Source organism: Budorcas taxicolor, chromosome 11 (genome assembly GCF_023091745.1).
Source record: "Budorcas taxicolor isolate Tak-1 chromosome 11, Takin1.1, whole genome shotgun sequence".
In the NCBI taxonomy this organism is placed as follows: Eukaryota; Metazoa; Chordata; class Mammalia; order Artiodactyla; family Bovidae; genus Budorcas; species Budorcas taxicolor.
Window position 1 is genome coordinate 116530166 of NC_068920.1, and position 144179 is coordinate 116674344.

The 144179-nt window shown below is 37.2% G+C and overlaps 1 pseudogene; it reads left to right on the forward strand.

Moving 5' to 3' along the window:
• The first annotated feature begins 1978 nt into the window (after positions 1 to 1978).
• On the forward strand, positions 1979 to 115732 carry LOC128055704 (ribonuclease H2 subunit B-like; annotated as a pseudogene).
• Positions 115733 to 144179: the final 28447 nt, after the last annotated feature.

The following is a 144179-nucleotide window of genomic DNA, read 5'->3' on the forward strand; positions in this document are numbered from 1 at the left end:
CTCAACATTCAGAATACTATGCTCATGACATCTGGTCCCATCACTTCATGGCAAATAGTTGGGGAAACAGTGGAAGCAGCAATAGACTTTATTTTGGGGGGGCTTCAAAATCACAGCAGATGGTGACTGACTGAAGCCATAAAATTAAAAGACACTTGCTCTTTAGCAGAAAAGTTATGACCAACCTAGACAGCATATTAAAAAGCAGAGACATTACTTTGCCAACAAAGGTCTGTCTAGTCAAAGCTATTGTTTTCCTGGTAGTCATGTATGAATGTGTGAGTTGGACTATAAAAAAGCTGAACATGGAAGAATTGATACTTTTGAACTGTGGTGTTGGAGAAAACTCTTGAGAGTCCCTTGGACTACAAGGAAATCCAACCAATCCATCCTAAAGTAATTCAGTCCTATATATTCATTGGAAGGACTGATGATGAAGCTGAAACTCCAATACTTTGGCCACCTGATATGAAGAACTGACTCATTGAGAAAGACCCTGGTGCTGGGAATGATTGAAGGCAGGAGTAGAAGGGGACAACAGAAGATGAGATGGCTGGATGGCATCACCGACTCAATGGGCTTGAGTTTGAGTAAACTCTGGGAGTTACTGATGGACAGGGAGGCCTGGTGTGCTGCAGTACGTGGCGTCACAAAGAGTCGGACATGACTGAGCGACTGAATTGAGTGAACTGAAGCCTACTTTCTTGAGTGATTATTAACTACAGGGGTCTCTGAAAATTCCCTCTCTTTGATCCCAAGTGGGAATTTTAAACTAGCTATTTGATTATCCTGCTCTGTCCTTATCACAGAGACTCCAAATTTTGGGCAATGGATCCTTGAGCATTAGCAACTCTTGGCCTCATGTAATGCTTTACCTTATAATGACAAGCTATGAGTGACGTAGACAAGAAGAAACCGAAGACATTGCTGCAATAGATCATAGATGATTGCAAGTGCATAGCCAAGTCTAAAAGACCAGAAGGTATCCTCAGAAAACCAAGATTTAATGAAAACTAATGTAAATTTTTCACTCTACAATTGAAAAGACAACTGTTTGAAAACTGCTATTTTACCTCTGAAGAAAACCTTCTGAGAAATGGGATTCCAGTTATCTAAATATTTTGAGATTACCCCTCCCAAACAGGGACTGTAACTGATTTCATGTTTAAAATCATCATATGCCCTTATAACTAATTTGACCAATCTGACCAAAAGCAACACATAATATCTAAAGCCATTATAAAAAAAAAATAAAAGTGAGATGCCAAAACTTGTTTTTTAAAACTGAATTGGACTAAAAACAGCTCAGACATTTCTAGAATGAGTGAAATGCCTATTTTTAGTTAGTATTTTCATGCTTCCCACTTTATCAGGAGTCTAAAATTGCCTCTCTGCAAAATAAGATTTTAAGATTAACTGAGTCAGATAAATAATTTTAAAAAGAAAAAGTGATTTCCAAAGCCTCAGGCTCTTCTCTCTTCACTTCTTGCCTCAGGATCTGCCGCCTGTGTCATTATTTCTCTCTCCCTTGGATCCTTATGGCCAAGTCCCTCTCCTGGTGCCATCATTCTCCTTTCCTTCTATATGTCTTATGCTTCTTTTATACCCTCTGCTGCTGCTGCTGCTAAGTCGCTTCAGTCGTGTCCAACTCTGTGCGACCACATAGACGGCAGCCAACCAGGCTCCCCTGTCCCTGGGATTCTCCAGGCAAGAACACTGGAGTGGGTTGCTATTTCCTTTTCCAATGCATGAGAGTGGAAAGTGAAAAGTGAAACGGAAGTTGCTCAGTCGTGTCCCACTCTTAGCGACCCCATCGACCGCAGCCTACCAGGCTCCTCCGTCCTGGGCAAGAGTACTGGAGTGGGGTGCCATTGCCTTCTCCACTTTTATACCCTCAATCCCCTCATACTAATTACTTCACTGAATTTAACTTTTCTCTGAAATTGTTGTCACCCTTTTTCCTCTGAACTTGTCAGAAATGGCCCTCCTCAAAATTAAGCCTTCTGAGGACCAAGAAGTTAAACCCTTAAATATTTGTCAAAGATTTCCCAAAGTAACTGAAGATCTTCACAGATTTGCTGATAAATTTAGTATGGTCACTCAAATTGATCAACCTAGATTCTTTGACTTAAATCAACTGGTCTGTATGCTCGTCGGTAAAGGACATGCCTGCTACTTCTGTTGTTGTTCAGTTACCCTGTTGTGTCTGACTATTTATGACACCATGGACTGCAGCATGCCAGGTTTCCCTGTCCTTCACTATTTCATGGAGTTTACTCAAATTCATGTTCATTGAATTGGTGATGCTGAGGGAGGAAAGGAACAGTCTGAGCTGACTCCATCTTGAAAAAGAAGGAAATTCCATCTTGAACTTTCAGTGAGCTTTGGGCTATGTGCCTGGTAGCCCTGGGGATAACATACCTATGGCAGAACTGGCCTCCCAGACTGATAAACACCAGATTCCATACCAAGATTTCCTATCTCCAAAAAGAATGTAATAATCCCCTATGTAGTCAATCACCTCTTTAATCTTTGTGGCACCCATTGGTGTAGGCTACAATGTACAACCAGCCGACCCTTCTGATTATGAATCATGGCTGTAACCTGATTGTATCTCTCGTTTACTCTTTCCAGGCTAGGTTTAAGGAATTTGGGGATGTGGGCTTGAGCAGTACACTTAAGGTTTATAAGGTTTTCACAAAAGTCATTTGGGTCCCTGGTTAAACAGGAAACTGTGCCTCAGACCCACCAGTGTAATAAACTGCACTCCACTGTCCACACTGTCCTTCTGAGTGAGTTTGTTTCCCAGAGCATTTGGCTATAACAATGCTATCCAGTCATCTCATTCTCTGTCATCCCCTTCTCCTCCTGCGCTAAACTGAGTGCCACTAAAACTAGGTTTCTCTGCTGAGTTCATGATTAACACCTCTATCCAAAACATTATTCCCTTCCATGTCCAAAACCTGTTCTCCTCCAGACTGAGGACTATCAAAGAAGTGAGGGAGGAATTGAAACCCTGTGTCCATGTCTCTTGAGGTAAAACTCAGACTGATGTTGAAACTGAAGTTCCAATACTTTGGCCACCTGATGTGAAAAACTGACTCATTGGAAAAGACCCTGATGCTGGGAAAGATAGAAGGCAGGAGGAGAAGGGAAGAGAGGATGAGATGGTTGGATGGCATCACTGATTCAATGTGTATGAGTTTGAGCAAGCTCTGGGAGATGGTGAAGGACAGGGAAGCCTGGCATGCTGCAGTCCATGGGGTCTCAAAGAGTTGGACATAACTCATTGTCTGAACAACAACAACAACCTGAATGACTGAAGCATCTGGGCCCAAGTGGAAACAATGCTCAGTTATGGAAGTGTCTGGTGGTGAAAGGAAAGTCTGATGCTGTAAAGAACACTGTTGCATAAGAACCTGAAATGTTAGGTCCATGAATCAATATAAATTGGACACGGTCAGTCAGAAAATGAAATGAGTGAATATTGACATCTTAAAAATCATTGAGCTAAAATGGACAGGAATGGAAGAATTTAATTCAGATGACCATTATGTCCATTACTGTGGGAAAGAAGCCTTTAGAAGAAATAGAGTACCCCTCACAGTTAACAAAACATTCTGAAACATAGTACTTTGGTGCAATTTCAAATATGACAGAATAATCTCAGTTCATTTCCAAAGCAAACCATTCAACATCAATAATCCAAGTCTATGCCTCAACCATTGATTCTGAAAAAGCTGAAGTTGATCACTTCTATGAAGACCTACAAGATCTTCTAGAACTGACATCACAAAAAGGTGTCTTCTTTATCATAGGGGTTTTGAATACAAAAGTGGGAAGTCAAGAGACACCCGGAATAACGGGCAAGTTTGGACTTGGAGTATAAAATGAAGCAGGACAAAGACTAACAGAGTTTTGCCAAGAGAACACAGTGATCATTCTAAACATGTCTTCCCGATAACACAAGAAATGTCTCTACACATAGACATCACCAGATGGTCAATACCGAAAACAGATTGATTATATTCTTTCCAGCCAAAGATGGAGAAGCTCTATATAGTCAGTGAAAAATAAGAGCTGGAGATGACTGTGGCTCAGATCACCAGCTCCTTATTGTAAAATTCAGGCATACATTGAATAAAGTAGGGAAAACCAATAGCCATTCAGATATGACCTAAATCAAATCTTTTTTGATTGTACAGTGAAGGTGATGAAGAGATTCAAAGGAATAGATCTGCTAGACAGAGTTCCTGAAGACCTGTGTAAGGAGGTTTGTAAAATTATAAAGGAGGCAGCAATCAAAACCATCCCAAAGAAAAAGAAATGAATAAAGGCAAAGTGGTTTTCTGAGGAGGCTTTACAAATAACTGAGGGAAAAAGAGAAGTGAAAGGCAAGGGAAAAAGGAAAGATACACTCAACTGAATGCAGAGTTCCAGAGAACAGCAAGGAGAGATAAGCATTCTTAAAGGAGCAATACAAAGAAATAGAGAAAACAACAGAATGGAACAGACTAGAGATCCCTTCAAGAAAACTGGAGATATCAAGGGACTATTTCATGCAAGGATGGGCATGATAAAGGGCAGAAAAGGCAAGGACTCAACAGAAGCAGAAGATATTAAGAAGAGGTGGCAAGAATACACAGAAGAACTGTACAAAATAGGAAAGTTCTTAATGACCCAGATAACCACGATAGTGTGGTCATTCACGTATAGCCAGACACCCTGAAGTGTGAAGTCAAGGGACCCTTAGGAAATATTACTGTGAACAAATCTAGTGGAAATGATGAAATTCCATCTGAGCTATTTAATATCCTGAAAGATGATGTAGTTAAAGTGCTGCACTTCAAACATGCCAGCAAATTTGTAAAACTTAGCCTTGGCCACAGGAATGGAAAAGGTCAGTTTTCATTCCAATTCCAAAGAAGGGCAATTCCAAAGAATGTTCAAACTTCCATTTAGTTGTGTTCATTTTGCACTTTGCATTTTGCAAGTTTACGCTCAAAATCCTTCAAGCTAGGCTTCTGCTGTATGTGAGTCAAGAACTTTCAGATGTATAAGTTGGATTTAGAAAAAGCAGAGGAACCAGAAATCAAATTAGCAACATTCATTGGTTCATGGAGAAAACAAGGGAATTCCAGAAAAAAACATCTACTTCTACATCATTGACTAGGCTAAAGAGTTTGACTGTGTGGATCATAATAAGTGGGAAAAATTCTTAAAGAGGTAAGAATACCATATCATGTTACTACACAGAGGTCAAGAAGCAACATTTAGAATCCAACATAGAAAAGCTAATTGGTTCAAAATTGGTATTGGAATATGGCAAGGCTGTATATAGTCACTCTGCTTATTTAACTTATATGCAGATTATATCATGTGAAATTCTGAGTTAGATAAATCACAAGGTACAATCAAGATTGCTGGGAAAAATATTATAAACCATAGACATGCAGATGATACCACCATAATGGCAGTAAGTGAAGAGGAACTAAAGTGCTTCTTGATGATGGTGAACAAGGGCAGTGAAAAAGCTGACTTGAAACTCAGCATTCAAAAAACTAAGATCATGGCAAATAGTAGGGGAAATATTGAAAGCAATGACAGATTTTACTTTCTTGGACTCCAAAATCACTGTGGACAGTGACTACAGCCACAAAACTAAAAAATGCTTGATCCTTAGACAAAAGAATATGGCAAACCTAGACAGTGTATTGAAAAACAGAGACATCTCTCTGTTGACAAAGGTCTGTATATTTGTTTTCCAGTAGTTGTGTATATAAGTAAGAATTGGACCACAAGAAAGGCTGAGTGGTGAAGAATTGATACATTTGAATTGTGTGTGATGGGACACTTGAGAGTCCCTTGAATGGAAAGGAGACCAAACAGTTCAATCCTAAAAGATCAATCCTGAATGTTCTTTGGAAGGACTGTTGCTGAAGCTGAAGCTCCAATACTTTGGTCACTTAATGTGAAGAGCCCATACATTGGAAAAGATCCTGATGTTGGGAAAGATTGCTGACAAAAGGAGAAGAGGGTGGTGGAGGATAAGATGGTTAGATAGCATCACTGACTCAATGGATATGAGTTTGAGGAAACTCCAGGAGATAGTGAACAAAGGAGTCTGAGGTGCTATACAGTCCTTGAGGTCACAAAGAGTCTAACATGATTTGTTGATTAAAAAACAACAACAAGAAAACTTTCACTTTTGCCTCTCAAGACTCCCCTGAGTCTCAGAAAACTGGTTCAAGAGCTAATGATCAGGAAATGTGAAAACAGAGAAATACAGAATACTCATTGGGTTGGGAAACTGGTAATAACTTCGATTATTGTCTAGCACCATAACAAGACTCCAGACTCCTAGTTTGCTGAAAGATATTAAGGTCTGACACACATTTTTTTTTTAAATTTAAATTTACTTATTTTAATTGCAGGCTAATTACTTTACAATATTGTATTGGTTTTGCCATACATCAACATGAATCCACCACAGGTGTACACATGTTCCCCATCCTGAACCTCCCCCCCCACCTCCCTCCCCGTACCATCCCTCTGCATCGTCCCAGTTCACCAGCCCCAAGCATCCTGTATCCTGCATCGAACCTAGACTGGCGATTTGTTTCTTATATGATATTATACATATTTCAATGCCATTCTCCCAAATCATCCCACCCTCTTCCTCTCCCACAAAGTCCAAAAGACTGTTCTATACATCTGTGTCTCTTTTGCTGTCTCGCATACAGGGTTATCATTACCATCTTTCTAAATTCCCTATATATGTGTTAGTATACTCTGTTGGTGTTTTTCTTTCTGGCTTACTTCACTCGGTATAATAGGCTCCAGTTTCATCCACCTCATTAGAACTGATTCAAATGTATTCTTTTTACTGGCTGAGTAATACTCCATTGTGTATATGTACCACAGTGTTCTTATTCATTCATCTGCTGATGGACATCTAGGTTGATTCCATGTCCTGGCTATTATAAACAGTGCTGCAATGAACATTGGGGTACACGTGTCTCTTTCAATTCTGGTTTCCTCAGTGTGTATGCCCAGCAGTGGGACTGCTGTGTATAAGGCAGTTCTATTTGCATTTTTTAAAGAAATCTCCACACTGTTCTCCATAGTGGTTGTGCTAGTTTGCATTCCCACCAACAGTGTAAGACATACATTCTTGATTTGTGGACTGGAATGGAAACTATGTTCTATATTTACTTCATCTGGTAGAGAAACTCTTTCACACTCAGAACAATCACTTCCAAGGAAGACCACACAAATTCTTAATCTTTGCTCCAGCAAATGATGGCTCCTTAAGAAATACAAAATTCTTCCTAGCTTATTACTATTGCAAAGAGCTAGGACATTGGAAAAGTCACTGCTACAAATTTAAGCACTCAGGTTCCTTTGGCTCTCTATCCAGCCTTTCCAATATTCTCTCAGTCCTTAATGATGTTGCTCTGAAGAACTACAGAAGTTCTTCCCAACATTCCCTTTATATAGTCCTAGATAAATATTTCTTCAGATTGAGGGCAAATATCTTCCAGTTCTAACTGACAATAGAGCCACATGCTCATTATTCAACCCCACTCAAAACAACTCCTGCCCCAGAGTACTATTCAAATTGTGAAATCACTAATGAACCTCAAAAGGTTTCTGTCTCTGAAATTTTTTCTCTATTGTTTAGGATTTTTGAGATACACATTCTTTTCTCCTTACTTCCTCTACCCCTGCCCATTTACTATGTCAAACTTCTTAGATATATATCATGGAAAATTTTCTTCCTCCCAAAAGGGAAAAATAATGAAAGAAATTGACAGTAGTCATGAAAGTAACCAACCAGCTGAATAAAATAACACTTTGACATCTATCATTTTTTCCATTTCTGATGCCACTAGAACTAATTCTAGAAACTTGATAATTTGTCCATATTGTATAATGTACCCCTTTCTTGGAGACAGAAATCTTCAGCTGATGTTACAAAATTCACAGCAGACCTCTCATCAATATTCAAACAGACCTCTTAAAACTTCTCAGAATTAATCAATACTCTTAAGTAAAGAAATCCTTCAAGACATAAAGCCGATAATAGAAGATTACAAGGCTTAAGCTCTCATTCTCCCTTGTCTTAGGTCCCTGTAGCACTCTCAGTTTTAGTGGTGAGAAAATCTAAGGGCCAAGGAGGGAAGTATTTTCAATGTCTCCTCTGAGCAATAAACAGCGCTGCTATCCCTTGACACCTCATGTTCTGTGTTCCTAACTTTCATAATTTACTAGCATCCACTCCCAGTGGAAGCAAATTATTTACAATAATAGATTTATGTAGTGTATTCTTTAGTATTCCAGTTGATAAAGCTAGCCAGTACTTTTTGGCCTTCACATAGGAAGAGAAATAATTTACCTAGACAGCAATGCTTTAGGATTTTATTGAGAGTCTTCATTTCTCACAAATCATGAAGGCTGATCAGAATGCTTTAAAGTTCCTTAGAGGGTCTACTTTGTTGCAATATATGGATGATTTGCTTCTTTGCTCTCCTTCTCAGACCTCATATAGGAAGACATTATCCACTTGCTAAAGCTTTTAGTGTTCAAAGGACATAAATTTATCAACAAAAAATTGCAATTTCCCAAGTCCAGTTTTGATATTTGGAGCATCTGCTATTAGAACAAGGGCTAAACTGAGATCCAGGTAGACTTTGTGGTGCCCTAAGTTTCCTGAAAACCAAAACTAAGCTGTAATAGGTTTTCTAGAACTAATTGATTATTGCCAGAAATGAATTCCAAATTTCTCTTTTATGGATGTTATCTATATTTTTATTCAGCAATAACCACCCCAATCAAATTTTATGGGAAAAAGCAAAAGAGTACTTAGTTTTCAAAGTCTTAAAGGAGAGTTTGATAAACCTTTTTACCCTTGGACATCTAAAGTATCTGATTCATAGGACCTGAGATAAGTATAAGATATTAAAAAGAGGTGGCAAGAATACATAGGAGAACTATACAAAAAAAGGTCTTAAATACCTGGATAACCATGATGGAGGAGAAGGCAATGGCACCCCACTCCAGTACTCTTGCCTGGAAAATCCTATGGATGGAGAAGCCTGGTAGGCTGCAGTCCATGTAGTGGCTGAGAGTTGGACAGGACTGAGCAACTTCACTTTCACTTTTCAATTTCATGCGTTGGAAAAGGAAATGGCAACCCACTCCAGTGTTCTTGCCTGGAGAATCCAAGGGACAGGGAAGCCTGGTGGGCTGCCATCTATGGGGTCTCACAGAGTCGGACATGACTGAAGTGACTTAACAGCAGCATCAGCAACAGTGATGGTATGGTCACTCACCTAGAATCAGACATCCTGGAGTGTGAAGTAAAGTGGGCCTTAGGAAATATTACTAGGAACAAATTCCAGCTAGCTAAGCTGGAATTTCATATCCTAAATCCTCTTCAGTTCAGTTCAGTTCAGTTCAGTTGCTTAGTCATGTCCGACTCTTTGCAACACCATGAATTGCAGCATGCCAGGTGTCCCTGTCTATCACCATCTCCCGGAGTTCACTCAAACTCACATCCATCGAATCGGTGGTGCCATCCAGCCATCTCATCCTCTGTCGTCCCATTCTCCTGCCCTCAATCTTTCCCAGGATCAAGGTCTTTTCAAATGAGTCAACTCTTCCCATGAGGTGGCCAAAGTATTGGAGTTTCATCTTCAACATCAGTCCGTCCAATGAACATCCAGGACTAATCTCCTTTAGGATGGACTGGTTGGATCTCCTTACAGTCCAAGGGACTCTCAAGAGTCTTCTCCAACATCACAGTTCAAAAGCATCAATTCTTAAGTGCTCAGCTTTCTTCACAGTCCAACTCTCACATCCATACATGACCACTAGAAAAACCATAGCCTTGACTAGATGGACCTTTGTTGGCATAGTAATGTCTCTGCTTTTCAATATGCTATCTATGTTAGTCATAACTTTTCTTCCAAGGAGTAAGCGTCTTTTAATTTCATGGCTGCAATCACCATTTGCAGTGATTTTGGAGCCCCCCAAAATAACGTCTGACACTGTTTCCACTGTTTTCCCATCTATTTCCCATGAAGTGATGGGACCAGATGCCATGATCTTCGTTTTCTAAATGTTGAGCTTTAAGCCAACTTTTTCACTCTCCTCTTTCACTTTCATCAAGAGGCTCTTTTGTTCTTCTTCACTTTCTGCTGCAAGGGTGGTGTCATCTGCATATCTGAGGTTATTCATATTTCTCCCGGCAATCTTGAGTCCAGCTTGTGCTTCATCCAACCCAGCATTTCTCATGATGTACTCTGCATATAAGTTAAATAAGCAGGGTGACAATATACAGCCTTGATGTACTCCTTTTCCTATTTGGAAGCAGTATGTTGTTCCATGTCCAGTTCTAACTGTTGCTTCCTAACCTGCATACAGGTTTCTGAAGAGGCAGATCAGGTGGTCTGGCATTCCCATCTCCTTCAGAATTTTCTGCAGTTTATTGTGATTCACATAGTCAAAGTCTTTTGCCTAGTCAATAAAGCAGAAATAGACGTTTTTTTTGGAACTCTCTTGCTTTTTCGATGATCCAGAGGATGTTGGCAATTTGATCTCTGGTTCCTCTGCCTTTTCTAAAACCAGCTTGAATATCTGAAAGTTCGCGGTTCATGTATTGCTGAAGCTTGGCTTGGAGAATTTTGAGGATTACTTTACTAGCGTGGTAGATTACATGTGTATATGGTGTATATATATATATATATATATATCCTTTCCTGGTGGCTCAGATTGTCAAGAGTTTGCCTATAATTCAAGAAACCTGGGTTCAGTCCCTGGGTCAGGAAGTCAGGAAGATCCCCTGAAGAAGGAAATGGCAATCTGCTCCAGTATTCTTGCCTGGAAATCCCATCGATGAAGGAGTCTAGCAGGCTACAGGGTTCACAGAGAGTCCAAAATGACTGAGCAATTAACACACACACACACACGGATGGCAAAAAGTCAGACACAACTGAACAACTAACGTATGATCGTGCACACATTCACACACACACACATATATGTTGTTGTTCAGTCTCTCAGTCATGTCTGACTCCTTGTCACCCATAGACTGCAGCACGCCGCCTTTCCCTTTCCTTCACTATCTTCCAGAATTTGCTCAAACTCATGGCCATTGAATCAGTGATGCTATCTAACCGTCTCATCCTCTGCTGTCGCCTTCTCTTGCCCTCAATCTTTCCCAGAAACAGGGTCTTTTCTAATGAGTCTGGTCTTCATTATCTTGTATCCAAAGTATTGGAGCTTGAGCTTCAGCATCAGCCCTTGTAATGAATATTCAGGGTTGGTTTCCTTTAGGATTGACTGGTTTTATCTTCTTGCTATCCAAAGGACTCACAAGTGTTTTCTCATGCACCACAGTTTGAAAGCATCGATTCTTCAGTGCTCAGCCTTTTTTATGATTCAACTCTTATATCAGTGTAGCTTTTAATATATGGACCTTTGTCAGTAAAGTGATGTCTCTGCTTAATATGCTGTCTATGTTTTTCATAGACTTTCTTCTAAGGAACAAGTATCTTAATTTCATGGCTGCAGTGACCATCTGCAGTGATTTTGAGCTCAAGAAAATAAAATCTATCACTATTTCCTTTGTTTCCCCATCCATTTACCATGAGGTAATGGGGCCAGATGCCATGATCTTCATTTTTTTGAATGTTGAGTTTTAAGCCAGTTTTTTCACTCTCCTCTTTCACCTTCATCAAGAGGCTCTTTAGTTCCTGTTCACTTTCTGCCAGTAGGGTGGTGTCATCTGGATATCTGAAGTTATTAATATTTCTCCCTGCAGTCTTGATTCCAGCTTGTGAAATATCCAGTCCAGTTTCTTGCATGATGTGGTTTATCTATAAGTTAAATAAGCAGTAGTGAAGAAGGCTGATTGCTGAAGAATTGATGCTTTTGAACTATGGTGTTGGAGAAGACTCTTGAGAGTCCCTTGGAATGCAAGGAGATCCAACCAGTCCATTCTGAAGGAGATCAACCCTGGGATTTCTTTGGAAGGGAGGGATTTTGCTGGGAGGGATTGGGGGCAGGAGAAGAAGGGGAGGACAGAGGATGAGATGACTGGATGGCATCATTGAATCGATGGACATGAATCTGAGTGAACTCCGGGAGTTGGTGATGGACAGGGAGGCCTGGTGTGCTGCGATTCATAGGGTCGCAAAGAGTCGGACACGACTGAGTGACTGAACTGAACTGAACTGAATGATCTTAAATTTGCAGCTCATCTCCCCTCCAGCCATGGTAAAATCATTACAACTGCTTCATGTTGATTCATCACTTCCTGATTCCTTATGATGATCTATAGGAAATGCCACTTGGTAACTGATTTCTCATAGTTCATTGATATTGTCAAACCCAAGTTCACATGCTTGATGCACAGAGAAGCCAGACAAACTGCAACATTGGAGTTTGTAACAGAGTTTTATTTAGGGCACCAAGCAAGGATAATAGACAGCTCATGCTCAAAAGACCAGCACTGTCTAATAGTCTTTGAGAAACACTTTTTAAAGACAAATTTGGGGGGAAGAACTGCAAGGTTTATGATTTCCTTCTGATTGGTTGATGGTGAGGTAACATGGTGATGTTTCAAGAATAACAATCAGCCTTCTGGAATCTAAATGCTTATACTGTCCAAAGTTTCTATCCTCCACCTGAATGAGGGTCTGTAGAAGAATTCAAACAGCTCTACCTGATTGATATGTATATATTTTGTGGAGGAACTAGGACTCTGCTTTATTCCTGCACCATTTTTTCTTGACTTCTTTTCTTTTGTTTCTGCATTACCTCATTTTCCTAATTAGTAAATATTTGAATCTGCCCCTTGGAAGCCTTTTTCTACAAACAAAAAATGGGGGAGGTATTGCTGACCCTGTTGATGACGCCTGTTGTCCTGTTCTTCACACTGTTCACTGAACCCAGGCAAGGAGTGAGCTAAGAGACCAGGAGAAGACTTGAGAAGCCATAGGAATTGCAGACACATTTATTTTCTCCCGGTTGACACAGCAGCCATAGCAGTATTCTCTTCTGGCTGGCACAGGAGCCATAGAAGCAGATATGCCATATTCTCTCCTCTTGTGGCTGACTCAGTGGACATAGCCATGATGCAGCAGTAATATGCATTGCTTTTTAGATGAAGCTCACATATCCCTACATGACAAAGCAGCCCATGACCAAGTGGGTACCTCATGACGTGCATGCGCAGTGCTACAAATGGTCTCAGCTGTTACATAGTCATTATTTACAAAACATGGCACGAGAGAGCTAAAACACACCATCTTTTTAATTGGCTCTCTCCCCACAGGGGACTTGGAAAGGTTTTTGTAACTGTGAGTGCCCTTCAGGGTCCTGCTTGGTTTTAATGCTCGCATTCCTTTGATTCCCCTCAATCTTGAGGGGAATAGATGTGGGAAAAGAAAAGGAATAAAGTTTTGGATAGAGAAGTTAATCATAAAGTCAGCAGAAGAACTTAGCTTCAGGGGAACTTGGTTTCATTGATGATTCCTATTTAAAAAGGTGACAATGGAAAATGTTTTGTTCTTGTATACTCTTGCTATTTTATTTCTTTCAAAATTTTTGTTTCACTGGAGTATAGCTGATCAACAATGTTATATTAGTTTCAGGTATTCAACAAAGTGATTCAGTTATACATATGCGTATGTATAATTTTTTTTCAAATTCTTTTCCAATTTAGGTTGTTACAGAATTTTGAGCAGAGTCTCTGTGCTCTACAGTAGGTTCTTGTTAGTTAACTATTTTAAATACATCAGTATGTACCTGTCAATCCCAAACTCCAAATTTATCCCTCTTCTTGGTAACCATAAGTTTGTTCTCTAGTTTGTGAGTCTGTTTCTGTTTTGAAAATAATTACATTTATATTCCACATATAAATAAGTAAGTGTTGGTTGCTCAGAAATGCCAGACTCTTTGCGACCCCATGGACTGCAGCCCACCAGGCTCCTCCATCCATGAGATTTTCCAGGCAAGGATACTAGAGTGGGTTGCCATTTCCTTTTCCAGGGGATCTTCCCAACCATGGGATCAAACCCAGGTCTCCTGCACTTCAGGCAGATTCTTTACCAACTGAGCTATAAGGGAAGCCCATAAGCAATATCATTTGATAGCTGTTTTTGTTTGACTTACTCCACTTACTAATATAATCTCCAGGTCCATCCATGTTGTTACAAACAACATTATTTTATTCTTTTTAGTAGTTGAGTAATATTCCATTGTGTTTTATGTACCATAGCTTCTTTATCCACCCATGTGTCAATTAATATTTAGGTTGTTTACATGTCTTGGCTATTGTGAACATTGCTGCAATGAATATTGGAGTGTCCTTTCAAACCATGTTTTTCTCTGTATATATGCCTAGCAGTGGGACTGCAGGATCATATGGTAGCTCTATTTTTAGTTTTTTAAGGAATCTTTAAACTGTTCTCCATAATGGCTGTACCCATTCATTCCCACTAACAGTATGGGAAGTCGGTATACCCTCTCTAGCATTTTGTTTATAGATTTTTTTGATGATGACCATTCTAACTAGTGTGAAATGATATTTCATTATAGTTTTACATTTCTCTAATTATTATACTGTAACTGCTTTGGATGTTTTTCCTACAAAATCTTTACTTATGACTACTTTAGCCCATTAGGCTGAATTGTTTGCTCCACGTGGATTTGTAATATAGCCAAGGATCAAACTGACAATATTAATATTGATAGCAGATATGATTTCAGAGTAGCTTATGATTTTGGAATTGTGTGGAAGCAGTGTGGCTTCCTAATTTACAGAGGAAATAAAATTTAAAGTGATTCCATGTTCAGGAATTATTAGATCTAATATTGTTCCTCCTGCTTTAGCTATTATTAAGAATCTAGGGTAATCTAAACTTGACTCTCTGGAAATCTCCTTGCTGATATTTCTTCAAGAAATGCAATCCTTAAGAAGACTAATGAAAGACACCTCTGTTATGGTCCAAAAGATTTTTTCCTCAAAATCATAATTTTGAGAAACTGGTTAAAGAAGCTCAACAATTGATCTCAGCCAAGGAAAAACAAGATGGGAAATTCAGTTATTGTTCATTTGATAAAGAGAAAACTCTGATTTGAACAAAATGACAACCCGGTCTTATTGGAGATCCTAAAATTCCCAGTCCTCACCACTATACAATCATTATGGTATTGCTCTACTGACAAAATGATAATATTCATGAATCAATATTCTGGGGGTCAGGGCATGCAGACACACTAATAAGGCCTCAAAGTGTCTACTTCACTAGTCCCACTTGTCTGAAATACAAACTAGAGAAACTTGTTTGTACTGCTCCCAGACATTTAAAACTGCCTAATGGAACATTGGAGGCCTGGCAGTTGGATTTCAACAACTTCCTTTATCTCAAGGGTATAAATGTTTTATTCATAGTCTGTGTGTTTTCACACTGCACTGAAGCCTTCCTTCTCAGACCAACCACTGCCTTTTCTGTGCATAAAGGCCTTTTTGGAAAAAAAAAAAAAAAAGATCTCTGCCTGAGGAACTCCTCTCAAACTTCAGTTTCCAGTATCTTGAAAATTTAAGTGAAAATAATCTTGATGTTTTAAATTAACACAAAAATATTTTTAATATAGCAAACAGTATTGAGCCAAAAAAACATCTTTTGGGAAAAAAAGCTTGAGCCATTCTTTATCCTTTAATATTTTTGTGTAAGAAAACAAACAAAAAAGCATGGCACAAATTAGATTAAGATATGATTTTTCTGTTTGTACTTTAAATGTTCCAGGACTTTCCAAGCATGATTGCACATATGAAAACTAAGTATATATTTTATTGTACCAATTTTTAAAAACTTTTATGTATTTAACTAATTTAAAACATACTGTGAAAAAAGGAAAAGAGATGATAGGCATGAAAGTGAAAGTGAAAGTGAAGTGAAGTCGCTCAGTCGTGTCCGACTCTTTGCGACCCCATGGACTGTAGCCTATCAGGCTCCTCTGTCCATGGGATTTTCCAGGTAAGAGTGCTGGAGTGGATTGCCATTTTCTTCTCCAGGTGATCTTCCCGACCCAGGAATCAAACCCCAGTCTGCCTCATTGCAGGCAGACGCTTTACTGTCTAAGCCACAAGGGAGGAGTTATTTGCCCCCTCAACAGACAGGAATTTGTGTGTGCGTGTGTGTGTGTGTATGTGTGTGTGTGTGTGTCTTAGTCCCTCAGTCGTGCCCAACTGTGTGCGACCCCATGGACTATAACCTGCCAGGATTCTCTGTCCATGGAATTCTCCAGGTAAGAATTATTAGGTTGGGGTGTCATTTCCTTCTCCAGGGGATCTTCTTAATCCAGGAATCAAACCTGGGTTTTTTTGCATTGCAGGAAGATTCTTTACTGGCTGAGCCACCAGGGAAGCCAATAGAAAGCCAAGATTTAACTGTACTTTCAACTTCTAGGAAACTTCTAGTCACAGTTTTTAGTCTGTGACCTTTAAACAGACTATCTGAAATTTCCTAATTAGCACTAGTGAGGTAATTTGAAGATGCTTACTCCTTGGAAGAAAAGTTATGACCAACCTTGATAGCATATTGAAAAGCAGAGACATTACTTTACCAACAAAGGTCTGTCTAGTCAAGGCTATGGTTTTTCCAGTGTTCATGTATAAATGTGAGAGTTGGACTGTGAAGAAAGCTGAGCACTGAAGAATCTATGCTTTTGAACTGTGGTGTTGGAGAAGACTCTTGAGAGTCCCTTGGACTGCAAGGAGATACAACCAGCCCATTCTGAAGGAGATCAGCCCTGGGATTTCTTTGGAGGGAACGATGCTGAAGCTGAAACTCCAGTACTTTGGCAACCTCAAGTGAAGAGTTGACTCATTGGAAATGACTCTGATGCTGGGAGGGATTGCCGGCAGGAGGAGAAGGGGACAACAGAGGATGAGATGGCTGGATGGCATCACTGACTCGATGGACACGAGTCTGAGTGAACTCTGGGAGTTGGTGATGGACAGGGAGGCCTGGCGTGCTGCGATTCATGGGGTCGCAAACAGTAGGACATGACCGAGGACTGAACTGAACTGAACTGAACTGAACAGCGGTAATTTGCATAATGCTACCCATGCCATTCCCTTCCCCCAAAAGAAAATGACCTGGCCTTTGACAGAGTCTATACTTTTTGCTAATAATTCCTTGTCCCACAATTCTGTCCATGAAAACCTTCCATCTTGTACTAATTTTTTGAATATCTAGCTGCTTATTAGATGAGTTGTTTCCCAATTCATGAATTGCTTAATATATTGAATTACATATGCAAAATGTACTACCGCTGAAATTTATTTTTTAACATATTAAAAAGTTCTGAGAAAAACTTGTAAAATACATTTGCATGAAGGTCAGTATATTTGCATATTTAAACAAAGAATGGATAAGAAACCCTGAAAGCAAAAGAATTGGAGAAGGTGTCTAGCTTTAACATAAATTATACTCTAAAGTTTAAAGAATTAGTATTGTCACATACTCAGAACAAACAATGGCAGAGAGCAGAATATCTGGAAAGATATCTAATCACATATGCTGCTGCTGCTGCTGCTGCTACATCGCTTCAGTCGTGTCCGACTCTGCGCGACCCCAGAGACGGCAGCCCACCAGGCTCCCCCGTCCCTGGGATTCTCCAGGCAAGAATACTGGAGTGGGTTTTCATTTCCTTCTCCAATGCATGAAAGTGAAAAGTGAAAGTGAAGTCGCTCAGTCGTGTCCGACTGTTGTCGACCCATGGACTGCAGCCTACCAGGCTCCTCTGTCCTGGGATTTTTGAGGCAAAAGTACTGGAGTGGGTTGCCATTGCCTTCTCCGAATTACATATGAAGATTTACTAAATTATAAAGATGCTATCTCAAGTTAGTAATGGAAAGAAACTTCTCACTAAACAAGCACATAATAAAATGATAAAAATTGTATCTGGTCAGTACATACTATATTACTATAAATTTCAAATTGATTAAACATTTAAATGTAACTAATATATAAGTATTTATTATAAGAAACATGGAAGAATTCCTCTATAAACTACGGTAAGGAAATTTATCCTAACTCTAGGTGGCAAAAATCTAGGTGGCAAAAAAATAAAATCATAGATAAATAGACTATAAAAATTAAAAAGAAAATTTGGCATGGCATTATTATTATATCTATATAGTTATAGTTAACTGTAATTTTAAAAATGTTATATGTATCATATAATCAGAAATAACTGAGAAATTTATTTAAATTTCTATTATATTAGAGGTTTTATATTCCTTATATACAAAGAATATAAAAAAAATGAATTTTTAAAAGAGATGTTAGAAATATGGACAGGAAAAATCACATAAAATGAAATGCAAATAGCTATTAACCACACAATGAAATGATCACCCTTGCACATAATAAGAGAAATGTAACGTAAAATTACAGGAGAATAACATTTTTCATCTATTAAATGGGCAAAAATTCAAAAATTTGACAATATACTCTATTGGCAAGGCTATGGGGAAATAGGCACTCTCATAATTGCTGGCAGAAATGCAAACTGGTACAACCTCTAGAAGGGGAATTTGGCAATACCCACTAAAATTACATACGCAATTACACTTTGATTAGTGATTTTACTTCTAAGAGCCCATTCCGATGACACTGGTTAAAAAATGAAATAGTTGTACCATTTTTAAAGTCAAAGACTGGAAGTAACCCAAACATCTATCAATAAAAGGCAGATTGAATAAGATATAACACAAGAAATAAATGAATGTTACTCAACTGTCAAAAGAATCAGGTATTTAGCCATATATTTTGATGGAATGATCTCTAAGATTTTATATTAAAAAAGTAAAGAAAAATCTTATGATATGCTATTATTTTTCTAAGAATAGGGAAATCTTTGTTTATATAATTCATTATACTTGTTTAAGTGGAAGTATAACATATAATTGTTAAAATGTTTACCTCTGAAGAGGGGGAGAAAGGAGAGTGGAACAGACAGAAAAAGAAGATAGGTAGTTTATGTAATTGTAATTGCAAAACAAAAGTACTCTGTGGAAAAAAAAAAAAATGCCTAAATGTCAAAAATCAAAGTAAAAGGAACAAAGTATGTCTCTTTTTAGAGAAAGGAGCAAAGAAGAACTATTCCAAATCACTTTTAAAATAAGCATTTTGAAGATATGTTATTTCAGGATGATCCAAGGATTAAAAAAAAACAAAAGAAGAACTGTGAAAAGAAAACAAAACTGTATCCTGATTTATTGCTTTTGCTGTTTTGTTGAGTTTGTTACTCAAATGTAATGTGGGATATATTTGAACTGAAAATATCAGTATGAGCTCAAGATGTATTTTATCTGTAAACAAAATTATTCACCAAAGTTGTCCATTGAAAATGTCTAGAATAAATGGTACCTCTAATGCCAAATACCATTTCCAACTAAAAGGTGAAACTATGACCACTTGGAGAAACTGTGAACTCCCAGTCGAGGGCAATAAATGTACAAGATAAAACTTGAAAGTGTATCACTTTTTTCACTCGAAAAAATTTGAAATGATAAAAATGCCTTTTTCTTAGAGTCATGAGAATTGAGTAAAGTAGTCCCAACATCTAAAACACATACAATAGCCTCAGGTCTAGGGTGCCACTATGATAAATTTCCCACATAAATTCACAGAAAAAGAGCTGTAAGGCTATATATGATGTATTCTAGGTGTTAAAATTATATTTAATATTAATTTTTCATGTTCATGTTTCTGTAAATTTACTTTAATGATAAAGGTAATGGTGATGTTCACATAAAAATTGAGATAGACACTTTGCATAAGAATATATCAGTTGCATGTATTTTCAATATCTTTGCAAGATAGAATTAGTGTGAAAGGATATGTGCTGTAAAGTCAAAATGGATTTCAATGTCAGTTCAAACTGTTATCTTGCAGAGTGGTGTTAAGGAGGTCATATGCCTTCTTGGGAAGTCATAAATTTTTTTGAATGAATGAAGATTATTTTTTCTTTAAGTGGTACTATTATATCAACTTCATAGAAATACTGTCAACAGTAAATGAGCTAAATAGCCTAGTGAGTTCAGAGCAAATAGTAAAACTTTAACAGAAAGCAACTATTTTAAAATTATTCTTTATAACTTTAAATTCACTTTTTGAATGTGATAAATTTTGCCAAATAAAATGACATATGATTTATTAAAATACTATTTAACATTTATATGCTTATACTTTTAACATAACTTTTCAAAGTACATCTAGTTTCTTTTTGTTGTTGTTTTTTCCCCTTGAGAAAAGAAACTTATGAAGCCAGAATGAAGGCCAGATTTTCTGCTATTACCTGTATTTTTACAATCATACGGCTTATAAAGAAAGCAATAGCAATAAAAGAAATACAACAGTGAGATTTCTCTTTTTACCCTTCACAAAAATAATCACTACTTAAATGTATGGTTTTTTTAAACAACTTTTCAAGTGAACTGTCCTTTAAATATTTGGCTTTTTAAAAAAAAATCTATCCTCATCAGAAGTTCTTTCTCTATAGTACCTGCCATTTCAATGTGTTATTACTCATCAAGGGCTTATTTTGACCCAGTCGTGTGAGACTGCTAGTGTTCTGGAAATTCTGTTTAATGATGGCACAATGGAAAATTGAACTGGAAAGAATTCAGGGTCTTACATTTTCCTATTACAACATATTTCCTTCTCTTTTTAAAAAAATTTCCAATACCTATCAGCTAATGCTCCTGTTCTTTCATCTAACAGAGGTGCTATTTATTAATAGCATAGTGGGGAAGAAATGACTGAGTGATTTAATTTCAAAGAAAAAAGAAATACATTTACTGGTGCCAGTAGATGACTCAAAATTGAGAAGGTAAAATCACACAGACACACTCACACACACAGGCATAAATTTTGATGATACATGATTGCCTTCAGCATAGTTTCACATGAAAACTACTCATGAAGCAAAGGTTATCATATTGATCCCGAAATGAATGAACTATTTAAAGTTTAGAATGTCATGTTAAGACTGTTGTTCATTTTGTAGCTCATTAAATAAGTTGCAGACAGATTTTTTGGTTTCTTTATTTCATCCAGAGTTGATAATGAATACATGAGGAGATTAAGAGTAAGCCCTTGGAGAAAGGGCAGATTTTATAGTTCTGGGGTAGACAGACACTATATTTCACCTTGAAACAGAGATGTGAAGTCTAATGCAGATAGAAAACAAAGGAATGCTTCTCTCTATATTCTTGTCTTGTTTCCCTCTCCACCACTCTGTTGATTAATAAGCTTATCCTTGAACCAATAACAAACTGTCTTATTTACAGCGGCTTCACAGTAAGTTTTGGATTAAGGGGACATAAATACTCAAATTTGTCTTTTCTTTTAAAAATTGTTTTGAAAACGTAGGTTGCTTGTACTTTCACACAAATATTAGGGTTAATTTGTAAATTTTGACAGTGATTACACTGAAACTGTAGATCAATATGGGGAGAATTGTCATCTTAATTATATTGATTCTTTCAATCAATGAACATAGAACCTCTCTTCATTCATTTAGATCTTTAATTTTGCTCAGTAATACTTTGCAGTTTTTAGTGTTTAAGTTCTGTTCTTTGTTAAATTTATTGCTATGTATTTTATATTTTCATAATATTTTAAATGGATTTTTTCTTAATTTTATTTTCAAATTGTGTTGCTAATATTTTGAAACACAATTGAATCCTGCAACCTTGATAAATGAGTTTATTGGATCTAGTACAGTCTTTCCTTTTTTTTTTTTTCTTTCTCTCCCTCTTTCTTTCTTTTTGATTCCTTGGGATTTTCTACATATGGAACCATGTCAGCTAAGAATATAGGCAATATCGCTTCATCCAATGCAATATGGAAGTCGTGATTTAATTTTCCCTGATTGCACTATCTGGAATCTCCAGTAAAATGGTGAAAAGAAATGGTAAGAGTGCATGTGTGTTAAGTTGCTTCAGTTGTGTTTCTTTGTGACTCAATAGAATGTAGCCCACCAGGCTCCTCTGTCTATGTGCATTCTCTAGGCAAGAATAATGGAATGGGTTGCCATGCCCTTCTCCAGGAGACCTTCCCAAACCAGAGATCTAACCATGTCTCTTTTTAGTCTCTTGCGTGGCAAGCTGGTTCTTTAACTGCTAGTGTCACCTGGAAAGCCCCACAGGTTCAATATAGAGGTCGTGATTTATTTTCTCTTGATTGCACTGTCTAGAACCTCCAGTATAATGTTGAAAATAAATTAAGAGTTGACATCCTCAAATTGCATTCCCTACTCCCAATCCCTATTAGGCAAAGAACATAATGGGCAAGGCTGTCAGCTGAGTGTCCCATTTTCTCACTTCTGTAATGTCTTTTGTATCATTTGTTTGCATAACAATGATCCATTGGTTGGGTATAAATTTGTGAAGATTATATTCAAACATGTCTAAGGGTTTAAAGATACAAATGACACTGAAATATTAAACAGTTCAGTGAAAATCTGAAATCACTGAGAAAGTGAAAGAAAGAGAAGAAGAGAAGATCGGGGAGGAGAGGGGAACAGGAACGGAGAGGGAAAGAGATCCTCAAATAGACAGCTAATTTAGAACAAAAATTTATTCTCTAGTCATATAACGAGGAACTTAACTTTTCTCATCTTGAAATGGAGTAAATAAAAGCAATGGTCTCATAGGCAAGGTTAGAAGATTATTAATGAGATGCTTAGCCCAAGCATGGCAGCTGGTGTTTCCCTACATGATCTTTCAATTCAGTTCAGTTGCTCAGTCGTGTCCGACTCTCTGCGACCCCATGAATCACAGCACGACAGGCCTCCCTGTCCATCACCAACTTCCGGAGTTCACTCAGACTCATGTCTATCGAGTGAATGATGCCATCCAGCCATCTCATCCTCTGTCGTCCCCTTCTCCTCCTGCCTCCAATCCCTCCCGGCATCAGAGTCTTTTCCAATGAGTCAACTCTTCACATGAGGTGGCCAAAGTATTGGATTTTCAGCTTTAGCATCATTCCTTTCAAAGAAATCCCAGGGCTGATCTCCTTCAGAATGGATTGGTTGGATCTCCTTGCAGTCCAACGGACTCTCAAGAGTCTTCTCCAACATCACAGTTCAAAAGCAGCAATACTTCGGCGCTCAGGCTTCTTCACAGTCCAACTCTCACATCCATACATGACCACAGGAAAAACCATAGCCTTGACTAGACAGACCTTAGTCAGCAAAGTAATGTCTCTGCTTTTGAATATGCTATCTAGGTCGGTCATAACTTTTCTTCCAAGGAGTAAGCGTCTTTTAATTTCATGGCTGCAGTCACCATCTGCAGTGATTTTGGAGCTCCCAAAAATAAAGTCTGACACTGTTTCCACTGTTTCCCCATCGATTTCCCATGAAGTGATGGGAGCAGATGCTATGATCTTCGTTTTCTTAATGTCGAGCTTTAGGCCAACTTTTTCACTCTCCACCTTCACTTTCATCAAGAGGCTTTTTAGTTCCTCTTCACTTTCTGCCATAAGGGTGGTGTCATCTGCATATCTGAGGTTATTGATATTTCTCCCAGCAATCTTGATTCCAGCTTGTGCTTCTTCCAGTCCAGGATTTCTCATTATGTACTCTGCATAGAAGTTAAATAAGCAGGGTGACAATATACAGCCTTGACGTACTCCTTTTCCTATTTGGAACCAGTCTGTTGCTCCAGGTCCAATTCTAACTGCTGCTTCCTGACCTGCATACAGATTTCTTAAGAGACAGGTCAGGTGGTCTGGTTCCCATCTCTGTCAGAATTTTCCACAGTTTATTGTGATCCACACAGTCAAAGGCTTTGGCATAGTCAATCAAGCAGAAATAGATGTTTTTTCTGGAACTCTCTTGCTTTTTCCATGATTCAACGAATGTTGGCAATTTGATCTCTGGTTCCTCTGCCTTTTCTAAAAGCAGCTTGAACGTCAGGAAGTTCATGGTTCATGTATTGTTGAAGCCTGGCTTGGAGAATTTTGAACATTACTTTACTAGCATGTGAGATGAGTGCAATCGTGCAGTAGTTTGAGCATTGTTTAGCAATGCCTTTCTTTGGGATTGAAATGAAAACTGACCTTTTCCAGTCCTGTGGCCACTGCTGAGTTTTCCAAATTTGCTGGCATATTGAGTGCAGCATTTTCACAGCATAATCTTTCAGGATTTGAAAGAGCTCAACTAGAATTCCATCACCTCCACTAGCTTTGTTCATAGTGATGCTTTCTAAGGCCCACTTGACTTCACATTCCAGGATGTCTGGCTCTAGATTAGTGATCACACCGTCATGATTATCTGGGAAATGAAGATCTTTTTTGTACAGTTCTTCTGTGTTCTTGCAACCTCTTCTTAATATCTTCTGCTCCTGTTAGGTCAACACCATTTCTGTCCTTTATCGAGCCCATCTTTGCATGAAATGTTCCCTTGGTATCTCTCATTTTCTTGAAGTGATCTCTAGTCTTTCCCATTCTGTTCTTTTCCTCTATTTCTTTGCATCAATCGCTGAAGAAGGCTTTCTTATCTCTTCTTGCTATTTTTTGAAACTCTGCATTCAGATGCTTATATCTTTCCTTTTCTCCTTTGCTTTTCACTTCTCTTCTTTTCACAGCTATTTGTAAGGCCTCCTCAGACAGCCATTTTGCTTTTTTGAATTTCTTTTCCATGTGGATGGTCTTGATCCCTGTCTCTTGTACAATGTCACGAACCTCATTCCATAGTTTGTCAGGCACTCTATCTATGATATCTAGGCCCTTAAATCTATTTCTCACTTCCACTGTATAATCATAAGGGATTTGATTTAGGTCATACCTGAATGGTCTAGTGATTTTCCCTACTTTCTTAAATTTGAGTCTGAATTTTGTAATTTGGAGTTCATGATCAGAGCCACAGTCAGCTCCCAGTCTTGTTTTTGTTGACTGTATAGAGCTTCTCCATCTTTGGCTGCAAAGAATATAATCAATCTGATTTCGGTGTTGACCATCTGGTGATGTCCATGTGTAGAGTCTTCTCTTGTGTTGTTGGAAGAGGGTGTTTGCTATGACCAGTGCATTTTCTTGGCAAAACTCTATTAGTCTTTGACCTGCTTCATTCCGCATTCCAAGGCCAAATTTGCCTGTTACTTCAGGTGTTTCTTGACTTCCTACTTTTGCATTCCTGTCCCCTATAATGAAAAGGACATCTCTTTTGGGTGTTAGTTCTAGAAGGTCTTATAGATCTTCATAAAACCATTCAACTTCAGCTTCTTCAGTGTTACTGGTTGGGGCATAGACTTGGATAACTGTGATATTGAATGGTTTGCCTTGGAGACGAACAGAGATCATTCTGTCGTTTTTGAGATTGCATCCAAGTATTGCCTTTCGGACTCTTTTGTTGACTATGATGGCTACTCCATTTCTTCTGAGGGATTTCTGCCCACAGTAGTAGATAAAATGGTCGTCTGAGTTAAATTCACCCATTCCAGTCCATTTTAGTTCACTGATTTCTAGAATGTCGACGTTCACTCTTGCCGTCTTTTGTTTGACCACTTCCAATTTGCCTTGATTCATGGACCTGACATTCTAGGTTCCTATGCAGTATCGCTCTTTACAGCATCAGACCTTGCTTCTATCAAGCCAACATGTTATCAATTCCTTTTCAAAAGGCAACGTTAGGTTGGGAAACATTAGAAAAAAACTCCCCATTTAATTTAAATCAAGCTTTCACTAATATTTACTTCAAATTTCTATGTGTCAGAGTAATTGCCATATATCAGTATGTTAGTTTCAAGTATATAATATGATTCAATATTTTTATATATTGAAAAATTGTCATGACAATCATTCAAATTAACATCCATCTTCATACATAGTTACACATTTTTTCATGATAAACTTTTAAAATTTCCTCTCACAAATTTTTAGATATATAACAATATTATTAATTATAGGCAACATGCTATACAGTACAGACCCATTACTTATTAATATATATAACTACATTTACATGTTTTAAATCTCTTCACCCGTTTTGCCCAACTCCCATGCTTTGCCTATGTCAATAACAAATCTCTTCTCTGTACCTTTGAGATTTTCCTCCTTTTGTTGTTTAGATTTAGTATTCGTATTTATCTGTCTGAATTATTTTATTAGCAAAATGCTATCACATTTCATCAATGTTGTCTCAAATGGCAACATTTTATTATGTGTGTGGGAATTGTTGTATAGATGTTTATTCTTCTGTTTAGTTGCTAAGTTGTCTCTGACTGTCTGGGACTCTATGGATTCCTCTGTCCATGGGAATTCCCAAGCAAGAATTCAGGAGTGGATTGTCATTTCCTTCCAACCCAGGGATAAAACCTGGGTCTCCTGCATTGGCAGGCAAATTTTTTACCATTTGAGCCTCAGTGGAAGTCTGAAATGAACATGGAGAAAGTGAATACATTTGTTTTCTTCAGACAAATACCTAGAAATGGAATTGCTGAATTATATAATAGTTCTATTTTCAATGTTTAAAGAAACCACCATACTGTTTTCCATGGTGATTGCATGAGTTGACATGGTCACCAAGAGGGAACAAAAATTCCCTTTATGCCACATCTTCAACAACAATTGTTATTTTTTTGTCTTTTTAATAATAGCCATTCTAAGATAATCACGATGGTATGATCACTTACCTAGAGCCAGACATTCTGGAATGCAAGGTCAATTGGGCCTTAGGAAGCATCACTACAAAGATAGTATAGATGATGGAATTACAACTGAGCTATTTCAAATCCTAAAAGATGATGCTATGAAAGTGCTGCACTGAATATGCCAGCAAATTTGGAAAACTCAGCAGTGGCCACAGGACTGGAAAATGTCCGTTTTAATACCAATTCCAAAGAAAGGCAATGCCAAAGAAAGATCAAACTACTGCACAATAGCACTCATCTCACACTCTAGTAAAGTAATGCTCAAAATTCTCCAAGCCAGGTTTCAACAGTACATGAACCGTGAACTTCCAGATGATCAAGCTGAGTTTAGAAAAGACAGAGGAACCAGAGATCAAATTGCCAACATCTGTCAGATCATCAAAAAAGCAAGAGAGTTCCAGAAAAACATCTACTTCTGCTTTGTTGACTTCACCAAAACTTTTGACTGTGTGAATCACAACAAACTGTGGAAAACTCTTAAAGATATGAGAATATCAGACCACCTGACCTGCTTCCTTAGAAATCTGTATGCAAGTCAGGAAGTAAGAGTTAAAACTGGACATGGAATAACAGACTGGTTCCAAATCAGGAAAGGAGTACCTCAAGGCTGTATATTGTCACACTGCTTATTTAATCTATATAAAGAGTAAATCATGATAAATGCTGGGCTGAATGAAGTGCAAGCTAGAATCAAGATTGCCAGGAGAAATATCAATAACCTCAGATAAGCAAAGCACACCATCCTTATGGCAGAAATCAAAGAAGAACTAAAGAGCTTCTTGAAGAAAGTGAAAGGGGAGAGTGAACAAGTTGGCTTAAAACTCTACTTTCAGAAAACTAAGATCATGGCATCTGGTCCAATCACGTCATGGCAAATAAATGGGAAAAGAGTGGAAACCGTGACAGACTTTATTTCTTGGGGCTCCAGAGTCACAGCAGACGGTGACTGAAGTCATGAAATTAAAAGACACTTGCTCCTTGGAAGAAAAGTTATGACCAACCTAGACAAAATATTAAAAGGCAGAGACATTACTTGGTCAGCAGTGGTTTCTCTAGTCAAGGCTATGTTTTTTCCCAGTGATCATATATGGATGTGAAAGTTGGACTATAAAGAAAGCTGAGAGCCAAAGTATTGATGCTTTTGAACTGTAGTGTTGGAGAAGACTCTTGAGAGTCCCTTGGACAGCAAGGCGATCCAACCTGTCCATCCTAAAGGAAATCAGTCCTAAATATTCATTTGAAGGACTGATGTTGAAGCTGAAACTATGATACTATGGCCACCTGATGTGAAGAGCTGATTCATTTGAAAACACCCTGATGTTGGGAAAGACTGAAGGCAGGTGGAGAAGGAGATAATAGAGGAAGAGATGGTTGGATGGCATCACTGACTCAATGGACATGAGTTTGAGTAAACTCCGGGAGTTGGTGATGGACAAGGAGGCCTGGCATGCTGCAGTCCATGGGGTCACAAAGAGTCAGACACAACTGAACGCCTGAACTAAACTGAAGAAACAGAAGAGCTTACCTGTTGGCTCAGACAGAATCCACCAGCAATGCAGGAGATGCAAGAGACACAAGTTAGATTTTTGGTCTGGGAAGATCCCCTGGAGTAGGGAATGGCTACAGGTTCCAGTAATATTGCCTAGAGAATTCCATGGACAGAGGAACCTGGTGGGCTAAAGTCCATGGGATCGCAGAGTCAAACATGACTGAGCAACCAAGAATGCATGCAAGAAACAAAAGTGCTATCTGATCTGATGAAAAAATCACAGAACAAAATAAAACTTAGTCAAAGGATTATCTCTAAAATTCACTCATCTCTAATGGATTTTAGGGGAATTTACTTCAAAATTTATGGAGAATTTTCATTTGATATCAGCTGTTCCATTTGATATAAATTTGATATGCCTTACAAGTGGTAAGGCAGTCCCAGTCAGTCTTCATAATGTAACAGCTTTTAGCAGCAATACCTAATAATGGTGTCCCTTCTCTAAACACATGTATCTCCCATAAGTAATGGATAACCTGGATTTAAATTACATAACCAAATAACCAAATATTGCTACCCAGGGCCCAAGCTGTTTTATTTTCAGATTTTTATTAAATTAACCCTAAGCTTTTCACAAAATTAACAAATATCTCCACAGAAGATCTATACTTTTGTCATCTGAATAAAGGAATCATAGTGAGCAAAATGTATAAACATGTTTGAGGATGAGAAGGCAACAGACTATTTTCAGCATTTCATAGGGTACATATAAATCTTAATACTGGAATTATAGCAAAGCTTATCATGTAGATAGATATTCTCTCATATTGGGAGTGGAACCAATGAACTAGTAGAACAGGGGGATGCAAGTATCAGAGGACCAGAGAAATCAAATTGAAATTTTAATAAGTAAAATGTTTATAATTTTATTTATAATAAAATCAGTTGAACTATAAACAACAATGGATAAGTAGCTAGATTGGGAACTACTACTATAATTTCCAGGCCGCCTGCTTTTTAGAAATGAAAATTTTAAAAAGTCCAGTGTCTGACGCCAAAGGACTGAATCCCAAATGTATAATTTCAGGAAATGTGTCAAATAGTGGAGGAAATCCTCACCTAGCAGAATTCTTTCCCAAGTGCCTCTCAAATAAGCCTATTTAGATGATTACCTAACACTTGTGCATATAAGACTGCCTTGCTTTGGCATTCACACTACAGAGTAAATTTTCTGACTCCTCATTTGGTTCTATTTATGACACAACATGAAGCCATTTTTGGTGTTTGTCATGACAAGCTGAGTAGTTTATGAGATAAACATGATTAACTATAAAGCCCATCTTTAATTGCTCAGGTGATAAAAGATAAATTAAAGACTGGTAGAGCAGCTGGAAAATATGGGAGACATAAAAAGGAACAGATCAGAAATTTTCTTAAATTCAGAGTTATTTCATCCGTTACCATATGAAAACACTTAACACAAATGGAAACTTGGTAGCTGTTGCTTTATCCTGTCAAGAAGTTTGCATAGATAACATGCTGGGAGGAAGTCATTAATTATTTCCCTTCTTCCCATTTTATGAATATCTATATTAATATGCTTTGGTAAGGCATTTTTCTTCCTTGCATTATGCATATGTAGACACACACAAAAATTATGCTCTAGTAATCACAATTTGTTTTTACATCTTATTATGCACTTTCCATAATCTAAATGCTTTGAAAAATGAATATATAAATATTTTTATCTTCAGTGTGAAGCCATTAAGGTGTTAAAATATTTGAAAGTATAGTTCTCAGAAGGGCAGTTTGAATTTTTTATTGCTTTAGAAGTCAAAATAAAGCATAGAATTTCATTGAAAATGATCAAAATATAACATAAAACAGATTTTTTAAATGTCAGTGATTTGTATCTAGCACTATATGTTCATTTTACCTAAAAAGGTAAAATTGACTCTCATTCAAAACAAAACAAAAACCAGTTTACTTGTTGCTTTTATTTAACTTAAGCTCTGGCTCTTTTAAACACAAATTCATAGTACCAACTAAAGTTAAGGTCACTTAAGTGTACGTTATATTATAAGACATTAAATATGAAAATAGATGATTATTAGAAAGTCTTTCTGTATTATTATGTATTTTTGAATTTTCTGTTATTAAATTAGAAATGTCCATTATTTATTAGATTCTACCATCTCTTCCAATCATTTTGTCTTCTGTATATTTTTATATTGCTATTGCTTAAAATTAATTCAATAAGGGTTGTAACAGGTAAAAATTCATCATTAGAAAATATTTTAAAATAACAAAATATTTATCACACTTTTTATAAAATTAAATAGTTTAGAAGTCACAAATAAAATTATGCCTATTGCTTAAATCATGCCTTTTCCCACCAATTTGATATTCTTTGCATCTATATAATGCTTCCTACAAGCATCTGAATGCAGAGTTTCAAAGAATAACAAGAAGAGATAAGAAAGCCTTCCTCAGCGATCAATGCAAAGAAATAGAGGAAAACAACAGAATGGGAAAGACTAGGGAACTCTTCAAGAAAATTAGAGACACCAAGGGAACATTTCATGCAAAGATGGGCTCGATAAAGGACAGAAATGGTATGGACCTAACAGAGGCAGAAGATATTAAGAAAAGGTGGCAATATACACAGAAGAACTGTACAAAAAAGATCTTCATGACCAAGATAATCACAATGGTGTAATCGCTCACCTAGAGCCAGACATCCTGGAATGTGAAGTCAAGTGGGCTTTAGAAAGTATCACTACAAACAAAGCTAGTGCAGATGATGGAATTCCAGTTGAGCTATTTCAAATCCTGAAAGATGATGCTGTGAAAGTGCTGCACTCAATATGCCAGCAAATTTGGAAAACTCAGCAGTGGCCACAGGACTGGAAAAGGTCAGTTTTCATTCCAATCCCAAAGAAAAGCAATGCCAAAGAATGCTCAAACTACTGCACAACTGCACTCATCTCACACGCTAATAAAGTAATGCTCAAAATTCTCCAAGCCAGGCTTCAGCAATACATGAACCGTGAACTTCCAGATGTTCAAGCTGGTTTTAGAAAAGGCAGAGGAACCAGAGATCAAATTGCCAACATTTGCTGGCTCATGGAAAAAGGAACAGAGTTCCAGAAAAACATCTATTTCTGCTTGATTAACTATGCCAAAGCCTTTGACTGTGTGGATCACAATATACTGTGGAAAATTCTGACAGAGATGGGAATACCAGACCACCTGACATGCCTCTTGAGAAGCCTATATGCAGGTTAGGAAGCAACAGTTAGAACTGGACCTGGAGCAACAGACTGGTTCCAAATAGGAAAAGGAGTATGTCAAGGCTGTATATTGTCACCCTGATTATTTAACTTATATGCAGAGTACATCATGAGAAATCCTGGACTGGAAGAAGCACAAGCTGGAATCAAGACTGCTGGGAGAAATATCAATAACCTCAGATATGCAGATGACACCACCCTTATGGCATAAAGTGAAGAGGACCTAAAAAGCCTCTTGATGAAAGTGAAACTGGAGAGTGAAAAAGTTGGCTTAAAGCTCAATGTTTGGGAACGCATGCACACCCGTGGTGGATTCATGTCAATGTATGGCAAACCCAATACAGTATTGTAAAGTAAAATAAAGTGAAAAAAAAAAAAAGAAAAGAAAACAAAGATCATGGCATCTGGTTCCATCACTTCATGGCAAATAAATGGGAAAATAGTGGAAACAGTGTCAGACTTTATTTTTGGGGGTTCCAAAATCACTGCAGATCGTGACTGCGGCCATGAAATTAGAGGATGCTTACTCCTTGGAAGAAAAGTTATGACCAACGTAGATAGCATATTCAAAAGCAGAGACATTACTTTGCCAACAAAGGTGCGTCTAGTCAAGGCTATGGTTTTTCCAGTGGTCATGCATGGATGTGAGAGTTGTACTGTGAAGAAGGCTGAGTGCTGAAGAATTGATGCTTTTGAACTGTGGTGTTGGAGAAGACTCTTGAGAGTTTCTTGGACTGCAAGGAGATCCAACCAGTCCATTCTGAAGGACATCAGCCCTGGGATTTCTTTGGAGGAAATGATGCTAAAGCTGAAACTCCAGTACTTTGGCCACCTCATGCGAAGAGTTGACTCATTGGAAAAGACTCTGATTCTGGGAGGGATTGGGGGCAGGAGAAGAAGGGGACGACAGAGGATGAGATGTCTGGATGGCATCACTGAATCGATGGATGCGAGTCTGAGTGAACTTCTGGAGTTGGTGATGGCCAGGGAGACCTGGCGTGCTGTGATTCATGGTGTCGCAAAGAGTCAGACAGGACTGAGTGACTGAACTGAACTGAACTGAACTGGACTACCAGAAAGGGGAAATTTAAAGATCAGGTGGATCTGAATTTTATTTATTTTTAACATCATGGGAACTCAGTTTTCCTTTTTGCAAAAAAGAAGATACCTGATTTTTCATTAATAACCTGTCACATAAGGATAATAATTTCTATTTTTAGCAACATGCATGATTAAATGAATGTTCTGCATCCAGAAACACTGAGAAATTGTACTTTTAAACATATATAGAAGAGTTCAACAATATCAATGAGAAAAGAATATATGTATATCTATGTGGGAGCTAATTTTCAGGATTAGAAAGAAAGAGAGACCTCAAAGTCACAATGGGAGTCTCTTTCTGAAATCCCTGTGGACAACAGGATGCCCAATACAAGTTCTCTGAACAGGAGCCAAGATATAATTCATCAACAGACAACTGAAACCCAAATAAGGTCAGGTTCTGAAGTGGTGCTACAAAATCTCTCATAAAACTAGGAACAGAATTAAAATGTTTTAATCTTATAAAATACATCTATAAAATTCTACAATTAATATCATACTTAATGACAAAAGGCTGGATATTTTCCCTAAGATTGGGACCATACCTCTCATCATTGCTTGTTCAGTAACATTCTATGTTTATAGCAATGACATAAAAATATATATAATGCACAAAGTTTGTAAAGGAAGAAATAAAGCTATATTTACAATAGAATATAGAAAAAACTCTAAAGTATCTCCAAGAACATTAGAATTAATATTTGTGTTTAGGGCTTGCCTGGTGGCTCACTTGATAAAGAATTCACTTATCAATGCAGGAGATTTGGGTTCAGTCCTTGGGTTGGAAAGATCTCCTGGAGGAAGAAATGGCTATCCACTCCAGTATTCTTGCCTGGAGAATCCCAATGGACAGAGAAGCCTGGCTATAATCCCTAGGGTCACAAAAGAGTTGGACGCAACTGAGCAACTAAACACAAACATTTGTGTTTATCAAAGTTATATAATTTATATGCAAAATCCAAGTGGTCACTATATGACAAACAAAAATCAGAAATGGAAATTTAAAAAATAGTTCCGTTTAAAACAGCACATAAAATATAAATGCACATTAAATCTAGCAAATATGTACAGTAAATAAACTAAATCAGCATCCTGAAGCCTACAAAACTCTTATGAAAGTAAAGATTATTTTGATCAATGAGAAGATAAGCCATGCTAATAGGTTTAAAAGATCAATATTATTAAGATGTCAATTCTCCCAACATTTATCTACTGATGTAACAGCTCCAATCAAAATCCAAGATTTTTTATAAAAATAATTAAGCTGATTCTAAAATTAGTGTGGAAAGTTAAAGGAATGAGAATAGTCTAAATGAATCTGAAAAATAAGTACAAAGATGGAAGAATTAAAAATAAAAATAATCCAAATTATTAAAGAAGTAAAACTGTCACTGTTTGCAGATGGCATGATACTGTGTATAGAAAATCCTAAAAAGGCCACCATGAAGCAACTAGAGCTAATCAATGATTTTGGTAAATTTGCAGTATATAAAATAATTACACTGTAATCTTTTGCAGTCCTATAACGGTAACAATGAAAGATCATAAAGAGAAATCAGGAAACAATCCCATTTACCATCACAATAAAAAGAATAAAATACCTGGGTATAAACTACCTAAGGAGACAAAAGACCCATACTCAGAAAACTGGGATACTGATAAAATAAATCAAAGATGACACAAAGAGATAGAAAGAAATATCATGTTCTTTGATTGGAGGAATTACTGTTATGAATATGACTATAGTACTCAAAGCAATCTACAGATTCAATGCAATACCTATCAAATTACCAATGGTATATTTCACAGAATTAGAACAAAAATTGTCACAATTTGTATGGAAATGACAGAGACCTCAAATAGCCAAAGCAATCTTGAGAAAGAAAAACAGAGCAGGAGGAATCAGGCTTCCTAACTTCAGACTATACTACAAAGCTACAGTAATCAAGACAGTATGGTGCTGGCATAAAAACAGAATTATATATCAAAGGAACAGGTTAGAAAGCCCAAGAGATAAACTCATGCTCCTATGGTCACCTAATCCATGAGAAATTATATGGAGAAAAGGGAACCATCATACACTGTTTGTGGTAATGTAAATGTAGAGTGGTGTAGCCACTGTGGACAACAGTATGGAAGGTCCTCAATAAAAGTAAAAATGTAACTACCACATGATCTAGGAATCCCACTCCTGGGTATATAATTGGAAAAAATCATAATTCAAAAATATGCATGCGCACCAATTTTCATTGCAGCACTATATATAAAAGCTAGAACATGGAAGCAACCTAAGTGTCCATTGACAGTGGAGTAGATAAAGAAGATGGTGTATACACACACACACACATACACACACATATATATATAATGAACTATTACTCAGCCATAAAAAGGAATGAAAGAGTGCCATTTTCAGAGACATGGATAGGACTAAAAACTCATAGAGAGTGTAGTAAGTTAGACAAAAATATTGTATTATCACTGATATGTTTATATACATATAGACAAATGATACAGGTGAACATATTTGTAAAGCAGAAAGAGAGACACAGATTTAGAGCATAAATCCATGGATATCTATGGGGAAAAGGGAAGGGTAGGAAGAATCAGAAATTGAGATTGACATGTATTAACTACTATGTATTAAATAGGTCTTCCCTGATGGTTCAGGCTTCCCTGACAGCTCAGTTGATATAATATCCATTTGCAATGCAGGAGACCCTGGTTCAATTCCTGGGTCAGGAAGATCTGCTGGAGAAGGGATAGGCTACCGACTCCAGTACTGTTGGACTTCCTTTGTGGCTCAGCTGGTAAAGAATCCGCCTGAAATGTGGGAGACCTGAGTTCAATCCCTGGGTTGGGAAGATCCCCTGGAGAAGGAGAAGGGTACTCACTCCAATATTCTGGCCTAGGGAATTCTATGACTGTATAGTCCATTGGGTTGTAAAGAGTAGGACATGACTGAGTGACTTTTACTTTCACTTTCACTTTCTGGTGTTTCAGAGGTAAAGAATCCACCGGCCAATGCAGGAAAGGTGGATTCAATCTCTAAATCAGGAAGATCCCATGAAGAAGGAAATAGCAACTAACTTCAGTATTCTTGCCTGGGAAATCCCATGAACAGTGGAGCTTGGCAGGCTGTACTCCATGGGGTTGCAAAAGAGTCATAAAACTTAGCCACTAAATAGCAATAATGTGTAAAATAATTAATGAGAACCTACTGTATAGCATAGGACACTATACTCAATGCTCTGTGGTGACCTAAATGGGAAAGAAATCTAAAAAAAGAAGGGATATATGCATTTGTATAACTGATTCACTTTGCTGTATAGCAGAAACTAACATGATATTGTAAAGCAAATATCCTCCAATAAAACTTTTTCAAAAGGAAAGATTGAAGACTTACAGTATTTAAATTTAAGATTTACTCTAAATACAATAAACAAGACACTGAATATGGCTAAAGAACAGACACAAAAATCAATAAAACAAAAATCTAGAAATATACCCACTCATAAGTAGTTAACTGATTTTTCCTATAGGTACAAAGAAATCCAATGAAGAATATAATAATCTTTTCAACAAACGGTGATGGAAAAGTTGAATGTGTGTATGTGTGTGTGTGTGTGTTATGTCCAAATCTTTGCAACCCCATGGACTATATAGCCTCCCAGCCTCTGTCCATGCAATTTTCCTAACAAGCACACTATAGGGATTTCCTACTTCAGGGGATACTCGAATGAAAAACAAAAAAAATTAATGCCTCACCTCATACGAAAACAACTCAAAATGAATCATAGATTAAAAAAAATCCTAGCGTTATAAAACTTCTATAAGAAACATATGGGAAAATCTTTGCAACCTTCAGATAAATATTTTTTGTGTATCACAGCAAAAACACAATACATAATGAAAAACAATGAATTTTACTTCATCCAAACTTTAAACTGTTGCTCTTGAAAAGATAATGCAGAGAAAATAAAGCAATAAGACATGACCTAGGAGAAAATTATTTTAATATTTATATATGACAAAGATTTTGTAGTTAGAAAATATTAAGAACTATAATCTCAATAAAAATATTTAAATTGATAAAATGAAAGAATATTTGAACAAACAGCTCAGTGTAGAAGATATTCAGGTGGAAAATGAGCACATGAGAAAATGCTCAGCATCAGTTCATTATGCAGAGGAACAAGAATTTCCAATGATTTGTTGTGAATATCATATTTTACAGCCATTTTCTAAAGCACTGTCTGAATTTCTTATAAAATTAAATATGTACCTATTACCCTATTAGTTAGGCTTGGGATTTTAGTACCTTAATTTGGGTACATATGACTGGTCAATATAGACTTAGAGGGATATAGGTTTTGCAAAGAAATACAAATGTGTAGACTCTGAGGAGCATAATTCATATCAGATGTAGAATTAATAAAAAAGGGTGAATAAGTGAGAATTTTTCAAAAGCCTGAGGGTAGTACAATAATAAATAAAAACCAATTGGAAATATATGAAATAGTTCAAAATGCTCAAATATAGGTGAATATACATAATCCATGGCTGAATTGTTATGCGGCATTGTCAAATGGAGAAACTATACTGCAAAAACATTTGAAAGTTTTAAAAATTAAAATAAGATTAAGGTAAATGAAAGGAAAATAATCTAATTATGAATATGATAAAAATAAATAGAAAGAATGGTAGGCTTGAGAAAATCAGGACTATGATTTTTCTATAGTTAATGTGAAAGAAATCAGATTGAAAATCTTTATAAAAAGCCAAATATCTTAGACAGTAAAAAATTCACATTTTTTTGCAGACAGCAATAGTACAAACATAAGTTAAAATAACATCAAATTTCTTAACAAAAACTTTAAGGAGAAAATAGACATATTTTCAAAGTTTTGAGGGAAAGAAATTGTATCCTATACTTTTATATCTGGTTCACTACTTTTGAAGTGAAAGATTAAAATAGAATATTTCAGAAAGCAAGAGAATAAGCAGAAGACAAAGAAGAAAAGGAATCTAATGGGAAGCTATGCAGCAGTCCCTCACCTTCGTCTCATACCCAGAAACAGAACAAAAGTCCATTTGCTATCAACACAGGCAAGGAAACCAGGAAGTGAAAGTGTGCTGAGAGAAGTTGTTTGTCTAGGGAAATGTTACATATATTTAAAGATGGATTAGGGAAAAATAAATATAAATATGATTATTAAGGAAACATCAGATAGATATTTAAATGAATAATTTTCTGTCTAGCAGCTGAAATGCACTCTGTAACTGGAAGCAGAAAGAAGTAAAAAAAAAGGGAAGGAAAAAATAAAATTTGCAAAATATAAATCATGAGTTAAGAAAGCAAATATATCCCAATATAATAATAATCATAAGAGATTAAATTTAAAAATCAAAGTAGAGATACTGTCAGGCTCAACAATCACATGAGATTCAATATTTTGAAATTTAAACAAACACGTTAAATAGATATGATTCAGAAAAATAAAAATAAAGGATTAGAAACATATTATGGGCTAAAGGAAAAGATGTTAAATAAATTTAATTTCAGAAAGAAACAAAATTTAAGATGAGAAATATAGAATAAAACTATGTCCTGATAAAAATGATGAAGACAGCATTGAAAATAGCCCATGAATATGCATCTAACTGACTTGCTTCAAAATACAGGAAAATATAACTCTCAAAGATGGAAAGATAGACAAATCATTATTTGTGAATGATTTTAAATCATTAGCAGAAAAAAATGATCAAGCAAAAACAGAAAAGGAAAGATTTGGCGTGTGTGCTTGTGTCTATGGTGTATGTATAAAAATAATGTCTTATCAGTGGAGAAACAGAAAAATAGATGATGTTAAATAGCTAGATAGAGGACAGTTAGCTCTAACATGAGATATAGAGAAAGCACTATCTTTTTTAAACATATAGATCATTTGTAGAAATCAGCTATATAGGTGGCCAAAATAAAGTCTCAGAAAGGTAGTAAATATGAGAGTGTACTCAGAATCACAAAAAAAGCTTTTTATTTATTTTTTTTATTTTATATGTATGAAAACAGCCACATTTGTTGACAGTATTCTAAGAGCTATAGCTTACATATAATTTTTATAATATATTATCATAAATAATAAAACATGTATATTTTGAGGCTCAAAGACTTTAGCAAATCCACTTTTAGATACCACAGTAAGGGGATGTGGTTATCCGTCTTAGAAGGGGCAATGGACCTGTTGTTGTTCAGTCATGTGTGACACTGCAACGCCATGGACTGTAGCATGCCAGATTCCTCTGTCCTCCACTATCTCCCAGAGTTTGCTCAAACTCATATCCATTAAGTTGGTGATGCTCTCTAACCATCTCATCCTCTGCCACCCCCTTCTCCTTTTGCCTTCACTCTTTCCGAGCATCAGGATCTTTTCAACTGAGCCAGCTCTTCACATTAGGTGGCCAAAATATTAGAGTTTCAGCCAATCCTTCCAATGAAAATTCAGGGTTGACTTCCTTTAATTGACTGAATAGATCTCCCTGTGGTCCAAGGTACTCTTAAAGTCTTTTCCAGCACTACAGTTCAAAAGAATCAATTCTTTTTCACTCAGCCTTCTTTATGGTCCAATTCTCACATCGGCACATGACTACTGGAAAGTCCACAGCATTGACTATATGAACCTTAGTTGGCAAAGTATTGTTTCTGTTCTGCTTTTTAGTAAACTAAAGTTTTGTCATAGCTTTCCTTCCAAGGAGCAAGTGTCTTTTAGTTTTATGGCTGCAGTAACTGTCCACGGTGATTTTGGGACTCAAGAAAATCTGTCACTGCTTCCATATTTTCCCCTTCTATTTGCCATGGAGTGATGGGACCACAGCCTTGTCTAACTCAATGAAACTAAGCCATGCCCGCGGGGCAACCCAAGATGGGAGGGTCATGGTGGAGAGGTCTGACAGAATGTGGTCCACTGGAGAAGGGAATGGCAAACCACTTCAGTATTCTTGCCTTGAGAAACCCATGAACAGTATGAAAAGGCAAAATGATAGGATACTGAAAGAGGAACTTCCCAGGTCAGTAGGTGCCCGATATGCTAGTGGAGATCAGTGGAGAAATAACTCTAGAAATAATGAAGGGATGGAGCCAAAGCAAAAACAATACCCAGTTGTGGATGTGACTGGTGAGAGAAGCAAGGTCCCATGCTGTAAAGAGCAATACTGCATAGGAACCTGGAATGTCAGGTCCATGAATCAAGGCAAATTGGAAGTGGTCAAACGAGAGATGGCAAGAGTGAACGTAGACATTCTAGGAATCAGCGAACTAAAATGGACTGGAATGGGTGAATTTAACTCAGATGACCATTATATCTACTACTATGGGCAGGAATCTGTCAGAAGAAATGGGGTAGCCATCATGGTCAACAAAAGAGTCCAAAATGCAGTACTTGGATGCAATCTCAAAAACGACACAATGATCTCTGTTCGTTTCCAAGGCAAACCATTCAATATCACAGTAATCCAATCCAAGTTGGCCACTTACTTCAAGATTGCAAGGAGAGTTTCTAGCTCCAGTGAGCTATGATAAAATTGTATAAATAACAAATCTCATTGTAGGAGTGACATCTTATCACCTTGGCCATCTTCCATTGGTGAGACACTAGTCATGGGTCCTGCTCACACCAAGCAAAAATAATTTAATGAAGGAACTTCCAATGCAAGAGGTAGAGATTTGATCCCTATCCAGTGAGCTAAGAACCCACATGCCTTTCAGCACCCCCAAAACAAAACATAAAACAGAAGAAATATTGTAGCAAATTCAATGGTTTTTAAAAATGATCCACATTAAAAAAAAAAAATCTTAAAAATAACTTAATGGTTTTTCCAGTAGTCATATATGGATATGAGAGTTGGACTGTGAAGAAAGCTGAGCACTGAACAATTGCTGCTTTTGAGCTGTGGTGTTGGAGAAGACTCTTGAGACTCCCTTGGACTGCAAGGAGATCCAACCAGTCCATTCTGAAGGAGATCAGCCCTGGGATTTCTTTGGAAGGAATGATGCTAAAACTGAAACTCCAGTACTTTGGCCACCTCATTTGAAGAGTCGACTCATTGGAAAAGTGTTTGATGATGTGAGGGATTGGGGGCAGGAGGAGAAAGGGATGACAGAGGATGAGATGGCTGGATGGCATCACTGACTCGATGAACATGAATCTGAGTGAACTCTGGAAGTTGGTGATGGACAGGGAGGCCTGACGTGCTGTGATTCATGGGGTCGCAAAGAGTCGGACACGGCTGAGCAACTGAATTGAACTGAACTGAACTGATGGGACTGGATACCATGATCTTAATTTATTTTTGTTATCATCTTAGATTTTGAATGTTGAGTTCCAAGCCAACTTTTTCACTCTCCTCTTTCACCTTCAACAAGAAGCTCATTCATTCTGCTCAACTTCTGCCATTAGGGTGGTATCATCTGCATATGTGAAGTTAGTGATATTTCTCCCAGAAATCTCGATTCCTCCTTGTGATTTATCATCCAACCTGACATTTTGCATGATGTACTCTGCATAGAACTTAAATAAGCAGGATGACATTATACAGCCTTGTCATACCCCTTACTTGATTTTGAACCAGTCCTTTGTTTCATGTCCAGTTCTAACTGCTGCTTCTTGACCAGCATATAGGTTTCTCAAGAGGTAGGTAAGGTGGTCTATATTCCCATCTCTTTAAGATTTTCCAGTTTGTTGTAATCCACATAATTAAAGGCTTTCAAGAGGTCAATGAAGCAAAAATCGATATTTTTCTGGAATTCCCTTGCTTTCTTCATGATCCAATGAATGTTGGCAACTTGATCTCTGGTTCCTTTTCCTCTTCAAAACCCAACTTGTTCTTCTGGAAGTTTTTGGTTCATATACTGTTGAAGCCCATGTCCTAAGTGGACCTGGCCATCTGATAATTCCCTAGTTGCCACATGCAAAAGTGACAGAACTCTCTCTTTTTCCAGGTCTGAACAGCAGTGGTTCACTTCTGGCTTTTGCTGATTCAGGTTGGTCCTTAAGTGGCCTGGAAGGAAGTTGTGACCCAATCTGTCCTGGGAAGGGTCTGCACTCAGCAGCCCTGTCTCTACCTTTTTTTTTTTTTTTTTTTTCCTGTCACATTTAAGAGTGCTCATATCTGGCTCTGAGAGCCAGGGGAATAATGGGATGGCCAGACCAGTCTGCAGGGACTTCAGCAAACAAACAAAACAACTCATTCCAGGTCATGACAACACATGTTCTTTCCTTGCACTATTTCATACAGTGTAAATAGAACACAGATTACAGGACACCTTTTATAACAGTTTCTATATTTTGTTCTGCATAACAATTTTTTTTTCCATTGTCACATATAATTTTCTGATATTAGCAGTCACTTAGCTTGCGATTATTATACCATTAAGAATAAGTTCCCTTTGTTCAAGTGAACAGAACTATATTTGTGTTATAAAATAAAATATACAAAGAGAAAGAATATGGATATGTATAGTTCAAATGGATGTGAGTTTAGTCACTGCATGTAGAACTAGCAGAAAAAATAACTTATTTATTCATTTTTGTACTCAGTGAATTTTGTTACCTATCATAAAAGCAAAGGATCTAGATTTAAAAGATTGTTTTTACCAATCAGAATGTGCTCTTTTGTTGCACTGAACTCACCTAAATTCTGGTAACAGTGGGTTTCTTCTTACAGCTTTGCCATTGAAACTAACATCTTTATGAAAATAAGGACTAAGAAAGTGCAATTTGATAATCAATTTTAGAGTTTCATGTAACAGTATTTAGCATTTTGGACAGGCTTGATGGCCTTGCACTATATTTGGGAAGCAGAGCCAGTTGTACTCAAAGCAGTACCACTTGACTAGAGCTTCAGAGATTGTTTCTAAGATAAATCAAAGGCAGTGAAGAACCAGAGAGAATGTGACAGAAACTAGCATAGGGCAATACCGTTAAAGTACAATTAAGGGTATTTAATACTCTGTCAATGAGGACAACTCTGCCATTACCCAATGTGTACCACACATACAATGTCTTTGTCATTTGTCAATGGAGGACAGTTAAGTTTGAAACTTTATCAACCATATATTAATAGCAGAGGTCACAGAGTATTTCTTTCAAATTCTGGCTTATTAAGAGGAGAGCAAGCTTCATTTACACAAGTTAATATTTTTGTGGTTTCAGCTGGTGCTGATATTATGAGACACACGTTAGTTGGGATTCTTCTGTTGTTCAAAAATCAGGAGACAGTGGCTTGTTTCCCAATAGTAAAGCAGTACAAATTTTGACTTGAAATTTTTTCATGTTTTTTTTTTTTTTCTTCTAACAAAGCAGTAGCCAAGGACAGTTTTGTCTATAGTTCAGAAGGATATTAAACAGTCTGCACAATCCACTCCACGATTTACCAACCATATCTGAGTTTCTTTTAATTAGCTGTAATCACAGATTCACTGTCTTTATTTCAGTGATGGAGAACAACCTTTGTTTTCCAGTTTTAACAATTTTATTCTTACAGTTTTATCTCTGCAGCTTACAACGGAGCATTTTACTCTAAATTTCCAATCTTTCTCAGAAGTATATCAAGGGAAAAACGACCTTTCTTCTAGAATATATTTCCCCTGCTTGTCCCTCTGGATTGTCTTTTTTTAATTTTAGCTCAGATTTTGCCACTTTTATGAAGTTGTCCTGATCACTTACAGGCTGACTTAGTGTATCTTTCTCCAATGACAAAATTATACTTTGAATATAGTTCCATTTTCAGAAAATATTATTTACTCTGTCATCAGTTACATTTTGTCTTTAAACTGTATCATGAACAAGTTATAGAGAGAAGCTTACATCTACCCTGACCCCATCAAGGTCCCAAGGGCTTAAGATAGAAATAAAAAAATAATTTAAAACATATTTTCGAATGAATGAACCCAAACACATTAAATCAACATTTTTTTCTTCTCACATTACCAATAATCATGTGGAACTTTCTTCAACTCACTACAGGTTCTTTATACATCTACACACAGGAAAAAATGCAATCAAAGCCCTGAACTTAACCATGTAATCTCTAGGCTCAACCGGGAAAGCACTTTCTGCTGTTACAGTTGGAGGCTGAATTATTGATTTTATCACTGTTCTGAAAATATCTTTGTAATAATCGATACTGTGATCAAGGAATCTATAGTTACATATAATGGCAACATATACAGTGTGTATTCAAAACAAATCACCTAAAAGCAAAATTAAATTAAAAACCTAAGGGAAATATATGCACTCAATATGTGATTAAATAAAAATTATTCTTTTTCTCAAATTAAACATAATCAGATTAACCATATAAATTGAGCTAGTTTGAAAATATTTTGTTTAGATTAAAACTAAGTCACCTGCATAAAATATGACAAATATTAAAAATATTTTATATAAAATTTAAAAAATAAAAACTTTATATTTTGTCCTTGAGAAGCAGAGTAAACAGAAGTATTCTAATAGCCACTGTGAAAAGTGAAAGTGAAAGTGAAAGTCACTCAGTCATGTTAGACTCTTGGTGACCCCATGGATTGTATAGTCCATGGAATTATCCAGGTCAGAATACTAGAGTGGGTAGCCTTTCCCTTCTCCAGGGGATCTTCCCAACCCAGGGATCAAACTCAGGTCTCCTGCATTGCAGGCGGATTCTTTACCACCTGACCAACAAGGGAAGCCCAAGAGTACTGGAGTGGGTAGCCTATCCCTTCTCCAGTGGATATTCCTGACCCAGGAATCGAACCAGGGTCTTCTGCATTGCAGGTAGATTCTTTGCCAACTAAGCTATCAGGGAAGCCACTGTAAAATGGCAAAAAATAAAAGTTGAATCTCAAATTCTTATTCCTAACAATTAACATAATCTAATAAGACTGAAATTTAACTCAAGCTTATGTTATGTTACTAAAAATAAAGCCTTATTTTCTATAACAGATGTTATTAATTTCATTCACCTATATCTCAAGTCGAAGCAGGATAGGAGATTATGAGGTATGTGTATAAACTCATCTCTCAAGGATAAATCAGTGATCATTGGTTTAAATATCCTTTTTGTTCAAAGTTTTTCCCTTTTTGATAAATATTGCATCAATATAAATCAAACTCTCAAAAAGAATTCTCCCTTCTTCCCTCTGTTCTTTCACAATATGGTGCCTAAATGTAGTGAACATGAGTCTTCACAGTAACTATTGGCAGGAGGGAGGAATTACATATGCTGTGTTTCTCTAGGGCCTCCAACTGAGCTATTGTAGCTCACTTATGTCTAGAGAGCAGCCTCTTCCCACACCTACCCCAGGCAGCCTGGTGCTGCCTGACCTTTGGGGATGTGCTGGTGCCCAGTGATGCTGGCAATTAACCAGATGGTTGTCAATCACTTGTCATCATCTCTTTTCACTGGGTTTTCCTCACATCGCTTCATATTCCCAACCAAAGGTTCTTAACATTCTTTCTATATTTCTGGGATCCTATGTGGGTAAAAGAGGAAAATCTCAGTGTCCTGCATACTGTGCATAAGACATGGAGTAGCAACAGCATTATCCCATGAGATCTATTTCACAAATCTCCTTCTGCCAAACATACTCTATTGCTCTGACACCGTTTGAAACAACATTAAAGTGAAACTTCTCCTAAGGATTGTATCCCACACAAACTCTAGGGAATGCCCAGGACAATAGGCCACAGGCTCCAATATTTTCAAAGTCTCCAGATATATTTGGAGAGTTCCACTAGTTACAGTTCTTCATTTCTTCTTCCTATGTCTCTGAAGCTAGCTAGAGATGTAGAACTTTGATCTTTTGCATTTTTCAGCAAATTCTTAAATGTACATCATCACTGCTATCTTCTCTTTCAACACCTATCTTCATTGTAGCAGGTCTCAATCTTTACTATGCAAGAGAATTGCCTGGAGGGCTTCATGAATCTAGATTGCTAGACCTCACTCCTAGGGTTTCTTATTCAATAGTCCTGGGAAGGAGCATAGAATTTCCATTTCCTGTAAGTTATAGGATAATACTAATGTTCCTAGTCTAGGGGCAACATTTTGAGAAGCACTGACTTACAGAAAAATTATCATACAAGTACATGAGCACTGCTTTTTAAAAAATAACTTTACTGAGGTATAACTGATGTAAAAAAAATTGCATATATGTAATGCATAGAATTTGATGAGCTTGAATATAAAATATATGCACCTGTAAAACTATCACCAAATCAAGGTAACAGACATAACCATTACCTCTAAAAGTTCCCTTGTGCCCCTTCACTTTTGTTTTTGTCTTTTTTTTTTTTTTTTTCTAACAGGAAGACTTAAGATCTACCCTCTTTTATTGGTTTATAACTTGCATATAATAGTATGTTAGTTTCAGGTGTACGTCACAGAGATTCAATATTTATTTGCATTTTAAAATAGTCACCACAATAAGTCTAATTACCATCTGTCACCACAAAAAGTTATTATAACATTATTAACTGTATTCTATATGCTGCCCATTAACACATTTTAAGTGCACAACACAGTGATATTAATTTTAGATTCTATACTGTACAGCAGCTCTCTAGACTCCATTCATTTTACATAACTGAAACTTTATACTCATTGAAAATTCTGATTCTGGCCCCCCATCCCAACCTCTGGCCACCACCATTCCAATCTCTGCTTTTCTGAGTCTATTCTAGATTCCTCAGATTAGTGGAAGCATTCAGGATATAAGCACAGCTGTTGCTAACTTCAGAGAAGGCAATGGCAACCCATGATAACATAATGGTAGCTCAAGAAATGTGTAAAACTTTCTATTTTATTTTTTAAGCTAGACTTCGATTTCAAAATTATTGTTTGCAAAGAGTAAAGAAGAAATAACAAAGTTGAGAAATGATTTTATCTCCCTAGCTGGTAATTTATCTTTCCCTTGCAGCACTGAAACACATTGATTCAATAGGAGGGAAGCCAGAGGGCAAGAGGATTTTAAGGAGAAAAGATATTTCAAAAAATATATCCTTTCTAGAAAATGAACAAAAAATAAGATGGAAACTAGGAAACAATACCCATATTACTGAAACTAAAAGAAAGGTCACAGTGTTATGTCATAATTTTTTTAAAAAAGTGGTGAACAGGGAGAGAAAGAGAAAAATATAGCAATAACAAAGTCTTAGTTTCTACCTCAGCCTTCCCAGAAGCAGTACTGGGAAGCCAGTGAGATACAATCTCACAAATGCTTCATATTCAGAAAAAAAGTGGACTAAAGAGATAATTAGGCAGTCAGTAGGAATGACTTGAAAACTCCTGGAAAAGAAATCATCAACAATTACTGCAAACTTATCAGGAGGGTGGGGGCCTTCACAAACTTTGCAATTTTTTTTTTCATTCTGTGAGGAAAAAGGGAAATAGACCAATCAATATTATTCTGATATTCCAGAGATAATTATTTCTGCCCAAAACAAGACTGATCCTAAAGAGAAACTAAGCAAGGTGTGCACTATTGTGGAACTGGGCAGCCTGCAGGGAAGAGGGAGATAAGAGTCCACTAGGACCAGTGTGGTCCACATTATCAGATTCTCCTTGTCTTTTTCCTTTACAGGCTGCTGCCAGAGAAGAGTGAAAAGTGTTACAAGAGCTGAAAACCAGAGGAAAATAGTGTGCTAATGTTGTATTGATGTATAATAAAATGATCTCACGGAGAAGGCAATGGCACCCCACTCCAGTACTCTTGCCAAGAAAATCCCATGGACCGAGGAGCCTGGTGGGCTGCAGTCCATGGGGTTGCTAGGAGTCGGACACGACTGAGCGATTTCACTTTCACTCTTCACTTTCATGCATTGGAGAAGGAAATGACAACCCACTCCAGTGTTCTTGCCTGGAGAATCCCAGGGATGGGGGAGACTGGTGGGCTGCCATCTATGGGGTCACACAGAGTCAGACACAACTGAAGTGACATAGCAGCACAGCAGCAGCAGCAGAGTGGTCTCAAACCTGCAGTTTAAAAAAAAAATTGGAAATATTATCGCAAAGGTTCAGTAAATCAGGAGTTTAACATGGCTTTCCTGGGTCTTTTAATCAGGATTGGTCTCATGGTCCACAAGGCAGATATTGGCTGGATCATATTCTTCTCTTGAGGCTCAGGTGAGGAAAAATCTACTTCTAAGTTCTTTCATGTTGTGGGAAGAATAGATCTCTTTGTTGCTATATGACCATGATCTCTAGTTTTTTCCTGGTTGTAGTTTACCTTCAGGCTGCCCAAATTTCCTTGTGTCAAGTTAAAAAAAAATTCACAAAGTTGTGAGTCAACTTTCATTTGGGGCAAAATGAGAACTACAGTCCAATAGATAGCATCTCAGATAGCTCTGAGAAACTGCTCTAATAAGACAAGGGGAAAGGTCAATATTTATTGTTTAGTCACTAAGTCATGCCTGACTCTTTGTGACTTCCCTGGACTATAATCCACCAGGCTCCTCTGTCCATGAGATTTCCCAGGCAAGATGAAGTCAGTATACATGTAATTTTAGTTAAGGGAGAGTACATGTAATCAAGAACGTATATTTTTTGCAGAAGGTTTCTGCTAGTCACAAGGAGCAGTCATCACCATGAAGGATTATAGTGCTTTTCTAGATCTGAGGAGATACAAGAATTGGGCTCGTAAAATCAGCTCCAGAAAATATTTAACTCTCTGAAGACCTGTTCTGCTAGTTTTTCCCAGAGCACAAACTTCCTTATTTCTGCTCTTCACCCTGAAATCCTTTCAGGGAGTGTTGAAATTCAGCAGCTGCAGTAGCACATGATTTAATCTTTGTAGATGTAGATGGCAAGTGTCAATTTGTAGCTGACACTTATGACATGGACTATCCCAAATGGCCACTTACTTCAAGATTGCAAGGAGAGTTTCTAGCTCCAGTGAGCTATGATAAAATTGTATAAATAACAAATCTAATTATAGGAGTGACATCTTATCACCTTGGCCATCTTCCATTGGTGAGACACTAGTCATGGGTCCTGCTCATACCAAGGAAAAATAATTTAATGAAGGGACTTCCGATGTAAGAGGTACAGTTTGATCCCTATCCAGTGAGCTAAGAACCCACATGCCTTTCAGCCACCCCCCCCCACCAAAACAAAACATAAAACAGAAGAAATATTGTAGCAAATTCAATAGTTTTTAAAAATGGTCCACATTTAAAAAAAATCTTAAAACTAACTTAATGAAGATTTGAACACCAGAAGGTAGAAATCTTTGGGAGTCACCTTAGCATATGCCCATGGCAATTAATCATTAAAAATGATTCCAGGACCCTATACTGAGTAAATAATATTGAGCTTAAGCATAACATCTCCCATTCCTTAAAAAATAAGATATTCTACATTTTCATCCCTAGCAAAAGACATTTAAAGAAATCACAAAAATCACACAGATGAATCATGACTGACCAAAGATCTAGTTGATCTTTCCCTTAAGTGCGCACTCCCTTTTCATACCCTGTAAATGTGGAAATATATATATATATATATATATATATATATATATATATATATAAAACTTGCAAACTGGAGCTCCTAGAAGAATAGAAAACATGTTCTTAGCAATGTGGAAAGGGAATAAGATTCAGACACACTATATTGAAGCCAAAGGAAGGTCTAGAAAACTCAAGGATCCATTCTACAAGAAAATACCTAAGAAATAAAATAAATAATTTTCTCAGTGAGGGTCTTGTCTTATGGAAGATTTTGCAAGGAACGTTTTTACAGAAAGAACCTCCCTGATGGCTCAGTGGTAAAGAATCTGCTTGTGATATATGAGAACTTGATTCGATCACTGGGTTAGAAAGATCCCCTGGAGAAAGGAACAACAACCCACTCCAGTATTCTTGCCTGGAGAAGTCCATGGACAGGGAAGCCTGTGGGCTACTGTCCGTGGAATCTCACAGAGTTGGACACGACTGAGCGACTAACACACTTTTTATGGTAAAAGGAGAAAAGAATGAAGCAGAGAGGCAAAGACTAGGCATTGCTTCTCAAACTCAAACTCGAGGCATCCAAAATCACCAAGGGGACTTGTTAAAACAGATTGCTGCATTTAGTAGGTCTAGGGAGGGACTCAATAGTATTCATTTCTGCTAATTTCCTTTGTCATGCTTATTCTACTGATGCAGGACCTCATTTGGAGAACCATCACAACAGAGGAAGCTTATGTTTTTCAGAATTGAATATTATAACAAGATAAATATAGTATTTCTTTTCTATGTTCTATATGAGCCTGATTTTGTAGACTGTTATATGAAATACTATGCTTACTGTGTATTTTGTTCTTGGTCATTTTTAAATGTGTGTGTGTGTTCTAATCATAGTTTTCTAAATAATATATTGAATATAATAAAAATACCAGATTTACTGGGACAAGTTGAAATAAGAACATACATAAATGTTCTCAGTACCATACCTAGCATTCAAAGGTACTCAACGAATTGTGTTTTATTTTCTTCTTACTTGGGTGGAAGAATAATAAAAAAATTATTCTGTTTATCTGAAAGTAGTTATTATAACCCTGGACTGTCTATAATTGTATCAGTATCTGAAATTGGGATATCAGAGTTTCCTAAAAATTATGTTAAAATATATTTTCTCTAATACTATCTAGCTTTCCCTTCAAACACAGTTTGATGCTATGCTTTTTTTTTTTTTTTTTTTCTTTCTGGTTAAATATGTGCAACCGAAGTCCAATTTACGTTATGTGTCAGAGAATGTGTCAAAGTGAGTAAATGAAATGACTTAATGACAAAATTATCCATTAGCAACTTTAGGGTTAGGTTTTATTTCTGCTTATCCTGGCCACTCCATTCTAATTTAATTTCTGATATCTTCTCACTGTCAGTAATTCCCTCTACCGGTTCTCCCACTAAAGTCACATGAGAGTCAGCACTACCACCAAGAGCTGATTTATTTTAAAATAACAAACTATAGTTCAGATATAAGTGTATAAGTGATAATACAACAAACTAATGATGATTTTTCCGTTACCTGCATTGTACCACTGTCTTTCTCTGCTCTTACTTGAGATAATTGGTTGAGACTAAAGGCAGCGCTGATAAGGGAAGAAGTTTAATGGGCTTAAAACTACTAGGAGTCTACAGAAATGGGAACAATGAGGTCTTCCCTACCTGCATTCCAGGTTTTTCTAGGAGAATCAAACAAATAGTGCATGTAAAATTTCTTCAAGCAAAGAAAATATCTGATTAAAAAAAAATGACTCTATAGATAAACAGGAGATTCTTAACATAATTCAGGATGGACTAAAGGTTCACAAATAGTTTCTTCATTTATATGAGTAGAGACTAACATGATACTTAGAGTTAAAAACAGGAAAGTGGAGGTTTAGAATGAAAGGAGACACAGCTACAGAGGATAAATAAGACAGTAAATAGATAAAAAGTAAACACAAGTAGATAAAGTAGAGTGATTTAATTTAGTCCAAATACATATAACCAAGGTAAATTGTAAAAAGACTAAAACCTATCTTAAAAAAAATACGCTTTGCAAAGTAAAACTCATGAGTTCTAAAAGAGAGTTCTCTTATAATGTGAGAAAAGTCTAGAGTGGATCAGCAAAGACAAGCTATGCAAACTATAGAGAAAAAGAGAACTTCAGAATTATCACATCATCCACCATATTATCAAAAGAGAGGCAAATTCTAGATCTCATGCATCAAAAAGGAATGAACAGATATTTTGTATCTGAGAACTATGAAGCATCTGTGTTACTGTCCCATTACTGCTGTAAGACATTAACACAAACTTAGTGTTTTCAGTTCAGATCAGTTCAGTCACTCAGTTGTGTCCATCTCTTTGTGATCGCATGAAATGCAGCATGCCAGGCCTCCCTGTCCGTCACCAACACCCGGAGTCTACCCAAACTCATGTCCATTGAGTTGTTGATGCCATCCAATATCTCATCCTCTGTCTTCCCCTTCTCTTCCCACCTTCAATCTTTCCCAGCATCAGGGTCTTTTCAAATGAGTCAGCCCTTCACACCAGGTGGCCAACGTATTGGCGTTTAGGCTTCAATATCAGTCCTTCCAATGAACACTCAGGACTGATTTCCTTTTAGATTGACTGGCTGGATCTTGCAGTACAAGGAACTCTCAAGAGTCTTCTCCAACACCACAGTCCAAAAGCATCAATTCTTCGGTGCTCAGTTTCTTTATAATCCTACTCTCACACCCATATATGACTACTGGAAAAACCATAGCCTTGACTAAATGGACTTTTGTTGGCAAAGTAATGTCTCTGCTTTTTAACATGCTGTCTAGGTTGGTCATAATTTTCCTTCCAAGGAGTAAGTGTCTTTTAATTTCATGGCTGCAATCACCATCTGCAGTGATTTTGGAGCCCCTCCAAAGTAAAGTCAGCCACTGTTTCCACTGTTTCCCCATCTATTTCCCATGAAGTGATGGGACCGGGTGCCATAATCTTCATTTTCTGAATGTTGAGCTTTAGGCCAACTTTTTCATTCTCCACTTTCACTTTCAAGAGGCTTTTTAGTTCCTCTTCACTTTCTGCCATAAGGGTGGTGTCATCTGCATATCTGAGGTGATTGATATTTCTCCCAGTAATCTTGATTCCATCTTGTGTTTCTTCCAGTCCAGCATTTCTCATGATGTTCTCTGCATGTAAATTAAATAAGCAGGATGACAATATACAACCTTAACATACTCCTTTTCCTATTTAGAACAAATCTGTTGTTCCATGTCTAGTCCTAACTGTTGCTTCCTGACCTGCATACAGATTTCTCAAGAGGAAGGTCAGGTGGTCTGGTATTCCCATCTCTTTCAAAGTCAAAGGCTTTGGCATAGTCAATAAAGCAGAAATAGATGTTTTTCTGGAACTTTCTTCCTTTTTTGATGATCCAGCATATGTTGGCAGTTAGTGTCTCATAGCAACCCAATTTCTAACTGTCCAGTTCCGGTGGTCATCAGTCTGAAAATGAGTTTCATATAGGGCCAAAATCAGCAGGTCAGCATGGCTATTTTTTTTTTTTTTTTGGAAGTTCTGAAAGAGGATCTGCCTGTTGCCTTTTCCAGCCTTTAAAAGTCTCCAGCCTCCTGCATTCCCTTCTTGTGGTTCTTTGTTCTATTTTCAAACAGCAGAGAAGTATTGTCCAATCTCCTTCTCTGATCTTTGTGTCTGTTGTCACATTTCCCTTTGCCCCCGATACTCCCGCCTCTCTTTTTTAAGAATTCATGTGATTATCTAGAACTCATATGGATAATCTGGGTATATGTCTCCATTACAACACTCTTGCATTTTATCACTTCCCTGCAATACCTTTTGCCATCCTGGGAATCAAGGTGTAGGCATCTTTAGTGAAACTTATTTAAGCATGCCATAGATATAGAAGCTTTCAGAATGATCCTCTCATTTTCTGCCCATGTTCTGAACATTCTGTTCCACATAGACAGGGAAAGTCAGTCGTTTTTATGTCTTCATAATCCTATCAATGGGAATTTGTTACCACCCTGGGTAAAGGGTTCAGTCCAAACATAAAAATATTTGCTAGAAATCTTTTAATGTCAAATGATATTAACTTTTAATTTATTTATAAAAATCAAATGATTGAAATATAAAAAGTGATTGATGAAGAGGCCAGAAATATTTCTTAATTCCTGGTTCTTCCTACTGTCAATTAAAGGAAAACATTAAATAATCAAATATTAATATAAGGCATATAAGATTGTGTACTATGATAGCAATACACAATGTAGGGGAAAGAATTGCAGGTATGGGTAGGGAAAGGTTGGCAGTACTACCATGGATCGATTACTAAGATACAGTTTTTCCCTGGAGGCAACATTTGATAAAGGACCTAAAAATATGTGAGAGAAGAAGTCATGTAAACACATGAGTGTCATGAGGCAAGCATTTTCTAGACATAATAAACAATATGAACAAAAGACATCATGGGGAAATATCTTGTTTTATCTGAAAAACAGGTAGCCCTGAGTAGCTAATACAGTGAGCAAGGAATCAATGGTAGGAAAGGTTATGAGCAAATTTATAATCTATTAATTAATTAATTAATTTACTTTCTGTTAAAGGAATCCACAAGCTAGAATTGAGCCTATCAGTTTCAAAGGAGAAAATTGACAAAGGCCCATAAGCACAAGGTTTTATAGAAATATTATAGTGTGAGAGTAACTCTAAAAAACTGTTCTGGGTGGGTATGTAGCTAAAGATATTATAGAATAGCTAAGGAAAAGTCAGTTTCTTTGATAATTTGCTACAGTTCAAATGTCGGGAAATTTTATGTTGAGTTAGTTACAGGAGAGGGTATTAGGAGCAGCAAGACTGGGGTTCTGGTTTAGCAGCCATGGTTGGACAATCTGGGTTTATTTAGAAGGATGGAGGGGGATGACTGGGAGCTAAAGGAGGACTACTGTAGAAAACCTTTAGTCTTTCAAAATCTTTCCAGGAGAGAGCTCATTTACTTTATATTTCAGGAAGATCTATCTTTCTCTTATGTATACTTGACTGGAAGAGATGGCAGAGTGGCTGAGGGAGACCAATAAAGAGGTCATTGTAATGAGTCAGGCAAGAAGTAGAGGCAGCTGGGCTGGATAGCATGATGCAATGGGTGCCATGAGACAGCTGTCCGACCAAGTTGCTGTTAATTTGTCTTTCTTTTACAAATTAAAACAATAAGAGCAATAATATATGACAATGTGAAAACATGGCTAGAGCCCTTTCAGGGCGTTGACAGGGCTGGATGAAAGCAAGGGGCCCAGGGTAACTGAACACAGGCTTAGCTGCTCACCACTCAACAGCCAATACATTGAGGGGCAAGCTTTGGCAGGGAAGAAAGTTACTTTATTCAAAAAAGCCAGTAATCTGGGGAGAGGGTGAACTTATGTCTAAAAATCAACTTGGAAGATTAAAGGGAAATGGGGGAAAGAATCTCAGGTGTTAAGGCAGAAAATCAGATTCTTTGCCATTTTTCCATTGCATATAGGACTGCTGACTTTGAGTCTTTCTTGGGAAGCAGTCTAGTTCACGTGATCTGCCTGCATTTGAATGCTCTCTTGCCCATCTGATCTACTGCACCTGGGGGGATCCACCAGCATATTTACTAAAGGAAGCTAGGGGTAATGGTCAGTCACTCTTTAGGTACTTACTTCTTCATTTTTACTCCTTTTAATCTAGCAAAGGAATCAACATGTTAGGTAAGGTGTTGTGTATATTTAGCAAAGCAGAAATCTGGAGCTAAGTTAACTGTTGCCTAATGAGCTCATCTTTGTGATTAAGGTCTGAAGAAAATAGGGATGAGCAAAGAGAAAAGGGGCAATGGAGCTGCTTACACTGACACATAATTTATTGATTTACAGCATACTTATGTCTGTTGAGAATGGCTTTGTAATGTAGTGGGAATGAAAGCTTGATTAGGCTGAGAAGAAAATACAAGAGAGGAAGAGGAGACAGTAAGCTTAAATTTTATCTCTTTCAAAGACTTTCCTTTAAAAAGGAGCAAATAAGTGGATTGGTGGTTAACTGAATGGGTAAATAAGAGAATGCAATTTAAAAAAAAGATATAATGGCATGTTTATGTGTCTCTGGAAATGACAGAGTAGAGAATAATTTGATGATATGGTAGAAAAAAATATATATTACAGGTACCAAGCGTTTAAATAGAGCAAATGAACAGATTGCCTTTAAAGAGGATCAGGGATGCACAGTAATTCCTTATGAGAGAAGGTAGAGTGTGTGCGCATGAAGTTGGGAGGTTGCTGGGTGGCAACATGAAGTTTTCTTCTAAAATTTCTCAACTACTCAAATTTAAGATTATCCTGTGAGAAGTCTGAGAACCGAAAGTTATGAAATTGCAGTCTGGGAAACTGAAAGAATTAATCGATGAGGAAAACAGAATTTTGAAAGTTCTGAGGATGTATTTGATATTCATGGATATAAATGGAAAGTGAAATCTGTCATCCTGCTTTTAGCATTTCTCTAGATAGATTCAGCTGCTTGTGTATGATACCTGACTTAATAGAAAGAAGATTTTAACAATGGTTTGGATTTTACCATGTGAGGACACTGGATGGAAAAGTATGCAGAGGGAATTGAGAATGTAAGGATAAAATTAGAGAAATGAAAGATGCAATCTAAATAGGGCAAAGAGGTAAATGACTGTTCAAGAAGCTGATGAACAATGAAAAACAACCAATCAGTGACTTGAAGGCAATGGAAGTCACTTTTGGTTATGGCTTATGAAAAATGATAGCTATAGAAGAGTGATAGCTATCAGTGTGTGTGTCAAACTTTGCACCTGACAAAAATCATATGCAATTTTTCCACATTTATGGAGCATTAAAATAATCATGCATCAGGCAAAAAGAAAATATCAATAAATTATAAAATTAAAGAACTAAATAGTACATCTTATTTGGGGAGGAACATTTAAACAAATGTTAAAATACAAGGATTCAACTCCATTAAGTTTGTGAATTTGTTATTCAACACTGTCTAAATTCTTTTTCAATTTTCCCACCATGTTGAGGCTTATCCTTCCTGGATCCTTACTGTGGAATATAATTAACTCAGTGGGAGAGTGAATGAATGAATGGATGAATGAATGAAACTTCTCATTTCCAGTTTCATTTGCAATCGGAATACATACCTGTGATTTAGGCTGTGCCAATCTGATAAACTCATAGAACTCATTTACTTTGATGTGGAAAAAGTCATGTGGACAAAATCAGGCAGAGAGCACAATATCTGTTTCATGGTTATTTCCTGCAATCAGTGGCAGTAATAGAATTTCTGCTTGGGAAAGATAGAGTACCTCTGGAGTCTGAAGCAGTGGTAGCAATATCTTGAAATGTCCTAGTTATAGGAGAAGCAGCAGTCCTTCAGCAGACAAGTTCTTATGCTAAACCTTAAAGAACTATTCATGTAGAAGTTCAGTTTAGGTATTTCTTCATCTCTCCCAATATTTCTATGTCCTTATTCATATCTTTCTTATTCCATTAGCTAAAGTAGATTCTAGTGTTTATAACTAAAAATTCTAGCCAATACACCTCTCTTGGAAATTGATATACTTAGAAACAACCACTCCTATAGTTCAAAAAAAATGAGAGTGAAAAATGGCACTGAATATGAAGAAAATATGAACAGTGAGCATACAGTATGTCTTCATGAGAAAGTGGGGATATTTCTTTTTCAGTGGTAGATGCGTAATTTTAGATACACTAATTCTTAAAAAGAATGTAAATCAATATAATGTTGCTCATCAGGGTAACTGTTTTCTAAACGATAAGTTGAGGATTAAGATGAAATAATGCATGGAAATGACCTTATGCATTGCCAGAAAACTAAGAGATCCTCCATAAGTGATGGCTATGACTATTAGAAATGGAGGAACTAATAAAATGGTTATCATAAAAACAGAATTGAAATTGTGAAAATTATTTTTATTTTCTTTCTCAATTAGTGGGAAGTGAAACTAACAAAAAATATTTATAAACATAGGCAAAAAATAAACATGCAGATAAAGTGTGGAAACTCTACAGAGAAATTTAAATATTTTTACCTATTGTGGGATCTTAGGGTCATTTTCCACTGTAATTTTTAATCAATTTTATGTAAGTATAATTACTATAAGAGGCACAGATTTTAAAAATACAATTTAGTGAGTTTTATAGAATGTATATAGCCATGAAACTATGTGAGAATTGAGATATAAGTTGTATTCATGAAATATATGTTCATGTTTCACTCATCTTAAGCTATAATTTTTTGTTATTGGGTTATAGAGATTATGTATTTTAAGCATAAAGACTTTGTTAGATATATTTATTATAACTATTTCCTGTAGTCTATACTGTGTTTTGTTTTCTATCTTGCTTAAAGCTACCTTTTGAACTGTAGAAGATTTTAATTGTGATGAGATCCAATTCATTATGCTTTCTTTTTTTTATACGTAACAAATCTTTATCCATCTCACGGTAGCCAAAATATTTTCTAGTGTTTTGTTCTGGAGTCTTTATAGCTTTAGCTTTTATTTTTATGATCCATCCTCCATTAATATTTTCATGGGATCAATATTACACATTTACAACCTCAGACACCTGGATGTTGCATCACTTATTTTTTGAAAAGACAATTCCTTTCCCTATGCATTCTTTCGGCTCATCTGTTAAAAATCAACTGCCTATGAGCATTGATTTTTTTCAGCTTCCTTTATTCTATACATTTGATGTATTTATTATTGTTCTCATCAATATATCTTCAGCTTCACATTGTTTAAAAATCAAGTAGTGCAAATCCTTCCTTAAATTTTGTTTTCAAAATTGTTATGGCCTTTCTAAAAGCTATTTTTTCCAATAAATTTGATTCATTTTGTCAACTTCTAAGAAGCCAAAAACAAACAAACAAACAAACAAAAACACAAAAAAACCTCTTGGGGTTTTTATTGGAATTTAACTTATAAATCAATTTGAGGAGAATTGTTATTATAACAAGATTGAGTATTTTAATTCATAAACATGGTCTATTTCTTCATTCACTTAATAGTCCCTTAATATCTCACTCTAATGTTTATATATTTCTAGTATAGACTTTACACATCTTTTGTGAAATTAAATACCATTTTATGTTAGATACAAATTTAAATGATAATTTGAAATTTTCCTTTTAAACTTGTTAATTGCTAGCATGTAGAAATGTGAATAATTTTTATGTATTGGCCTTTTATCTGCCAGATTGATAAACTGACTTCACAATTTTAATAATTTTTATAATATATTTTTTAGGCTTTTCTGCTTAAGAGCTGGAGAAAATTTGCTTTTCTTTTTCTTTTTTCCTCTCCAGCTGGGCTTCCAATGCAAAGTTCAAGTGGAAGTTGGGAGAATGTATGTATTGACCGTTTTTGATCTTAAGAAGAAAGCACTCAGTCTTTTAAAATTAAGGGAGGCCCAGTACAAAATGAAACTTTGGGGCCTTGGGTTAAAAAATGACTAAGTATTTCAACACGATGGCAGCATTAAATCAAGTTCTTTAAGTTCTTATTTTGTGACATGATCATCCAATTTGGTTTTGTGGTAATGCTGTCCTCACAAAATGAATGGAGATGAGTTTCCTCTATTTTCTGAAAAAAAGTTTATAAAATTATTGGCATAATTTACACATAAAAATTTAATAGAGTTCACCAGCGAAGCTCTCTGGGCCTGGAGATTTCTTTGTCAAGAACTTTCTAAAACTGTTATTGGTATGAATTTAATGTCTTTAATATGGCTATTCAAGTTTTCTATGTTATTGTTTCAGTTTATAAATGGTGATTTTCAAGGAATTTGCACTATTCTTTCAAAGGGGCAACATTTCTTTCTTTCTTTTTTTTTCTAACAAAAAGGTTTTGGCATTCCAAACCCGAAATTCTATGATCTCAGTTTTGTTTTTTTTTTAACTTGGTTACCAAACTTCCACTAAGCTGCGCTGTTATTATCATTGATCTTATTAGAAGTTGAATTAGCTGGAGGTTTGGTTATAGCTTACATAACTCAATTCACTTCAGCTTCAGTTTTGAAGGAGAATTCAGCGCTGCTAGCTTCCCTATTCAGGTCAAACACGGCAAGGATTCTGGGTCCCAAAACAGCAGAATTCAAGTATGCTAGATCTTATACTGTCTGCTAAGTTACAGACTCTCCAAAACTGGTGTGCTGTGCTGTGCTTAGTCGCTCAGTCCTGCCTGACTCTTTTAGACACCATGAAGTGTAGCCCTCCAGGCCCCTCTCTCCATGGAGATTCACCAGGCAGAAATACTGGAGTGGGCTACCTATCCTTTCTCGAGGGGATCTTCCCAACCCAGGGTCTCTTGCATTGCAGGTGGCTTCTATACCAGCTGAGCTACAAGGAAAGCCCTCAAAACTGGAATCATTTCTTTACTGTGCAGATTTTCCTCAGCCTCTGTTAACTCTGAAAGTTTCTCCTGGAAAGTAATTAGTCATTCCTTGATGTCTTCAAGTGATCGGTTCTAGCAGTATCTCTCTTTCAATAAAAAAAAAAAAAAAAATCCAAAGCTGTTCAAGTCCCTTAAATAAAATGGTGGTATAGTATTTGTTTGAAATCTGTGCACATTCTCCTCTAAACTTTAAATCATCTATCTTAAAATTAATAATAAAACAATATAATGTGCATGTTATGTCAAAAATTGCTGGTGTGCAGCAGACTGAAGTTTTGTTTTTTGAAACTTTTTGAATTTTTTCAAATATTTTTCATCCATGTTAGTTGAATCTGAGAATGTGGAGCCCACAGATACAAAGTGTCTCTACTTGGCAAAGGTTGTCTTCTTTTCAGTTCAGTTCAGTTCAGTTGCTGAGTCTTGTCCGACTCTTTGCGACCCCATGAATCACAGCACGCCAGGCCTCCCTGTCCATCACCAACTCCTGGAGTTCACTCAGACTCACGTCCATCGAGTCAGTGATGCCATCCAGCCATCTCATCTTCTGTCGTCCCCTTCTCTTCCTGCCCCCAATCCCTCCCAGCATCAGAGTGTTTTCCAATGAGTCAACTCTTCACATGAGGTGGCCAAAGTATTGGAGTTTCAGCTTTAGCATCATTCCTTCCAAAGAAATCCCAGGGCTGATCTCCTTCAGAATGGATTGGTTGGATCTCGTTGCAGTCCAAGGGACTCTCAAGAGCCTTCTCCAACACCACAGTTCAAAAGCAGCAATTCGGCTCTCAGTCTTCTTCACAGTCCAACTCTCACATCCATACATGACCACTGGAAAAACCATAGCCTTGACTAGACAGACATTAGTCAGCAAAGTAATGTCTCTGCTTTTCAGTATGCTATCTAGGTTGGTCATAACTTTCCATCCAAGGAGTAAGTGTCTTTTAATTTCATGGCTGTAATCACCATCGGCAGTGATTTTGGAGCCCCCAAAATAAAGTCTGACACTGTTTCCACTGTTTCCCCATCCATTTCCCATGAAGTGATGGGACCGGATGCCATGATCTTCGTTTTCTGAATGTTGAGCTTTAAGCCAACTTTTTCACTCTCCTCTTTCACTTTCATCAAGAGGCTTTTTAGTTCCTCTTTACTTTCTGCCATAAGGGTGGTGTCATCTGCATGTCTGAGGTTATTGACATTTCTCCTGACAATCTTGATTCCAGTTTGTGCTTCTTCCAGCCCAGCATTTCTCAGGATGTATTCTGCATATAACTTAAATAAGCAGGGTGACAATATACAGTCTTGACGTATTCCTTGTCCTATTTGGAACCAATCTGTTGTTCCATGTCCAGTTCTAACTGTTGCTTCCTGACCTGCATACAGATTTCTCAAGAGGCAGGTCAGGTGGTCTGGTATTCCCATCTCTCTCAGAATTTTCCACCGTTTATTTTGATCCACACAGTCAAAGGCTTTGGCATAGTCAATAAAGCAGAAATAGGAATTCTCTTGCTTTTTCCATGATCCAGTGGATGTTGGCAATTTGATCTCTGGTTCCTCTGCCTTTTTTAAAACCAGCTTAAACATCAGGAAGTTCACGTTTCACGTATTGCTGAAGCCTAGCTTGGAGAATTTTGAGCATTACTTTACCAGCGTGTGAGATGAATGCAATTGTGCAATAGTTTAAGCATTGTTTGGCAATGCCTTTCTTTGGGATTGGAATGAAAACTGACCTTTTCCAGTCCTGTAGCCACTGCTGAGTTCTCCAAATTTGCTGGCATACTGAGTGCAGCACTTTCACCTGCTAAATAATTTTGAAAAGCTTCCTTATTGTGAATTTACTAAATTTAAAGAGAGTGGCAAGACCTATAGTCAACTGTGGAGCAAATAGTTTTAAATATTATAAAAGTATCCTACTTAGTAAAGTCATATTTGTCATGTGTTGGTATATTTCCTCTTACTTTAATATTAAATATCACTATATTTGTGTTTCAAAATCATTTTAGAATAATCTATAATACTCATCCTATGTTCCATCTGTTGTAGTAAAATATATATCACCAACTTTTAATACATAATTATAGTAGTTGGTACTTTCTAAATATTCATAATATATACATTTAAATTCATCTCACTTTCATATTCTTTATTCTGTATTTTTCCATTATTTTGAGAGCAGTAATTTACATAATGATATGCATTTCTATTTTATTAAAATGGTTTATGTGATACTGAAACTAGAGTTTTCTGTTTTAAAGTCTTTACTAAACTTGTATAATTCTTCACAATGCAATGATTTTATTATGTATCTGGAATAAAGAGAAAGAAGAATGCTTAAGTTTTACTGTCTTCCCACTTGCCTTCCTGCTCTATTGTATTGATATTTTGTAAATCAACAGAGAATGGAATAATTAGGCTTCCTGGACAGCTGCAATACTAAACTTTCCATAAACTGTTAGTGGAAAGATTGCTTCAAAAGACTTCCTTTATTTTACCTATAATTTCACCTTACAACTTTCTATAACTCCCTCTGTAAATCACATGGATTCTACAATTCTGTAGCACTAGCTGTTTTCCCCCATTGTTTAGTAAAACTGCCAACTATAGTGTTTCTCAAAATGTGGTGAATAGTGGAAACAGTTCCTTGTATGAATATCAAACAGTCTGGATTCTCAGCACTCCCAGTGACCAGGTAAATCTAAAGAAGCTCTGATAGATTTTCACACAGAGTGGGGCCCTTGCTGTCATTGTGTGAGGGAAAAACAAACAGATGGTCCATTTAGTCAAAACTCCATGTGTTAGAGTTGTCAGAAACTTCACAACCAGGTGATGTAAATTACCACAGTTGGAAATAACCTTGAGCATTTTATTATATGGGGAAGTTTTACATGTAACTGTAGTATTTATTCTATCATAAAAGATTTAAGTTGATATTTTGAAACTTGGGTTACTATAAACTTTTGACTTCAAAGACATCTGCATTTTATAATAAGGCTGAGAAGTAGAAGAAAAGTTGTTTTCAAAGTCCAGTGTATTTTTTCACTGGAAAAGTAGGATATTATGTTGTATAGAGACTAGTGGTCTGCAATGAGATAAGAAGGGCTTTAATCACACGATAGAGTAGGAAAAATATTTTATAATTGAGTTCTAGAAATTTACATTTTGTTTCCACATGGTATTTGCAGCTTCTGCTATAAGCCCTAGTCTTAGGAGAAATCTAAGGTAAATAATGCACTGTGCCTGCTTTGCTACATATGTGAGGTACACTTTTCTCATCTTCTTTAATATCTAGAAACACTTAGAGTAGTTACTGATAACAGTGCTTCAAATAATGAGGTAAGGAGGAGCAACCTAACAAGAATTCCATTTATAATTGATATTTGCTACCTCTAAAATAGTGATTTAGATTCCTGAGATGGTTATTAATCATATGCCAGTTGACTGGGCTGTGCAGTACTCATATAATGGTTAAACATATTTCTGGGTGTTTCTGGGTGATAATATTTGAATCAACAGATTGAGTAAAGCAGATTATCTCCCCTGTGTGGATGGGCATCATCCAACTTGGTGAAGGTCTGAGTAAAAGAAAATGGCAGAAGGAGAATCGCTCACACAGTGTGACTGTTTTCTAGCTGGAACATTAGAACATCTCTTACCTTTGGCTTCAGACTCAGACGGGGACTTAACTCAATATCTATCTATACATTGTTGTTCAGTCACTAAGTCCTGACTGACTCCTTGTGACCCCATGCACTGAAGTACACTAGGATACCCTGTCCTTCACTATCTCCCAAAGCTTGCTCAAACTCATGTCCATTGAGTCGGTGATGGCATCCAACCCAAACACCTTCTGTTGCCTCAATCTCCTCCTGCCCTCAATTTCCCAGCATTAGGGTCTTTCACAATGAGCTGGCTCTTCACATCAAGTGGCCAAAGTATTGGAGCTTCAGCTTCATCACCAGTAATTCCAATCCATAATCAGGGTTGATTTCCTTTAGGATTGACTGGTTTGATTTCCTTGTGGTCCAAGGGACTCTCAAGAGTCTTCACCAGCACCACAATTCAAAAGCATCAATTCTTTGGCACTCAGTCTTCTTCATGATTCAACTCTCACAGTCATACATGACTACTGGAAAAAGCTCTGACTATATGGACCTCTGTCTGCAAAGTGATATCTTTGTGTATATTCATATATTTATCCCATTGAATATATATACTTCAATTCAGTTCTGTTCAGTCACTCAGTCATGCCCAACTCTTTGCAACCCCAGGAATCGCAGCTCACCAGGCCTCCCTGTTCATTACCAACTCCTGGAGTTCACTCAGACTCACATCCACTGAGTCAGTGATGCCATCCAGCCATCTCATCCTCTGTTGTCCCTTCTCCTCCTTCCCCTAATCCTTCCAAGCATCAGGGTCTTTTCCAATGAGCTAACACTTTTCATGAGGTGGCCATAGTATTGGAGTTTCAGCCTCAGCATCAGTCCTTCTAATGAATATCCAGGACTGGTCTCCTTTGGATATTCAAAATTGATTTCCTTTAGGATGGACTGGTCAGATCTCTTTGCAGTCTAATGGACTTTCAAGAGTCATCTCCAACACCATGTTTCAAAAGTATCAATTCTGCAGCTCTCAGCTTTCTTTATAATACAACTCTCACATCCATACATGACTACTGGGAAAACCATAGCCTTGACTAGACAAACTTATGTTGGCAAAGTAATGTCTCTGCTTTTTAATATGCTGTTTAGTTTGGTCATAACTTTTCTTCCCTGGAGAAGCATCTTTTAATTTCATCACTGCAGTCATTATCTGCAGTGATTTTGGAGCCCAAGAATACACAGTCTGTCACTGTGAACCATCTATTTGCCACGGAATGATAGGACCAGGTACCGTAATTTTACTTTCTTGAATGTTGAGTTTTAAGCAAGCTTTTTCACTCTCCTCTTTCACTTTCATCAAGAGGCTGTTTAGTTCTTCTTTGCATTTTGCCATAAGGGTGGTGTCATCTGCATATCTGAGGTCATTGATATTTCTCCCAGCAATCTTGATTCCAGTTTGTGCTTCATCCAGCCCAGCATTTCTCATGATGTACTCTGCATATAAGTTAATAAGCAGGGTAACAATGCACAGCCTTGATGTACTCCTTTCCCTATTTGTTCCATGTTCATTCTAACTATTGCTTCGTGACCTGCATACTGATTTCTCAGAAGGCAGTTCAGATGGTCTGCTATTCCCATCCCTTTAAGAATTTTTCACAGTTTGTGGTGATCCACACAGTCAAAAATTTGGCATAGTTAATAAAGCAGAAACAGATTTTTTTTTTTCCTGGAATTCCCTTGCTTTTTTGATAATCCAACAGATATTGGCAACCTGATCTCTGGTTCCTCTGCCTTTTCTAAAACCAGCTTGAACATCTGGAATTTCACAGTGCACACACTATTGAAGCCTGGCTTGGAGAATTTTGAGCATTACTTTACTAGCATCTGAGATGAGTGCAGTTGTGCAGTGGGTTGAGCATTCTTTGGCATTGCCTTTCTTTGGGATTGTAATAAAAACTGACCTTTTCCAGTCCTGTGGCCACTGCTGAGTTTTCCAAATTTGCTGGCATATTCAGTGCAGCACTTTCACAGCATCATCTTTTAGCATTTGAAATAGCTCAACTGGAATTCCATTGCCTCCACTAGCTTTGTTTGTACTGATGCTTCCTAGAGCACACTTGACTTGGCATTCCAGGGTGCCTGGCTTTAGTTTAGTGATCATACCATCGTGATTATCTGGGTCATGAAGATCTTTTTTGTATAGTTCTTCTGTGTATTCTTGCTGCCTTTTCTTAGTATCTTCTGATTCTGTAAGGTCCGTAACATTTCTGTTCTTTACTGTACTCATTTTGCATGAAATGTTCTCTTGGTATCTCTAATTTTCTTAAGAAGTTCTCTAGTCTTTCCTATTCTATTGCTTTCCTCTATTTCTTTGCACTGATCACTAAGGAAGGCTTTCTTATCTCTCTTGCTATTCTTTGGATCCTGTATTCAGGTGCATATATCTTTCCTTTTCTCCTTTGCTTTTCACTTCTTTTCACAGCTATTTGTGAGGCCTCCTCAGACAGCCATTTGGTTTTTTGTATTTCTTCTTCTTGGGGATGGTCTTGATCTCTGTCTCCTGTACCATGTCACAAACCTCCTTCCATAGTTCACCAGGCACTCTATCAGATATAATTCCTTGAGTCTATTTCTCACCTCCACTCTATAATGGTAAAGTGAAAAATGTGAAAGTGAAGTTGCTCAGTCATATCCTACTCTTTGCAACCCCATGGCCTGTAGCCTACCAGGCTCCTCAGTCCATGGAATTTTCCAGTCAAGAGTAATGAAGTGGGTTGCCATTTCCTTCTCCAGAGGATCTTCCTGACCCAGGGATTGAAGCCGGGTCTTCCACATTGTAGGCAGATGCTTTACAGTCTGAGCCATCAGGGAAGCCTAGTATAATCATAAAGGATTTGATTTAGGTCATACCTGAGTTGTCTAGTAGTTTTCCCTTATTTTCTTCAATTTAAGTCTGAATTTGGCAGTAAGCTACAGATATAGCTGTATCTATATCTATCATCTCTCTATATCTTATTATTTTTGTTTCTCTTGAAAACCCTGACTTAAACAAGACTTCAGAAAATAACTTGCTCAAAAACCTATTTCTTAGTTTTGGTCATCTAATACTAATTCTAAGCTCCCAGAAGATAATCAGGTCCCAACCCCTGGAACATTCAAACACTGCCATATAGCACATAAAATGTCATTAAAGTTTTTGCATTTTATCCTGGATTGTATGAGTGGGCCATATATCCTTATAAGAGGGACATTTGACAGGAAGAGGAGAGAAAAATGTGACCACACAGACAGATATTTGAGTGATGTGATTACAAGTTAAGGAATGCTTGGCAGCCACCACATGATGAAAGAGGAAATGAGCAGTTTCTCCCCTAGAACCTCCTGAGGAACTAAACCTCAGCTAAAACTTTATTTTATCCTCAATAAAACTGAATTTGGGTTTTTGGCCTGAAGAACTGTGAGAGAATAAATTTTTATTGTTTTAAGCCACAAAGCTTGTCATAATTTCTTATGGCAGTCATGGAAAACTGCTACAACTCTTACTATTAAGATAAATTTTTCCTTATGTGTGTTTTTTTTCTTTTCTGTATAGTCCCTTATAGGCAAAAAGTGTGAAAAAGAAGAAAGATATTACTATTTATTTTTCCTCCAAGCTTTGTGCAAAGCAACACATTCAAAGAATATTGTCTCATTCATTCTTTTTCCTAAAGTGTCTTGCAAAAATGACAAAGCAGTGGTTATGGAGATTTATACCTCTTCAGATCGTCATGTTGGCAATTTGATCTCTGGTTCCTCTGCCTTTTCTAAAATCAGCTTGAATATCTGGAAGTTCATAGTTCATGTATTGCTGAAGCCTGGCTTGGAGAATTTTGAGCATTACTTTACTCACGTGTGAGATGAATGCAATTGTGCAGTAGTTTGAAAAAAGCAAGAGAGTTCCAGAAAAACATCTATTTCTGCTTTATTGACTATGCCAAAGCCTTTGACTGTGTGGATCACAATAAACTGTGGAAAATTCTCAAAGAGATGGGAATACCAGACCACCTAACCTGCCTCTTGAGAAACCTATATGCAGGTCAGGAAGCAACAGTTAGAACTGGACATGGAAAAACAGACTGGTTTCAAATAGGGAAAGGAATACATCAAGCCTGTATATTGTCACTCTGCTTATTTAACATATATGCAGAGTACATCATGAGAAACACTGGGCTGGAAGAAGCACAAACTGGAATCAAGATTGCTGGGAGAAGTATCAATAACCTCAGACATGCAGATGACACCACCCTTATGGCAGAAAGTGAAGAGGAACTAAAAAGCTTCTTGATGAAAGTGAAAGTGAGAGTGAAAAATTTGGCTTAAAGCTCAACATTCAGAAAATGAAGATCATGGCATCTGGTCCCATAACTTCATGGAAAATAGATGGGGAAACAGTGGAAACAGTGTCAGATTTTATTGTGGGGGGCTTCAAAATCACTGCAGATGGTGACTGCAGTCATGAAATTAAAAGACGCTTACCCCTTGGAAGAAAAGTCATGACCAACCTAGCATATTCAAAAGCAGAGACGTTACTTTGCCAACAAAGGTCCGTTTAGTCAAGGCTACGGTTTTTCCAGTGGTCATGTATGGATGTGAGAGTTGGACTGTGAAGAAGGCTGAGCACCAAAGAACTGCTGCTTTTGAACTGTGGTGTTGGAGAAGACTCTTGAGAGTCCCTTGGACTGCACAGAGATCCAACCAGTCCATTCTGAAGGAGATCAGCCCTGGGATTTCTTTGGAAGGAATGATGCTGAAGCTGAAACTCCAGTAAACTTCCCTCATGCGAAGAGTTGACTCATTGGAAAAGACTCTGATGCTGGGAGGGATTCGGGGCAGGAGGAGAAGGGGATGACAGAGTATGAGACGGCTGGATGGCATCACTGACTCTATGGATGTGAGTCTGAGTGAACTCTGGGAGATGGTGATGGACAGGGAGGCCTGGTGTGCTGCAATTGATGGGGTCGCAAAGAGTCAGACATGACTGAGTGACTGAACTGAACTGAACTGAGATTGTAATGACATCACTGATGTACTTCAATGGCAATCTAAAGACCCATTCAGAGAATAAAATCTGCTGGCCTTTGAGTAAATCTGGTCCTAGGCGTATTTTTTGGCTGGTTCAGTGTTTTCTAAATCACTTGTATTTGGATAATTTTTAGGAAGAAGTGACCTGTAGTTCAGAGTCCCCCATAATCAGTACTAATTATTGCTGCCAACTTCACAGAATCAGATTTTCACTCTGGTCTCTGACAGCACTTAAGTGTACAACTCTGGCCTGAATAATACAACCCAAACTACATACTATATCATACTATCTCTTTCATAATTTTCCAGATTTATTAATAATACTTAAGGGTTTTTTTTTTTTCTTTTTCTCTATTTTATATTTTTTCTAGGTTTATTGAGGTATAATTGACTAATAAAAATAGTATATGTATATATTGTACAGGGTGATGTTTTGACATATGTATACATTGTAGCATACTTATCAGAATCAAATTAGTTAATATATCATCACTATACACAGTTACCTTTTTGGGGTGGTGGCAAGAAAACATGATTCATTCTTTTAGCAAATTTTAGGTATACAATACATTATTATTAACTATAGTCACTGTGCTATATACATTAGCATCAAGCTTAAAAGTAAATGTTTGTACACTTTGATCAAAATTTCCACAAGTCCTCAGCCCTCATTCCCTGGTAACTACCATTCTACTCTTTTTTTCTATAAATTCAACATTTTTTAGATGCCTCATATAAGTGATATCATACAGTATTTTTCTCTAGCTAATTTCACTAAGATAATGTCATCCAGGTTCATTCATATTATAGCAAACATCAATTTTTCTCCTTTTTATGGCTGAATAATATTCCACTGTATACATATATCACATTTTATTTACTCTTTCATCTTTGATGGACACTTAGTTTTTTTCCATATCTTGGTCATTGTAACTAACAGTGCAGTGAAAATGGAGTATGGAGAGGTAAGTGGCAACCCACAAAGGGAAGAGGAGCTAAAAAGCCTCTTGATGAAAGTGAAAGAGGAGAGTGAAAATGTTGGCTTAAAGCGCAACATTCAGAAAACGAAGATCATGGCATCTGGTCCCATCACTTCATGGGAAATAAATGCGGAAACAGTGGGAATCGTGTCAGACTTTATTTTGGGGGGCTCCAAAATCACTGCAGATGGTGACTGCAGCCATGAAATTAAAAGATGCTTACTCCTTGGAAGAAAAGTTATGACCAACCTAGATAGCATATTAAAAAGCAGAGACATTACTTTGCAGACTAAGGTCCATCTAGTCAAAGCTATGGTGTTTCCAGTGGTCATGTATGGATGGAAGAGTTGGACTGTGAAGAAAGCTGAGTGCCAAAGAATTGCTACTTTTGAACTGTGGTGTTGGAGAAGACTCTTGAGAGTCTCTTGGGCTGCAAGGAGATCCAACCCGTCCATTCTAAAGGAGATCAGCCCTGGGATTTCTTTGGAAGAAATGATGCTTAAGCTGAAACTCCAGTACTTTGGCCACCTCATGCGAAGAGCTGACTCACTGGAAAAAACTCTGATGCTGGGAGGGATTGGGGGCAGGAGGAGAAGGGGACGACAGAGGATGAGGTGGCTGGATGACAGCACTGACTTGATGGACGTAAGTCTGAGTGAACTCCGGAAGTTGGTGATGGACAGGGAGGCCTGGCATGCTGCGATTCACGGGGTCACAAAAAGTTGGACACGACTGAAAGACTGAACTGAACTGATGATTACTGATTTTTAAGCATATTTTCTTTTTGCTTTTTATTGTTCCCTGGTGGCTCAGATGGTAAAGTGTCTGCCTGCAATGCGGGAGACCCTGGTTGGATTCCTGGGTTGGGAAGATCCCCTGGAGAAGGAAATGGCAATCCACTCCAGCACTCTTGTCTGGAAAATCCCATGGACAGAGAAGCCTGATAGGCTACAGTCCATGGGGTTGCTTTCTATTAAAAGACATCTATTCAGGTCCTTTCCCAATTCTTTCAGGTTAACTTTTTTCTTGTTTTAATTTAATTTTTAAAATTAGTTTTTGATTGCACTGGGTCTTCATTGCTGCACTCAGACTTTCTCTAGTTGTGGCCACTGGAGGCAACTCTTTGTTGAGGTGCACAGGTTTCTCACTGCAGTGATTTCTCTTGTTGTGGAGCACAGGTTCTAGGCACACAGGCTTCAGTAGTTGTGATGTACAGGTTCTAGAGGAGGCAGACTTCTTTTACTATGGCACATGAGCTTAGCTGCTCTGCAGCATGTGAAATCTCCCTGAACCAGGTATCAAACCTTTATCCTCTGCATTGGCAGGCAGATTCTTATCCACTGTACCACCAGGAAAGTCCCTTTTTCCAGATTTTTGTAAGTGCTCCATATGTATTTTTTATATTAACCCCTTATCAGATATATGGTGTGGAAATATTTTCTCCTATCCATAAGCTGCCTTTTCATCTTTGTGATTATTTCTTTTGTTGCGCATAAATGGTCAGAATGATCTCTGTTCGTTTCCAAGGCAAACCATTCAATACCACCGTAATCCAAGTCTATGCCCCAATCAGTTATGCTGAAGAAGCTGAAGTTGAACGGTTCTATGAAGACCTACAAGACCTAGTAGAACTAACACCCAAAAATGATGTCCTTTTCATTATAGGGGACTGGAATGCAAAAGTAGGAAGTCAATAAACACCTGGAGTAAAAGGCAAATTTGGCCTTAGAATGCGGAATGAGGCAGGGCAAAGACTAATAGAGTTTTGCCAAGAAAATGCACTGGTCAGAGAAAACACCCTCTTCCAACAACACAAGAGAAGACTCTACAAATGGACATCACCAGATGATCAACACTGAAATCACATTGATTATATTCTTTGCAGCCAAAGATGGAGAAGCTCTATACAGTCAGCAAAAAGAAGACCAGGAGCTGACTGTGGCTCAGATCATGAACTCCTTATTGCCAAATTCAGACTTAAACTGAAGAAAGTAGGGAAAACCGCTAGACCATTTAGGTATGACCTAAATCAAATCCCTTATGATTATACAGTGGAAGTGAGAATTAGATTTAAGGGCCTGGATATGATAGATAGAGTGCCTGATGAACTATGGAATGAGGTTCGTGACCTTGTGCAGGAGACAGGGATCAAGACCATCCCCATGGAAAGGAAATGCAAAAAAGCAAAATGACTGTCTGGGGAGGCCTTACAAATAGCTGTGAAAAGAAGAGAAGTGAAAAGCAGAGGAGAAAAGGAAAGATATAAGCATCTGAATGCAGAGTTTCAAAAAATAGCAAGAAGAGATAAGAAATCCTTCTTCAGCGATCAATGCAAAGAAATAGAGGAAAACAACAGAATGGGAAAGACTAGAGATCACTTCAAGAAAATTAGAGATACCAAGGGAATATTTCATGCAAAGATGGGCTCGATAAAGGACAGAAATGGTATGGACCTAACAGAAGCAGAAGATATTAAGAAGAGGTGGCAAGAATACACAGAAGAACTGTACAAAAAAGATACTCACGACCTGGATAATCATGATGGTGTGATCACTCACCTAGAGCCAGACATCCTGGAATGTGAAGTCAAGTGGGCCTTAGAAAGCATCACTATGAACAAAGCTAGTGGAGGTGATGGAATTCCAGTGGAGCTGTTTCAAATCCTGAAAGATAATGTTGTGAATGTGCTGCACTCAATATTCCAGCAAATTTGGAAATTTGGAAAAGACTCTGATGCTGGGAGGGATTGGAGGCAGGAGGAGAAAGGGATGACCCAGGATGAGATAGCTGGATGGCATCACGGACTCGATGGACGTGAGTCTGAGTGAACTCCGGGAGTTGGTGATGGACAGGGAGGGCTGGCGTGCTGTGATTCATGGGGTCGCAAAGAGTTGGACATGACTGAGCAACTGAACTGAACTGAACTGAACTGTACTGAACCATAATCTGACGTTAACCACCTGACTGCAGATCATGGAGCATCTGATTTTTATCCAAAGATAGATTACTTAAACTTCAGAAGCAAATTCAAAGTGTCCTTCTAATAATTCAGTTAAACCTTACAACAACATAATATAAAAATGTCTCATTCACTCTGAGAAGTGAGATCTAGAGAAAACAGACCTCAGTAAACAGAATTCGATTTTGATATCCATTGCAATATCTCTTTTTCTCTAAAATTGCTCTCATTTTTATCAAAGATAGCCAAATCAAAGCTACTTTGTCGGCAAACTAAGTTTGATTAATCGATAAAAGTCTTTCCAATGCCGGGAAAGCCATGCCAAGGACTTGTCAGATTTTGCGTTATAGATTCAGGAAACTTCCTCCCTTTTTGAGGTGTACAAAATACCTTCAGATTCTTGCACCTTTCAGCAGTTAGACTTCCTAATTTAACTGATAAAGTTTTTGGGAACCTGGAAGTCTCCAGTCTCTGGAGGGACCATGTAGAGAGAAAAGTGAAGTGTAGCAATCTGCTTGTTCTGTGCTGTGCTTTATCACTCAGTAGTGTCCAACTCTTTGCAACCCCACAGATTGTGTAGCCTGACAGGCTCCTCTGTCCATGGGGATTCTCCAGGCAAGAATCCTGGACTGAATTGCCATGCCCTCCTGCAGGGGATCGTCTCAACCCAGAGATCAAACCCAGGTCTCCTATATTGCAGTTGGATTCTTTACTGTCTGAGCCACCAGAGAAGCTCATGAATACTGCATTGGGTAGCCTATCCCTTTTCAAGGGGATCCTCCCTACCAAGGAATTGAATACACTTCTCCTGCATTGTATGTGGACTCTTTACCAGCTGAGCTACCAGAAAAGCCCAAATTCTCCTTGCAAAGGTATAAGTTACCAAATTGGTATGTCATTATTAATTTGTGAATAAATGTTTCTTTACATCTGGAAAACATAGATTAAAAGCTAATAATGCTTCAGATAGAAACCATAAAATTTATAATCATGTAATTTCAATCTGTAAATAACCCTCTTGATTAAATTTTTATGAAGCCATTAAGTTTTCCCCAAGGATTTTTTTAAAAAAATTTACCCAGTTCCCCAGTATAATCTGAGATTTATCAGAATACAACAATAAATGTCTGTAAATCACAGAAACACAAAAAAGTCATTACTAAATTTGCTCACAATGTAATTGACAAGATAAACTTTGTTACTGCTGTGATATGTAACATTTTAAAGTAACTAAAATTATGAATGGTAACATTTTTCCAGGACAAACTAGACTTGGAGGAATTCTATGTGATTTCTAGAATATCCATATTAATAACATTTATCCATACAGTATACATTTAAAAGGCTTATCACTATGGTAATAATACTCTCCATGTAATTTAAAATACTAATTATATATTTCTGTCTGAGATGCCACATGGGCCTTCTAAAGCATCTCAAAGTTAGCTGAAGTTCAAAAGAATTGCAATGAATATTTGATTTAGGAAGTTTTGTCAAAAAATATCAAATATTTGAGAAGACTCAGTCGGATAGGATCATGGGTCACTGTGATGCAATAGTTAATCACTTAGCCAAAGTGGTGATAAAACATTTCAAAGGCAAATATAGAACAGATCACTTAAAAGAGAAAGAACTTAAAATCTGTTACCAGAAGCAGTTTAACACTTTAAGAAAATTGTCGTTTTAACAAAGAGAAAAGCCAAATTCAGGTTTTATACCAACTTACTTTCAAGATTCATTTCCTCAGTGAACTACAGTCTAAACCTAGTCAGCCCTGACCATCCACAAAACTTCCATCCTTTCCTGTTCTCCATTCTCTTCTCTATCCAGAAACAACCAGCTGTTGCTGTTCAGTCTCTAAGTTGTGTGCAACTCTTTGTGACCCCATGGACTGCAGCATGCCAAGCTTCCCTGTCCTTCACTATCACCTGGAGTTTGCTCAAATTCATGTCCAGTGAGTCAGTGATGCCACCAAACCATCTCATCCTCTGTCCTTCTTTTGCTGCCCTCAATCTTTCCCTGTATCAGGGTCTTTTCCAATGAGTTGGCTCTTCCAATCAAGTGGCTAAAGTATTGAAACTTCAGTTTCACTCCTTCCAGTGAATACTCAGAGTCAATTTCCTTTAGTATTGACTAGTTTGATCTCCTTGCTGTCCAAGAGACTCTCAAGAGTCTTCTCCAACACCACAATTCAAAAGCATCAATTCTTTAATACTTGGACTTCTTTATGATACAACTCTCATATCCATACATGACTACTGGAAAAACCATAGCTTTGACTACATGGACCTTTGTTGGCAAAGTGATGTCTCTGCTTTTTAATATCCTCTGTAGGTTTGTCACAGTTTTTTTTTTTTTTTTCCTTTTTTTACAAGAAGTGAGCATCTTTTAATTTCATAGCTGCAGTCACCATCTGCAGTGATTTTTTAAACCAAGACAATCTGCCACTCTTAACATTTTTTCTTCATCTATTTGCCACGAAGTGATAGGACCAGGTACTGTAGTTTTAGTTTCCTGAATATTGAGTTTTAAGCCAGCTTTTTCACTTTACTTATTCACTTTCATCAAAAGACTCTTTAATTGCCCATCACTTTCTTCCTTTAGGATAATATTATATGCATATCTGAGGTTGTTAATATTTCTCCCAGCAATCTTCAGCCCAGCTTATAATTCACCCACCCTGGCATTTCTCAGGATGTACTCTGCATATAAGTTAAATAAGACAATATACAGCCTTGATGTGCTCCATTCTCAATTTTGAGCCAGTCCATTGTTTCATGTCCAGTTCTGTTACTTCTTGACATGCATATGGGTTTCTCAAGTGGCAGCTAAGGTGGTCTGATATTCCTATCTCTTTACAAAAATTTTCCACAGTTTGTTGTGATCCACACAGACAAGGCTTTAGCATAATCTTTGCAGCAGAAGAATATATTTTCCTGAAATACTTTTGCTTTGCCTGTGATCCAGCAGATGTTGGCAATTTGATCTCTGGTTCCTCTGTACTTTCTAAAGTCCAGCTTGTATGTCTGGAAGGGAAAATATGTCAATAAAGAAGTCTATTGTTTCTAACCTGGTTGGAATGACATGACAATCATCCATGTCAAGGGAGATCAGGGTCAAAAAGGTCCCACTTACATTCTAAGTCTGGTTCATCAGTGGGCAAGCTGGTCCCTGACTATGCGAAACTCTCAGGATATCAGTCACAGTGGAGAAGAAACCCCACCTGAATTGGCATTCATTGTAGGAAGGGGGATCCCTTCCAGAGCCTGAGAGTGAGAACTTGTCTAACACTCAGGAATGAATTGTCTAAGGAGAAAATGTGCTGAAAAAGCAAGATACTTCACCAGGAAGGGGTGCCTAAGCAGAGAGCATCTGGGTAAAGAATCTGGAAGAACTTCTCTGTCATGTGGCTCACAGTTGTTTTCATGGTAATGGGGTTGGTTTCTGGATTGTCTCTGGACAACTATTTTGACCCAGGGTCCTTCCTGGTCATGCACACATCACTCAGCCAAGATGAACTCCAGTGAGAAGGATGTGGGGAGGTTCAGTTCAGTTCAGTGGTAAGACATATACACTGATTTCTCCTCTTTTCTTTGGACGTTTCCCAAATTCTTCTGCTTGGTGGTATAGTGTTAGTTTCTTCTTACCAGGATTTCCTCTTGTAAGGTAACTCATGTAAGTGATTACAATCAGGCCTAGCCGGGGGGAAAGTTTTCTCTCAGTGGTTCCCCCAACAATTTCATTGTCAGTGTAAAGAAATACCATTGACTGCTGTATGTTAATTCTGTATTTTGAAACTTTGTTATTATTAGTTTTAATATTTTTTTTTTCTTTAACTCTTTAGGATTTCCTTCTTGAAGATCATATCATCTGTAATTAGGAAATATTTTACTTCTTTGATTTGGATGACTTTTTTTTTCTTTTTCTTGTCTAGTTGATCTGGCTAGGACTTCTAGTACGTTGAATAGGAATGGTAAGACTGAAAACCCTTCACTTGTTCTTAATCTTAGAGGAAAAATTTTCAGCTATTCACCATAAAGTATGTTAATTGTTGTCTTGTAACATATGAGATTCATCATTACAAGCCATATTCTTTCTGCACCTCATTTATTGAGGATTTTTATTATGAAAGGGCTTCCCTAATGGCTCAGTGGGTAAAGAATCTGCCTGCAATGCAGAAGACACAGAAGACATAGTTTCTGCTGAACTAGATTCCCTCAAAATTACTCTAGTCCATGAATGGTTGTCAAATTTGATGTTATCTGTGAGAAAAAAGCTGAAAACTTCTAATCTGTCATCTGCTCCCTTATTTCACTTTCAGCTGCATATTTATTTTCTCAACTATACCAGAAAACTATATTTTTCACTCTTCTCTACATGCTGCTCCAATGACATTGAATATATCTTCTTTGTTCCTGATTACAATTCATCGTAGGGCTGTTTAATTTTATCTTTTCTATAAAACCTTGCTCTGCTAGCTTCCACCTGCATCATGTGTCTCTTCTATATGGTCTCATATCGTATATCACTCTATTATAACAGAATATTTTCTATCATTTATAGTAACTGTTTTGTATGCACTAACAGACAGGAAACAATCTAAAACAGGAATTATATCTTATTTGTATTCCTAACAGTTAGCCTAGTGCCTACAGAATGGAATCTATTCAAATTTGCTGAATAATTTTAGTCTACATAATAACCCCTTTGAGGTGAATATGATGTTCACTTTATAGTGTGAAAGGTCCTATTTGCAACATGTCAGTGCATTAAGTTCAGTAAATCTTGCTATTTATATTCTCTTTGGAATTAATTTTCGGTGGTTGATTATGTATTTTATGTGGAAACATATCTAAGCAGAAATTATTAAAATTCATGCCATTCCAGGTTTCTGCCATTTCCTACTGTTCTTGGGTTCTTGCAGCAAGAATACTGGAGTAATTTCCCATTCTATCCTCCAGTGGACCATGCTTTGTCAGAACTCTTCACTGTGATCTGTATGACTTGGGTGGCTCTGCACAGTATGGCTCATAGCTTCATTGAGTTACATAAGCCCTTTCACCATAACAAGGCTGTGATCCATGAAAGAGATTCCTCAAGTAGTTGATTCCAAAACTCTAAATGTGAGAAGGAAAATAGTACTCTGAAAATTTTTATAATCATGATTTAGACAAAAGAGAAAAGTATGTAATAGTACTGAGGTCCTAAGGAAAGTTGGCTAGTAGTGGTTTGGATTATAGGAGATTTTAGTTTCTCTATGAGACTCCCAGATGCAAAAAACTAGAACTAATGTCCTAACTTTTGGTAAAGATTGGCTGTCACCTAATGTTTTGTTAAAACCATGCAGGTTAAATAAAAATGGCAAATGTGTAAAACTTATGTGATATGACTGCACAGTCAGTCTTATCTCTAGTTTTTAATCTAGTTCTTTGTATCTGATGCTGAATTTTACTAGCAGTGTTAATGACTAGCTTGATCCCTTCCAATATGTTAATTCTACTTCCAGAAAAATTAAAAGGAGACAATTTCCTTTTTGTTGTACTGCTTTCCATGTAGTGTCTAAATGCCATTTTTAATTATTCCCTGAATATAGTGACTCTTAAAATTTTTACTATTATAACAACTTTAAAAAAATATTGTTACACTATTCTTCATAACAAAATGTTTATGACCTGCAAAAATTAATTATTTAGTTTAAGAAATATCCTACAGGACTAAATATATGTACATAAAATAAGAGAATAGGTAAATGGACTGGGCTAGAAAATAGATACTGTGGATGTTCAGTCACTAAGTCATATCTGACTCTTTGTGACCCCTGAACTGCAGCTTAACAGGTTCCCCCATCCTCCACTATCTCTCAGAGTTTGCTCAAATTCATGACCATTTGGTCAGCAATGCTATCTAACCATCTCATCCTCTGACAACCCCTTTTCCTTTTGCCTTCCATCTTTCCCAGCATCTTGATTTTTTCCAATGAATGAGTCAGCTCTTCAGATCACATGGCCAAAATGTTGGAACTTCAGTATCAGTCTTTCTAATAAATATACAGGCTTGATTTTCATTAGATTTGACTGACTTGATCACCTTGAAGTCAAAGGGACTCTCAAGAGTCTTCTCTTGCAATATAATTAGAAAGCATCAGTTTTTCAGTGCTCAGCCTTCCTTATGGTCCAACTCTGGTATGCATATATGACTAGAGGAAAAGTCATAGCTTTGATTATATATACCTTTGTTGGCAAAGTGATGCCTCTGCTTGTTAACATGCTATCTAGGTTTGTCATTGGAGAAGGAAATGGCAATCCACTCCAGTACTATTGCCTGGAAAATCCCATGGACAGAGGAGCCTGGTAGGCTACAGTCCATGGGGTCGCAAAGTTGGACACGACTTCACTTTCACTTTCACTTTAGGTTTGTCATAGATTTCCTTCTGAAGGGCAAGTATCCCTTAATTTCATGGCTGCACTCACAATACGCTGTGATTTCTGAGCCCAAGAAAATAAAATATGTCACCACTTCCACTTTTTCTCCTTTTATTTTACATGAAGTAATGGGACCACACGCCATGATCTTAGTTTTTTGAATATTGAGCTTCAAGCCAGCTTTTTCACTCTACTCTTTCAGCCTCATCAAGAGACTCTTTAGCTCCTTTTCACTTTTTGCCATTAGAGTAGTATCATTCTGCAGAGACATAACTTTGCCAACAAAGGTCCGTCTAGTTAAAGCTATGGTTTTTCCAGTGGTCATGTATGGATATGAAAGTTGAACTATAAAGAAAGCTGAGCACCAAAGAATTAATGCTTTTGAACTGTGGTGTTGGAGATGACTTTTGAGAGTCCCTTGGACTGCAAGGAGATCCAAGCAGTCCATCCTAGAGGAGATCAGTCCTGGGTGTTCATTGGAGGGACTGATGTTGAAGCTGAAACTCCAATACTTTGGCCACCTCATGTGAAGAGTTGACTCATTTGAAAAGACCCTGATGCTGGGAGGGATTGGGGGCAGGAGGAGAAGGGGACAACAGAGGATGAGATGATTGGATGGCACCACTGACACAGTGGTCATGGGTTTGGGTGGACTCCGCGAGTTGGTGATGGACAGGGAGGCCTGGCGTGCTGTGATTCATGGGTCGCAAAGAGTCAGACGTGACTGAGCGACTGAACTGAACTGAACTGAATTCTGAATATCTGAGGTTGTTGATATTCCTTCCAGCAAACTTGGCATTTTTTGCACCCAGCCTGGCATTTTGCATGATGTAATCTGCATAGAAGTTAAATAAACAGGGTGACAATCTACTTCTTTCCCAATTTTGAACCAGTCAGTTGTTCCATGTCTGATTCTAAATGTAGCTTTTTGACCTGCATACAAGTTTCTCAGGAGACAGGTAAGATGGTCTGGTACTCCTATCTCTTTAAGTATTTATTATGTTATTTATGATCCCACAGTTATTTATGATCCCCAGAGTCAAAGGCTTTAGCATAGTCAATGAAGCAGAAGTAGATATTTTTCTGGAACTCTCTTGATTTCTTCAAGATTTGACAAATATTAGCAGTGTGATCTCTGATTTCTCTGCCTCTTTGAAGCCCAGTTTGTACATCTGGAAGTTCTCAGTTCATGTCCTGCTAAAGCCTAGCTTGAAGGATTTTGAGCATAAATTTGGTAGCAAGTGAAATGAGCACAATTGTACAGTAGTTTGAATATTCTTTGGCACTTCCCTTCTTTGAGATTGGAATAGAAAATAAATGTGTTAATTTTTAGTGTAAAAAAAAACAACATGATTTTTAAGATGATGAAGGTGGAGCTGGTTGAAGGATATATGGGCAGTCCAAAAATCAATGGATATAAAGAGAATAGAGGGATATTTTATCAAAAATGCAAAAAATATCATAAAACTCAGGATGGCAGAAATTTACATGACTGGGCAGACTATGCTTGGATGCAAGGTATTTTCTCAAAGTCCCAACTTGCTGCTGATGCTGAGTTGGGTAAACTTGAAGGCACAGCTGTCACTGAGTTCCAGGGGGAATTATTATACCATTTAAAGAAGGATGTTTGTGGAATTAAGTTTCTACTGTACTATTTACTCTTTCAATAGCCCATTCCAATACATAGGTCAAATAGACGCATATTTAAGATTATACATCCACTGTATATTCAAGATTATACTTCCATGTGCTTAGTCCCTCAGTCATGTCCAACTCTTTGTGACCCTAATGGACTGTAGCACACCAAGCTCCTCTGTCCATGGGGATTCTCCAGGAAAGAATATTGGAGTTGGCTTCCATGCCCTCCTCCAGAGGATCTATCCAACCCAGGGATTGAACCCAAATATCCCACATTGCAGGTGGATTCTTTATATTCTGAGCCCCCAGAGAAGCCCATATTCAAGATTAGAAGTTGGCAATCATTTTACATAAAGACCAGAGTAGTAATTGTTTTCAACTTGTTAAACCATGCAGCCTAGACTATTGCAAGCACTCAACTCTGCTGTTCTAGTGCAAGAGTAGCCATAGACAGTACATGAATAAATGGAGATACCTGTGTTACAGTAAAATTGTATTTTTCAAAACAGATATTAGACAGTTTTGGGATACACATGCACTGTACTTTGCCAATTCATGATTTAGAGAAATGAAATAACAGAAAAGATCAACTTTTTTCTGTTTCTCTTTTTCTGAGACTAAATGTTTTAAACACAGACCTGCAAAATCTATAAATTCAAACTATCTTATATCTAAATTTGGACAAAAAGTAGAAAACATATTTTTTTAAAGGTATAAGTACAAAACTAAGCAAAACTTTACTTTCAGAACAGGTAGCTATCAAATAGAAAGGACCGCTGTAGGATATTAAAGTAAATGTTATCCAGTTAAATAATGATATAAAAAAAAAACAAGAAAAAATATATTCTATCTATTCTAAACAAATTTGATCAGAAGAATGCCACAATTGGATATCATAATCAAATTTCTCAAGTTTACAGAAAATGGAACAGAAAAAATAATCTTTAATCATATAATCAGAAAATAAAAGATCAAGTTACCTACAGGAGCAAAAATATTACATTATTTTCTGAAATTTTCTATGAAATTTTGTCATAAAATAATAAAAATAATTTTAAGATTTTTAAGGAAGCAAACTCATAAATGGATTAAAAAAAATGAGGCTAGTACATAATTTTATAAAGCTAAACAAGAGGAGGTTCTGACATGTAAGTACTTCATATATCTTCAAGTGCTTCTTGATGTGAGAAAAATAAACAAGACTATGAGTAAGATGAGTTATCAAAATGTATGGCAAAACCAATACACTATTGTAAAGTAAAATAAAGTAAAAATAAAAATTAAAAAAAATAAATAAATAAAAAATAAAAAAGACCTTTCCTCAGCAAAAAAAAAAAAAAAAAAGGAAGGGTGGTGAACAGAAAAATCAGAAACATTGTCTGAATAACCTGTGTTAATAAGTGTATGATCAGGCCACTTGAAATGGCTGTTGTCTTGATCTCCATACATCCCCTGGTCAACCAACCAATGCCTTCTTCAACTGCAATCTACAATCTGAATTTCTTAGGCCACAGCTAGAGAGTGCTCTTATCAGTGAGGCAGTGGTGGGTCTGCCCCTCTGCTGGTTTTTCAGGATGCCACTATGGCCTCTTTTAGCTGCACACATGGTGGAATTTAGGTGGTCATCAAGGACTCCAGGACCTTGTGTGTAAGTACCAGGTGTGTAAGTATCCCCATACATTAAATCACTGATGTCTCTGTTGATGACTCAATAATAAAATTATAAAATTAATAAAAATATCAAGTATTTTTTGGGAAAAATGTGTATTTTATAACAATTTAGACTAAAAAATTTAGTTCATCAAGCATATGAAAATTGGATAAAGAAAAGGATAAATAAACCTGAAAAATATATTTCCATAAAGAACGATATAATATGATAATCAGTGTTAGGATTTTGATAAAGAACATGAATTTCAGTTTAATTTTGAAAACTAAAAAGAATAGAAAAATGAAAACAAAATTTGCAGTTTCTGAATCATTTGAGAAAAAATGGATTTATCTAAATTATATGGCAAAAATATTCTTTCAATTTGTCTTTCAAAGAAATAAAATTTGCACATAAAGAATGCAAAATATGAATACTAGATATCTAAAATTATTGCATGAGCTACAGCTAAAATAGTAGGAGCAAGGTAATTTATAAAAATAAGATTTGTTAATATTCACCCCAAGAACCAACTCATTGAAAAAGACCCTGATGTTGGGAAAGATTGAAGGCAAACAGAGAAGGGGTCTGAAGACTTTAGGTAGCAACTAAACTCAATAGACACCAATTCAATAGATGTGAATTTGAGCAAACTTCAGGATATAGTGGAAGACAAAATAGACTGGCATGTTCCAGCCCATGGAATCACGACAGATTGGACCCAACCTAGCAACTGAACAACAACAACACCACCAAGATCATAGTAAAATGAAGAACAATGATCCAATAAAACTATGACGAAACGTTTAATAAAAACAAATGCCAATAGGAAAAATGTAGAAAAGTAAATATGAGATTTGGTTCTCTTATTCATAACATAATAATAGAAATGTCTCAAAAGACTATGTGGACAAATGAGATAACAATAAATCTTTGAGCACAATATATGGGACTTTATTTCCCCTTCCACTGTCTTATTCTCATAGTATCAGCTGCAAAGATGCTTCCTTTCTTCTTATCCCCTTTCTATGTAACATAAAAGAATAAAGTTTATTTCCCTGAAAAATTGAAATGAAAGGCCCCTAGAGTATAAAATATCCCTAAATTGGATTACAAATAGTAGAAAGTGACTGATACGTGTTTTCCCAACTGTTAAGTTACTAGTTTAAATACATTACATGATTAATGGTTTCATCTTCATATGTTTGCCCAATTATTGGGTTTTTAGCTTTAAAAAAGAAAAACAGGTCCGAGTAACTCAGTAGATGAATGGATAAGAAAGCTATGGTACATATACACAATGGAGTATTACTCAGCCAGTAAAAAGAATACATTTGAATCAGTTCTAATGAGGTGGATGACACTGGAGTCGATTATACAGAGTGAAGTAAGCCAGAAAGAAAAACACCAATACAGCATACTAACACATATATATGGAATTTAGAAAGATGGTAATGATAACCTTGTATGCGAGACAGCAAAAGAGACACAGATGTATAGAACAGTCTTTTGCACTCTGTGGGAGAGGGAGAGGGTAGGATGATTTGGGAGAATGGCATTGAAGCATGTATAATATCATATAAGAAACAAATCGCCAGTCCAGGTTCGATGCAGGATACAGGATGCTTGGGGCTGATGCACTGGGATGACCCAGAGACATGGTATGGGGAGGGAGGTGGGAGGGGCGGTTCAGGAGTGGGAACATGTGTATATCCGTGGCGGATTCATGTTGCTGTATGGCAAAACCAATATAGTATTGTAAAGAAAAATAAAGTAAAATAAATAAAAAAAGAAAGAAAAAAAAAAACAAACTTTGATCTGTAAAAGTAATATATATTTAATATATTGATTCTTTGTCATTTATTTATAACAAATATCTTGCCCCAGGTGAGAATTCTTCATTTATATTTTTATGATATGCAAATTTTACTTATTTAAAAAATACTACATATATATAAATATGTATCTATATATCTATATGTATCAGTTTTTTCCTTAATGAATTTTGCTACACTTCCCTACACAAAGGAAAAAGAATCCACTTATTGACTTAAATATTCAGTTTTGTTTTTCATATTTATATAATTATGCAGCAAAGCACACCACTGTGAAATATTGTCAGAACAACACTAAAAAGAAGGGTTAAATGTCAGATAAAACTATAAACAAATGTTACCTAAAGAAAACTGTACTCTAAACATCATCAAACTCTCATCATCAATTTATGATGAAAAATGACAATGGAGCAATGTTTCAAGAATACTAGGAAAAATAATTTTCAATTAATTTTTTTCTTATGCAAACTCTGAAATATGCAAGTTAGTATAAAGAAATTTATAGATATGCAAGCAGTAAAGGCTGTACCTGCCACATACTTTTCCTTACAATATTGCTGGAGAATGTGCTTTAGCAGGATGAAAGATTGAAAGAAGACAATAGAAGATATGAGGTTCAAGGCACATGTTATCCAGTGCAAAGTAGTGCTGAGAAGTCCCAGAATGATCACCATCTACTGGTCCTAGAATGCAAACAGTCCCGATTAGAGAAGGTAAGAGGATGGCTGTAAAAAAAATAATAATAACACACAAGGGGATTCCCATAAGGATAACAGCTGATCTTTCAATAGAAACTCTTCAGGCCAGGAGGGAATGGCAAGACATACTTAAAGTGATGAAAGACAATAACCTACAGCCCAGATTACTGTACCCAGCAAGGATCTCATTCAAATATGAAGGAGAAATCAAAAGCTTTACAGATAAGCAAAAGCTGAGAGAATTCAGCACCACCAAACCAGCTGTCCAACAAATTCTAAAGGATATTCTCTAGACAGGAAACACAAAAAGGGTGTATAAACCCGAACCCAAAACAATAAAGTAAATGGTAACGGGATCATACTTATCAATAATTACCTTAAACATAAATGGGTTGAACGCCCCAACCAAAAGGCATAGACTGGCCCAATGGATACAAAAACAAGACCCCTCTATATGCTGCTTACAAGAGACCCACCTCAAAACAAGGGACACATACAGACTGAAAGTGAAGGGCTGGAAAAAGATATTCCACCCAAATAGAGACCAAAAGAAAGCAGGAGTGGCAATACTCATATCCGATAAAATAGACTTTAAAACAAAGGCTGTGAAAAGAGACAAAGAAGGCCACTACATAATGATCAAAGGATCAATCCAAGAAGAAGATATAACAATTATAAATATATATGCACCCAATATAGGAGCACTGCAATATGTAAGACAAATGCTAACAAGTATGAAAGGGGAAATCAACAATAACACAATAATAGTGGGAGACTTTAATACCCCACTCACACCTATGGACAGATCAACTAAACAGAAAATTAACAAAGAAACGCAAACTTTAAATGATACATTAGACCAGTTAGACCTAATTGATATCTATAGGACATTTCACCCCAAAACAATGAATTTCACCTTTTTTTCAAGTGCTCATGGAACCTTCTCCAGGATAGATCACATCCTGGGCCATAAATCTAAACTTGATAAATTCAAAAAAATCGAAATCATTCCAAGCATCTTTTCTGACCAGAATGCATTAAGATTAGATCTCAATTACAGGAGAAAAACTACTAAAAATTCCAACATATGGAGGTTGAACAACACACTTCTGAATAACCAACAAATCACAGAAGAAATCAAAAAAGAAATCAAAATATGCATAGAAACTAATGAAAATGAAAACACAACAACCCAAAACCTGTGGGACACTATAAAAGCAGTGCTAAGAGGAAAGTTCATAGCAATACAGGCATACCTCAAGAAACAAGAAAAAAGTCAAATAAATAACCTAACTCTACAACTAAAGCAACTAGAAAAGGAAGAATTGGAGAACCCCAGAGTTAGTAGAAGGAAAGAAATCTTAAAAATTAGGGCAGAAATAAATGCAAAAGAAACAAAAGAGACCATAGCAAAAATCAACAAAGCCAAAAGCTGGTTCTTTGAAAGGATAAATAAAATTGACAAACCACTAGCCAGACTCATCAAGAAGCAAAGAGAGAAAAATCAAATCAATAAAATTAGAAATGAAAATGGAGAGATCACAACAGACAACACAGAAATACAAAGGATCATAAGAGACTACTATCAGCAGTTGTATGCCAATAAAATGGACAACGTGGAAGAAATGGACAAATTCTTAGAAAAGTACAATTTTCCAAAACTGAACCAGGAAGAAATAGAAAATCTTAACAGACCCATCACAAGCACGGAAATTGAAACTGTAATCAGAAATCTTCCAGCAAACAAAAGCCCAGGTCCAGACAGCTTCACAGCTGAATTCTACCAAAAATTTAGAGAAGAGCTAACACCTATCCTACTGAAACTCTTCCAGAAAATTGCAGAGGAAGGTAAACTTCCAAACTCATTCTATGAGGCCACCATCACCCTAATACCAAAACCTGACAAAGATGTCACAAAAAAAGAAAACTACAGGCCAATATCACTGATGAACATAGATGCAAAAATCCTCAACAAAATTCTAGCCATCAGAATCCAACAACACATTAAAAAGATCATACACCATGACCAAGTGGGCTTTATCCCAGGGATGCAAGGATTCTTCAATATCTGCAAATCAATCAATGTAATTCACCACATTAACAAATTCAAAAATAAAAACCATATGATTATCTCAATAGATGCAGAGAAGGCCTTTGACAAAATTCAACATCCATTTATGATAAAAACTCTCCAGAAAGCAGGAATAGAAGGAACATACCTCAACATAATAAAAGCTATATATGACAAACCCACAGCAAACATTATCCTCAATGGTGAAAAATTGAAAGCATTTCCCCTAAAGTCAGGAACAAGACAAGGGTGTCCACTTTCACCGCTACTATTCAACATAGTTCTGGAAGTTTTGGCCACAGCAATCAGAGCAGAAAAAGAAATAAAAAGAATCCAAATTGGAAAAGAAGAAGTAAAACTCTCACTGTTTGCAGATGACATGATCCTCTACATGGAAACCCTAAAGACTCCACCAGAAAATTACTAGAGCTCATCAATGAATATAGTAAAGTTGCAGGATATAAAATCAATACACAGAAATCCCTTGCATTCCTATACACTAATAATGAGAAAGTAGAAAATGAAATTAAGGAAACAATTCCATTCACCATTGCAATGAAAAGAATAAAATACTTAGGAATATATCTACCCAAAGAAACTAAAAACCTATATATAGAAAACTATAAAACACTGATGAAAGAAATCAAAGAGGACACTAATAGATGGAGAAATATACCATGTTCATGGATCGGAAGAATCAATATAGTGAAAATGAGTATACTACCCAAAGCAATTTATAAATTCAATGCAATCCCTATCAAGCTACCAGCCATATTTTTCACAGAACTAGAACAAATAATTTCAAGATTTGTATGGAAATACAAAAAACCTTGAATTGCCAAAGCAATCTTGAGAAAGAAGAATGGAACTGGAGGAATCAACTTACCTGACTTCAGGCTCTACTACAAAGCCACAGTCATCAAAGCAGTATGGTACTGGCAAAAAGACAGACATATAGATCAATGGAACAAAATAGAAAGCTCAGAGATAAATCCACACACATATGGACACCTTATCTTTGACAAAGGAGGCAAGAATATACAATGGAGTAAAGACAATCTCTTTAACAAGTGGTGCTGTGAAAACTGGTCAACCACTTGTAAAAGAATGAAACTAGATCACTTTCTAACACCGCACACAAAAATAAACTCAAAATGGATTAAAGATCTAAATGTAAGACCAGAAACTATAAAACTCCTAGAGGAGAACATAGGCAAAACACTCTCAGACATAAATCACAGCAGTATCCTCTATGATCCACCTCCCAGAATTCTGGAAATAAAAGCAAAAATAAACAAATGGGATCTAATTAAAATTAAAAGCTTCTGCACAACAAAGGAAAATATCAGCAAGGTGAAAAGACAGCCTTCTGAATGGGAGAAAATAATAGCAAATGAAGCAACTGACAAACAACTAATCTCAAAAATATACAAGCAACTTATGCAGCTCAATTCCAGAAAAATAAATGACCCAATCAAAAAATGGGCCAAAGAACTAAATAGACATTTCTCCAAAGAAGACATACGGATGGCTAACAAACACATGAAAAGATGCTCAACATCACTCATTATCAGAGAAATGCAAATCAAAACCACAATGAGGTATCACTTCACACCAGTCAGAATGGCTGCGATCCAAAAATCTGCAAGCAATAAATGCTGGAGAGGGTGTGTAGAAAAGGGAACCCTCCTACACTGTTGGTGGGAATGCAAACTAGTACAGCCACTATGGAGAACAGTGTGGAGATTCCTGAAAAAATTGCAAATAGAACTCCCTTATGACCCAGCAATCCCACTGCTGGGCATACACACCGAGGAAACCAGAATTGAAAGAGACACATGTACCCCAATGTTCATCGCAGCACTGTTTATAATAGCCAGGACATGGAAACAACCTAGATGTCCATCAGCAGATGAATGGATAAGAAAGCTGTGGTACATATACACAATGGAGTATTACTCAGCCGTTAAAAAGAATTCATTTGAATCAGTTCTGATGAGATGGATGAAACTGGAGCTGATTATACAGAGTGAAGTAAGCCAGAAAGAAAAACACCAATACAGTATACTAACACATATATATGGAATTTAGAAAGATGGCAATGACGACCCTGTATGCAAGACAGGAAAAAAGACGCAGCTGTGTATAATGGACTTTTGGACTCAGAGGGAGAGGGAGAGGGTGGAATGATTTGGGAGAATGGCATTCTATCATGTATACTATCATGTAAGAATCGAATCACCAGTCTATGTCTGACGCAGGATACAGCATGCTTGGGGCTGGTGCATGGGGATGACCCACAGAGATGTTATGGGAAGGGAGGTGGGAGGGGGGTTCATGTTTGGGAACACATGTAAGAATTAAAGATTTTAAAATTAAAAAAATAAAAAACTAAAAAAAAAAAGGTTATATTTAAAAAGCAATAATAATAATAATAATAATAATTCTACAAAAATTCAAAAAAAAGGAGCTTGTATATTATATCTAAACATTTAGAGAAAAATATCCCCAAAACTTTTTAGATAGGTTGAAATCTTTGGATGCAATTAAAACTAGATACTTAGAAAGCTAGACAAATTTCCTTCTAAGGAGTAGAAATTATAAGCTACAAAAATAATTTAAAGGCATAGAAAACACCATAATCACTGGTTTAAGAAATAATATTCAGTCATAGAAACATAACCTATAGAAGAGGTATGTGATTATGTGTAGGTACACATATATATTTCATGGACATGGCTTATACCCTTGTGAAGGCTGGTAAGATAAGTTCAAAATCTGTTGGGCCGGCCATCAGGAAGGGCAGGTTAAAACTTTTGGATATTAGCTAAAGTTTCTTTTCATAGAAGATTGTTTTGACTTAGGCGCTCTGACATCATCTAGAAAAATCTTCTTTACTTAAAGTCACTGATTGCAGACTTTAGTCAAAACTACAAAATACCCTTTTAGGTAATAGCTAGATTCGTATTTGATTAAATAACTGAGGACTGTAGCCTAGGCAAACTGACCTCTAAAACCTATCATCACAGGAGAATAAATGTCTAACTGAAGTAGGAACTCAATAAATAATAATGGTAATGATTATTTAAGAAACACTGGAATAATGCAATACCATCTCAGTAAAGTCTCAGGAAAAAAATTGCCATTCAAAATTCAGTTGTATTCCTAAACACTAATAATGAACTACTAGAAAGAGATATGAAAATGATTTTACTTAAAATTGCATCAAAAAGAATAAAACATCTGGGAATAAATTAAACCAATGAGATGAAAAACCTATACAGTGAATAGTATTTTTACTAAAAGCTCAGTCTGACTGGTGTGAAGTGGTTCATGCTTGGGGCTGGTGCACGGTGATGACCCAGAGAGACATTATGGGGAGGGAGGTGGGTGGGGGGTTCATGTTTGGGAACACATGTACACCCGTGGTGAATTCATGTCAATGTATGGCAAAACCATTACAGTATTGTAAATTAAAATAAAGAAAAAAAATTATAAATAAAAGCTCAGTCTGTGTACACCAGTACTGAATCCAATCTTGGAGATGAGTTTTGGATGGAGTAGAAAGTAAAGTAAAGTTGCTCAGTCGTGTCCGACTCTTTGTGACCCCATGAGCTGTAGCCTACCAGGCTCCTCTGTCCATGGGATTTTCCAGGCAAGAGTACTGGAGTGGGGTGCCATTTCCTTCTGCAGGGATTGAACCCTGGTCTCCAGCATTGCAGACAGACACTTTACCATCTGAGCCACCAGGGAAGCCCACGTGAAGTAGAAAAGGATAGCTTTATTGTTTTGCCAGGCAAAGGGAGACTCATTAAGCCTCTGCCTTGTAAACTATGTGTCCTAATCCCATAGAATTTAATGAAGGTTTAATAGTGGTTCAAAGATGGGGCCTCTGATAAGATTAGGATGTGGGTAGAGCCTGCACTCTTTTAGTCTTCTCTCAGGTAACTTGATCTTTGTTGTTCTTATTTTTTCAAATTAATAACTTTGTGTTGATAGAACTGGTGGAGAAGGAAATGGCAACCCACTCCAGTGTTCTTGCCTAGAGAATCCCAGGGACAGAGGAGCCTGGTGGGCTGCCATCTATGGGGTCGCACAGAGTCGGACAAGACTGAAGTGACGTAGCATGCATGCATAGCATGCATAGATGATTAACAGTATTGTAATAGTTATAAGTGAAAAGCAAGGGACTCAGCCATATGTACACATATATCCATTCTTCTCCAAATTCACCTCCCATCCAGGCTGCCACATAATACTGAGTGGAGTTCCATGTGCTATACAGTAGTTCCTTGTCGGTTTGTTGTTGTTCTGTAACCAAGCCCTGTCTGACTTTTTACAACCCCATGGACTGCAGCATGACAGGCTTCCCTGTACTTCACTATCTCCAGGGGTTTGCTCAAATTTTTGTCCACTGAGTTGGTGATACTATCTAACCATCACATCCTCTGCCATCCTATTCTCCATTTGCTTTTAATCTTTCCTTAACTTAACATACAAAATATTTGAGTTAAATATTTCTATCTGAGATGCTTTAGGGGCCCTCTGAAGCATCTAAAAGTAAGTTGGAGGTCTAAAGAATATTTAGAAACTGTCGAACAACATTGTTGTTACGTTTTAAGTCATATCTGACTCTTTGTGATCCCACAGAGTGCACCACACTAGGCTCCCCTGCCCTTCACTGTCTCCCAAATTTTGCTCAAACTAATGTCCATTGAGTCAGTGATATCATCCAATCATCTCATCCTCTACCCCTTCTGCCTCTAACCTTTCTCAGCATCAGGGTCTTTTCAAATGAGTCAGCTCTTCACATCAGATGACCAAATTATTGGAGCTTCAGCTTCATCATCAGTTCTTCCAATGAACATTCAGGGTTGATTTCCTTGAGGATTGGCTTGTCTGATCTCTTTGTTGTCCAAGGGACTCTGAAGAGTCTTCTCTAGCACCACATTCCAAAAGCATCAATTCTTGGGTGCTCAGCCTTTTTTAAGGTCCAGCTCTCACATCTGTACATGACTACTGGAAAAAACAAACAAACAATAAAATACAGCTTTGACTATGTTGTTGGCAAACAACATAGTTGTTTGACTATGTTGTTGACCTTTGTTGGCAAAGTGATGTCTCTGCTTTATAAAATGCTGTCTAGGATTACTGATTTTGTTCCAAGAAGCATCTTTTAATTTAATGGCTGTGGTCACCATCTGTAGTGATTTTGGCAACCAAGAAAATAAAGTCTGTTACTGTTTCCATTTTTCCCCCATCTATTTGTCATAAAGTGATGGGCCTGGATGCCATGATCTTTGTTTTTTGAATGTTGAGTTTTAAGCCAGCTTTTTCACTCTCTTCTTTTACTTTCATCATAAGGCTCTTCAGTTCCTCTTCAATTTCTGCCATTAAGGTGATATCTGCATATCTGAGACTGTTGATAATTTTAATGGCAATCTTGATTCCAACATGTGATTCATCCAACCTGGCTTTCACATGATGTATTATGGCAAGCTACTCCACTATTCTTGCCTGGGAAATCCTATGGATAGAGGAGCCTGGCATGCTATATATAGTCCATGGGGTCAGAAAGAGTCAGACACTATTACAGTGACAAAGCAAACATGCAAGCCTTCTGCATATAAGTTAAATAAGGAGGATGACAATATACAGTCTTGATGTACTCTTTCTCCAATTTTGAACCAATCCATTGGTTCATGTTTGGATCTAACTGTTGCTTCTTGATTTGCATAGAGGTTTCTCAGGAGGCAGGTAAGATGGTCTGGTATTCTCATCTCTTAAGAATTTTCCACAGTTTTTGGTTATCCACACAGTCAAAGGCTTCAGTATAGTTCATGAAGCAGAAGTAGATGTTTGTTTGTTTGTTTGTTTTTTCTGAAATTCTCTTGCTTTTTCTATGATTCACGGGATGTTGACAATTTGATCTCTGATTCCTCTGTCTTTTCTAAATCCAGCTTGTGCTTCTGGACGTTCTTGGTTAACATACTGTTGAAGCCTAGCTTGGAGAATTTTGAGCACTAACTTGCTAGCTTGTGAGATGAGTGCAATTGCGCAGTAGCTTAAACATTCTTTGGCACTGCACTTCTTTGTGATTGGAATGAAAACTGACCTTTTCCAGTCCTATGGCCACTGGTGAGTTCTCCAAATTTGCTGGCACATTGAGTTCAGCAGTTTAACAACATCATCTTTTAGCATTTGAAATAGCTCAGCTGGAATCCTGTCACCTCCACTGGATTATTTTTTCTTTTTTTTTGTAGTAATCCTTTCTAAGGCCCACTTGACTTCACACTCCAGGTTGTCTGGCTCTAGGTGAGTGATCACACCATCATGGTCATTTAGAACATTTTTGTACAGCTCTTCTGTGTATTCTTGCCCCCTCTGAATCTCTTCTGCTTCTAGTAGGTTCTTACCATTTCTGTCTTTTATTGTGCCCATCTTTGCATGAAAAGTTTTCTTGGTATCTCCAATTTTCATGAAGAGAATCTCTAGTCTTTTTTCCTCTATATCTTTGCATTGTTCTTAAGGCTTTCTTATCTCTCCTTGCTATTCTTTGGAGCTCTACATTCAGTTGGATATACCTGTTCCTTTCTCCTTTGTTTTTTACTTCTTTTCTTTGCCCAGCTATTTTTAAGTCCTCCCTAGTCAACCACTTTGCCTTTTTGCACTTTTTTTCTTGAGGATGGTTTTGATACTTATTCACCTTACTAAAGTGAAAAGCTTTCAAAGGTGAAACTGGATTGCATATATGCATTTTCAATCTCTCAGTTGTATCTGACTCTTTGTGACACCCTGGGACATGCCATTCACCAGGCTTGTCCGACCATGGGGCTCTCCAGGCAAGAATACAGGAGTGGATTGCTCTTTTCTCCTCCAAGGTATCTTTCAGATCCTGGGATGGAAGCAGTGACTCCTGTGTCTTCTGCATTGGCAGGCAGACTCTTTACCATTGAGACACCTACCTTGGAAGCAGGAATACAGATTACTTAAAGGCAAAGAAATTCACAAATTGTTATCAAAAGCAGTATTCCAAGAAAACTTTGAAGCAAGAAACCTAATCTGAAATTGCCCTAGCCCATTCCCACCAAAATCTGTTCATCCAACTAGATTTAACCCAATCTAAGAAAATCTTGATCATGCACAAATCTAAAAACATGTTGATTGGTTTCAGGATAAGACATTGATGAAAGAATTTGAAGATGATGCAAGTAAATGGAAATCTTTTCTGTGCTCAGGGATCAAATAATAATAATAAAATTGCTAAAATGACCACACAGCCAAAAGCAACCTATAGGTTCAAGGCAATTCCTATCAAAAATCCAATGTCATTTTTCACAGGATTAGAACAAATAATTCTAAATATTGTTTTGAACAACAATAACAACACAATCCTGATAGTCAAAGCAATCTTGAGAAAAAGAACAAAGCTGGAGGCATCACCTCTTCTTATTTTCAACCATATTACAAAGGTATTGTAATCAAAATCATATGCTGTTTTAGTTGCTAAGTTGTGTTTGACTCTTGTGACCCCCTGGATTATAGCTTGGCAGGCTCTTCTGTCCATGGGACTCTCCAGGCAAGAATACTGGAGTGGATTGAAATTTCCTCCTCCAAGGGATCTTCCTGACCCAGGAATCAAACCCGGGTCTCCTGCATTTCAGGCAGATTCTTTACCGACTGGGCTTCAAGGGAAGCCCTCAAAAATCATATAGTATCATTATAAAAACAGACACAGGGATCAATGGAAGAGAACAGAGAACACAGAAATAAACCCATGTATATAGTCAATTAATTTACAGTGATGGAGTCAAGAATATATATTGGAGAAAGGATAATGATGTTGAGAAAACAAGAGAGCCACATACAAAGAATGAAAATGGATCACTATATTATACCATACACAGAAATCAACTCAAAATAGATTAACAGTTGAAGATAGGCAACCATAAAACTTCTAAAGGAAAACATAAGAGGAGGTAAGCTTTTTGATGTTGGCAAAAGCCTTGGCAATGATTTTTTTTAATTTAACATCAAAATCAAGTCAACAAAATCGATAATAAACAAGTATACTACATTAAGCTGAAAACATACAGCAAAGGAAATCCTTAAGAAAATGAAAAAGCAAACTATGGAATGAGAAGAAATACTTGCAAATCATACATCTGAAAAGGGTTAAAATGCAAGGTATATAAAGGACTCATACATTCTAATAGCAAAATATGACAACAATGTGCATGACACTTGAGGACTTACCTTAAGTGAAATAAAGCAGACAGAGAAAGGCAAATACTGTGTGATTTTATTTACATGCAGGGTGGGAAAAAAAAGGTAACTCATAGATGAGATTTTTAAAAAATGGTGATCAGAGAAGATATAGGTGGTTGCTGGAGGTGGGAGTTGGGGGCTGGGCTAAAAAGTGAAGGTGATCCAAAGATACAAGCATCTAGCTTTAAGACAAATAGGCCCCTGGAATGTAATTTACACTGTGTTCATGATAGTTATCCATGTTTGTTTAGTTGCTAAGTGGTGTAGGGCTCTTTGGGACTCCATGGACTGTAGCCTGCCAGGCTCCTCTATACATGGGATTTCCTCAACAAGAATATTAGAGTGGGTTGTCATTTCCTTCTCCAGGGGATCTTCCTGACCCAGGGATTCAACCCAGGTCTCTTGCCTTGGCAGGTGATTCTGTACTACTAAGCCACCAAGGAAGTCTTTTGTATATTTGAAAGTCACTAAGGGAGTATATGTTAAAAATTCTAGTCACAAGAAAAAAATTCATAACCTGTGAACTAATGAATGTTAACTGAACTATTATAATCATCTCACAAAATATACATATATTAAATCATTATGCTGTATATCTAAACGGAATACATTTTCTATGTCAAATATATCTCAATAAAAAAAAGCAACGAAATACCTGAATAAACAAATGCTGTGCCCTTTCTGTTCAAACACAATGGTTTTGGGTTATGTTAGAAAATCAAATTCACTACACATCAGTAGGTTTATTGGTTGTAAGGAATGATTTTGAATGGACAAATGCAGCGTATGGCAAAAGAATGAAAGACGACTCTAACTTAAGGCATATTGGTCAACTAATGTCAAAGATAGTATATATTTGGGAGGCATGCAGTCATAATAGACAGGGTAGAGCCAATGACTGTGAGATTCTATTAACATTTTTATTTGCTTTCTTTTTGACAAGGACCCATCCTAATTACTGAAACTAGATAAGCCAATCACAGGAAGACATATTACCTAAAATTGAACAAATAATCTTAGATATGGACAGTTTTGAATCTAGAATTGAAACTGTTTATCCCTGGAAATCATGATGTTTCATTTCTTCCCTAAAAAAAAAAAAAAAAAAGCTTTATTTAGATATGACTGATATACAAAAAATAATTCACCCTTTAACGAAAGAATTCATACTTTGACACTAGTGAAATTATAACCACACTTAAGATAATTAACATATACACCACAATTCAAAGATTACTCACACCCCTTGGGAATCCGTGGATAACCACTGATATAATTTCTAACATTATAGATTAGCTTGAGTATTCTACAATTTTTTTACATATGGAGTCACTGAGACTGCATTTTTTGTTTGGTTCTCATTCAGCATAAATATTTTGGAATTCATCTGTGTTGTTACAGGTATCGGTACTTCTTTTTTTTAATATCACTGTTGCTGTTCAGTCGCTCAGTTGTGTCTGACTGTGAGACCCCAAGGACTACATCACGCCAGGTTTCTCTGTCCTTCACCATCTCCTGGAGTTTGCTCAAACTCAGGTCCATCGAGTCGGTGATGCCATTCAATCCTTTCATCCTCTGTCATCCCCTTCTTCTCCCTTCAATCTTTCCCAGCATCAGGGTCTTTTAAAATGAGTGGGCTCTTTGCATCATGTGGCCAAAGTATTGGAGCTTCACATTCATCAGTCCTTCCAATTAGTATTCAGGGTTGATTCCTTTAGAATTGACTGGTTTGATCTCCCTGCTGTCCAAGGGACTCTCAAGAATCTTATCCAGCACCACAGTTTAAAGGCATTAATTCTTTGGAGCTGAGCCTTGTTTTTTCTCCAGCTCTCACACCCATACATAACTACTGGAAAAACCATAGCTTTGACTATATGGACCTTTGTAGGGAAAGTAATGTCTCTGCTTTTTAATATGCTGTCTAGGTTTGTTATTGCTTTTCTTCCAATGAATCTATTATGAGAATATATCACATTACTTTGTCCATTCACTTATTAATGGTCATTTGGTTACTGGAGAATACATGGTTATTTTAAATAGAGCTGCTATGAGCATTTGAATACAGGTTTCTATATAGGAATGTACTTTTATTTATTTGATAAAATGTGTAATTATAGAAGGGGTGGGTCCTGTAGTAGGAGGAAGCAGCATATGGGACTTCTATTGATAGTTGACTTTCATCCCTGTCAACAGTTAATGAGGTCCATCTTTTTAATTTTAGGCATATTAATAGCTTCACCTGCAATGCAGGAAACCCATATTTGATTCCTGGATCAGAAAGATCCCCTGGATAAGGAAATGGTAATCCACTCTAGTGTACTTCCCTGGGAAATCCCATACACAGAGAAGCCTGGTCGGCTACAGTTCAAGGGTTTGCAAGAGTTAGACATGATTTAGTGACTAAATCACCACGATAGTTAAGTGATAGAATCTTTGGTTCTAATTAACATTTCTTTAATTAAAAATCTTGTTAAATATCTTTTCATATGCTTATTTCTCATCTGTACATGTTCCTTGGTAAAGTGTTCAATTTGGGGGCAATTTTAAAATGTTATTGTTTGTCTTCTTGTTTTATTATTGAGATTAGAAATTTATATACTCTGGATGTAGATATTTTATATCAAATATATGATTTGCAAATATTTTCTTCCAGTTTGTGACTTGCCATTTGACTGTGTTTTAAAGAACATAACTTCTTATTTTGATGAAACCCTATTTAACAACTTATTCATTTATTAATTGTTTTGTGTACTGTATCTAAGAAATCTTTACCTAACTCAAGTTTACAAATATTTTCTCCTATGTTATCCTTATTACATTTATAGTTTTAGGTTTTGTGTTTGCATCTATGATCCATTTAGAGGTTTTGTACATGGTATGAGGTATGAATTGAAGGTCATTTTTTTTCCTATGAATATGTATCTTATTGTACATTTATTGAAAAGGTGGTCCATTCTCTACTGAACTGTCTTTAAATCTTTATTTAAAATTAATTTATCATCTTATGTATTTTTTCCAGTCCACCAATCTTATTATAACTGGGATTTGATATCACAAGGTTTTGTTTAATGTAGGTTTTTAATTAATTTTGAAATGAGGTATTATAAATCTTATAAACTTTCCCTTTTGTAAAATTGTTTTGGCTAGTCTACATTAAAATTTTTTTTTTTCCAGAATGAATGTTAGAATCAGTAATTTCAAAAAAATGTATTATCTTTTGCATAAAATTCATGGGTGAAATCTTAGGAGTATTGATTATTTTAAAAGGAAGCTTTGCATACTTTTATAATTCACATAACAAATCAAACAACATGGGAAAGAGCTGTTACTATTTTACTGAGTGATATTAAAGAATAATGAATTTCTACTTTGCAATGTTAAATGTAATTATTCTTCTAAGATATTTAACTCTGTGTCATATATACACTAATGAACTTCTTGAAAATAATAAAACATATGCATATGAGAAATTACATGTATTTCATTTTGCTTCAAGATACATGTTAATGAAAATAAGTGTGTAGGCTCTGTTGACAGCCAACTTGTGTCTGAAACTTGAGGACATTTCTTAATTCTTAGCCCAATTCTTAGTGACACAGCTCTAAAGATCCATTTATTAATATTCTTATTTTAAGTTAGAAAATCTTGAGAAAGATCTTTGTTTTGCACAGGAGTAAAAATTATATACTATACGTTGCATGTGTGCATGCTCAGTCATGTCCGAACTCTTTGTGACCCCACAGACTGTATCTCGCCAGGCTCCTCTGTTCATGTAATTTTCCAGGCAAGAATACTGGAGTGGATTGCCATTTCCTTCTTCATATTCATTAATATTCTTAAATGGATCTTTCTCAAGCTTAGCAGCAAGGCTCAAATACATTTTGTTATAGTAATGACATATTATGCATGTGAGGATATTCACTATATCATTTCCCTGATATTTTCACCCCAATTGCAATCCTCTTGAAAATTTTGAAATTTTGCAACATGTAATCAGGCTCTATAAAGATGTAAGCTATAAAATGACTCACTTAATAACACTTTTTAAAAACACTTTTCAGTGGTGAAAGGGGTCCTTATATGTATGATTCCTAAGGGAGGTTTTTATACTAAAAGTAAATGATCATTTAAAATGTTTACTTTGAAAAAGTTGCACTAGAGATAGGCAAAATTTTCTGACTCAGGGAGAATCTCAATGCACAAATAATAAACCCTTACTTTCTCTCACTTGCATCATAGCAGAAACATAGAAGAGCAGGGAACAGGGTCATAGAGTGAAAGCAGAGAAAAAGCTTTTCTCTCTTGTGGCTAGGGTCCTGATATTGAATATCATTTGAGTTTGTGTTACAACAGATTTTGTTCACCTCCTGTCTTTGGGTAACATTTTATCAGTAACTCAAACCCTTCCCTGGACCCTGTTATGTTTAAGAGCGAATATAGAAAATTTCAACTTTGATGCACATTTCCTATCCGGTAAGCTTAGCTTCTGTTTTTCAGTGGGCAATATTTATCAAGGACTACCCTTTTCTGGTCTTTCTGACTCTGCACTGCTGTTGATTATATGTTATCAATGCTATCTAGCCATCTCCTTCTCTGCCATCCCCTTCTTTTCCTTCAATCTTTCCCACCATCAGAATATTTTCCAATGAGTTGGCTCTTCACATTAGGTGGCCAATGTATTGGGGCTTCCAATGAAGAGTCAGGATTGATTTCCATTAGAATTGACCGGTCTGATGTCCTTACAGTCCAAGGGACTCTCAAAAGTTTTCTTCAGCACCACAATTTGAAAGCATTAATTCTTCAGTTTCAGCCTTCTTTGTGGTCCAATTATCACATCCATTTATGAGTGGAAAAACTATAACTTTAACTAGATAGACCTTTGTAGCCAAAGTGATGTCTCTGCTTTTTATTACACTGCTTAGATTTGTCATAGCTTTCCTTCCACAGAGCAAGCATCTTCTAATTTCATGGCTGCAGTCATCATCTACAGTGATTCTGGAGGCTGAGAAAATGAAACTTGTCACTGCTTCCAATTTTTCCCCATCTGTTTGCTGTGAAGTGACGGGAACAGATGCCATGATCTTAGGTTTTTTTTAATGTTGAGTTCAAGACAGCTTTTCACTCTCTTCTTTCTCCCTTATCAAGAATCTCTTTAGTTCCTCTTCACTTTCTGCCATTACAGTGATATCATTTGCACATCTCAGGTTGTTAATATTCCTCCCTGGAATCAAGTATAATTTATGATTCATCCAAGATAGTATCTCTTTTTCTGGAATCCCCTTATTTTCTTCATGATCCAACTAATGTTGGCTTATTGATCTCTGGTACCTCTGCCTTTTTGAAACCCAACTTGTGCATTTGGAAGTGCTCAGTTCACATACTGCTGAAGAGCTTGAAAGATTTTGATCATAATCTTCAGCATGTGAAATGAACACAATTGCATGGTAGTTTCAACCTCTTTGTCATTGTCCTTCTATGGGATTGAATGAAAACTAATATTTTCCAGTCCTGTGGCCACTTACAAAGTTAAACCTATATAGTCTGCTTGGGTTGCTATAATGAATTACCATGCACTGGCTGGATTAAGCAATAGATATGTATTTCTCATAGATATGGAAGCCAGAAAGTCCAAGATCAAAGCGCCAGCTAATATGGCTCCTTGGCTTACAGGTGGCCACTTTCTCTGCATCCTCCCATGGTAGAGATAGCATTCTTTCTTCCTCTTCTTATAAAACCACTAACCCCATCATGAGAACCCCACCCTCATGACCCTGTCTTTTCCTAATTAACTTCCTAAGCTCCTATCTCCAAATAATAACACATTGGGAGGTAGGAATTCAACAATTTAGTCAAGAAACACCTTTGGCATATGACTGTACTAATGAATGAATGCTGGATTTGCTATTTCCCCTTACTTTTGACAGTGTCAGACAGGCTGTGTTTTTCAGTCTGTCCCAGACCTATCAGGCACCTACTTTCTTTTATTTAAGAAGAAAAATGCACTTGTTTTGTCACCTAGCATTCTGGTATATGACAGTATGCAAAAAGTAGATCTTGAGTGTCATTAAAGTGCATTTGAGATAGTATCAATATGTCCCAAGTGTCATATCACGAATAGTGAAACAAAAGAACATGCTAGAATTGGTAGCAACAAATTTCATCTCTTTAAAACTGCTGCTGCTGCTGCTGCTAAGTCGCTTCAGTTGTGTCCAACTCTGTGCGACCCCATAGACGGCCTCCCACCAGGATCCCCCATCTCTGGGATTCTCCAGGCAAGAACACTGGAGTGGGTTGCCATTTCCTTCTCCAGTGCATGAAAGTGAAAAGTGAAAATGAAGTCGCTCGGTCGTGTCTGACTCTTAGCGACCTCATGGACTGCAGCCTACCAGGCTCCTCCATCCATGGGATTTCCCAGGCAAGAGTACTGGAGTGGGGTGCCATTGCCTTCTTCACTCTTTAAAACTACTCACTAACAACTTATTAACAGTGCTAATTTTTCAGTTAATGTGTACCATTACCTAACTGTATTGCAAAAGATGAAAAGAAATTTTTCTAATAAAGGGCATCATGATAAATTTTCATCAATGTGTTCTTTGTTAATATTTTACTCCTAGGATTGAGAATAAATTATGATACAAATAATTGACACATTTTTATTAGGATTATAAAATTTATCTTGGCCTCAAACGTCATGAATTGTATAGATTCTCTTAGAAATGTATCTATGACAACATGGGGATCCTTCTGTTTTTCATTTTTACTGGACTTTGTCATTCTACATATTCTTCAAATTTCTATACTTCTGTCTTTAAGGTTGAAATTTTCCCCTGCATATATGCTAAGAGTCCTTGCTTCTTTCTGACCTACTTTATTGCTTCCCCTTAGTTAGACAATATAACATTGTAGTTGTGAGAACTTACTCAGGATGCCTGAGTGTGAATCCAGCCTTTACCACTTAACTAGTGCCTAGTTTCCTTTTCTGTTGAAATTGAGTATTAAAAAGTTTCTTATGAGACTTGTGAAGACTAAATAAACTATTACATGTAAAGTGCAAAAAAGAGTTCCTGGCATGGAGTGAACAATTCACCAAGCAGTAATTATTATTATTACTAATAATAGTACTTTTTGACTTCCTATAGATTTGAGAAATCCTTTCATTACAACTGAGCTAGTATATCATGCTGCTGGAACTTTTCCTGCAGAAGCCAACCTAAGAATTCACCCCAAGAACTGTCTTTAAAATATTGTGAGTGTAGGTGTTGCCTGTGTCTTTGGTGAATTTTACAAGTAGGGTCAAAAGTAAAAGTATTTCAGCCCCTAGCATTGCTGGGGAAGAGTGAGCTGAACTCTCAGTCATAAGCTTGGTATTTCATAAGCATTAACTCATGTAACCCTCAGAATGGTAATATCTTTGGATTAATATCACTGTACCTATTTTACAGATGAGCAAACTGAGATGACATCTAGGTGATGAAACTAGTGTGAAACTCAATAATCAAAGCTATTTTTTTCTAAATTATTCTACCATAAAAATTTTATAATAAAGTTACAGATTTTACACAAACATAAATGATTATTTGATTAGTAATCAAATGTATCTTATGTTGAGAGACAATATGATTTATACTCTATTTCAAGTAACTTATTTACAAGGTTAGGATTTAATTATTTTCCACCTTTACTGAGATATAACTGACATATATATTATTGTTTTATTCTCTTCAACACTATAATTTTAAGAAATTTATTTTCAACAATGCCTTAACATTTAGTTTGGAAGAGGGTTGAAACTGAATAAAGCATAATTCTCACTTTTAAGGAATGTAAAATATTCTGTAAAATTAAGTGTATCAAATGATAGAAAAGACTGATCCCATAAGAAAGGCACAATCATGGTAAAATCAGCTAGAATTTATTTAGGGCCTAGTTTATGGCAGCAACTGTGTTAAGAATTTAAAATTTTCTTCTTTAAACCTCAACCTAAAATATGATATAAGTATTACTGTATCCAGTTATTGAGGAACTATTGAAAAATAGTGATTAAAGCAGGTACTTCAAAAACAGAGCCAGGATTCAAACACATTCTTAAAGAGATGGGAATATCAGATCACCTTACCCACCTCCTGAGAAATCTGTATACAGGCCAAGAAGCAACAGTTAGAACTGAATATGGACAACAGACTGATTCAAAACTGGGAAAGGAATGTGTCAAGGCTGTATATTGCTACCCTGCTTTTTTAACTTATATGCAGAGTATAACATGAGAAATGCCAAGCTGCATGAAACAAAAGCTGGAATCAAAATTGCCAGGAGAAATATCAATAACCTCAGATATTCAGATGATACTACATTTATGGTAGAGTGTGAAGAGGAACAAAACAGCCTCATGGTGAAAGTAAAAGAGGAGAGTGAAAAACGAAGATCATGGTATCCAGTCGCATGACTTCATGGCAAATAGATGGGAAAACAATGGAAACACTGACAGGCTTTATTTTCTTGGACTCCAAAATCACTGCAGATGGTAACTGCAGCCATGAAATGAAAAGATGCTTACTTCTTGGAAGAAATCTATGACAAACCTAGACAGCATATTAAAATGCAGAGACATTATTTTGCTGATGAGATTCCCTGGTAGCTCAGCTAGTAAAGAATCCACCTGCAATTCAGGAGACCCTGGTTTGATTCCTGGGCCAGAAAGTTCTGCTAGAGAAGGGATAGGATACACACTCCAGTATTCTTGGGATTCACTAGTGTCTCAGCTTGTAAAAAATCTGCCTGCAATACGGGAGACTTGAGTTTGAATCCACAGTTGGGAATATCCCCTGGAGAAGGTAAAGTATTCTCCCGTATTCTGGCTTAGAGAATTCCATGGACTGTATAGTCCGCTGGGTCTCAAAGAGTCAAACACAACTGAACAAATTTCATTTTCACTTTTTTTCCCTTTTATTTTGCTGACAAAGGTCCATATAATCAAAGATATGGTTTTTCCAGCAGTTATGTATGGATGTGAGAGTTGGACAATAAAGAAAGCCGAGCACTGAAGAATTGAAGCTTTTGAACTGTGGTGCTGGAGAAGACTCTTGACAGTCCCTTGAACTGCTGGAGATCAAACCAGTCCATCTTCAAGAAATCAGTCCTGAATGTTCATTAGAAGGACTGATGCTGAAGCTGAAACTCCAATACTTTGGCCACCTGATGCAAATAACTGATTCATTGGAAAAGACCCTGATGCTGGAAAAGATTGAAGGCAGAAGGAGACGGTGACGACAGAAGATGAGATGATTGGATGGCATCACGGACTCCATGGATATGATTTTGACAAAGAACTGTGTGTTCTCCATGAGGGAGTCTGGCGTGCTTCAGTTCATGGAGGCTCAAAATGATGGCCATGATTGAATGACTGAAGTGACAGACTTCATGGTTATCTTCCTGTTTACTGTGTGTAACATGGAAAGGAGATATCATAAATGTGAAATATTTATTAAATGCAGAATTGAGTGAAACAGTTATGATGACTGTAATTCTCATTAGTTTCATATGCTGCCTGATTATGAAGTTAATGCTTTTAAAATAAATGCATTAGCAGCCACTATTGATGAAATTATGATATTTTATTGTGCTGTGATAGACAGAGTGCCTGATGAACTATGAACGGAGGTTCGTGACATTATACAGGAGACAGGGATCAAGGAAAAAGAAATGCAAAAAAGCAAAATGGCTCTCTGAGGAGGCCTTACAAATAGCTGTGAAAAGAAGAGAAGCAAAAAGCAAAGGAGAAAAGGAAAGATATACCCATTTGAATGCATAATTTCAAAGAAAAACAAGGAGAGACAAGAAAGTCTTTCTAGCAATCAATGCAAAGAAAGAGAGGAAAACAATAGAATGGGAAAGACTAGAGATCTCTTCAAGAAAATTAGAGGTATCAAGGGAACATTTCCTGCCAAGATGGGCTCGATAAAGGACAGAAATGGTATGCACCAGACAGAAGCAGAAGATATTGTGAAGAGGTGGCAAGAATACTGAGAAGTGTACAGAAAAATTCTTCATGACCCAGATAAACACGATGGTGTGATCACTCACCTAGAGCCAGACATCCTGGAATGAGAAGTCAAGTGGGTCTTAAGAAGCATCACTACAAACAAGGCTATTGGAGGTGCTGGAATTCCAGTTGAGCTATTTCAAATCATAAAAGATGATGCTGTGGAAGTGCTGCACTCAATATGCCAACAAATTTGGAAAACTCTGCATGGCCAGAGGACTGGGAAAGGTCCTTTTTCATTCCAATCTCAAAGAAAGGCAATGCCAAAGAATGCTCAAACTACAGCATAATTGCACTCATCTCACATGCTAGTAAAGTAATGCTCAAATTTTTCCAAGCCAGGCTTCAGCAATGCGTGAACTGTGAACTTCCAGATGCTCAAGCTGGTTTTAGAAAAGACAGAGGAACAAGAGATCAAATTGCCAACATCTGCTGAATCATCTAAAAAGCAAGAGAGTTCCAGAAAAACATCTATTTCTGTTTTATTGACTATGCCAAAACCTTTGACTGTGTGGATCACAATAAACTGTGGAAAATTCTGAAAGAGATGGGAATACCAGACCACCTGACCTGCCTCTTGAGAAACCTGTATGGAGGTCAGGAAACAATAGTTAGACTGGACATGGAAAACAGACTGGTTCCAAATAGGAAAAGGAGCATATCAAGGTTGTATATTATCACCTGCTTATTTAACTTATATGCAGAATACATCATGAGAAACGCTGGGCTGGAAGAAGCACAAGGTGGAATCAAGATTGCCAGGAGAAATATCAATAACTTCAGATATGCAGATGACACCACCCTTATGGCGGAATGCGAAGAAGAACTAAAGAAACTCTTATGAAAGTGAAAAAGGAGAGTGACAAAGTTGGCTTAAAGCTCAACATTCAGAAAACTAAGATCACGGCATCTGGTCCCATCACATCAAGGGAAATAGATGGGAAAACAGTGGAAACAGTGAGAGACTTTATTTTGGGGGGCTCCAAAGTCACTGCAGATGGTGATTGCAGCCATGAAATTAAAAGATGCTTACTCTTTGGAATGAAAGTTATGACCAACCTAGACAACATATTAAAAAGCAGAGACCTTACTTTGCCAACAAAGGTCCGTCTAATCAAGGCTATGGTTTTTCCAGTGGTCATGTACGGATGTGAGAGTTGGACTATAAACAAAGCTGAGCTCCGAATAATTGATGCTTTTGAACTGTGGTGTTGGAGAAGATTCTTGAGAGTCCCTAGGACTTCAAGGAGATCCAAGCAGTCCATCCTAAAGAAGATCAGGCCTGAGTGTTCATTGGAAGGTCTGATGTTAAATCTGAAACTCCAATATTTTGGCCACCTGATGCAAAGAGCTGATTCATTTGCACTTGCAAAAGCCCCTGATGCTGGGAAAGATTGAAGGCAGGAGGAGAAGGGGATGCCAGGATGAGATTGTTGGATAGCATCACCAACTCAATGGATATGAGTTTGGGTAGGCTCCGGGAGTTGGTTTTGGACAGGGAGGCCTGGCGTGCTGCAGCTCATGGGGTCACAACGAGTCAGACATGACTAAGCAGCTGAAATGAACTGAACTAAACAAGCATGATGGCTTATTTACCCTTTTCAATGCTTAAATATTTGAATACACAAGTTTACATTTATTAGACAATTTACAGAGAGCTAAAAATGAATCAACAGCAGGACACATAGTGTTAACTATACAAAAGAGCTATTACATGTGGTTTTTGTAAGGAACTGAGTAACTCACGGGAAAGACAGGACTTCAAATCACATACACACACACAAAAAGCCTTGCTTAATGGCCATCCACTTACACAGAGGAAAATGGCTGCTTATAAACCAGAAAAAAAGCCCTTACCATACACTAAATCTTCTGACTGTTTGATCTTGAGTGTTCTACTGTTTCACTAATGCTGGAGAAGCTGAAGTTGAATGGCTCTAAGAAGACCTACAATACCTTGTTGAACAAACACCGAAAAAGATGTTCTTTTCATTATAGGGGACTGGAATGCAAAAGTAGGAAGTCAAGGGATAACCTGAAATAACAGGCAAATTTGGTCTTGGAGTTCAAAATAAATCATGGCAAAGGCTAAAAGAGTTTTGCTAAGAGAACACGCTGGTCATAGCAAACTCCCTCTTCCAATAACACAAGACTCTACACATGGACATCACCAGATGGTCAATTATGAAATCAGATTGATTATATTATTTGCGGCCAAAGATGGAGAAGCTCTATACAGTCAGCAAAAACAAGACTGGAAACTGACTGTGACTCAGATCATGAACTCCATATTGCAAAATTCAGAATTAAATTGAAGAAAGTAGGGAAAACCACTAGACCATTCAAGTATGACCTAAATCAAATCCCTTATGATTATACAGCAGAAGTGACAAATAGATGCAAGGGATTTGATCTGATAGACAGAGTGCCTGAGTAACTATGGACAGAGGTTTGTGACATTTTACAGGAGGTAGTGGTCAAGACTGACCCCAAGAATTAGAAATGAAAAAAGGCAAAATGGTTGTCTGAGGAGGCCTTACAAATAACTGAGAAAAGAAGAGAATCTAAAGGCAAAGGAGAAAAGGAAAGATATACCCATTTGAATGCAGAGTTCCAAAGAATAGCAAGGAGAAATAAGAAAGCCTTCCACTGTGACCAATGCAAACAAATAGAGAAAAAAATAGAATAGGAAAGACTAGAGATCTTTTCAATAAAATAGAGATACCAAGGTGATACTTTATTCAAAGATGAGCAGAGGACAGAAAAAGGACAGAAATGGTATGGGGCTAACAGAAGTAGAAGATATTAAGAATAGGTGGCAAGAATATACAGAACTATATAAAAAAGACCTTCAAGATCCAGTTAACCATAATGGTGTGATCACTTACTTAGAGCCAGACATCCTGGAATGCAAAGTCAAGTGGGCCTAGGAAACATCATGACCAACAGAGCTAGTGGAGGCGATGGAATACTATCTGAGCTATTTCAAATCCTAAAAGAAGATACTGTGAAAGTGATGCACTCAATATACCAGCAAATTTGAAAACTCAGCATTGGCCAAAGGATTGGAAAAGACCAATTTTCATTCCAATCCCAAAGAAAGGCAGTGCCAAAGAATATTCAAACTACCACACACTAGAAAAGTAATGCTCAAAATTCTCCAAGCCAAGTTTCAACAGTACTTGAATGGTGAACTTCCATATGTTCAAGCTGGATTTAGAAAAGGCAGAGGAGGATCAAATTGCCAACATCTATTGGATCATAGGAAAAGCAAGAGAGTTCCAGAAAACCATCTACTTCTGCTTTATTAATTATGCCAAAGACTTTGACTGTGTAGATCACAACAAACTATGGAAAATTCTTAAATAGATGGGAATATCAGACCACCTTTTCTGCCTCCTGAGAAATCTGTATGCTGGTCAAGAAGCAATAGTTAGAACTGGACATGGAACAGCAGACTGGCCCCAAATCGGAAAAGGAGTTCATGAAGGCTTTATATTGTCACCCAGCGTATTTAACTTATATGCAGAGTACATCATGTGAAATGCCTGGCTGGATGAAGCACAAGCTGGAACCAAGATTGCTGGGAGAAATATCAATAACCTCAGATATGCAGGTGACACCATTCTTATGGCAGAAAGCGAAGAAATAAAGAGCCTCTTGTGAAAATGAAAGAGAGTGAAAAAGCTGGCGTAAAACTCAACATTCCAAAAAATAAGATCATGGCATCTGATTCCATCAGTCTATGGCAAATAGAAGTGGGAACAATGGAAACAGTGAGAAACTTTACTTTTTGGCCTCCAAAATCACTGCAGCCAGTGACTGCAGCCATGAAGTTAAAAGATGCTTGCTCCTTGGAAGAAAACCTATGACCAACCTAGACAGCATATTAAAAAGCAGAGACATTAATTTGCCAGCAAAGGTCCATCCAGTCAAAGCTATGGTTTTTCCAGTAGTCATGTAAGGATGTGAGAGTTGGACTATAAAGAAATCTGAGCACCAAAGAATTGATGCCTTTGAACTGTGGTGTTGGAAAAGACTCTTGAGAATCCCTTGGACAGCAAGGTGATCCAACCAGTTAATACTAAAGGAAATCAAACCTGAATATTCACTGGAAGGACTGATGCTGAAGCTGCAACTCCAATACTTTGGCCACCTGGTGTGAAGAACTGACACATTAGAAAAGACCCTGATGCTGGGAAAGATTGAAGGCAGGAGGAGAACTGGACAACAAAGAATGTGATGGCTGGATGGTGTCACCAACTCAATGTACATGAGTTTGAGCAAGGTCTGGGAGTTGGTGAAAGACAGGGAAGCCTGGCATGCTACAGTCCATGGGGTCACAAAGAGACAAAACTGAATGACTGAACTGAAATGAACTGAACCTTCAGAACCATTAGAAATAAGTTTGTTTTTTATAAGCCAAAAAAAAAAAAAAAAGATCACTCATTTATATGACTCTTTTTGACATTATTATCATTGCTTACAAAAAATTATATCTGTGGAGTTGAGATCAAAGTGTTTTACAAATATACATATATCTGCAAAATTTACCAGGAAATTTTCCTAAGATAAGTTTACTTCTACTTACAGTTCCAGCAGATATATATTAGAGTTTCTATCCAGAAGTATCCTCTATTAGAAGCACAAGCTGGAATCAAGATTGCCGGGAGAAATATCAGTAACCTCAGATATGCAGATGACACCACCCTCATGGCAGAAAGGGAAGAGGAACTAAAAAGCTTCTTGATGAAAGTGAAAGAGGAGAGTGAAAAAATTGGCTTAAAGCTCAACATTCAGAAAACTACGGTTTTCTACTTCATGGGAAATAAATGAGGAAACAGTGGAAACAGTGTCAGACTTTATTTTTTTTTGGTGGGGGGGGGGGGGGGGCTCCAAAATCACTGCAGATGGTGACTGCAGCCATGAAATTAAAAGACGCTTACTCCTTGGAAGAAAAGTTATGACCGACCTAGATAGCATATTCAAAAGTAGAGACATTACTTTGCTGACTAAGGTCTGTCTAGTCAAGGCTATTGTTTTTCCAGTAGTCATGTATGGATGCCAGAGTTGGACTGTGAAGAAGGCTGAGCGCCAAAGAATTGATGCTTTTGAACTGTGGTGTTGGAGAAGACTCTTGAGAGTCCCTTGGACTGCAAGGAGATCCAACCAGTTCATTCTAAAGGAGATCAGCCCTGAGTGTTCTTTGGAAGCAATGATGCTGAAGCTGAAACTCCAGTACTTTGGCCACCTCATGCGAAGAGTTGACTCATTGGAAAAGACACTGATGCTGGGAGGGATTGGGGGCAGGAGGAGAAGGGGACGACAGAAGATGAGATGGCTGGATGGCATCACTGACGCGATGGACTTGAGTTTGAGTGAACTCCGGGAGTTGGTGATGGACAGGGAGGCCTGGTGTGTTGTGTTTCATGGGGTCACAATGAGTCGCAGACAACTGAGCAACTGAACTGAACTGAATTCATTCTTTATATATAAAATGTATATATGTTTATTTCATTAATTGCATCTACTGTCATATATAAAGTTTAATGAACTTTGTGCCACAGAGCAGAGCACTAGCCAGAGAAACTAGGGCACCTAAACACATCATAGAGGAGATGGATTTGTGGTGGATGATTCTGAGAAGTAACTAAGGAATAGCAGATCAGATTTAATCAGATGCTGTCAAGAATGGGGACCATTTAATGATAGAATTTCTTAATTCACTAATCTAGAGATGTGGGCATTTTTATTCCATTGGAGTTTTCATTTTTAATAAAACATCAACGAGTCATATTAGTCAGGAGAGCAATTTTGGAGATTCTTTTGTCTTTGTGATGTGGCCTTGTTCTTCCTTGTCTCAAACATGGTCATGGTATGGTTTTTCAGCATTTTGGGGGAATAGTATTGTTTGACTGTCAGCAAGCCTATTTTTCACGTTTCTTTAGTAGGTTAGATTCATTTGCTGATTGCCTCCTCTGTGTAACTAAAATCAAACCTAATAATATTTAATCATACAAAAACTGAACAGTAAGAAAAGAGTGGAAAGAGGAAATACTCTAAATGCACTAATACTATACTTAACTATTTTAATTTTGTAGAAGAATAGATATTGTTGCAATGACTAGAAAACTAAGGGTTTTATATAAACTTGTGAATATAACCTCTCAGCATAAGCCTTCCTAATTATCAGAATAATTGAATACAAATAAAGAGACAATATATGAAACTTAAAAAAAACGACAGAAAATAAGAATTAAAATATAAGTAATAAGTGTGTGTGGGCTCAGATGTGTCTGACACTTTGTGACCCTTATGGACTGTCACCTGCCAGGCTTCTCTGTCCATGAGATTTTTCAGGCAAGAATACCAGAAGTGTAAGTGAATGGGTTGCCATTCCCTTCTCCACGGAATATTCCTGGCTCAGAGATCGAACCTGAGTCTCCTGCATCTCCTGCATTGACAGGCAGATTCTTTTACCTCTGAGTCACCAAGGAAGTAATAATATTAATATTAAATACAGCTATTAGAGTAGCATATGCCATTAAGATTTTTCCTGTATTAAAAAGAGTAGATTTTCATATTATATAATGTTATCCAACATCAGTCAGTCAGTTAATTCAGTCGCTCAGTCCTGTCTGACTCTTTGTGACCCCATTAACCTCAGTACACCAGGCCTCCTTGTCCATCACCGACTGCCAGAGTCTACCTAAACTCATGTCCATTGAGTCAGTGATGCCATCCAATCATCTCATCCTCTATTCATCCCCTTCTCCTGCCCATAATGTTTCCCAGAATCAGGGGCTTTTCAAATGAGTCAGCTCTTCACATCAGGTGGCCAAAGTATTGGAGTTTCAGCTTCAACATCAGTCCTTCCAATGAACACGCAGGACTGATCTCCTTTAGGATGGACTGCTTGGATCTCCTTGCAGTCCAAGGGATTCTCAAGAGTCTTCTCCAACACCACAGTTCAAAAACATCGATTCTTTGGTGCTCAGCTTTCTTCACAGTCCAACTCTGGCATCCATACATGACCACTGGAAAAACCATAGCCTTGACTAGATGGACCTTTGCCAACAAAGTAATATTTCTGCTTTTTAATATGCTGTCTAGATTGGTCATAACTTTCCTTCCATGGAGTAAGTGTCTTTTAATTTCATGGCTGCACTCACCATCTGCAGTGATTTTGGAGCCCCCCCAAAATTAAGTCAGCCATTGTTTCCACTGTTTCCCCATTTATTTGCCATGAAGTGATGGGACTAGATGCCATGATCTTAGTTTTCAGAATGTTGAGCTTTAAGCCAACTTTTCCACTCTGCTCTTTCACTTTCATCAAGAGGCTCTTTAGTTATTCTTCACTTTCTGCCATAAGGGTGGTATCATCTGCATATCTGAGGTTATTGATATTTCTCCTGTCAATCTTGATTCCAGCTTGTGCTTCCTCCAATCCAACGTTTCTCTTGATATATTCTGTGTATAAGTTAAACAAGCAAGGTGACAATATACAGCCTTGATGTACTTCTTTTCCTATTTGGAACCAATCTGTTGTTCCATGTCCAGTTCTAACTGTTGTTTCCTGAATTACATACAGGTTTCTCAAGAGTCATGTTAGGTGGTCTAGTTAGTGTTCCCATCTCTTTCATAATTTTCCACAGTTTATTGTGATCCACACAGTCAAAGGCTTTGGCATAGTCAATAAAACAGAAATAAATGTTTTTCTAGAACTCTCTTGCTTTTTTGATGATCCAGCAGGTGTTGGCAATTTGATGTCTGGTTCCTCTGCCTTTTCTAAAACCAACTTGAACATCTGGAAGTTCACAGTTCACGTATTGCTGAACCCTGGATTGGAGAATTTTGAGCATTACTTTACTAGCATGTGAGATGAGTGCAATTGTGCGGTAGTTTGAGCATTCTTTGGCATTGCCTTTCTTTGGGATTGGAATGAAAATGGATCTTTTCCAGTCCTGTCACCACTGCTGAGTATCCAACATAGTATGATATGAACAATTATCTAAAGTATACCATATTTATTGAAAATGAAAAGATGGGCAAAGACATATTGACACATGTATATAATAAGGGTACAGACACAGTGGTCAGATCTAAATATTAAACAAAGGAATTCGGCTCAAAGTTTTAAATAAAGGATTTTTCTAACACTAAAATGTATTATTTACAATGAACATGTCAGTGATGATCTTTTTGTTCACTTTATTATGAAATAATAAGAGCATTCACAAAAATGGAGGAAACCACACTTACAGGAAACATAAATCTAAATCTTTGAAGGGGAAAATTTAGAGAAGACTGTATTGCTAAAATGAGTGCACAAACCAAAATATCTATAGATTCATTGCAGTCTCTATCAAAATGCCAATGGCATTTTTTACAGAAATAGAAAAAAAAATCCTAAAATTATTATGGAATTACAAAAACTCCAAGTAGTCCAAATAATCTTCAGAAAGAATCACAAAGCTGGAGGTATCACACTTAACTTCAAAATATGTCAACATTACAAAGCTGCAGTAGTTAAACCTGTAGTATTCTTGCTCAAAGACATACAGTCCAATACAATAGAGAACCCAGAAATAAACCCATGCATATAAGGACTTCCTGTACTTATGATGAAGTCATCTCCTGGCAAATTCATTGTTAAGTTGAAGATATTCTAAATTAAACATGCAATTATGCATCTAACCTATCAGTCAGGATCAGCATAACTTAGGTTACCTTAAACATGCTCAGAATACTTAGATTATAGTTGGGCAAAGTCATCTAACACAAAGATTATTTTATAATAAAGTATCTAATGTCTTGTAAATAATTCATTAAAACTGTACTGATGGTGACAAACAATGATTATATGGGTACAGAACAGTTGTAAGTGTTTTGGTTATTTCCCCTTGCAACTGCTTAACTTCCTAGTTGCTGTGGCTTGCTGCCACTATACCAAATATCTCTACCCTTGGGAAAAATCAAAATTCAAAGCACATTTTCTACTGAGTGTATATTACTTTCCTTTCATTGTTAAGTTGAAGAATTGTAAGTTGAACCACTGCAACTCAGTGGTTGTCTGTAGAGCCAAGTGATCCTTACCAAGGGTGCCAGAAGTATATAGTGGGGACAAAAATCTGTTCAATAAAGTTTTGGGAAACTTTATTTTCATACAGGCAGAAAGTGAAGAGGAACTAAAAAGCCTCTTGATGAAAGTGAAAGAGGAGAGTGAAAAAGTTGGCTTAAAGCTCAACATTCAGAAAACTAAGATCATGGCATCTGGTCCCATCACTTCTTGGGGAATAGATGGGGAAACAGTGGAAACAGTGTCAGACTTTATTTTTTTTTTGGGGGGGGGGGGCTCCAAAATCACTGCAGATGGTGACTGCAGCCATGAAATTAAAAGACGCTTACTCCTTGGAAGAAAAGTTATGACCAACCTAGATAGCATATTCAAAAGTAGAGACATTACTTTGCCAACTAAGGTCCGTCTAGTCAAGGCTATTGTTTTTCCAGTATTCCTGTATGGATGTGAGATTTGGACTGTGAAGAAGGCTGAGCACCAAAGAATTGATGCTTTTGAACTGTGGTGTTGGAGAAGACTCTTGAGAGTCCCTTGGACTGCAAGGAGATCCAACCAGTACATTCTGAAGATCGGCCCTGGAATTTCTTTGGAAGGAATCATGCTTATGCTGAAACTCCAGTACTTTGGCCACCTCATGCGAAGAGTTGATGCATTGGAAAAGACACTGATGCTGGGAGGGATTGGGGGCAGGAGGAGAAGAGGACGACAGAAGATGAGATGGCTGGATGGCATCACGGACTCGATGGACGTGAGTCTGAGTGAACTCCGGTAGTTGGTGATGGACATGGAGGCCTGGTGTGTTGTGTTTCATGGGGTCGCAAAGAGTTGGACACGACTGAGTGACTGAACTGAACACAAAGAATAAAATTTTATCTTTTGATTACATCATTCAAAAAAGTAAAAATCGAGTGGGCTGATGGCCTGAGCCTGGCGCTCAATTTAAACACTGAAAACCTGGCTGCTGGTGGACTCCGGAAACGAAACGACATTCGCCTGGCAGGCCATGCTGCCTGCGGCGCCGCGCTTCCCTGAATCGACCCTTTTGCCTCCATTTGCCAACCTCCTCTTGCTGAGCCTGCGCTCCAAGGGCTGAGGCCTGCAGCTGAGAGACAGAGGAGCGGCATGGCGGGCGGCGAGGAAGGCGGGGACAGGACTCGCGCCTGGTAGCACGTGTTCCTGCTTCTGGAATATTTAAAGGATGCGTCAAAGAAGATGAAAAGTGGGCTTGTGTCTATAAAACTGGCTAACCCACGTTCAGGGGAAGGAGCCATTTACTTGTTGGATATGTGTCTACCGCAGCTGTTTGAAATAAAAATTTTCAAGGAAAAAAAAATCTTGGTTTATAAATGATTCAGTTCAAGCAGGAGGTTTTCTTCACTTTGCCACATCTATGGACTCTCTACTTCTCCACTACCTTATACTGGCCAATAAAGAGGTAAAGTTTCAGCCCCTGGATCAAGTTGTGATTGATGACATATTCCTGGATTGCAACTTGTTGGTGAAACTTCCTGAATTTGAGAAGTTACTTGGACACGTGACAGAGGAGAAAGAAATAGACAAGAAGAAATACTACAAGTACAGCAAAGAGAAGACATTAAAATGATTTGGGGGAAAAAAAAAAAAGGTTAATGAGACTATGGCAGCATTAAAAACCAATAAGGTAAACGTTAGTGCCAGGGTACAGTCTATTACGTTTTTCTCTAGTGGCCAGGTTTCCAGTGACAAGGACGAGTATTATGTCCATTATGCCCATGGTCTGATATCTGATACATCCCTAAACAATTAAGTGATAACTTGTCTAAATATTTAAAGCTTCCAGAACCTCCAGCTTCAGTGCCAAACCCTCCATAGAAGAAAGCAAAGTTATCAGATAAGCCTGTAGAAGCAAAACAATATTACACTAAGTTTAACTGTAAAGATTTCAATACCGTGAAGAAAAATAGCAAAATGACCACAACTCAGAAGGCTTTCGGAGAAGGAAATGGCAACCCACTCCAGTGTTCTTTCCTGGAGAATCCCAGGGACAGAGGAACCTAGTGGGCTGCGGTCTATGGGGTTGCACAGAGTTGGACACAACTGAAGCGACTTAGCCGCAGCTGCAGCAGAAGGCTTTGACTAAAGTTGACAAAAGTGGAATGAAAAGTGTTGATTCCTTTCTTGGTGCAAAACATGTTAAAAAAAAATTGGAATGATTTGGACCTTTGAAAGTGAAATTGAGCAAAAATATCTGCTTTCTTCATGTTCTACTTTCATCCTTCCTCCTTGCCACCGTACTTCCGAACCCTTAATTACCACTTTTTGAAAAAAGGTAGGATGAGAGCAATTTTCACATTCACTGGAACATTTCTTTGGATTTGAATTTTGTGTTTCCTGAAAAAAAATATGGGAAAGTAATTGTGAAACATCATGGCTTACAGCCTTTGGAGTTTTATTTGACATCATGAAAAATAATCAAGTGAATAGAATTAACCTTTAGCATCACAAATTCCTCAATAAACTGACGTGACCAAAAAAAGAAAAAAAAAAGTAAAAATCAACTCAACAGGGGATTAAAAGCATCAGCTTAAGGTTTGAAGCTATGAAATTCAGAGAAGAGAACTGCAGACAACTTCAGGACATTGATCTTGGCAATATTTATTTTTGGATTTGACATTCAAAGCACAGGCAACAAAAGCAAAAACAGATAAGTAAAATTCCATCAAGTTAAAAAGCTTTTTCACACACAGCAAAAGAAAATTAATAGAGTAAAATGTAAATCTATGGAATGGAAAGAAATATTTGCAAGCATGGAGAATTGGACTTGACTTGGCATTGGAACAACAACAACATATCCATAAAGTGTTAATGTTCAAAATGTATAAGGAATTCCTACTGTTCAAGAAGCAAAAATCCGAAGAACTCAACTAAAAAAAAAAAAAAAAAATAGACTAAGGATTTGAATAAACTTTCTCTAAAGAAAATGTATAATTAATCAATAGCTATATGAAAAATGCTCAACATCATTAATCAACAGGGAAAAGCAAATCAAAATAATGAGCTATTACTTCACAGCTGTTAGCATTAGTTGCTCAGTCATGTCTGACTTGTGATCTCATGGACAGTAGCCCACCAGGCTCCTCTGTCCATGGAATTTTCCAGGCAAGAATACTGGAGTGGGTTGCCATGCCCATCTACAGAGGATCTTCCTGACCCAGTTAGGATGTATGGAAATATCATTAACACTTCATCAAAAGAAAGATAACAAGTGTAGGAGAAGATGCAGAGAAAGTGGAATCATCAATATTGATGAGAATGTAAAATGGGGCAGCTGCTGTGAAAAACTGGAGATTTCTCCAGAAATTAAAAATATAACTGCTATAAGACTTAACAATCCTGCTAAGTATTTATCCAATGGGATCAAAATTAGGATCTTGAAGAGCTATTTACACTCCCATGCTCATTGGAGCACTATCCACAGTAACCAAGGGGTATGGAAGCAACTTAAATGTCCATTAACAGGTGAATGCATAAAGAAAATGTGTTATATACACACAAATATCACTGTCATAAAAAATGGAAATCCTGCTATAAGTACAACGCAGATGAACCTTGAGGACAGTATGCTAGGCCAATCACAGAAGAACAAATATTTACACTTAAATGAGGTATTTAAAATAATAAAACTCATCAAGGCATAGAGTAACATTTTGGTTTCCAGTGGCTGTGATGAGGGCAAAGTGAAAAGTTGCTATTCAAATCTAAAGTTTCAGCTGTGAAAGATGAGTAAGTTGTAGAGGTCTGCTGTACAACACTGTGTCTGTAATCAACAATACTACATTGTATGTTAACAACATTGTATTTTATATTTAAAAGTTTATTAAGAGTCTAGTGCTCAGTCATGTTCTATGGTGGCTCCGAGGACTGTAGCCCACCAGGTTTCTCAGTTCATGCAATTTTCCAAGCAAGAGTACTGTACTGGAGTGTGATGCCATTTCCTACTCCAGGGGATCTTCCAGACCCATGGATGAAATCTGCGACTTGCATCAACTGCATTGGCAGGCAGATGCTTTCCCACTTAGCCACCTGGGAAACCGAAGACTCTAGATCTCCTGTTAAACGTTTTAACTACAAAACAAATAAAAAGAAAGCCAAGGAATGCTGGCAGCAACCAGTAATTAGAAGAAACAAGAGAAAGATTCCTGCACAGTCCTTCTGAAAGGAATTCAAACTTGCCAACACCTTGATTTTGAACTTCTGACCTCTGGATCAGTGAGGGAATAAACAGCGAGGGAATAAATTTTAGTGGTTTTATGTTACCTAGTCTGTGGTAATTGGTTATAACAGCCACACAAAACTAATACACTGTATAGTGAAAATAGAGAATATACTGTCTTGCTAATAACACTAATGAACAAGTTGGTAACACACTAAAGAATGAATTTTAGTTGTTTTATGCCACCAGTTCTTGTGGTCATTGGTTTTAACAGCCATGGAAAACTGATACACAGTATAATGAAAATAGAGAATACCCTGGCTTTAGGGCTGGAAGAACAGTTACATAATGTAACTGTTACATTTCTCTGAATCTTAAATTCTGTTATTTGGGAGAAGTATCACTATTTTGTGAGCTTTTAAAACAAAAGTCATACTACCAATTGCAATTGTGACACATCCTTGATTGATAAAAGCAGACCAATTAAAAGATAATTTTGCCTTTTATCCTAATAGATGAAAGGATGAAGCTTTGCCAGATTCTTTTTCTATATCTTTTGAGAGAGCTATATGGTATTTCTTCTGAAGTGTGTTGCTATGGTGATTTTCATTTACTGAATTTAAGACCTTGAACTAACCTTGTGTTCCTAGGATAACCCCATTTGGCCATCATGCATAATGATCTTTATTTATTGCTATACTTGATTTACTAATATTTCATTAAGGACATCTGAAGCTATATTTCTGAGGATATTGATCTCTAGAAGCTTTCAGAAGCACTTATAAAATCTTTGAATTTGTTTTTGTTATGGTAAAACTGATTTTAATTCTTAGTAAGTAAATTATGTCAGAGAAGACAATGGCACCCCACTCCAGTACTCTTGCCTGGAAAATCCCTTGGACAGAGGAGCCTGGTAGGCTGCAGTCCATGGGGTCGCTAAGAGTCGGGCACGACTGAACGGCTTCCTTTTCACTTTTCACATTCCATGCACTGGAGAAGGAAATGGCAACCCACTTCAGTATCTTGCCTGGAGAATCCCAGGGACAGAGGAGCCTAGTAGGCTGCTGTCTATGGGGTCACACAGAGTTGGACACGACTGAAGTGACTTAGCAGCAGCAGCAAGTAAATTATGTAGTTTGTCTTCTATGGAATTTATTCATTTCACTCTAAGATATCAAATTTACTGGCAAAACTAGATAATTGATAATCATTAGTAGCCTTTAATGTCCTTAAAACCTACAGAAATATTCTTTTTTCTCATTTATTGATGGCAATTATGGTATTATATACCTATTTATTTTAAAGATCTTTTCAGAGATCTATTATTATTGATAAAAGTAGAAATATTGAGTTTCACTGAAGTTTTTCTGTTGTTTTTCTTCTCATGACCTTAGTGATTTCTGCTCTTATCTTTATTATTTTATTATTTCTTCCTGCATTTATTTTTCTTCTTTTTCTAGTTTTTAAGGTGAATTTTTTCACTTACTAATTTTGTCCTTTGTAAAAGCATTTAATATAACATTTTTTCCCAAGCACTGTTTTCTCTGTCTCACAAATATTAAGATTTTGTGTTTCCATTATTACTAAATCAGAATATTTAAAATTTTCCTTGTGTTGTGTGTATATGTGTAAAGTAATAAACACAGAGACAAAGGAGAGAAAAGAAATTGAGAATCCTTAATACTTGAAACTTGAATTATTAGCCTTTTGAGCTACATCTTTTTCACATTAATCATGCATTTATTTCTCATAACAGAATTATGGTATAGATATTATTAATACTCTTGTATTGCAGATAAATAATTGCTTAATATTCCTATCTTGAAATTGGTAGATTATTACACTAAGAAATGTGAATACTATGCCAGATCAGGGAGAAAATCTTCCTATTATATCTTAATTCTCTGTTCATCTGCTGGAAATTATAATAGTAAAATTTTGATCTTGTAGATTTATTTCTAGATATTTTTATTATTATTTCTGTTTATTTTTATTGTTGTGCTAAATTCTGATAAAAATCCTCAAGTTGCTTTCTAACTATTTCATCATATTCTCAGGAGAATTCATTTTTATTTGGAAAGTTTTAAGAAAGAAAGAGGTAGGCTCTTGTATACGCTTTTCTAAAATAAGAGGGTAGATTATTGTAGCAACATAAAGAAGATCATGAGTAAAACAGTTATTTAAGAGATTATCTGAGTTGATCATTTGATTCCCATTGAAACATAAAAAGAAGGCCATACTAAGAATGTGGCAATACACAAGTCAATTAAATGAATGCAGTTGATGTCTGTGGGAAAGTGTTTGCCTGAATCAAGTGTGCTAGATTCATTCTTATTATTAAAATCTGATTTTTAATAATTGATTGCACATTATTTTTGTTCATCGATCTCTATGTTTTGTCTCTTCCTTGTCCCTTTTTTTTTCCTTCACTGACATTTGCTCCTGTTTTGTTGATATATCCCCTTCTCTTTCATGTATCAAGTCTTTCAGGTACTTGAATGATTTTCTTGTTGTTCAATCTATTCTTGTTCTAACTTCAGCAATTTTTATATCTTTTTAAAAGCTGTATCTATTGTTATGTGTCCTCACAAGTTGAGGAAATAAAAGATATATGTGCATTTTTTTCCTAAAAAGATACATCTTCGTTTGAAAGACATAAAAGTAATTCTACTTCTCTTGGTGAAGAATATAAATGAATCAAACATGATTTTGTGATAGTCAGTAACACAAAACCAAATGAAATGTTTTGAATCATCTTGTCAGTGAAAATCCCCTTTTTTCTGAGTAAGAAACCATATTTGTATCTTAACCTTTAAGATAGACTTAACCTTGAAGAAGACTCTGCCCTCTCCACCTCATTTTGAGGGAAGATAGGAGTTTAAATATGTGCAAGTAACTCTGTGGAGGACTAAAAATAATTTTGGAAACTAGAAAACTAACTTATTTGCATTTATTTAGCTTGCCATAAGCCCACACGGTCTTTTATTTAAGAAATGAGAAGGTTTTATTAAATAGAGATTTTACTTAAAATTAAAATTAGAATATTTCTGACATTCATTAGTGCAGCTATTGCACTTTCTTTAGACCACTGTGCTGTGCTGTACTTACTCACCTAGTTGTGTCAGACTCTTTGCAATCTCATGGACTCATAGTATATAGCAACAGTCATTATTATAACTATTTTGCTTATAAAATCTAGATCCTTGTCATATCTTTATATCAGTCTTTCAAAACAACCTATTCTATATAGATGATATATGTGTATGTATAAATTATTTATCATAATGTATTTCTCTATAGCAAACGTTTAGGGAAAATGGTATTTAAGTATTTCTTACAGTTGGAGATTACTTGATATATTGATCATAAAAGGAATAAGCCTTTCATAGTCTATATCTGATATTTGTTCCATATTCTGGTATTTGGTCTTAAAATTTCTACTCAGATTAAGTGGTAAGGTATATGAACTAAGTTTTCACATATATCCAGACTCACTTTTGTTTTCTTTTGCTTCTCAAAGCCACTGAATCAGATTTTCATTTTTTTTTTTCCTACTTCTTTAGTTGTTTGGACTTGATTTTATGCCCCATTTAAAATGGGACTTTTCTTTATTGTTAAATTAGAGCCACAGAGAAATTAACCTCATTCTATTTGATATTGCTAGATTTGTCCTTGGGTTTTCCGTTGATATTGATTTTTGAGGAGAGAAAAGAGATCCAGAATGAGGGATCTCCTTTTGTCCAGTGGCTTACCCTGACCTCTGAAATGAATGATTGTAATGGAGCTCTACCATAGTCTCTGCTATTGATTTCTTACAACCCAGAAACATTGTAATACAATTGGAGGCTGGGAGTCATTTTAATGTCTTCTTCCATTTGGCCTCATTGAATCTAAGACTAGAATAAACTGCGTAAAGCAGATCCTGTGTTTGGAATTTGGCTTGATTTTTAAAACTGCTTTGAGAGTTTATTCATTGTAATGTATTCCTTTGTCTCTATCAGTCAGTACTTAGGAGGAGAGGATTTATATGCTTGCCCTCAAGTTGTCATTTTTCTTAGAAGTATAATTTATCTTGTTTTGACATCTCATCATCAAACACTAACATTTGTTATTTGGCTGTTTCACGTTAATACAGTGATAGTCCCAGGAGCTATCAGGGTTTATGGGACAATTTTATCTTCCTATAAATTGTCCCAGGGCAGTATGCATTTCCGGGCTCCTAGGCTGTCACTTCTCAATACTCTATGTCTCCAGATACCAGTCAATTTCCTCCTACTATTTTCCTGACTCTAATATGCTGACGGATTAGATAATAGGTATTAAATTTGTCTTTCCTAGAATGAGTTTCACAAAGATGCTTCTAGGATAGGGAGAATTTTCTTCAATTATAAACTGTCAGGACTGTTTCTGGGGGCATTTAATAAGATTTTTTTTTCACTTTTTTTTCTTGGTTATTGTCACATGAACTTTTAACCAAAAATTCAGACCTCGTTTGGAGAAATATTATTCTGCAATTCTTAACTGTACGCCATAATGACCAAACAGAAAAGGTCATCTGAATTCTGTCTGTGACAGATACTAAAATAGGGATGACAGAAATACTGAAAGATTTCATTCAATACCTGTTTCAACATGAATGTTCAGGCAAATAGAAATCAGCAAAGAATCCTTTATATACAAACAACTTTATTTCATAAAAAATCATAATTATTATTCATTGTCATCAGGCCGCTTTGATAGATAATGAATGGGAATGCTAAGATAAAAAGGATATTCCTGTTTTATGTGCAGCCCAATTGTTTACTTTTTTAATTCATTTTTTTAATTGAAGGATAATTGCTTTATAGAATGTTTTTGCTTGTCTGTCAAACCTCAACATTAATCAGCCATTCTGCTACTAAGTTGATTCAGTCGTGTCCGACTCTGTGTGATCCCATAGATGGCAGTCCACCAGGCTCCGCTGTCCCTGGGATTCTCCAGGCAAGAATACTGGAGTGGGTTGCCATTTCCTTCTCCAATGCATGAAAGTGAAAAGTGAAAGTGAAGTCGCTTAGTCGTGTTCGACTCTTTGCGACCCCATGGACTGCAGCCTACCATGCTCCTCTGTCCATGGGATTTTCCAGGCAAGAGTACTGGAGTGGGGTGCCATATAGGTATATATATATATCCCCTCCCTTTTGAACCTCCCTCCCATTTCCCTCCCCATCCCACCCCGCTAGGTTGATACAGAGCCCCGTTTTGAGTTTCCTGAGTCATACAGCAAATTCCCATTGGCCATCTATTTTACATATGGTAATATAAGTTTCCATGTTACTATTTCCATACATCTCACCCTCTCCTCCCCTCTCCCCATGTCCATAAGTCTATGTCTGTTTCTCCATTGCTGCCCTGTAAATAAATTCTTCAGTATCATTTTTCTAGATTCCATATATGTGCATTAGAATATAATATTTTTCTTTCTCTTTCAGACTCACTTCACTGTGTATAATAGGTTCTAGGTTCATTCACCTCATCAGAACTGACTCATATGTGTTCCATTTTATGGCTGAGTAATATTCCATTGTGTATATGTACCACAACTTCTTTATCCATTCCTCTATCAGTGGAGATCTAGGTTGCTTCCATGTTCTAGCTATTGTAAACAGTGCTGCAATGAAAAATGGGATACATGTGTCTTTTTCAGTTTTGGTTACCTCAGAGTATATGCCTAGGACTGGGATTGCTGGGTCTTATGGTGGTTTTATTTCTAGTATTTTACCATCTTCCATAGTTCATTTCAGTTCCGTCACTCAGTCGTGTCTGACTCTTTGGGACCCCATGGACTGCAGCACGCTAGGCTTCCCTGTCCATTGCCAATTCCCAGAGTTCACTCCAACTCAGGTCCATTGAGTCGGTGATGCTATCCAACCATCTTATCTTTTGTCATCCCCTTTTCCTCCTGCCTTCAATCTTTCCCAGCATCAGGGTCTTTTCAAATGAGTCAGCTCTTCATATCAGATGGCCAAGCTATTGGAGTTTCAGCTTCAGCATCAGGTCTTCCAATGAATATTCAGGACTGATTTCTTTTAGAATGGGCTGGTTGGATCTCCTTGTAGTCCAAGGGATTCTCAAGAGTCTTCACCAACACCACAGTTCGAAAGCATCATTTCTTCGGCACTCAGGTTTCTTTATAGTCCAATTCTCACATCCATACATGACTAATGGCAAAACCATAGCTTTGACTAGATGGACCTTCATTGGCAAATTGATATAGCCACTATGGAAAGATCTGTCTTCCTTCCAAAGTGGCTGTATCAATTCACATCCCCACCAACAGTGCAAGAGTGTTCCCTTTTCTCCACACCCTCTACATACCCTCTGTAGACTTTTTGATGATGACCATCCTGACCGATGTGAGGTGGTATCTCATTGTAGTTTTGATTTATATTTCTCTAATAATGAGCAAGGAGATCCAACCAGTCCATTCTGAAGGAGATCAGCCCTGGGATTTCTTTGGAAGGAATGATGCTAAAGATGAAACTCCAGTACTTTGGCCACCTCATGCAAGGAGTTGACTCATTGGAAAAGACTCTGATGCTGGGAGAGATTGGGGGCAGGATGAGAAGGGGACGACAGAGGATAAGATGGCTGGATGGCATCACGGACTCGATGGATGTGAGCCTGGTTGAACTCCGGGAAATGGTGATGGACAGGGAGGCCTGGCGTGCTGTGATTCATGGGGTCGCAAAGAGTCGGACACGACTGAGCACTGAACTGAACTGAACTGTACAGTATTTGAAAGCCTAAATGAGGGAGATGGCATCAGCAAGATGGTGAGTTGGGGGGTTCCAACACTTGTTTCCACAACAACAACAAAAATATACAAACAATAGGTGAACAGATACAAACAGACAAAAACAGCTCTGGGAAAGCACTAGACTACAATAATAAGGCACAGAATTGCCCCAGAACAGAAAAACAGAGGATGTCTGCAGATAAAAGCAAAGGAAGCATTTAACCCGGTCAACCCATCCCCCAATCCATCACTAGGAGTGATCCCCTCAGAGAAATTTTATCACAGGACAAAGGAGAGCAGAAGCCCAGCAAGACTCACTACCCAGGCGTTTTCAGTCTTTTCTATGAGAACTCCCACAGACTTCACCATCATACTGAACCCAGCTGGCAGAGCGAGATTTTCTTCTGTGTTTCATTCCTGGGGCTAGAGCTATAGCTGCTCCCCAGGAGCCCCTAGTTGCTGTTGTGACCTACCCTTCAGGATCCACATGCCACAGAGCATTGCCATCTATAGGACTGGAGCTGCTGCTGTTTGGAGGCTGCCCTTGGGTCCTGAGTCATGGCTATCACCTGACATAAACTGGGCTGAGCTGCCCCTGCCCTACACATTGCCCCCTGGGTTTAGACACATGACTTTAACTGGCCATCACTATGGATATGAGGCTGCAGTTCTGCAACTTCACCTTGAGGTTAGAGTTGCGACTTTATCTCCCCATCCTCAGTCTATGCTGCTACTGCATGTCTTGCCCTCTGCCCTCAAGCCACCACTGCATCCTGTTATGCCAAACCAGCGCTGCTGCTGTATTTTCCCCACTGCCCCTTCCCTGCCTGGTTATTGATAGGGCCCACATGGTGTCTCATTGATAAGATGGCTCATTATATCGACTTCGCAAACAAAAAATAAAATCACAGTGATCCGTGAGACTGACCAAATTGCCCAAATTGCATGCTGTTTTCTCACTGGCTCCTGTCTTCTCAAAGCTATGAGAATACCAGATTCCAGACCTCCAGCTAAGTGGCCATCCCTTCAAAGAATTTTTCATTGGTGGGGTATAAGAAGGACCCTATCAAAAAGGGAGGATGCTGGTTCTCCTTAAGAGCAAGTCACCTTCTCTTTTCCCTCTAATAAATTTCCCTTTTCTTGTCTGATTGACCAGCTCACTCTCTTTTTCTCTGCACTTGCCTTAAATTATTTTGCCAAGTCCCTGAGACCTAGGCTGTGATCCCACAGGAGATCTGTGCATGGTTACACCTCAGCCACCAGCACCATTACCACAGTAATTGTACCTGCACCCTGGGACCCAGGTGCAATAGTAGTGCCTTATCCCAGGATCCATGCTCCACAGCCTCTCACTGCTTGTGTGCCAGGATTGGTGCCAAGAGGGATGCCCTTGTTTAAAATTTCCTCCTATGGACCCCCCCCGCAAAAAAAAAAGAGAAGAAGCCCCAGCAGCTTCCACCTGCCAGGACTCCAGTAACCCTAGCCTCCATTGCCACACATAGGACATCCTTAGTTTTGGACACAGAAGCCACCTGCCATCTTTGATGAAATTACCCTTAGTTGATAGATCTGCAAAGAAACTATATTGCTATACCCTCCCAGGAATCAGAAATCCTACACTTCACCCCACCAAACTGGAGCCCCCAGAGCCACCTGAAGGTGGAAGTCTTTCTCCATTGAAGCCAGTCTGAAGAGGTGTTTCCTCTTCAAATGCAAGTATTTTATTTTATTTATTTGATGCTATTGTGAGTGAGGTTGTTTTATTTTTTTTCAAATATTTTGTTGTTAATATATAGAAACACTGCTGAATTTGCATGTTGATTTTGCATTCTGCAATCTTAATTAATTTATTACTTCTAACAGTTTTTTTGAAAAGAATTGTTAGGACTTTCTATATATAAGATCATGTCATGTGCAAAACAGAGGCAATTTTACATCTTCCTTTCCATTTTCTGTGCTTTTTATTTTATTTTTTCTTGCCAGACTGCTATATTTAGGACTTCCAGTACTATGATAAATAGAGTGGGCACCTTTGTCTTGTTCTTGACCTTGGAGAAAAAGCTTTCAGCTTTTAACTATTGAGTATGATGTTATCTGGGGGCTTGCAGGAGATGACAAATGAAATTTTACTATTGTAGGAGTCTACACTCTTAATGAAGTTGTGTAATATTACTTGAATGTAGACTTAATAAGTTAAATATGTAATTACTAAACCATAGCACTATTAAAATAACAAAACAAAGTTATAGCTAGTATGCCAATAAAGGGGATAATTTGGAACTATAAAAAGATTCAATTAATATAAAGAAGAGACAGAAATAGTAATAAAAGTTAGGGGTCAAATTACAATGGGTCAAATAGAAAACAAAACCAAAATTATAGCCTTTAATTATTTTGAGAATCCTATTAAATTTAAACAAGAATTCAGAAAATCTTTTCTGTAAAAGACCAGACAGAAAATATTTTTCAAGCCTTATGTTAAGAGCTGAACTCTGCTGTTACAGCACAAACACAGCTGTAGGTAATGGGTAACTGTATGAATGCTGGCTGGATTTGACCCGTTAGTCAGATTTGCCCCACTGGTGATAGGGTTCTGATTCCAATCTAAACATCTCAGTTAAAAAGCAGAGATTGTCTGATTGAAGAAGCAACAAAAGCCACCATTTTCTGCCTACAAGAAATGTACTTTATATATAAAGACAAAAATGGATTAAAAATATAACAAAGGCAAAGGATAAAGTGTTCTAAAGCTAGGATGGCTAAATTCTATTAGTCATTTTCCAGGATGGCTCTAAAACGACATTTGAATTTTGTTATGCTGGAACAAGGGATTGGAAGTCTCTTGCTTTTTTGGAATCACTCTTGTCAAAGGTAAGGTGTCTTGCAGGTAGTTGCAGGCAAGCAGAGACACCATTTCTCCATGAAGGAAAAGCATTCCAAAGTGTGTATGGTGGTCTGGAAGACAAAACACTTTGCTCTTCCATATGGAGTTTTTCTTAAGCAGCTTAATAAATCTAGCTCCAATATATTAAAAAGCCTGGAATATATGAAAACACCAGGTCTAGTAGTGAAGGTTGTCCTTGGAGATGTGTTATGCTTTTCCATTAAATTAATTTTTGGAAAAAACCATCTCTTGAAATTGCAGCTTTACTTTTTTCTTGCTTTGTAAGTAATTATTTTCTGTTTGCCTTTACCATTTACTTTCTTTTATATTTATTATGTTCCTTTTGTTGTTCTGTTGTTCTTGCTTAAAAATATGATTTTGTATATTAAAATTAACTTATTTCATAATTAAACTACTCAAATTTTGCATTTCATAAATTTTGATGTTTTCTTTTCAGTTTTGTTATTTTCCAAATAGTATGTAATTGAAAATAGACCTGTTAATATCAACTATAACAACTAAAAAGCTGTTTTGTTTAGCTTCCAAATGTTTGTGCTGTGATTTCTGTAGGATTTATTTGGAGCTTTAATATTCTTTGTCAATTAGTTTTATGTAGTCACAGTCTATAATATACATCAAATTTAAGAATTAAATGAGGTTTAATTTGTTGTATGGTTTATGAAAAAAATTAAATTTCAAAGGCATTACAAAACTAAATGTAATTTTGGCAGAAAAAAAGTTGAATGAGTTAGTACCTAATCATGATAAGCATTCCATTATTTCTTAGTGATGTAGCAAAATGCCATTTAAATTCTCATTCTTTTAGTTATTGAAATCAATTTCAAAGATTAAAAATATGTCACTAATTGTAAATTGCATGCTATGTATATTTTACCACAATACAAAATGCAAATGAAAGATGTCTGTGTGCTCTTCCAATGTATAAAATATTGTGTTACATTTAAAATTGCAAATGTACGTGTGTTACAATTACCCATCATAATTTTTGCTGTTAATTGTTGTATATAGCTTTATTTTTTCTGTTGTTTTGCATATCTTGTCTCACGGTTATTGTATATTTTTTCATTTACTATTCAATTTATATGTACTGAACATGTACTATGAACCAGGATTGTAGTGGAACATGAGAATAAATAGGTAATCAGGACAGGAAAATTTCTGTCCTCATAAAATATACTATCTAGTCTAAATAGAGCCAAACATGCATACATTTTTATATATGTGCATATGTATCTGTATATATAGACATATCTATGTGTATTTTATATGTATGTTATGTAATGTTATTTTATATGTATGTTATGTATGTTTGTCCATCTGTACATATTTATTCTAATACACATATGCATGGATATACATGGGCTTCCCAGGTGGAACTAATGGTTAAGAACCTGTCGCCAGTGCAGGACATGTAAGAGACTTGGGTTCAATCCCTAAGTCAAAAAGATGTCCTGGAGGAGGGCATTGCAACCCACTCCAGTATTCTTGCCTGGAGAATCCCATGGACAGGGGAGCCTGGTAGGCTACAGTCCATAGGGTCGCAAAGAGCTGAACACCACTGGAGCAACTTAGCATGTGCGCACACATGGATATATGTATATGTTATACATAGTTATTTACTTATGAAATGTTGGTGGCACCTGTCAATATATTAGTTCAGTTCAGTCGCTCAGTCGTGTCTGACTCTTTGCGACCCCATGAAACACAGCATGCCAGGCTTCCCTGTCCATCACCAACTCCCGGAGTTCACTCAGACTCACGTCCATCGAGTGTGTGATGCCCTCCAGCCATCTCATCCTCGGTCGTCCCCTTCTCCTCCTGCCCCCAATCCCTCCCAGCATCAGAGTCTTTTCCAATGAGTTAACTCTTTGCATGAGGTGGCCAAAGTACTGGAGTTTCAACTTTAGCATCATTCCTGCCAAAGAACACCCAGGGCTCATCTTCTTAGAATGGACTGATTGGATCTCCTTGCAGTCCAAGGGACTCTCAAGAGTCTTCTCCAACACCACCGTTCAAAAGCATCAATTCTTCAGCACTCAGCTTTCTTCACAGTCCAACTCTCACATCCATACATGACCACTGGAAAAACCATAGCCTTGACCAGACGGACCTTTGTGGGGAAAGTAATGTCTCTACTTTTGAATATGCTATCTAGGTTAGTCATAACTTTCCTTCCAAGGAGTAAGCGTCTTTTAATTTCATGGCTGCAGTCACCATCTGCATTGATTTTGGAGCCCAAAAAGCTGTGTAGGAAAGAAGGTCAGTAATTCTCACAGTCATTACAGTGGTAGGAAACAAAATTAGAGAGTAATATCATCAAATTAACATTTTTAGTTAATTCCAATGAGAGGAGTCGACTCATTGGAAAAGATCCTGATGCTGGGAAAGACTGAAGGCAGGAGGAGGAGGGGAGAACAGAGATTGAGTGGTTGAATGGCATCACTGACTCAATGGACATGAGTTTGAGCAAACTCTGAAAGATGGTGAAGGACAGGGAAGGCTGGCATGCTGCAGTCCATGGGATCACAAGGACTCAGACAGGACTGAGAGACGGAACAACAACAAAAGCAACATTTTAATTAAATCATTGTGGTCATAATCGAAGCTGGAAGAAGAGTTTGAAAGCTATTGTGTTTGTTTGGTTAGGAGATATTTGTTTGGGATAGGTGGTGGCAGTTGAGGTGCTGAAGAGTGGTGAAATATTGCATGAATTTTAAAGATAAATCTGAAGGCTCTTATGGATTTATTGCTTGTATAGCATAAGAGTAACAAAGCAATGAACAATTTTAGATTAAGCAACTGATGCAAAAGTGATATCATGTTTTGAAATGGGGAATAACAGAAGAGAAACATGTATTTGGGCAGAGTCAATATTTCTGTTTTGTTGTTGATGATGTTTAATTCCATCTGTTAAATTTGAATTGCACAGTATATATACCAACAGGAAATGTCAAAGAGGCATTGGATACATGAGGGGCACCCAGGGTCAGGAAGAGGTCAAGACTGGTCAAGTTTAGGAATCCACAAGGGGCAGATGAAATTTAAAGCATTAGGACCTGATGAGAACACCAAGGTAGAGAATGCAGTTGGAGAAAATAAGAGGTCCAAGAACAGGGATGGGCACCATTTGGGTAGAAAGGAAGCAAGAGAAAAACTAGAAAGAAGCCAATGAGTTAGAAAAAAACCAGGAGAATATTTTGTGGGTCCAGTTTCAGAATTACTTCAATGAAAGAGGGAATTTGGTAAGTACTGTGGAGAGTTTGAGCAAGATGAAATTAAGAATCGAGTGTGATCTTTGACAAAATGGAAATCATTATAACCTCAGTATAAACAACTTCAGTAGAGTGGTAGGAAAGAAAGTCTGTACAGAGAGAATTCAAAACACACAAGAAATGAAGAAATGGAGAGACTGACAAACCTCCTGAGAATATATTGATAATGGAGAAATTGGAAGATAGCAGTTACAATTCCAGAATTGTAACTGCTATCTTCCAATTTCTCCATTTAAGGGATTGTTGTTGTTCAGTCCATCAGTCCTGTCTGACTCTTTGTGACCCCATGGACTGCAGCACTCCAGGCTTCCCTGTTCTTGACCATTTCCCAGAGCTTGCACAAACTCATGTCCATTGAGTTGGAAATGTCATCCAACCACCCCATCCTCTGTTATCCAGTCTCCTCCTGCCCTAAACTTTTCCAGTATCAGGGTCTTTTCCAAAGAGTTGGGTCTTTGCATCAGGTGGCCAAATTATTGGAGCTTCAGCTTCAGTATCAGTCCTTTCAATGAATATTCAGGATTGATTTCCTTTAAGATTGACTGGTTTGATCTCCTTGTGGTCCACAGGACTCTCAAGAATCTTCCCCACCATCACAGTTTGAAGACATCAATTCTTCAGTGATCAGTCTTTTTTTTACTGTCCAGCTCTCACATCTATACGTGATGACTGAAAAAACATAGCTTTGACTATGTGGATCTTTGTAGGCAAAGTAATATATCTGCTTTTTAATATGCTGTCTAGGTTTGTTATTGCTTTTCTTCCAAGGAGCAAGTGTGTTTTAATTTCATGGCTGCAGTCACTGTCAGCATCTGTCAGCACTCAGCACTGTCAGCACTGTCAGCATAGTAAAAATCTATCTCTGTTTCCCTTGTTTTCCCATCTGTGTGCCATGAAGTGATGGGGTAGGATGCCAAGATCTTCATTTTTTTAATGCTGAGTTTTAAGCGAGCTTTTTCACTGTCCTCTTTCACTTCATTCAAGAGGCTCTTTAGTTCGTCTTTGCTTTCTACCATAAGCGTGTTGTCATCTGCCTATCTGAGGTTATTGATATTTCTCCTGGCAATCTTGATTCCAGCTTGTGCTTCATCCAGCCTGGCATTTCACATGATGTACTCTGCATAGAAGTTAAATAAGCAGGGTGACAATATATAACCTTGACATACTCCTTTTCCAGTTTTGAACCAATTTGTTTTTCCATGTCCAGTTTAAACAGTTGCTTCCTGAGAGGCATACATGTTTCTCAGGAAGCAGGTAAGATGGTTTGGTATTCCCACCTCTTTCAGAATTTTCCACAATTAGTTGTGATCCACACAGTCAAAGGCTTTAGCATTGTCAATGAAGCAAATGTTTTTCTGTAATTCTCTAGCTTTTTCTTTATCCAATGGATGTTGGCAGTTTGCTCTCTGGTTCCTCTGTCTTTTCTAAATCCAGCTTGTGCATATTAAAATTCTTGGTTCACATACTTCTGAAGATTATCTTGAAGGATTTTGAGCATTACTTTGCTAGCATGTGAAATGAGTGCAATTGTGCAGTAGTTTGAGCATTCTTTGGTATTGCCGTTCTTTGAGACTGGAATGAAAACAGACATTTTCCAGTCCTGTGGCCACCACTGAGTTTTCCAAATTCGCTGGCATATTGAGTGCAGCACTTTCACAGCATCATCTTTCAGGATTTGAAATAGCTCAGCTGGAATTCCTTCACCACCACTAGCTTTGTTTTTGGTCATGCTTTCTAAGGTCCACTTGACTTCACACTCCAGGATGTCTGACTCCAGGTGAGTGATCACACCATCGTGGTTATCTGAGTCAGTAAGATCTTTTTTTGTATAGTTCTTCTGTGTATTCTTGCCACCTCTTCTTAATATCTTCTGCTTCTGTTAGGTCCATACTATTTCTGTCCCTTATTGAGCCCATCTTTGCATGAAATGTTCCCTTGGTATCTCTAATTTTACTGAAGAGCTCTCTAGCCTTTCCCATTCTATTGTTTCCTCTATTTTTTTGCATTTTTCACTTAGGATGGCTTTCTTAGCTCTCCTTGCTATTCTTTGGAACTCTGCATTCAGATGGATATATCTTTCCTTTTCTCCTTTGTCTTTCATTCTCTTTTCTCAGATATTTGTATGGCCTCCTAAGACAGCAAATTTGCCTTTTTCCATTCCTTTTTTCTTGGGAATGGTTTTGATCACTACCTCTGGTACAGTATTACCAAACTCTGTTTATATTTCTTCAGACACTCTTTATATCAGATCTAATCCCTAGAATGTATTTGTCACTTCCACTGAATAATCATAAGGGATTTGATTTAGGTCATACCTGAATGGCCTAGTGGTTTTCCCTACATGCTTCAATATAAGTCTGAATTTTTCAAAAGGAGTTCATGATATGAGACAGTCATCTTCTGGTCCTGTTTTTGCTGACTGTACAGAGGTTCTCCATCTTTGGCTATACAGAATACAATCAATCTGATTTTGGTATTAACCATCTGGTGAGGTCCATGTGTAGAGTCATCTCTTGTGTTGTTGGAAGAGGGTGTTTGCTATGACCAGTGTGTTCTCTTAGCAAAACTCTGTTAGCCTTTGTCTGGCTTCATTTTGTATTCCAAGACTAAACTTGCCTGTTACTCCATGTATCTTTTGACTTCCTACTTTTGAATTCCAGTCATCTATGATGAAAAGGACATCTTTTGTTTTGGTGTTAGTTCTAGAAGGTCTTGTAGGTCTTCATAGAACTGTTCAACCTCAGCTTCTTCACCATCAGTTGTTGGGGCATATACTTCGATTACTGTGATATTGATTGACCTGCCTTGAAAACCAACAGAGGTCATTCTGTCATATTTGAGATTGCACTGAAGTACATTGCATTTCAGACTCTTTTGTTGAATATGATGGCTACTCCATTTCTTCTAAGGGATTCTTGCCCATAGTAGTAGATATAATTTGAATTAAATTTGCCCATTTCTTTCCATTTTAGTTCACTGATTCCTAAAATGTCAAGGCTCACTCTTGCCATCTCCTCTTTGACAACATTCAATTTACCTTGATTCATGGATCTAACATTCCAGGTTCCTATGTAGTTTTGTTCTTACAGCATTGGACATTACTTTCACCACCAGACACATCCATAACTGGGAAAACCACTTCTATATTCTTTCCTTCAGAACCCCAATAACAGTATGAAAAGGCAAAAATATAGGACACTGAAAGAAGAACTCTCCAGGTCTGTTGGCATCCAATATGCTACTGGAGAAGTGGAGAAATAGCTTCAGAAGGAATGAAGAGGCTAAGACAAGGCAGAAACAACCCCCAGTTGTGGATGTCTCTAGTCTGGTTTTAAGGGATGCTATCACACAACTCTTGAGGCATAGTTGATACCTCCAAATATAGTAGAAGTCTCTGGGAATACCCACCCCTATCCTGCCCAAAACCACACAAATGAGCAAATAAATAACAAAGGTGACACAGCCTTTAGTTGCCAAGAGTTAAAGTCAACGAGCCAGGAGATAGAATTGGAATAAATGGCTAGGAAGTGGTTCAAGAGCTCTTGGATAACAGGTAGGAGCAATGGGAGCCAGGCTGGCCATTGAGGTCATAGGATAGGTATGGGAGTGAGAGCAGCAGCAAGAAGGTATGTCAGAAGGAGTCAGAAGGAACCAGCCTGTGCCTGCAGACTCTGGTAAGGAAGGAGTTTTCATGATGACACCACAGTGAAGATAGGAGCCTAAAGGTGGTGTTATGGGGCAGGTGAGCCTGGGCTTTGTACACCAAGCCAAAATAAGGAGGGAGGAAACCTGGACTGCATTGGGGAATATTGATAGAAGTCTAAGTGAACTCTCTGAAGGAATGCTTTCAAGAGTTGGCATGACTGATCCTTCACAGACAAATTCATTAAAAATGCTGCTAGATTTATCAATATATAGACTACTATATTAAAAAGAAAAAGGAAGCATACTTTTGGATATGTTGAGAATGAGATGACAATGTGGTATGGTCATAAAAAAGGTAGATCATATTTATACATATAAAATTTTATACACATGGGTACATTATATATATGTATGCATGCTTGTAGGTAGGTAGGTATGTGTACACTTGTATACACATACATGTATAAAATCTCCAGAGAGAGTCTTCAGATTGAGGAAAGATTTGAGAGAGAGGAGGAAGAAGAAGGATAAAATGAGGTAAGGAGAAATAGATGCTAGCAGGAGAGAAGGGAAGAGGTCACAGAATCATTGATGTTCACTATGGGAACAAACAACTTTGAGAGAAATGCTTTATGTATACTGCTACTTTTCACCTCCAGTTTAGTAAGAATCAATGTCTATATATTATCACAAACTTATGAACTTTGACTCATCTCTTACTTCTGATTTGAAGACAAATGTAAGTATTTGTTTGCAGTTTTACTTTTGAGTAAATTAAGATCTATTATTAAACGGATTGATTCCAGGCTTTGGTCCCATATTGGCTATTTCAAAATTTTAATCACCCATTAAGTCATTATGGTGATTGTTTTGCCAGTGGGTGCTGATGTAATTAATGATTTAAGTGGTTTCATCAATCATATTCAGGAAGTCAATTCCTAACTCTCTCAAAACACAAATTGAATTCTCACATTCTTTTTTATTCTGTCCTATCTGATGATAAAAATTAGTTCCATATTCCCTTGAAGTGAATGAGGATACTTTAGCGGTTTGTTTTTGTTTTTGGTTTGTTTTTTTTTCCAAATCTGATAAGTGATATGAGCAAGTCCAGCTGTTATAAGTAGAATGTTTGTAGAACTGACTGAAGTTATATCAATGTTAGGATAATTGTTAGATTATTCAACAATGTGTTTCCTGAAGAAAATCATATCATAATTTGTGCAGACTTGTAGCCAACTGACTGCAATAATTACTATACTGTATTTTGATATTTATTCACATGTTTTTCCTATGGCAGGCTAATACTTCAATATTTTTATAGAAATCAATGAGATGAAGCATAGGCAAAAGGTTTAGTACTCCATATTTATCTCTATATTCATTATTTTATAGATACCCATGACCACAGATATATATCCATTTTTCAAAGACTCATAATCTACATTCAAAATTGTTCATTTGACACATAGAGACACATTAAAGTACGGTTTTGGAACCTTTCTAAATTTTTCTTTCCTACTCCTCATGAAAACACAGAGTCCCCAGTTTTTAAAACTGTGACATATCAGGCCCAAATCCTCTAGTTTAATAATAGATATGACACTTTTTCTTTTAAAAGAGCCTTTGTGATATCTTTTGCTGGCCTCTAAGGCTTTCTTTAGTTTGACCCTTTTCAAAATTGAGAATGTTTCACAGACTTTTTTTTTATTCATTTTTAGTATGAAGACATTTGCTTCTAAAGAAGGATAAAATGAAAACCAACTGTTTACAGATAAAGGGGATTTGCAATGATAGAAAATGGAATGAGGTGCATAAGTTGTAAGAAGATGCCAAGAAAGAGGGAAATATAGGTAATAAATGTGGAACTTAGTCAACCTCTAGTGATTAGAGAAATAGAATAATCATACTAATACCTTTTAATTCTTTACTGAACCCTCTCTATGTGCCAGTCACTGCTCTAAGTGTTTTACATGAATTCATTCTTTTAAACCAGGATATTTTGAACAAGATAACTATTTGTTGTGGGTTTCCCTGTGCCTTATAGAATGTTAAGCAGTACCCTGAGATTCCACCTACCAGATACAGGTAACCACCTCCTTATTCTCAGATGTAACAAATGTAAATATCTCCACACAATGCCCAAAGTCCCCTGGGGAACAAATTTTCTCCCTGTTTGAGACCCGTTGATTTAAACCCTTCAGTTCAGTTCATTTCAGTTCAGTCACTCAGTTGTGTCCGACACTTTGCAACCCCATGAACCGCAGCACACCAGGCCTCCCTATCCATCACTAGATGCCGGAGTCTATCCAAATTCATGTCTATTGAGTCAGTGATGCCATCCAAACATCTCATCCTCTGTTGTCCCCTTTTCCTCCTTCCCTCAATCTTTCCTAGCATCAGGGTCTTTTCAAATGAGTCAGCTCTTTGCATCAGGTGGCCAAAGAATTGGAGTTTCAGCTTCAAAATCAGTCCTTCCAATGAACACCCAAGACTGATCTCCTTTAGGATGGACTGGATGGATCTCCTTGCAGTCCAATGGTTTCTCAAGAGTCTTCTCCAACACTGCAGTCCAAAGGCATCAATCTATCCTTTGGCGCTCAGCTTTCTTTATAGTCCAACTCTCACATTCATACACCCTAAAACAATGTTATGAAATGTCTATTATTGCTTTTTACACATTTTTTTAATAAAATGGAGATAAAGAGAGTTTCTGTTTCTTGCCCCAAAATACCCAGCCAATAATTAGACACCTAGAAATTACATTCAAGCTTCTGATTGCCATAACCCATGTTCTTAAGTACGGTGCTTCACTGTCTCTTGTATTTATCTTCAAGAGAAGCAGGATTTACTCAAGTGCAAAAGGAAAACAACAAAAGAGGGTTTTGATTAAATGCAAACTTATTTCTTTCCTATGCATGTCACACTAATTTTAAGAAGGGTGAAATTAGTCTGAGTATTGGCTGAGAAAGATTTGTAACATTCAGTTCAGTTCAGTAGCTCAGTCGTGTCCGACTCTTTGCGACCCCATGAATCGCAGCACGCCAGGCCTCCCTGTCCATCACAAACTCCCAGAGTTCACTCAGATTCATGTCCATAGAGTCCGTGATGCCATCCAGCCATCTCATCCTCGGTCGTACCCTTCTCCTCCTGTCCCCAATCCCTCCCAGCATCAGAGTCTTTTCCAATGAGTCAACTCTTCGCATGAGGTGGCCAAAGTACTGGAGCTTCAGCTTTAGCATCATTCCTTCCAAAGAAATCCCAGGGCTGATCTCCTTCAGAATGGACTGGTTGGATCTCCTTGCAGTCCAAGGGACTCTCAAGAGTCTTCTCCAACACCACAGCTCAAAGGCATCAATTCTTCGGCACTCAGCCTTCTTCACAGTCCAACTCTCACATCCATACATGACCAGAGGAAAAACCATAGCCTTGACTAGAAGGAACTTAGTCGGCAAAGTAATGTCTCTGCTTTTGAATATACTATCTAGGTTGGTCATAACTTTTCTTCCAAGGAGTAAGCGTCTTTTAATTTCATGACTGCAGTCATTACTTGAGCTGAACCTGGATGGGGAGACTGGGCTGAAACCCAAAAGGAGACACGGATTTAGATAACTACACATTGTTATACAGTAATCTTACATACAAATGGTAACTGTTCGCTAGATACTTGTGAGTTGCATGTGTTCTCCAATACTTTATATAGATGACAAAATAAAGCAAAAATAGCAACAACAAAACAATTGAAAAGTCCTAAGGTCAAAAGTAGTTTTCCCAGTCACATTTGCCTTACTACTCAAATTGCATCAATCAGTTTTCCTGTAAATCAGAGACCCAGACTAGGCAGTCAGTATAAATTGCGGTATCAGGTGAACATGTTGATTTTATAGTAGTTCTTTTATTATTATTATTTTGGCTTCAAAAGCTTTCATATATGTTTGTTGATCATAATTTTTTCATTCAGAATAGTTATGGGCCCTGAGAGTATTCTAAATGACTTGAAGCATTAGCTTTTAGTTTCTAACTGTTCTGCATGGAAAACATTAGTTGTATTTATAGGGGATTGTAACATATCTCCTACAAAATATTCTGGGAAGTCAATTAATGTTGAGCTACAATGTCAATCCACTTTGAGATGGGCTGCAGCCAATTCTTAGGTAATTTTTATTCTAAACATAAAAGGTTTCCTGCACTCACTTTCAATTTCAGGAATCTCTCTTACTCGCTATTAGTGCTGACAGATCTCTGTCTGTGGTACATATGAAATGAAATCAGCATCTAATGTTATTTCACTGAACTTCCTGTCCTTGACGATTATTCTTACAACTATAAGTGAAGTAATGATTACATACAAATGAAACTAAATGTCTGTCGACATGTTCATACAGCAAAATACTTGGGCCCATTTTCTGAGTCTGGTAATCAAGAGATCCAGGTTCTAATCTCAGCTTCATATTTATTTACCTGGGTCATTCTAAGAACTGACTTGGCTTATCAAATATTCAGTGTTTATTTTTGGATTTTAAATTGCTAAAATGTAATATTTTATGATAGGTCATTTTCTTCAATGAGAAGTCCTTACTTTGCTATAGTAAACTACATTTAGGTATAACTGTATTTGGAGGAAGATATGATAGCTGACATAGTATGGTTGAAATTTCTTGAAACCAAAACACTGAGTCAATAGTCATTAATAATATTTAAGTTGCAATTTTAAGTTTCTTTTCATTTTAAGGACACTGAATTTTTATGGATAATTTTTCTTAAATTTTAGAGTGGGGAGTGGATTTTGCTACTATATTGCTCTATATTTTCAATAGCTAAAATCTGGGTCTTGGAAGGTTAAGCAATTTCTAAGAAAAGATCAAAGTTTCTTATAAACAAAATTTCCTGAAGCCCTAGACCAAAGCAACCTAGAATTAAATGTGGATTAAAACAAACAAACTACTGAATATCAACCAGCACCTGCCTTTGGTATTGGACATTTTTCATTGGTTTTGAAGTCAACTTCAGAATTTATTTTAGTTCAGTTCAGTTCAGTCGCTCAATCGTGTCTGACTCTTTGCGACCCCATGAAACACAGCACGCCAGGCCTCCCTGTCCATCACCAACTCCCGGAGTTCACTCAGACTCACATCCATCGAGTCAGTGATACCATCCAGTCATCTCATCCTCTGTCATCCCCTTCTCCTCCTGCCCCAATCCCTCCCAGCATCAGAGTCTTTTCCAATGAGTCAACTCTTTGCATGAGGTGGCCAAACTACTGGAGTTTCAGCTTTAGCATCATTCCTTCCAAAGAAATCCTAGGGCTGATCTCCTTTAGGGTGGACTGGTTGGATCTCCTTGCAGTCCAAGGGACTCTCAAGAGTCTTCTCCAACACCACAGCTCGAAAGCATCAATTCTTCACTGCTCAGCTTTCTTCACAGTCCAACTCTCACATCCATATATGACCACTGGAAAAACCATAGCCTTGACTAGATGGAACTTAGTCAGCAAAGTAACGTCTGCTTTTGAATATACTATCTAGGTTGGTCATAACTTTTCTTCCAAGGAGTAAGCATCTTTTAATTTCATGGCTGCAATCACCATCCGCAGTGATTTTGGAGCCCAAAAAGTAAAGAATTTATTTTAAGGAGACATAATTTACATAAGGTTAAAAGAAGGACTGATGCTGAAGCTGAAGCTCCAATACTTTGGTCACCTGATGTGAAGAGCTGACTCATTGGAAAAGACCCTAATGCTAGGAAAGATTGAGAGAAGGAGGAGAAGGGAACAACAGAGGATGACCTGGTTGGATGGCATCACTGACTCAATGGACATGAGTCTGACCAAACTCAGGAAGATAGTGAAAAACAGAGAAGACTGGTGTGGGGCAATTCATGGGGTCACAAAGAGTCAGACACAACTTAGTGACTAAAAAACAGCAAAAAGAGGAACACTGATCACTAACGAAGCTGTAGAACCTGTGGCAAGATATCCAGGGCTCCTAACGGGGATTATGAATCCAGAAGATAAAGCCATCCTGAATTCAGTATGTAGAAGAGGGGAGAACTTTGGAAAGTGTTTGAAGTAAACCCACAAGACACATTCTATTAGAGTTCTGTTCAGTTCAGTTACTCAGTCGTGTCTGACTCTTTGCAACCCCATAGACTGCAACACATCAGTCCTCCCTGTCCATCACCAACTCCCAGAGTTTACTCTAACACATGTCCATTGAATCTGTGATGCCATCCAAGCACCTTATCCTCTGTTGTCCCCTTTTCCTCCTGCCTTCAATCTTTCCCAGCATTAAGGTCTTTTCAAATGAGTCAACTCTTCACATTAGGTGGCCGAAGTATTGGAGTTTCAGCTTTAGCGTCAGTCCTTCCAGTGAATATTCAGGACTGATTTCCTTTAGGATAGACTAGTTGGATCTCCTTGCAGTCTAAGCACTCTCAATAGTTTTTTCCAACATCATAGTTCAAAAGCATCATTTCTTGGGCGCTCAGCTTTCTTTATGGTGCAACTCTCACATCCATACATGACTACTAGAAAAATCATAGCTTTGACTAGATGGACCTTTGTTGGTGAAGTAATGTCTCTGCCTTTTAATATGCTATCTAGGTTGGTCATAAGTTTCCTTCCAAGGAGTAAGTGTCTTTTAATTTCATGGCTGCAATCAGCATCTGCAGTTATTTTGGAGCACCTCTCAAAAATAAAATCTATCACTGCTTCCATTGCTTTCCTATCTATTTGCAATGAAGAGATGGGACCAGATGCCATGATCTTAGTCTTCTGAATGTTGAGTTTTAAGCCAACTTTTTCACTCTTCTCTTTCACTTTCACAAGAGGCTCTTTAGTTCTTCTTTGCTTTCTGCCATAAGGATGGTGTCATCTGCATGTCTGAGGTTATTGATAATTCTCCTGGCAATTTTGACTCTAGTTTGTGTTTCATCCAGCCCAGCATTTCTCATGATGTACTCTGCATATGAGTTAAATAAGTGAAAGTGAAAAGCGAAAGTGAAAGTCACTCAGTTGTGTCTAGCTCTTTGTGACCCCATGGACTATACAGTCCACAAAATTCTATAGGCCAGAATGCCATATTGATTAGCCTTTCCCTTCTCCAGGGGAACTTCCCAACCTAGGAGCTGAACCCAGGTGTCCTGCCTTGCATGCTGATTCTTTACCAGCTGAGCCACAAAGGAAGCCCATAAGTTAAACAAGCAGGGTGACAAAGTACTGTCTTTCCCAATTTGCAACCAGTCTGTTGTTCCATGTCCAGTTCTAACTGTTGCTCCTGACCTGCATACAAATTTCTCAAGAGGCAGGTCAGGTGGTCTGGCATTCCCCTATCTTTAAGAATTTTCCACAGTTTGTGGTGATCCACAAAGTCAAAGGCTTTGGCATAGTCAATAAAGCAGAAATGGATATTTTTCTGGAACTCCCTTGCTTTCTTGATGATCCAACAGATGTTGGCAATTTGATCTCTGGTCCCTCTGCCTTTTCTAAATCCAGCTTGAACATCTAGAATATCACAGTTCACATACTGTTGAAGCTTGGCTTGGAGAATTTTGAGCATTAGTTTACTAGCATGTGAGATGAGTGCAATTGTGTGGTAGTTTGAGCATTCTTTGGCATTGCCTTTCCTTGGGATGGAATGAAAACTGACCTTTTCCAGTCCTGTGGCCACTGCTGAGTTTTCCAAATTTACTGACATATTGAGTGCAGCACTTTCACAGAATCATCTTTTAGCATTTGAAATAGCTCAACTGGAATTCCATCACCTCCACTAGCTTTGTTCGTAGTGATGCTTCCTGAGGTCCACTTGACTTCGCATTCCAGGATGTCTGCCTCTAGGTGAGTGATCACACCATCATGATTATCCTGGTCATGAAGATCTTTTTTATATAGTTCTTCTGTGTGTTCTTGCCACCTCCTCTTAATATCTTCTGCTTCTGTTAGGTCCATATCATTTCTGTCCTTTATTGTGCCCATCTTTGCATGAAATGTTCTGTTGGTATCTCTAATTTTTTTGAAGAGACCTCTAGTCTTCCCTATTCTGTTGTTTTCCTCTATTTCTTTGCATTGATGACTGGGGAAGGCTTTCTCATCTCTTCTTGCCATTCTTTAGAACTCTGCATCCAGATGGATATATCTTTCCTTTTCTCCTTTGTCTTTTGTTATTCTTTTCACAGCTATTCTATCAGAGAAACCCAGTTAATTGTCATTATTTCAAAATATGTCCTTTTGTGTTACTGGAATATATCAAGCGTGCAAAAATTACACTGGAGAATAATAAACATCCAAGAAATATCACTAGCTTTAACTATCTTCCCCACATTTTTTTTTCAGACATTTTTAAAGAAATAACATTTACAAACAGAAACATGTTTCTTTGAATTATTTTTGAAATCTCTCTTTTCTCCAGTGTAGTCATGGTACTTTCATATTTCACCATATTTACTGTCTCCATATTGCCCATAATTTCTCTACACTTTAGCCAGAATAACTTGTGGTATATATTGGTATTGACTTATATGTTATTAACATGGACTTAAAGATATAATTTTGCAGTTTTTACAGTCACCCTTGATTATGTTTTTGAGATCTATCCTGGTTTTTATAGATAGTTCTAATTTATTAATTTCATTTCTGTTCAGCTTTTCATTATTTAAATATATTACCATTTATTTATGCATTCAAATATTGGTTTGTATTGAGATTATCTCTAGTTTATTAGTTTAGCAGAGATTGTTCTGATTATCCTTGTGTAGCTTTTTATTCACATGTGTAAATAATTTATATAAGGAACAAATACCAAAGTGGAATTTCTAGTCATAAAGCACAGACATTTTTAACTTTAGTTGATGTTTGCAAAGTACTTTCCAAAGTGAGTGTGGCAATTCACACATCCTACAATAGAGTATTAAAGTTCTTTCTCTCTTCTTGTCAATAATTGGTTTTGTTAATTTCTCCCAACCTGAAAATTATGAGATCTCATTTTGGTATTCATATTTTATCTCTATATTCTATATAATTTTGATATTGAATATCATCATTCACCTTAAACCCTATATAATTATTGTAAATTTTATTTCTGCACTTAGCTGAGATATTTTGGAAGCTTAAAAAAATTTTTTTTCAGCTGGAAGTGGTTGAGCAGGAGAACACAGCCGAAACCTCTGGAGCCCTTCCATAGCCTGGTCTGGCCACCAGGTGAGGTCCCCCAAGGTGACAATGCTTCTTCCTAGGGTACCTGAAGACAGGAGAACTCTGAATCCCATGACCCCATTTTGTGAGCCTAAGGGAGTGGCCATGGTCTTCATTTCACCAGATCTTGACTTTGGAATAAATATATACGTATATGACAGAACACCAGTCAGGGCCCATCAACCTTTGGGCCATGTATAGATTTACTGTCTATTTATAGAAGGCTTATGCATATAATCTGAAGAAAAAAATAAAGATAGAAAAATGGCTCTCAACTTTAGAAAGAAAACTACTTTTGCCAAATGTCAGTCTCCTCTATGTAAAA